At 36.6% G+C, this 126,984-nt stretch overlaps 4 protein-coding genes and 2 long non-coding RNA genes across 13 annotated transcripts; 2 read left to right on the top strand and 4 right to left on the bottom strand.

Annotated features, from left to right (window-relative positions):
- Positions 1–15,151: 15,151 nt before the first annotated feature.
- Positions 15,152–16,111, bottom strand: LOC113633892. The gene is made up of 3 exons (XR_003438406.2): positions 16,073–16,111; positions 15,827–15,938; positions 15,152–15,696 (listed from the first exon to the last, which is right to left on the bottom strand). It is a non-coding gene; the product is annotated as an uncharacterized LOC113633892 (long non-coding RNA).
- Positions 16,112–31,005: 14,894 nt separating this feature from the next.
- Positions 31,006–32,807, bottom strand: gpr25 (G protein-coupled receptor 25). Its single transcript, XM_027179697.2, has one exon. It carries the CDS (start codon positions 32,227–32,229, stop codon positions 31,021–31,023), a length of 1,209 nt encoding a protein of 402 aa, XP_027035498.1. The 5' UTR covers positions 32,230–32,807; the 3' UTR covers positions 31,006–31,020.
- Positions 32,808–35,233: 2,426 nt separating this feature from the next.
- On the bottom strand, positions 35,234–87,882 carry chd8 (chromodomain helicase DNA binding protein 8). Of its 6 annotated transcripts, none has more exons than XM_027179693.2 (40): positions 87,745–87,882; positions 86,899–87,104; positions 85,827–86,699; positions 75,364–75,639; positions 74,179–74,295; positions 72,871–73,331; positions 69,009–69,120; positions 68,147–68,350; positions 65,403–65,471; positions 65,265–65,320; positions 65,051–65,168; positions 60,654–60,737; positions 60,407–60,544; positions 59,678–59,799; positions 59,097–59,340; positions 58,013–58,189; positions 55,478–55,621; positions 55,291–55,389; positions 54,770–54,929; positions 53,346–53,556; positions 52,451–52,646; positions 51,283–51,453; positions 50,243–50,533; positions 48,227–48,447; positions 47,555–47,757; positions 44,648–44,804; positions 44,471–44,560; positions 44,286–44,389; positions 44,035–44,158; positions 43,871–43,946; positions 43,026–43,306; positions 41,963–42,189; positions 41,049–41,696; positions 40,854–40,969; positions 39,577–39,798; positions 39,364–39,459; positions 39,142–39,243; positions 38,397–38,507; positions 38,060–38,170; positions 35,234–36,106 (listed from the first exon to the last, which is right to left on the bottom strand). In XM_027179693.2, exons 3-40 carry the CDS (start codon positions 86,697–86,699, stop codon positions 35,747–35,749), a joined length of 7,572 nt encoding a protein of 2,523 aa, XP_027035494.1. In that variant the 5' UTR covers positions 86,899–87,104; positions 87,745–87,882; the 3' UTR covers positions 35,234–35,746. The 6 variants fall into 6 exon arrangements, with proteins under 6 accessions (XP_027035494.1, XP_027035493.1, XP_027035495.1 ...); XM_027179692.2 differs by having other exon boundaries at positions 86,899–87,135; positions 87,745–87,873; XM_027179694.2 differs by having other exon boundaries at positions 85,827–86,739; positions 86,899–87,135; positions 87,745–87,873.
- Positions 87,883–89,579: 1,697 nt separating this feature from the next.
- cbln12 (cerebellin 12) lies at positions 89,580–92,972 on the top strand. Of its 2 annotated transcripts, none has more exons than XM_027179698.2 (4): positions 89,580–89,695; positions 90,437–90,952; positions 91,029–91,160; positions 91,267–92,972. In XM_027179698.2, the coding sequence occupies exons 2-4, from the start codon at positions 90,659–90,661 to the stop codon at positions 91,462–91,464; spliced, it is 624 nt and encodes a 207-aa protein (XP_027035499.1). In that variant the 5' UTR covers positions 89,580–89,695; positions 90,437–90,658; the 3' UTR covers positions 91,465–92,972. The 2 variants fall into 2 exon arrangements, with proteins under 2 accessions (XP_027035499.1, XP_027035500.1); XM_027179699.2 differs by having other exon boundaries at positions 91,041–91,160.
- An 8,193-nt stretch (positions 92,973–101,165) lies between these two features.
- mmp14b (matrix metallopeptidase 14b (membrane-inserted)) lies at positions 101,166–111,285 on the bottom strand. 2 transcript variants are annotated; one of them, XM_027132550.2, is made up of 11 exons: positions 111,184–111,285; positions 110,820–110,974; positions 107,458–107,606; positions 107,106–107,228; positions 106,506–106,813; positions 104,312–104,473; positions 104,026–104,198; positions 103,807–103,945; positions 103,541–103,691; positions 103,348–103,463; positions 101,166–103,043 (listed from the first exon to the last, which is right to left on the bottom strand). In XM_027132550.2, exons 2-11 carry the CDS (start codon positions 110,916–110,918, stop codon positions 102,649–102,651), a joined length of 1,815 nt encoding a protein of 604 aa, XP_026988351.1. In that variant the 5' UTR covers positions 110,919–110,974; positions 111,184–111,285; the 3' UTR covers positions 101,166–102,648. The 2 variants fall into 2 exon arrangements, with proteins under 2 accessions (XP_026988351.1, XP_026988350.1); XM_027132549.2 differs by having other exon boundaries at positions 110,820–111,272.
- A 59-nt stretch (positions 111,286–111,344) lies between these two features.
- On the top strand, positions 111,345–119,428 carry LOC113633888. The gene is made up of 3 exons (XR_003438404.2): positions 111,345–111,472; positions 111,591–111,727; positions 118,695–119,428. It is a non-coding gene; the product is annotated as an uncharacterized LOC113633888 (long non-coding RNA).
- Positions 119,429–126,984: the final 7,556 nt, after the last annotated feature.

The following is a 126,984-nucleotide window of genomic DNA, read 5'->3' on the forward strand; positions in this document are numbered from 1 at the left end:
CTTATTTTTTTTTTTAACTGTATTCATCTCTTCTGATGTGTAATACAGACACTTTTAACTCATACACATTTATTCATTCAATATTTATTCTGAATTAAATCTGAAATTGGAAAAATCAGAAGAAAGAATCCAAGACAGTCAGGGTGTGACTTTCATTCTCACTTTCTGTCATTCACACATAATCATGTGTAAATCTGTCAGCACTAGATTGTGTAAAAATTGGATTTGAGACAGTTTGTGAGATTTGTTGCTGGAACTGTTGCTAGATTTGAGATGTATCTGTCAGGATCGGCAGGGATAAAAGCAGACCCAAATGCAAGGATAACAAGTAAAAAAAATGATTTATTAACAAATAAACAGACAGGGAGCACATGAACCGGCGAAACATGATACAAGAACTGACGCACAAAAGACGAGGACTCTGCGAAGCTAACCGCAACTCAGGGGAAATAAACAGTCATTGATATGTACAGTAATCACTAACAAACATTTAGCTTAGCATTTAGCTAAAACTAGAATGCCCCATGTGTTTTTCACTAAACAGAGCACACAATTTGAAAGTTTTCATCTCTTTCATCTCACTGAGTATGCCATAGTTTTAATTTTGTTTTGTTTGACATATTTGAATGTTTTTATTTTTTCAATCAGTAGCTATAAAATACAGCAGGGTGGGTGGAGGCCTCGCTCAAGTCACCTGGACAAACAATTTGACTCTATAGATAATGAGTCCAATTACATCCAGGTGAGTATTGACGAGACGCGTGACAAACACACTTCCGGAACGTCTACTAATGTTCCGGCAGAGAATGTCCAAGTAAAAGTCCTGACAGTCCTGACAATTGTTCATACACAGTCAATACAGTGTTATAATACTGAGGCTGTGGTTTTATTTGTACACGTATTCATGTTTTGTTTGTCAGTGTAAAAGAACATTTCTAAGCCACTGTATAACAGGCAGCAATGTAAATTACAAAGTTTAGGTTGTAGAAGCTTTTTTAATGTGTACTTACAAATTGTAACTATTTAAGTAACAATACAGTAAGACTTCAGTCATTAGTAATAGCTTAGCTTGTGTTCCACTTTACAGAAGTGTTCCAGATCCTCATGAACGTCACTCATTATTCCTGTGTTAATTACACAATAATACATAATGTGTCTGGGGAGAGGGAAGTCTGGGCGTCCCTGCTTAGACTTCTGCCCCCGCGACCCGGCCCCGGATAAGCGGTAGAAGATGGATGGATGGATGGTGTCATTACGCAAATCATTTTTGCTGAACATATATTTGTTGCCCACATGATAGTGACATACATAAGTGATACACAAAATGACAACAACGTCTCCTTTTGATTTTATGTGGCTTAAAAAAGTGACAGACTGAACAATTTATGGTGTTCATGTGATAGAAAATGCTACATGTTACAATGCTACATGTCAGAGCCAGAGGGAACCCACACCGGACTATTGATGAGTATTGAGTATTGAATATGAGTATAGATCTTTGATGTGTTTATTTGATCGTCGTGTTTTTGGATACCATTATCGTAACTTAGTCTTTTAGATTTAATAGATCCTGTTTTGTAGATTGTCTTTTTGACGTTATGGATTTGTTTGTTGTCTTTTCTTCATTAAACCCTCCTCATATATAATCTAATCCTTCTGTCTCTGTGAATCTCTCACAGCTGTTAGTTCACTAGCACTTAGTTATTTATACAATACTGGTTCAGTCACTACTGCTAACATTACAGTCATTGATAAAAGCATATCATATTTTCTTATGTTTATGCTAACAGTCTTCAAAGGTAAACATAGATATATACACCTAGATGTCACCTTGGGTACGGCAGTTCATTGGAACGAATGCGTCAAAAGAGCTGCCATCTTGGAACAGGGGACCCCTCCTCTTTAACCCTCTGGGGTACAAAGGCGCTCCGGCGCGTCTTTGCCACATTTTTTCCTCTTCAACGTGAAGTCCACTTAAAATACTCTGTCATTCATAGTCATACACATACATGTAACAGCATTCGAAACTGTGAAGTGTCTACTTTTATTTGAGTGCCTTCATAATAACAACAAATGCTGTGCTTTTGGCAAATAAAGAAAATATCCAGGGTGTGCATTCAGACATCTCTGTGTCCTTGACCATCTTCCTGAAACACAACAGCTGAGTCCTGCAGATGCACGCACACCCCTGAGTCGCTTCAAAATGTTTTTGATGAGAATGTAGTGTCAACTCTTAGCCATAACACCAATGCTCAGGCTGCCAGGGCAACAGCAAAGGGTTGCAAGTACAAATGGAAAGATGTCAGCGCCACTGAGATGTACCGCTACATTGGTCTAATATTATTAAAGATTCACAGTGTGTGATGGCTTGCAAATTTATATCTTATTTTTTATATCGTAAAGAATTTTTAGATGCACACCAAACTGTACATTTACAGCTGACATTTATAATCATTCCATACAATAAAGTTTCTTGACTCTTGACTCTATTGTATTGTTCATGTTATTTTTTAACATTGGTAAAATAAACGTCTTATTTTGTCAAGTACAGATATAAATAAAATCTTAAGTATTTTGTACTTTATTGTACACTATTTTAATAAACTACAAGCAAAATATTTTCTCTTTAAGTCTCCCCACATTCATTCTTTTGTCAACACAATCCAGACTAAGCCATTTAGGGGGTTGGGCCTCCTCAGGTGTGAATCATCAATATTCATGACCATTGACCCTCCCTTGCATATTGCCTTTACACCACAAAAACTGTCTTACAAAAGTTAGATCAATGTATTGTTTCATGTGAATGAGTGGGTAAAATGTTTTTTTTACATCTTTTTGTAGCAAATCATCAACTCTACAAGAGTAGAGAACTTTATTGTTTGTGAACAAATGTTTAGTATGTGTTTCTTGGCCTTATTTCAGCAAGTTTTCTTTTTCTTTTTTTTTACTAACCACGCATAAACATCATCTACTTAAAAATACAAACATGTACATACATTTTACTTACATAATATTGTAGCCCAGTTTGTGCTGAATACAGTGTTAATCACCATAAATCGTCATGAATGCAATTTTCTATTTTTTTTTTTTTTTGGTTTCATTCCAACGGTCAGACATATATTTATCATCGAGTCCAGAGAAAATTTAAGGTTTTGATATTAAGATTATCTACTTTTTCAAAATATAATGCATAGTGCTAGTAGTTTATTAGTTACATTCTTCCACTTCAGTAAACGTCAAATGAACAATCACTACTTACCTTAGCCTACAATGGTGTGACAGGTTAATTTAATTTAAATTGTATTGGTTTATTAAATATGATACACAAAGCAATTTGCAGGTGGAAGCAAATCACACATTTGAGAGGAACATAATGTGAAAGTTAGATAGTTAAGGTGCCAAAGACCGTTTAATCTTTTCTTTATTCCTGTCCCGCAATACTTTTGCCACATTAAATAAGTATGTACTAAAGTCACATTCATACAGAACCAAGTAGTATCCCTGCAACAACACTACCATACACAGTTTCTTCCTTAGACTTTTGCTCTGCAGTTGCAGAGTATGAACCTTTGCGACATGGTGTTGTCTCAACTTATGAAATGTACAGACAACCAGTGAAATCAAGCTAAAATGGTGGTTGTCTATGCCATCTTCAGCCTCAACAATATGATCATGAAGGCCAAATTTGTCGACTCTGTTTAAGGACTGTGTTTAATAGAGACACTGGGCACTGACGGGCTGCCGAGTTGATGTTAGAGGCCTGTCGGATGCAGTGCTCAGCCGTAATCACTTTAACGGTACCTTGACTTGGTATTACTAGACCTCCGTTGTTTCTGAGGGTAAGCAGATGGTATGTATCGCCAAAAAATGGTATGGGCAAGATACCAAACTACAACATTCATTGCATGCAAAGACCAACTTGATGCCACAGGCATTGGCAGAGAGAAAAGACTGTTCCAAAGGATTAAGGTGAAAAAAAAGGAGATTGGACAATTCGAACAAAAATATAAAAATTTTAAACCAAGAGAAAATGAGACGTTAGTGACGCCAAAGTAAATAAAGAAAAATAACAAAACCAATACTAACAGTTTTACCAGGGGTGGTTCTAGGATTTCATCTTTAGGGGGGCTTAGCCCTCAGTGAGAATTTAAAACAAGAAGATTTCTATATTATATATTATATGACTACATAGTAAGCCAAAAGTTATGGTATTATTTAAACCCTGTTTGTTTTGCTATCCTGCGTTTGGGTCCGTTTTTATCCCGCGTTCATGACAGCTAAACAGAGCAACATTAAATATCTGCACTAAAATAAAGAGATTTTAGAAGAAACTCCGGACTACATGATCTCATTGGAGCAAGTCAGCTTCATACAGCACTTTTACAACCCGAACTTCAAACGGGCTAACCCAGAGCTTCTGGTCAACCTAAAATGACTCACGCCTTCTAACAAGGCCAAGCTTGCTGCTGGACCAGGACTGTCCAAGCAGTCAAGTCCTTTCCATCCGATGCTGAATACACCTGAGAACTCTGCTGTGGTCAGTCAGTAGAAAGGCAGAACAAACTATAATTTATTCTTTCATTTATATATTCATTCATTGTTAGTTACTCTGGTCAGTTTCAAGCTGGATCCAGAGCCTATCAAAATAAAACTGCGTGCTCTGATTAAGACGCCAGCCCATCACACATATTCACACTTATTATGTGCTATTTATTGGCATAACTAATTCATTTCCTGGCATGTAAGGGGAAGGATGTATGAGGTATGAAATCTAAGTACATTAAGCAGCAGGTCTCACATTGTGCAGTGCATGATGGGAATTTCAGTGCCTTCATACCTCATTACTCACCATGCAGTTTTTATTGAAGATACAATAGTTTAATTAATATAAGCCAGGGGTGGCCAACCCCTGTCTCCTTTGCCCGGTTTCATTAAACTATTATATCTTTTTTATTATACTATTTATCACCTGGTGCATAAAAACTACACGGTGAGTAATGAGGTATGAAGGCACTGAAAAGGCACTCTTACGTTCATCCCGAAGGCTTTTAATATTCATATTATATATATACATATATATTTAATATTGTGTTTTTAATATGCATGTTTTTGTGTCGCTTGAGTTCAAAATTATATTTTCGTTTCGGTATTTATAATAGGTAACAGGTATTTGTCCAACCTCCATGAGTATCACTTTATCTAAAAAAAAAATTTGCAAATATAGATTTCTAGGAAATTTAAATTAAGATGACATATCATAATATCAGTCAATATAATTCTATTATATATTGTACACAAATACAATGTACTTGTGTAGCCCATCTCAGGGCTTATCTAATTTTAAATGTCTGTTCCTTTAAATTCATTCAAGGAGCTTTTAGGGCATGTGTCATTTAAATACTCAAGTTTTAAAGAACGACTGAAAGCGTCATAAAAGGGAAATATTTAAAAAAAAATTTAATCAGTGTCACACAGAAACGGTTAGCCAGAAATGTATATTGTGGCAGTATATGTGAATGTTTTTTTCTGTTCTGGAACTTCAGAAAACCCAAGTAATGAAAATAAACTGACAATTAACTTGAAACAAATATAAACAATACAATTATAACCAAAGCATTTTGAAAAGGATTTCACCAATGTGTAAATGTTCAGTCTCTTTCCTTTTCTTGGGATGCAAAAAAATATGTAATAAAAATGTCTCAGTCCCGGGCAATGTGCATGAAGTAAAGTCTCAGTCCTACCACTTCCCCAGAAATAACATCCAGGTTCTCAAGAACAGAAGAACCAAAGCTGAAGAGTCGATACGTGACAACAAGGTGACAAAGAGTTTAATCTAGAAGAATCCACTCAGATCATTCATGTTCCAATCGTATCATCCAACAATTTGTCCAGGAAACAAACACCAGTCTGCACAACATACATTTTAACTTGATTAAATCAACACATTATAACACAAACATCCCTTAAAAAAGAGATTACATGTTTTTAACTAAACAAACCCTTTTTTAACCATCTTTGACAAATCTTTTACATCATATAAATGAGCACAGTTACATTTTATATGTTAGCAATTTTACTCTACATGTAAAAGAAACACAATAACATGAGCATTGCACGAAGCATTAGTGGCTTACATGTTTTTGCTAAGATAGCGCTAGCAAAGATTCTATAGTTAACTTTATCAAATGTCTGTGGCGCTAGCTTTAGAGTTTTTGCATGCATGCCTTGTATGTAATTAGACCTTTGTGATAATATTAACTATTGTGTTTGGCAGATATAGTGAGCATGAAAAAAAGTGACAGATACAGTCAGTCCAGATCGGGAACAGCATCCCCAGCACAACCACACTGAACATTGGAGCCCCACAGGGCTGCGTGCTCAGTCCACTGCTTTTCACCTTGCTGACTCACGACTGTGCAGCAATGCACAGATCGAATCATAACATCAAGTTTGCCGATGACACGACCGTGGTGGGTCTCATCAACAAGAACGATGAGTCAGCATACAGGGAGGAGGTGCAACAACTAACTGCCTGGTGTAGAGCCAACAACCTTTCTCTGAATGTGGATAAAACTAGAGATGGTTGTGGACTTCAGGAGAGCACAGAGTGACCACTCTCTGCTAAACATTGACGGATCATCTGTAGAGATTGTCAAGAGCACCAAATTTCTTGGTGTTCATCTCACCTGGTCACTCAACACCAGCACCATCACCAAGAAAGCACAGCAGCGTCTGGTTTGGGAACTGTACGATCTCGGATCGCAAAACCCTGCAGCGGATAGTGAGGACAGCGGAGAAGATCATTGGGGTCTCTCTTCCCTCTATCTTGGACACACACTACATGCTGCATCCGCAAAGCCAACAGCATTGTGGATGACCCTACACACCCCTCATACACTCTTCACCCTCCTGCAGTCTGGAAAAAGGTACTGAGGCGTTCAGGCCCTCACGACCAGACTGTGTAATAGTTTCTTCCCACAAGCCATCAGACTTCTCAATAACTGAACTGAACTGTACTGAGCAGAACATACACACATCATCTGTATGGACCCACAGACCCTCACAAAACACACACTGAAACATCAAACTGTTTATATGCTGCTTACAATCCATCAAACTGTTTACATACCATTTTGCACACTTTTTTGCTGTTTTGCACAAACTGTCCAACATTTCAGCTGTTTTTGCACATATTGTCAGCCATTTTGCACATACAGTACTATACAATATTTCAGTCATTTGCTGTTTTTTGCACAATTCTACATATTATCCCAAGGACCTGCTGCTAAGAAACAGTGTTCATTCTAATGTTGCTGCACGAAATATTGTTTGATCAATCAGTATTCACATACAGTATATACACTGGTCAGTCGGCACTGTTTCTGTTTCTGTTTATTGTCTTTTGTGTCTCGCCCTTGTCTCGCCCTACTCCCTTCATGAGGCCTGTTTCAGCTGAACTTTTGATTTTCACTTCCTCACACATTGTTGATCAGAGAGCTCAGACTGACTAGGCCTGACAGCACCGAGTCTGGTTACTTTTACTAAGTTTATGATTCCAATAAACATCTTTTCTTGTTTACATCTGGCCTACAACATCGCCTTATGACACCAATTGTAATATTTTGCAAGGCTTAATACTTTACTTTGGTTATAGTATTGTAAGGAATAATCCTTTAATTATTTCTACTAAGATTTTTCACAACACATGTAAAACTAGTGATGTTACCAGTGACACCGAAGCTCCGAGGCGTGTGTCAAAAAAAATAAACCGATTTTCACTGAAGCTTGATTCGTTCTGGCAAAATCACATGATCAATGACATCCGAAGCTTCGTTTCACACACGTGACTGCTTCGTTATCTGATTCAAAGGTTTAAAATCGTGCGCGACACGCAGCACGTCCTCCTGTGTTGTATTGGAGTATTGCGTTACACAGAATCTATTACTGTATAGGGAGTTTAGGAGAGCTTATTGTTGCGAGTTGTTAATGGAGCCTGTTACAATATGATCGTGTTCTGAAATGTGGGAACACTTTCAATGATTTCGCCTAATAAGGTGGATATATATATGGTTTTGTTGTGAAGCCTATATTTAGAACTTAAATCTCACTCATCATTGGGAAATTATGCAATTCAATGTAACATTTCATGTCGTATATTTTGTCATATATATATATATATATATATATATATATATATTTTTTTTTTTTTTGGATAGTAGTAATAAGTTGAAAACTATGGGATTGCAAGTAAATCCTTTTGTGCACTGCTTAATACTATGATCTTTTTATAAATGGTTCACATGTTGTACTTTTGAGACAAGGTCTATCCTTAATCTGTTTTAGGTCCAGTGTATGATTTGCTCCCAGCAGCTGGCCTATAATAATACTACATCATCCATGTTGAGGCATTTTCGTGCAAAGCATGACAGTGTCAGATCCTCTGTCCAAGATGTAGCCATCAGCCAAGGTTAAAGCCCACTTTTAATTTAATCAATTGTTTCAGTTTTAATTATTAGAATAATTAAGTGGTTTAAAAATGCTGCTGTTATTTTATTATTGTCAAAATAGGAACACCGTCTCTCTCTCTCTCTCTCTCTCTCTCTCTCTCTCTCTCTCTCTCTCTCTCTCTCTCTCTCTCTCTCTCTCTCTCTCTCAAGTGTGCTTTATTGGCAGAGCCGATTGGCCCTAAACGCTCACTACGCAAGTTGCGTAGGGGCCCGCTAAAATTACGCAAGGCCGCACCTCTCCTGCCTCATTTTACAGTGCATGTTAATGTTGACTGTGTAGCTGACAATATGAAGTGAAGCTATCCATCTGGCCATGAAAAGAGCAAAAAAAAAAAGAGTGAAATGCGAGAACAGCAATCAGGTAAACTTGTGTTCTCTTCAGGTTTGATGACAGCAAGAGCAAATAACAGTAAAGTTAAGTTGATGTGATTCTGTCTCTAATCTCTATCTGAATAGCTAAATTAGCTGTGCAGTGCTGCCAGTGCATCTCTGTCTGTCACACAACAATTTATTGCGTGAACATTCGCGCGAATAAACGCCCAAGGGCAACAATGTTTATAAATGGCAGCTCGATAACCGCACCGCGCGTGAACATGCGTTCATATGCGCATGCAATCATGCACGAAATGACACGCGAGATTTCCAGCAGCAACATCTGTGTGGGGACCAGTACAAAAAGTAGTGTGATAGCACACCTAAAGACAATGTTTATAGTCTCTCAATCACAATTACAACAACATTAATGCAATATGGAAACCAATGGATCTACATTGGAATGGGCATAATGCCAGGTCAATATGAATACACATCCCTCAGTAAATGATAACCATCAAGGATCAAGGGCCCCTTAGCAGAATTTTGCTTAGGGCCTCAGAGAGGTCAGGACCTGCTCTTTTTATTGGCATGACAAAAACTGTACATTTGGTTTAAAAGTGCTTTCACAGAACACAGTCTCTCTCTCTCTCTCTCTCTCTCTCTCTCTCTCTCTCTCTCTCTCTCTCTCTCTATTCAAGGTTATCAAACATGGTTCAAGTTCAAAAGAAACACAAGCGAACTCCATGAATGAATGGTGGCGGGTTTAAATAGGCAGGATCGTGTGTTGATTTGTGGATCGACGAGTGACGTCACACAGGATAATCAAGATTGACAGTTAAGGTGTCGAATGGCAGGGATCTGAGGAGACGGATAGCGGAGAAATGGGAGAGAGAGGGAAAGAACAAAAAAAACAGAATGGACAAACAGCACGTAACATGATCAGAAAAAGTTTGTTAATCAAGAGATTTTTAATTTCAGTTAAAACTATCACAAAGCTTCCACAGTAGGTTACAGACTGTAATATCTCCTGTCTGCCTTTTAGATCATGAAAATACACTGAAAAATAGAGCATGAATACAGTAGGTTGTAGCTTAACAATGAAATAATAATTAAGGAAACTGATATCTTTTTTTTATTTTTTTTTATTTATGGAATTTTAATTAATCTAAGGAATATTTGTTTAGAATTGTTTACTTTTAATTCTATTAAATTTGGTAGTTTTTTTTTCTAACTTCATGATTATCATCATGATTAAAACTACATAATATTTATTACCGTTTAACATTAATGAAGCAACACAAATGAATGTAGTGAAGTAAAAATAAATTTACATTCAACATACAGTGCACAGTCTAAATAAATTTACATTCAACATACAGTGCACAGTCTAAAACTGCAGCAGAGGAGATACACCCATAGACAAAATTAAAGGTTCCACTGATCTGGAAAAGGAGTTATAGTGCACTAAACTGACTTGACTTCTTGACTTGAGTAAAGTGATGCTGGTGATGTAAACACGGACAAAATTGTTGGTACAAGTGACAAAAGTAATAATAAAAAGAAATTACATAAAATTGTTTTTGAAATGAAAAATGATGGTTCTCCTAACTTAATATGGTCAAATTATTTTTATCTTTTCTAGGGAACCCATCAGTTTTGTTCAGGCCAGTTTCATTAACTTAACTTGTTTATTAAACAATGCTTCTGTTGAACCACAATTCAAAAGCAATGTCTGAGTTTCATTAATCAATTTTTACAATTTTTTTAATTTTAATATTTTTATTGTTACTTTGGTCACTTTCAAATTATTTCAGTGACCATTATTCATTTTTCTTACTTGAATGGAAGCATACCAACAATTTTTTCCATGTGTTTACATCACCAGCATCACTTTACTCAAGTCAAGAAGTCAAGACAGTTTAGTGCACTATAACTTTAACCTAATAACATTTAGCCAATGAATTATTTACATTTTCTGTATCACTTTGGGCAAACCACATCCTTGATCATAGTATTGCCCCTGCCAATTAAGTTTCTGCTAAAACCACCAAACTTCTGGTGGTTAATACTGGAAATCTTTAACCTTCTGCAACATGTAAACTCTCATGATCACACACTTGACCTGGTCATATTTGCTTGTAATATCACTTGTTATGCAGAAACTGATTACAGCTGTAAAAAAAAAAATAGTTAAATAGTTTAAACATGAAAATAATTACCCGATGTACAGTGTTAAGAGCCAGACTAGGGTTAGTTTTCACAAAATAACCAGCTCACGATTAAGGAAACTGATATCTTTAATGGGACCAGGAATGACAGACACTCAAAAAGGTTCCCACAATAGAGTGTTGGCATATTGTAAACTTCTGCTATGAGGACTGAGTTGAGCCTTTAATCTTTATTGTACTGATTATCAGGAATATGGAATAGTATCATCAGTGTATTTCTTTATTATAAAAATGATACAACTAACACTACAGAAAACACTTCGTGCAGAAGAATGGTAGATATTTAATAAGACTTCTAACACTGTAAACATTGCTGGACATCTTAACAGGTGATACTACTTATTTTACACAAAAGTTCTATCAAATCGATTACAGGGTATTATTATTGAATAATTATTATTATTATTATTATTATTATTATTATTATTATTATTATTATTCAATAATAATACCCTGTAATCGATTTGATAGATTACAGGGTATTATTGAATGTAAAATCACATATCTAACTGATTAAGCTGATTAAATGGTGTTTTGTTTATTTTGTTCAGTTACTGAACCTGACTGTCTGAGTAAAGTGTCTAGTAGAAGTTGGGAGGCAACATCAACAAAGTTGTTGGTTTATACTTGTATATTTCTGGTAATGACCCTCAGTGGTGGTTAGATAGACTCTGATAATGTTTCCAGTGGTTTTCATTATCTTTCATTGTCTTCTGCTCTGAAACTGCAGTTTAATATTAAACAGCAGTATAGTTATACATGATGCTCTCAATATTTCCCTGAATTTAGTGATGAGGATGGGAGAGAGGTGTTTGCTCTCCTGTCTCTACAGGAACTTTGCTCACATTTCTCCCTCATTCACAGTGATCCCAAGAAAAGCTATAAATCTCTGACCGGGATAAAGTGGTTAATGCAGCTAACAAAGTAATTTGCTCCTAATAATACAGTACATACCTATAAGATAATATAGAACTTTAAATTGTAAGTGAGACAGAATTGCCCCAAAATAACACGTAAATTACATGTAGACTGAACAAAACCATGTGTTAGTTTTTGTACAGTGCAGCTGGATCTTCTGTTACTGTGGTCCTCAGAGCACAGCAGTATAGAGCAGAGTCTGATACAGCAGCAGAGGAGATGATCAGATCCATTAGTTTATCTCCATGAACTTTAGTACATTCTTAGGGGAGGGTTGGGACTTAGAATTTCAATTGTATTAATGTAAAGAAAGAACTCCAGTTTAGATTCTGGATATTGTCTAGCATTGCAGGTAGTTTTGTGTGGAGCTTGTTTCATATCTGCAGGACAGAGTAACATCTTCACCTTCATCTACAACTTTCTGAGTGAAAAGTGTCTCTATTGAATCTGCCATGGAGTCACCTGTCATAGAGAAGAGAACATGATGCTTTTAAACTTTACACAATAAAACTACAGAATTTATATGAAACACACATATAATCCGATGCTTCTTAAGTAATTTAATAATTAATATGTCTGTAGTAACATAAAATCAATGTTAACTCACCTATTGAAAACCATAGACATATGAATATAACAGTGAACATGATGAATGATTTTAGCTGAATGAAAATTCTTTCTTTACTTGATGTTAACATCATTAAAAGTCATGAAGCTCCACCCACAACATCACATGACAGTGTTGCTAATGTTAATGATTCTTACTGAAACATCCTGACTTTACATTCAGCTTCAAATGAGAAACCTGTATATATCTAATCTGTATAAATCTAATAATTAAAGTATTATAAATAAAGTTTGTAAGTTTGGGGTTATTTCACTGAGGTGAAGAACAAACCAGCATCTTTTCTCTCTCTTTTCTATTTTTGTCATTTGACTCATTTGATGTTAATAGAATGTTTCTGCTATGTAAGACTATAGTTCTTTCATAATAAAAAAAAAATACATCATTGTGGTATGTGAGCAGGAACCTAATACTGTACTTAAACTAACTGATGTTGCCATCTTGTGGAGAAAGGAGAATGACTGTACAACATGGTATTACATACATATCTCCACCACTTTCACCCAATTTGATTTGATAGCTTCTGCTAGGTGGCAGAAGAGTAATGAGTCTGTTAGGAAGATGGGAGGGAACTTACACAAAGTGGGTGGTTTCTTATATGTAATGTTTCTGGTAAGGATCCTCAGTTAAAATAAGAGAAACTCCGAACAAGGTGCTGTCTGTTACATCCCTGAATGTAACCATGATAGAAGAGGTGAGGTTTGCTCTGCTGTCAGCAAACTGACACTGAAGGGATTTTCTGGAGCATAGAAGCTCCTCCATGATGTACACAGACTGATCACTGTGGGAATGTGGATCCTCCTGAGGTCAAAATCATCTCTTTTGTTTTCTGCTATGGATTGTTTATTCTACAATAGTCCTCAAATAACTTTACTTTATCTCTATATGTAGACTGGTCATTTTGCGGAGTATAAAAAAGTGTGAAATTCTATACAGTTCACTGAAAGAATGCCCTTTAATCTCATATTCAGCTAAAACGTTTTTGTTATTTATTTCATAGGATAACAAACATGTTCTAATGTAATTTCAGTAAGCTGATAAAAAAATATCTGCTGAGCTTGATATCAAAGATACCAGTGAGACATTAATCCTCGGGAGTGTGTTGTGTGGTGTGTATTCATGAGGTTTGCTGGTTTGAATAAGGGTTGAAGTGGTTTTCACTTGGTGTGTGTTTAGTAAACTAGGTGGTTTATTTACTATGTGTCTTACCTTCTCCATATGGCCTACATTTACATTTACTTTTATTCATACACAGTAGACAGAAGTAATAAATTAACTTAAAGAATATATATAAAATAAAATGACAAAAATAACACAATGTCAATGTTCAAATCTCTATGGACCTGTCTGTATGGGTTAATCATACAAAACATACATTATATAGCCAACAGTTTGTAGAAGCCTGGCTGTGACCCCAAGACAAATGATAATTCATTAAAGTGGATTGTGGGTTGTTCATGAATTTAATTACACATTGTGTTCACCAGCAACACCTGGTGCATGCAATGTGTAGTTGCATTCTAATTTGTGAAATTACCATGATTATTCTTTAGTTGCTGTGTAAATCCCTTTTTATTCTTTTAATCTCAGCTATTTTCTGCACCTGTAAATGTTCGTACAAAAGTTCTCCATCCAGGAGAAGAGCACAGTGGAGAGCTAGATTCAGCAGCTAGAGGGAGGTAGAGGACTAGCCCAGAGATGGAACTAAACCTTCATCTACTTCTTGTCACTTTTTCCACAGATTCCTCTGGCTGAACAAGTCAAATCAAGAAGCTTTTATTGTCATTTCAACCATATATAGCAGTACACAGTGAAATGAGACAACGTTTCTCCAGAATCATGGTGCTACATAGAACAAAGACAGTCCTAAGGACTTAGTAAGTTAGTCCTAGATACATAAAGTGCATCCGTGCAACTGGTGTAAACAGTGCGGACAAGACAGTGCAGGACAAAAGACAGTGCAAACAAAAAATTACAAGACAATACAAAAGACAATAAACAGAAACTGCGCGGACCAGTGTAAATATTGTATGTTCAAACAATATTGCGTGTGCAGAAATACTACAATGAACACAGTGTTATAGCAGCAGTTACCTAAGATATTGAAAAGGATTGTGCAAAACAGCAAACGACTGAAATGTGAGACAGCATGTGCAAAGAACAAAAAGTGTGCAAAAACAGCATGTAAACAGATTGATGGATACATATTGGAAGTGTGTGTTTGGTGAGGGTCTGTGCAGTCCATACAGTTGATGTGTTTTGTGCTCAGTACAGTTCAGTTATTAAGGAGTCCGATGGCTTTTGGATAGAACCTGTTACACTGTCTGGTCGTGAGGGCCAGAATACTTTGGTACCTTTTTCCAGACAGCAAAAGTGTGTGTGTGAGGGGTGTGTGGGTTTACCCACAATGCTGTTTGTTTTTCTGATGCAGCATGTGGTGTAAGTGTCCATGATAGATGCCACAGCTTCTGATTGGACTGCTCATCAGTTAAAGCTCAATCCTAGTGTACCACCAGGACTCTCCTTCACTTAATAGAAAGAGAAACACTTCAAGTCACTCAAGGTACAAAGATTTATTTAGAAAAAGGGCATCAAAGGATATACACAAAACACAGACATAAAATAATTTATGTAAATAACTCAAATATTGGTCCCAGCTCTCCAAGATGTTAACAGCCAACTCACAGTAACTATATTAGCTAGTTCCCTAGCATGTGGAGGCCCTTAAAGCACAAGGCGGCATTTCCCTGATAATTCACACTGAAAAGCAAAAAAACACAAATTTAAATAAAACTAACAAATCAAAACCTTCACTCATAACCACCTCAAGAAAAACATAGCAAACATAGACCCCACACAAGAAAAGGCCCACACACATGCGGAAAGCAAGCACTAATAAATCAAGCTGGCGACATAAGGCTGGGAAGGTATAAAAAAAAAACAGGAAAAAGAAATACAAAAAAACAAAAACCCCAGCCAACCGGACTCGTACACAAACAATCCACACAATACACGTGCTGCCACCATGCAGCACACACCTCTGAGACCAGCCAGCTAGGGAACCAAACAAAACAATACAGGAGAAACAGCAACTGCCTTAAATCTGGAACAAAAGAAAACAAAATTTACAATACATCCTATACTTTATTAAAACATTAAATATTTAAATCCCCGGGTACCAACTGCACAATCTCAATTTAATTAACATTTACATTAAACATTAACACATTTACCTTCTTTGGCAGATAGCAGATATAACCAACAGTCAATGTTTGAGCATTTATTCAAATCAGCAGCTGTCAACATGCAGTCAGCATTACTTAAATCATCTGCATCTCATCTCATCTAGGGCAAATTCAGACACAGCCAAACAAAGCCACATTAAATCCCATGTGCCTTTTAAAACAAGGCCCAAAACTTCAAAATAAATATCCATAAATAACCAAATCAAACAATATAAAAATAACCAGTCAGCCTACCTCATCTGGGGCAAATTCAGACACAGCCAAACAAAGCCACATTAAATCCCATGTGCTTTTTAAAACAAGGCCCAAACTTCAAAGCCTCTTCTCAGTGCCTGCTTAAAAAGTCTTTGGAATAATTGGCCTGCCACACCCCCCCTACTGGTAGGCACTTGCCTGGTTACACTAGCAAAACTGAACTGCTGTTCATCCCAGGTGATTCATCCCCAGGTCATGATCTTGCTATATCCTTTCAGAACGATCTGATCTCCACAGCTCGCAACCTTGGGATAACCATGGACAATCAACTGTCCTTTTCCTCTCATGTTGCTAATGTGACTCGCTCATGTCAGTTTCTTCTGTACAACATTAGAAGGATTCGGCCATTTTTGTCCACACAGGCTGCTCAGGTACTTGTTCAGTCTCTTGTCATTTCTAGACTGGATTACTGCAATGCAATACTGGCAGGTCTACCTATGAACGCAATCCGTCCTCTGCAAATGATCCAAAATGCAGCTGCCCGGCTTGTTTTCAACCTGCCAAAGTTATCGCATACCACCCCGCTGCTACGATCCCTCCACTGGCTTCCGGTAGCTGCACGCATCAGATTCAAAACACTGATGCTGGCCTACAAAGCAAAAAATGGACCAGCTCCCTCTTACCTCAAAGCCCTCGTCACTCCTCGCACTGCACCCCGCACCCTCTGATCTACCAGCACTGTTCGACTGGTTCCACCATCTCTCAGGGTAAGAGGCAAGTATACTACAAGACTCTTCTCTGTTCTGGCACCAAGGTGGTGGAATGAACTTCCCCTAAAGGTCCGGACAGCTGAGTCACTGGCTATTTTCAAGCGGCGGTTAAAGACATACTTATTCAGGAAACAAACAAAAAAAACACATACAACCTTTGACACTTTTTCATTGTTAGTTTGAACAAATGTTTTTCTTACTTAAACTCATGGTACTGGTATCTTAAGTATGTAACCTAGTGAGCCAGCATTAAGGTATTCAATGTTAGAGATTTAAGCTCTTATGTACGTCACTCTGGATAAGGGTGTCTGCCAAATGCTGTAAATGTAAATGATAGAGGGAAGAGAGACTCCAATGATCTTCTCCGCTGTCCTCACTATCCACTGCAGGGTCTTGCGATCCGAGATGGTGCAGTTCCCAAACCAGACAGTGATGCAGTGATGCAGCAATGGTCCCTCTGTAAAAAGTAGTCAGGATGGGGGGAGGCAGATGTGCCTGTAGTGATGCTGCTGGGCTTTCTTGGTGATGGAGCTGGTGTTGAGTGACCAGGTGAAGTTCTCCGCTAGAACACCAAGAAATCTGGTGCTCTTGACGATCTCTACAGATGATCCGTCGATGTTCAGCAGAGAGTGGTTGCTCTGTGCTATTCTGAAGTCAACAACCATCTCTTTAGTTTTATCAACATTCAGAGACAGGTTGTTGGCTCTACACCAGGCAGTTAGCTGTTGCACCTCCTCTCTCCTTTATGCTGACTCGTCGTTCTTGCTGATGAGACCCACCACAGTCGTGTCATCGGCGAACTTGATAATATGGTTCAGTCGTGAGTCAGCAAGGTGAACAGCAGTGGACTGAGCATGCAGCCCTGAGGGGCTCCAGTGCTTAGTGCGGTGGTGCTGGAGATGATGTTCCCGATCCGGACTGACTGAGGTCTCCCAGTCAGGAAGTCCATGATCCAGTTGCAGAGGGAAGTGTTTAGTCCCAGCAGGCTCAGCTTCCCAATCAGGTGCTGAGGGATGATTGTATTGAATGCTGAACTAAAGTCTATGGACAGCATTCGTACATAAGTGTCTTTATTGTCCAGGTGGTTAAGGGCTAAATGAAGAGCTGTGGCAATGGCATCGTCCGTGGAGCCTTTTTGACGATACGCAAACTGAACAATGCCCGGACAGCTTGCTGAGCCTGTGCCACACTCCTGTGTACACCTTCACTGTGTACCCCTTTAAACCCAACTGAGGCTTGAATCTCTGACACAAGTTTGCCTATTGCTCACTTGAATTTGCTGCACTTCTTTTGCTCCGTGCACATTTACTTTAAACTTTGGCCAAATTTTATCTGCAAAATTGCCTGTTGTGAAAAAGTATATGATAAAATTACTAGATGAATACAAACATAGTTATTACTTAATGCATTTAATTTACTGATTAAATATCATTGTAATAATAGTTGATAAATTGATGAAAGTTGACTTGTAACCAGAGTGAGAACCAGTGGTGTGTATCTCACTATGTACAGTAAGTTGTATAGTTGAGCCATTTCTGAACACAGCTCTGTGACGATTCTGTATAATAGTGCTGTATGTGCTGAACTTTATACGTCTGTAGAAGGCCACACACAGGAAGTGACACTGTTGTAGTGTAACTTTATACACTATATCAGTGACAGTGTGGGATGTGGTAGCCTAATGCTTAAGGTGCTAGTCTACCAATTGGAAGGTTGTGAGTTTGATTCCCACTTTTACGAGGCTGCCACTGCTGGGCCCCTGGCCAAGGCCCTTAACCATTGACTGCTCAGTTGTATAAAATTAGATAAAATGTAAGTCGCTCTGGATAAGGTAGTCTGCTAAATGCTGGAAATGTAAATATTCAACAGTTAACTGAGTCACTGATTAAATACAGAATTTCATTGTTGCTCATCAACCCACTGTATCAGACACCAAAAGACACAATAACTCAATAACAGTACTTAAACTTTTTTATACTAACTTTTGAAACTAAGTACATTTCCATGTTTTTTCATTACATTTTCTGTTGCATTTACTGTGTACAAATTGCAGTGGCAATATTTGCCTTGAGGAATACAAGCTAGCTAGTAAAAATAACTGAAACTGGCAAGCTGAAGACTGGAAGTCTTACATAACACATTCAAACACAGAACGCTAAAAATAAGGAGGATATTGCAAAGTCGCATTTTTTTAAACAAAAATAACTATTATTTTTTACAGACTTCTTTATCCACTGTAACATTGGGACTCTTTCTTCTTGCATAGTTATGTATAAATCCTTGCATAAACTAAACTAAAGTCATCACCCAGAATGACCCAGAATGACAGGTGCAGACAAAAAAGAACATCAGTGCCTCATCATGAAACTTTAGAATAATAATTTATTTATCTGGAAACAAACTTTTGATTCACATTCACACAATATACAATATGTGTAAATGCAACATTTGTCAAACTGTATATTTATAATCACACCCTGCAGTGTCACCCATATGAGGATGGGATCCATTTTGAGTCTGGTTCCTCTCAAGGTTTCTTCCTTCCATTCTAGGGAGTTTTTCCTTGCCACTGCTGCCTGAGTCACCTCATACATACTCATTGGGGATAAATACATACAAATTTAAATATATCTAATATTAATCTTGAATTGTGTATTCTATTAATCTTTATTATTAGTATTAGTACTTTAGTATTATTCTTTATATTAACCTTTGTTCTATGTTTATGTTCTGTAAAGCTGCTTTGAGACAATTCATTCATTCATTCATTTTCTACCGCTTTATCCGAACTTCTCGGGTCACGGGGAGCCTGTGCCTATCTCAGGCGTCATCGGGCATCAAGGCAGGATAGACCCTGGACGGAGTGCCAACCCATCGCAGGGCACACACACACTCTCATTCACTCACGCATTCACACACTACGGACAACTTTCCAGAGATGCCAATTAACCTACCATGCATGTCTTTGGACTGGGGGAGGAAACCGGAGTACCCGGAGGAAACCCCCGAGGCACGGGGAGAACATGCAAACTCCGCACACACAAGGCGGAGGCGGGAATCGAACCCCGACCCTGGAGGTGTGAGGCGAACGTGCTACCCACTAAGCCACCGTGCCCCCCGCTTTGAGACAATGTCAATTGTAAAAAGAGCTATACAAATAAACTTGAATTCATTCATTCATTCATTTTCTACCGCTTATCCGAACTTCTCGGGTCACGGGGAGCCTGTGCCTATCTCAGGCGTCATTGGGCATCAAGACAGGATACACCCAGGACGGAGTGCCAACCCATCGCAGGGCACACACGCACACACTCTCATTCAATCACACACTACGGACAATTTTACAGAGATGCCAATCAACCTACCATGCGTGTTTTTGGACCGGGGGAGGAAACCGGAGTACCCGGGGAAACCCACGAGGCACGGGGAGAACATGCATACTCCACACACACAAGGCGGAGGCAGGAATTGAACCCGACCCTGGAGGTGTGAGGCGAACACGCTAACCACTAAGCCACCATGCCCCCTAAACTTGATTTGAATTAATTTAATTGAATTTAATTTGTCCATAGTGTGTGTGTGTGTGTGTGTGTGTGTGTGTGTGTGTGTGTGTGTGTGTGTGTGTGTGTGTGTGTGTGTGTGTGCGGTAGAAAATGAATGAATGAATGAATAATTTATTTTAATTTAATTTAATTTAATTTACTACTACATACTACTTTAATCTGGGAAAAAAAACTGAGGTGAAATTCCTTATTGTTGCACTGCAACATGGTCCTTACAAGCTGGAAAAGGCTAAAGGGGCCTTGACAACAACAGCAGATAATAATATTGACTTAGAAATTTGTTCCAGATTTTTATAAAAAAAATTATATACATCAACTTTTAAACCTGACTCAAGTGATCTATATTTTTGCAGGATACAGCCCTTTATTTTGTTGTATAAGTATAAATAATGAAAGCCGCTGTTAAATGGAAATGGCTTTAAAAAATTTGAATGATATCATTAAAAAAACTTTTAACAAAAGCCCAACACCTGATGAGCCTTTTGAGTTGTATAGTTTTTTATGGAAATATATAGGATGATACATTTTAAATGTGTTTATTGAATGTGCTGTAAATTTAGAACTTACACAATCAATGAAACAGAAAGAAATTACTCTGATTACAAAACCTAACAAATTTTTTGCTAAATAACTGGCGCCCTATCACACTGCTTAACTCCGATTACAAATTATTAGCGTCTTTTAGCAACAAAATTAAAATCATATCCACAGGAGTAGCAAGCCATTGACTTCTGTGCTGGTCCCAAGTCAGGATAAATAGAGAGGATTGCGTCAGTAAGGGCATCTGGTGTAAAAGGTGCCAAATTTAAACATGTGAATCATCAGTGGGAATTCCATACCGGATCGGTCGAGGCCCGAGTTAACAACAACCGCAACCAGATGGATAAGTTTGTGGGGAATGTTTTAGAGGAGAAAAGACTGTTAGAGTGATCAATTTGACGTTAAAAATTGAAGAGGTGATGTTGAATGTCATCAGTGGTAATGCTCTTACAAGTAGGCTGTGAGTTTTAAGAGAAGGAGAGATTCTGGATTGAGTTACAGTAGATGAGGTAATGGAGAGTTTTCCCAGATCCCACATCTCTCTCAGATTGCCTCCTCTATATAGATTGTAGTCTACCTGCATACGTCTACCTTCACTCTTATATGTAACACTACTGTATGTTCCTCTTGAATTAATTGTTAACTACAGCCATTTCCATCTGCAAAGTCAACTACCATCTGTCCTTCTAGGTTTCCGTTTTAACACCAAACCCGCCCATCATCTCCTCATCACCTCTGTTCCCCTCACCAACATGCTTGTTGATGTCTTTTACACACCAAACTCTATCCCAGAGGATTGGTGTGTAAAAAAGATGAATAAAGATCATTCAAGACTCCGAGAGCCATGATAACAGTTTATCCACTTTCCAGTTTCTTAGAATATGACAGAATATATTTGAAGTTAACTAGGTGATTTGTTTTCTTTAATTTTTTCACAGCTAAGTAAGGAGCAGCACCAGGTTCAATATACTAGTGGCTAAGAGATTGTGGGAAATTTTTTGGTAAGATACATGAAGTAAGAAAAAGGTGAAGGGAAAGTGTGAATCTTGGAGAAAGGTAAGGAGCCTATTACCAGAGGTGGGTAGAGTAGCCAAAAATTGTACTCAAGTAAAAGTACTGTTACTTCAGAATAAAGTGAAAGTGACATGACATACAGCTAAGTACTGTACTCAGAATTTGTTCTCTGCATTTGACCCATCCAAAGTGCACACACACAGCAGTGAACACTCACACACCGTGAACACACACCCAGAGCAGTGGGCAGCCATTTATGCTGCAGCGCCCGGGGAGCAGTTGGGGGGTTCAGTGCCTTGCTCACGGGCACCTCAGTCGTGGCCGGCCCGAGACTCGAACCCATAATCTTAGGATTACGAGTCAGACTCTCTAACCATTAGGCCACGACTTGCCCAAAATGACTCATTATGACTCAATATGACTCAAGTAAAAGTAAATAGTAGACATCCAAATAATTACTTGAATAAGAGTAAAAAAGTACTTGGTGAAAAAACTACTCAAGTACTGAGTATGTCACGATCAGCGCACCACCCACGCCCACTGAACACCAACACTGAGAAGCCTCTCCAGAATACTAGCTCTCCCAGACTACACCTCCCAGAATCCACCACTGACTCTGATTGCTCCGCCACCTGTTCCCCATCAACCACTTCCTATAAAGACTGAACGTGAACTTGACACCAATGCGAAGTCTCGACTTGCTTCTGCAGTCATTCCGAGCGTTTCCCGATTGTCTGTTCTGATTGTTTTGATTCTGTTTCTGTTGCCTGGTTCTCTGATTCTTTACTGCCTGCCCTGACCTCCTGCCTGTTCTTCGACTCCGATCTGCCTATCTCTGACATTATGTTTGCCGTGCTTGACCCTGCCTGTCTGTTCTGCCTTATTTAAATAAACGCTGCAAATGGATCCTTACGACTCTGCTTCGTTACAGAGTAACTGTTGAGTAACGTCTGATTTAATTTTTAACACAAGACAACAATCAGAGAGACAAAAATACAAAATAATCTTTAGGCAAATTATGGCACATCCAATCAATAAAATAAATTAAAATTAATTAATTACAAAATAGCTTAAATTAAAATAATTCAGGTAAATTCAAGTACTTAATAAATAAAATAATAAATAAAATAATAAATAAATAAATATGCACAAGTAACACAAAAATCCTCTAATGCAGTTGCAAGGACATCAAACGTGTGCGAGCCTTTGACAGGTCTACAAGCCAATGCAGCGGAGTGCCTCTTCAGTGAGGTGTTGTCTATCCAGTTACAGGTGACACCTAAGTAGCTACATTGTCTGGCAGACCAGCAGTCTGTTGTGGTAGTAACATAGTTCACAGCACTCAGCTTTATTAAGTCTGTGTACTTTGCCAGTTTGTTGGGGTGAACCCTCTGTGGATAAAAAACAATCTGTGAGGCTACAGGTAGATTAAACGAATCTAGATTAAAAGAGACTTATCACATCAAATTTGGAGATATACACACACACACACACACACACACAGGGCTCTCAAGATTTACCAAAAGTTTAGATTGAGATTACGGGTCAGGGCCACTCACCTGCAGCAGCGTCCCCCTCTGTGCCCCTCAGGTTTTTGGTAACAGTTTAATTTTACATATTGTTTTGTGAACAAATTGTTAATGAGCCCCATTCTCTTTTATAGTATTCTTTTTCCTACTATGGAAGTGAATGGTGCTCATGATTGGTTTGGTTATATACATTCCTCAAAATATCTTCCTTCGTGTTCTGTGTGTGTGTGTGTGTGTGTGTGTGTGTGTGTGTGTGTGTGTGTGTGTGTGTGTCTGTCTGTCTGTCTGTGTCTGTGAGAGAGAGTGAGAGAGAGATAGTAGGCTACACATTTCAGCTTATGGTCTTTTGTGTTGTGATTGTTGCACATTTGATTCCTTGATGAAAAGGCAATAATAATGAAATACATCGCTACTCCTTTAATTAATTTCAGGAAGCCTCTAGTACTTTCCTTAGTTTCAGGTAAGCTAAAGCTTCTGGTTGCAAAGCTGTTTTTGTTTCTCAAAATATCTTCCTTCGTGTTCATCATAATAAAGAAATTTATAGTACATTAAGTACAGTTAAGTACAGTTAAGTACAGATCATCTGTGTTTTTATGTTTATCTCAGATAATCTTAGATAATCATTGTGTGTACTTGTTTTTTTATATAATGGGAAAAAAATTATCCTCTGACATTCTTTTATTTTTAACACAGTGTTTTATTTAGTGCATTTGGTCCAACCAATGTTCTTCTTGAATCTATTTACAAATTTGTTCTTGCTAATGGTAGACTTGTTCTTATAGTTATTAGATTATTTGTGCAAAAACTATGAAATAATAAAATTGTATCTGTGCAAAAATATAATTGAGCCCCGCATTCTATTCAGTTATTTTCAGGAAACTTTCCCTAGTTCCCTTTTTGGTAAATACAAGCCTACTCGTTTTCTGTTAACCTTATACTTTGAAATTATGCTGATTAATTTCAAATCAAAATCAAATCAAATTTTAGTTGTCACATACACATACATACAGGGTACGATATGCAGTGAAATGCTTTATGCACCTGTCCGGTATAAGAATAAAGAATATCAAAAAAGTATAAAAATCAAAAAATAAAATAAGAATAAAATAATAAGAAAGTATAAACTATATAAGAAAACTATATAAAAAACTATATAAAATATGAAATATGTGGAGAATATGAAATAATGTATACACATATACAAAATACATATACATAAATGTGTATCGTTTTTAAAGATTGTCTTTAAAGTGTCCAGGTGCAGTATGGTGTGTAAATAGTGTATAAAGTGGCACTGTGCTGATGTTTCACATATGTATCACATAATATTGAACACTCCGAAGAAGCTCTCTTAATAAATAATTCTGCACTTAATTAAAACACATCAGTATATTATTCAGACAAACATCAGTATCCGTATTATGTATAAAAGTTCAATAATGTTTTTATGGGCAGATCATAGTTCATAAATTTATTTGCTGATCCTTTTTATACTACTTAAAATGTCCAGATTCAGAAATGATATTTTTCTTGTTTAATTAATACAATTTAGTGCAGAAAAAAATAAATACAATTAGCAACAATTTGAATTAATATTTTTAAATAAAAAATAAAGTCTGTTGTGGTAGTAACATAGTTCACAGCACTCAGCTTTATTAAGTCTGTGTACTTTGCCAGTTTGTTGGGGTGAACCCTCTGTGGATTAAAAAACAATCTGTGAGGCTACCGGGAGATCAAGACATTAAAAGAGACTTATCACATCAAATTTGGAGATATATATATACACACACACACACACACACACACACAGGGCTCTCAAGATTTACCAAAAGTTTAGATTGAGATTACGGGTCAGGGCCACTCACCTGCAGCAGCGTCCCCCTCAGGTTTTTGTTAACAGTTTAATTTTACATATTGTTTTGTGAACAAATTGTTAATGAGCCCCATTCTCTTTTATAGTATTCTTTTTCCTACTATGGAAGTGAATGGTGCTCATGATTGGTTTGGTTATAAACATTCCTCAAAATATCTTCCTTCGTGTTCTGTGTGTGTGTGTGTGTGTGTGTGTGTGTGTGTGTGTGTGTGTGTGTGTGTGTGTGTGTGTGTGTGTGTTAATGTTTAGTAAAATAAGCTGTCATTCCATATCTACAGCACCACCATATCAAACTGTTTACATGCTATTTTGTACATTGTTTTTGCTCTTTGCACATGCTGTTTTGAACATCCAGTCAATTGCTGTTTTGCACAATTCATTACATTCCTCAAAATATCTTCCTTCGTGTTCTCTCTGTGTGTGTGTGTGTGTGTGTGTGTGTGTGTGTGTGTGTGTGTGTGTGTGTGTGTGTGTGTGTGTGTGTGTGTGTGTGTGTGTGTGTGTGAGAGAGAGAGAGAGTGAGAGAGAGTGAGAGAGAGATAGTAGGCTACACATTTCAGCTTATGGTCTTTTGTGTTGTGATTGTTTCACATTTGATTCCTTGATGAAAAGGCAATAATAATGAAATACATCTCTACTCCTTTAATTAATTTCAGGAAGCCTCTAGTACTTTCCTTAGTTTCAGGTAAGCTAAAGCTTCTGGTTGCAAAGCTGTTTTTGTTTCTTAAAATATCTTCCTTCGTGTTCATCATAATAAAGGAAATTTATACAGGTTTGTAACAACATGAGAGTGAGTAAATGATGACACAATTTTCATTTTGAGTGAACTATGCCTTTAAATATGTGTGTTCGGCGCTGCAAGAAACGACACGTCTGATGTCATCTGTTTGTCGGCTCTTGTGGCGTGAGTAAAGCATATAAAAAAAACTCGAAACAGCTGAACTCGACAAAACTGCTCTGTGTATGCCTGCGTCTCGTCCATTAATTCAATTATATAGCAGGAAAAGTTCTCCCTTACTTCTCAGCGTAAGAAATACAAGGTGTGAGCGTGTGAACTATGGGGTCAGAATTGTTTAGTTATTCTGAATAAGTGATTCACAATTGCACAGAACGCGATTCACAAATGAACAGGAAGCCATTCACAAATAAATACAATTAAATATATATTTATAAATATTTTTTTTATTTGCAAATCACGTTTTATTTATTTGTGAATTTCATTTCTTTTTGTGAAATTTGTAACATATATTTACGGTTTGCTTATTGTGCATTTGTTGATTTAAAAAAAATTGTGAAACTCTTTATATTTATTTGTGGATCATAGTATATTTATTCAGAATAACAAAACAATTCTGACCCCATCTGATGCCACTAAATAAAATACTCTACTTTGAGTAACTTACTTATAAATAATTTAATTACTGGTGCTGGTGAAAAAATGGCAAAGTGGTACTAAAATAAAAAAGAAATTGAAGAAGTGCCTTTGACAATGAAAAAACGTGAAACATATGAAAAATGTTTTTTTTCTCTCTGCTCTGCTTAGTGAAATATGAGGGAGTATAATAGTTTTTATCCCAAACAATACTACATATCTAATTTTCTAATCTGAAATGTCTTGAAAACTATGAAATATTGAGTGAAACAGATGTACAAAGCTTACATAGCTTACTAGCTGAACAAACAGAGACCTACAGTGTCTACTGTAAGTCTGTAGGTGAATGGAACCTGAAAATCTAGCTGAGGGTATGGTGACTTTGAAAGAGAAACCACCCACTACCACCCACCCATCTTACTAATGTGGAATTCACATTGATGATTCGCATGTTGAAGTTTGGCATGTTTTACGCCGGAGGCCCTTCCTGAAGCGACCCTCTCTATTTATACAGGCATGTGACCAGCATAGAGATCACTGTCTTACAACCCCCGTGGCTAGATTAACCCAGTGTAGTTCAACTGCAAAGTGAAATGTCATTGTCAATTTTTCAACACTCACTGCTGTCTTTCCATTATTATCTGCAAGGGGACTGAATCAGCTGGTCTCTGATGGTTTCCTGTTGGCTATGGAGTCTCATGCTTTGGCTCAAACAATAAACATGAAGCACTCAACACACTTATTTACATGACCACATTTCACCTCCATCACTGTGTTTCTCAGAATAGACTCTGGTGTGTCACAGGTGTGCCTACTCAGTCTAATCTGGCCATATAGAGATAGCTTACATGCTTTTGTTGTTTAAAAACTGATAAGACTGCTTGACCATTTTCCATTCCATTGCAGTTTTGTAACCCTCCTGAGCGTAGTCTCTATATCATGTGACCAAGAGGCAGATATTCTCTGCTTGTGTCATTTCCCAGCACCAGTCACATTAAATCACTATTATCAACCTGGACACAAGTTTATCACTCATTCCAGCCATTACAGTTTTGGACAGGATGAAATCAATTTCCATCCATCAATTCATCATATCCAAGTCAAGTCAAATCAAGAAGCTTTTATTGTCATTTCAGCCATATTAGCTGATGCAGTACATAGTAAAATGAGACAATGTTTTTCCAGAACCATGGTGCTACATAGAACAAACACAGAGCTACACAGAACAACACGGACCTAAGTAAGTTAGTCCTAGCCACATAAAGTGCGTCTGTGCAACCTAGTGCTAACAGTGCAAGATAAAAAACCAAACCAAAAGCAAAAGACAATACACAAAAGCAGCGTTGACCTACTAGTACATGCTGTATATTCTATAGTACATGTGCAAAATATACTGGTATGAACTTTTAATGTAATAGCAGCAGTTATATGAGGTATTGTAATGAATTGTGCAAAACAGCAATTGACTGAATGTGCAAAACAGCATGTGCAAAGAGCAAAAACAATGTACAAAATAGCATGTAAACAGTTTGATATGGTGGTGCTGTAGATATGGAATGAAAGCTTATTTTACTGATCTCACTTTAACATCTGACAGTTTTGTTTTTTTCAGTTCACCTCCACAATTGATACCTGTGTCCCACAGTATGGTCATGTTAGCGAGAGAGAGAGAGAGGCTTGGACCATTCATCTTTACCAGCTTTACCATCTGTCATTGCTTGCCAGTGAGGAGTGCTTTCAATTAGAACAGCCTAATCTTGTGCTTTTTCACAGCATGTTGCAGTGTTTTAATTTTGCTGGTAATGGCTGGGAGTTTGGGTGGCACCCAGCATGGTTTTCTGCACTGGTTCTTAAGTAGCACCAAAAGTAGCACCAAAACGTACACTTATAACAGTGATCACACTCTCCAATGCTGTTACTTCCTGTGTGAAGCCTAGGCTGTGATAGGTTTAGCTGCTTACTCACTTTTACTGTTTGAAACTGTGTAAGTTTCACCAACAGTGGAGACTTAAAATTTGTGAGTGGTGAGTAGCAGGCTAGCCTCAAATATATCTTTGTTGCCTAAGTCTAAGAGTCAGTGTAAAAGTAGAGCAAACGGCATATGTGCACGGGAAAGTTTCTGAAAAACCACTGTAATTTCCCCACCATAGTAACTGTGTGCATTCTCTGGCTAGTTACAGTACAGATCATCTGTGTTTTTATGTTTATCTCAGATAATCTTAGATAATCATTGTGTGTACTTGTTTTTTTATATAATGGGGAAAAAATTATCCTCTGACATTCTTTTATTTTTAACACAGTGTTTTATTTAGTGCATTTGGTCCAACCAATGTTCTTCTTGAATCTATTTACAAATTTGTTCTTGCTAATGGTAGACTTGTTCTTATAGTTATTAGATTATTTGTGCAAAAACTATGAAATAAAATTGTATCTGTGCAAAAATATAATTGAGCCCTGCATTCTAGTCAGTTATTTTCAGGAAACTTTCCCTAGTTCCCTTTTTGGTAAATACAAGCCTACTCGTTTTCTGTTAACCTTATACTTTGAAATTATGCTGATTAATTTCAAATCAAAGTCAAATCAAATTTTAGTTGTCACATACACATACATACAGGGTACGATATGCAGTGAAATGCTTTATGCACCTGTCCGGTATAAGAATAAAGAATATCAAAAAAGTATAAAAATCAAAAAATAAAATGAGAATAAAATAATAAGAAAGTATAAACTATATAAGAAAACTATATAAAAACTATATAAAATATGAAATATGTGGAGAATATGAAATAATGTATACACATATACAAAATACATATACATAAATGTGTATGGTTTTTAAAGATTGTCTTTAAAGTGTCCAGGTGCAGTATGGTGTGTAAATAGTGTATAAAGTGGCACTGTGCTGATGTTTCACATATGTATCACATAATATTGAACACTCCGAAGAAGCTCTCTTAATAAATAATTCTGCACTTAATTAAAACACATCAGTATATTATTCAGACAAACATCAGTATCCGTATTATGTATAAAAGTTCAATAATGTTTTTGTGGGCAGATCATAGTTCATAAATTTATTTGCTGATCCTTTTTATACTACTTAAAATGTCCAGATTCAGAAATGATATTTTTCTTGTTTAATTAATACAATTTAGTGCAGAAAAAAATAAATACAATTAGCAACAATTTGAATTAATATTTTTAAATATTATAAATAAATATTTATATATTGAAGGTAAAAAACTTTTCTACATATATTTGCAGTTTTAGAACTGCATATTCTTGTTACTATACCTAAACACAGATAGCTGTGTTAATAATGAAACAAAACTAGAGATGAAAGTTCAAACTGGCATAACATTAACCACTGACATAAAAAAAAAGTGTTGTGACTCATTTGTAAAGACATGTGGCCAGGTGTGAACCATTGACCTCTCATGTGTTGCATCTGCCACTTATTTTCTCATGAGAAAATAGGATTTTAAGAAGACCGTTATGTTAGTTAGTTTACCATTTCTGTTGGCAATCAGGGCATTGTGTCAGATGTGTTAAGATTTTTCCGCTACTGACACATATAGTGAAAAAGGACTCCTCTGATCTGAACAAGGTAAGAAAGTTGAAGGAGAACTGATAACAAATATAACAAATGATCAAAATGAAACATGTATTTTTAATAGTTTTAGACTTTATTTCTTAAGATTACAAAATACAAAATAGTTCCTGAGCACAAATGAAAAAAAAGCACTTAAAACATTCTGTTACATGGATTAATGCATCAAATGTGCATGTAAAATAAAAATGGTTTGTTTTCTGAATTGTACTGTATGTGAGCATTAAAAAGACTAATGTTTACTACATCTGATAGTTTAAAAACATGTAATATATAAAATATAAAAAAATATCATGTAAATAAAAGAAAAGAACATAGAAAGTTGTACAATTACATTTATTCCTGCATTTATTAAATTCAGTTTCAGGCATGTTGAAATTACCAATTTGCAGATTTGAGCAATGATTTATGGCAATGAAGCCATAAAGGAAACAGATCAACATCATAAAATTCAGAACTTAAATGTTGAGCAAAACAATCAGTCACATTCATAAAAATATCAAACTGGCATTTTAAATCTACATACTGTATTCTGCTATTTTATACTGAAAAATATAGAGAATATATTTCTGGCCCACATTTGAGGAGAATATACTCCTCAAATATTGGCCAGAAATATATTTTCTATATTTTTATCCTGTTTAAAACAAACGTATTGTTATAAAAAAGCATATATTTCTGCCTTTAGACCATTGATAGCTGTGGCTGAGTAGAGTTCATTTCTTTTGAGTTAGGGAGAAGAGGTGGCCACGGAGTGCAGTGCTTCCCAGGCTCTCTGAGAGACCATTTGAGGCAGTTGAATTAGATGACATGTAACTCTGCTGTATATCCCCCTTGCCAGTGCATGACTTGCACTGTGCGGCTGCGCTGCGCCTAAAATGCTTATCCAGGAACAAGTAAATGACTGGATTCAGACAACTGTTGAGAAAGGCCAGGCAGGAGGAGATGATGAGCCCTCTGGCCAAATACATGTAGGTGTCATCATTCAGCTTGATGTTACTGATCTTACAGAGTACTTGAATTGTCCTTAACATATTATAGGGAAGCCAAGATACCAGAAAAACAATAACAATGGTAAAAACAATTTTGAGAGAGTGGCGACATCGGGCTTCAGCACGTGAATTTCCAGCAGAGACACAGTGGTGCCGCAGTTTGACCACAATTGAGCCATAACATAGGATGATAATCAGCACAGGCAGCACAAAGGTCAGAAAGACTGATAGCAGAATCATACCTTGGAAAAAGGAGGAATCCAGGTCATCTATACAAAAGTCACCTTCAATCAACCCACGATAAACCAGTGATGGTGTCCCCAAAATCAGGGACAATCCCCATACCACTCCACAAGTTAGATGTATGCATTTGCTGCTCCGGAGAAAGTGAGAGTCCATAAGGCGCACTATGGCAAGGTAACGGTCCACACTCATGCATGTGAGAAAGAAAATGTTGGAAAAGCGGTTGACTGCAATGACATAGCTGCTGATCTTGCACATCAGCTCCCCAAAAGGCCACTGGTTATGCTTCCCAGCTGAGACAGCCCATAGCGGCAAAGTGAAGACAAAAACCAGGTCTGCTAGAGCAAGGTTCAGCACAAATGTATCTACCAGACGTGCATTCTTCTTGTGCCTGTTACCAATAATTATGATGACAAACAGGTTCCCAGTGAATCCAGCAAAGAACATAATGAAATAAAACATGGGGAGATAGATGTGAGACATGGAGAGAGGTTGCTCCTTCAGCGCAGTGACTGACGTTGGAATCACCGTATCATTCAAATCATCGTAGAGGTATTGATAAGATGAGTAATCATCCGTATGATTTTCCATTGTGGTATTAAAGAATGCCACCTCAGTGCTGCTTGTCATCTGTGCTTCTCTAACTGGCAAAGCAGAAAAAAAAACATATTCAGCCACACACTTGCACATGTGACACAACCACAAACTGCAGAAGCAAGTACTCTTTTTGATCTGATAAGTAGGTATGCAAATCTCTTTAGCAAATCATAAATAATCCTATTTCATTAAACACCTTTCATTAAAAACATCATTTTATATTTTAATATTGTACTGTATTACTTTGGAACAAAAAAATACTGTATATATGACTAGACAGACCTAAAAGTACATGGCTGATAATAGTTCTATAATTTTCAACAGTTGAAACCAATGAATCAAAAGTGCAACCGTAGGGTTTGGTGATTGCAGTAAATGGCATCAAAATGCTTTATTCAAAAGCATGCCAGCTAACAGTATACGGATTACAAACATATGCCATAAGGGGAAGATTTTTTTATGTGTGGTTTTGGTTTCCTGATTTTTCTAAAGCAATATTTACAAACTGCACATATTTAGTGTTCTCCTACACCTTGTAATATTAAAGTATTCATTTATTTATTTGTTTGTTTGTTTTTGTAGTGCAAGAAACTATATATGAGAGCAACCAGTGACACAATCTCACCTAAGGCTTTACACAGCTTTACAAGTACAGGACAGGAAGAGTTAGATAAACTTATTACTACAGCTAAATCAACATGTTCACTAGACCCCATCCCAACTAAACTACTGAAAGAAGTGTTACATAAAGCTGGTGAGCCTCTTCTTAATATCATTAACTCCTCGTTATCTTTAGGTTATGTCCCGAAGTCTTTCAAGTTGGCAGTTATTAGGCCACTCATCAAAAAACCTAACTTAGACCCTAATGAACTATCAAATTACAGACCTATCTCACACCTTCCGTTTATGTCTAAAATACTTGAAAAGGTTGTGTCTGTTCAACTGAGCTCCTTCTTACAGGAGAGCAACATCCTTGAAGAGTTTCAGTCAGGTTTCAGGCCCCATCATAGCACAGAAACTGCACTTGTCAAAGTTACAAACGACCTGTTCTTAGCTTCGGACCAAGACTGTATGTCACTATTAGTTCTACTTGACCTTAGTGCTGCATTCGACACTATAGATCACAACATTCTTCTAGATCGCTTACAATATTACACAGGTATTCATGGTCAGGCTTTAAGCTGGTTTAGATCCTACCTGTCTGACCGATACCATTTTGTAGAATTAAATGGTGAAGTCAATTCTAAGAAAAGGCCATGATCGAAAATCTGCAGGCTTTTGGAAGATTTTGGTCTAAAGACAATAACATGATGTTTGTGGTAAACCAAATATTGCTCAACACCAAAATGTCTCCCACACAAAATGGATGCTTCCAAATATATGTAATCGTTGATGAAATATTTTCTAGACATCCGGCATTTCTGCATTTAAGCAGAAACATATGTTCTAACAGAAGAATTTAATTCAAAAGAAAAAAAATCTTACTCTGACTCTCTAAACCTGATCTTCCGGTCTTTGAGGAGGACCCTTACCCCTGCTTCTGACCCTTTACACTATGGATGTTGTCATTTTGAACCTGGCCCAAATAGTGCCTCATTATTCGTTGCTTTTACCCATAAAACTCAACAATAGATGGGTTGATGAGAGTAAAAACCTCAGAGTTTATAGTGTTTCTTGATTTGCATATAGGGTTCTGAAGGCAACTCACATCCTGTTTGTTCTCAGCCATTTTCTTACTAAGTACATTTTAAAGCTGCATGTGCAGCAGACACAGACAGTGGTTGAGATACTTGCCTGGCCATATTGTTAATAAACACAGTACCTGTACATGTCGAGAGTGCACACACAAGATAATGTATCAGCCAACTCAAACTGCAATTACAGCATTATTAATTAATATGTAAAATTTTAATTGTAGTCATATCATTTTTGCCAGTATACTAATTATACCGTTGTCAGGAGATTTTGGCACCTTGACTGACTGAGGCACCCTGCTAGTCATCTGACATCATTTTAATCAGAATAATGTAAGAGGAATTTTGTAATGTAACTGAAACTATACTGGTAACAGATAGTGCAACATATTTTTTCAGGAAATAAATTGCTGTTCACCATGATTTTCATCTAGCTCCTGCAGCAACATACCCATCTAAACAGAGGTGTGTGCCCTTATGGTGGAGTTTTTTGGTATATTTGCTATGCGCTGCCAGTCATTCTGGCTTACTGCACTAGTACAGCTCTGCAGGGGAATCCTTTCTACCTGCACAAAACAAAATGCTTTACATTGTGTATTTATTCTAGACCGTTAATGTGTACTAATACAAAACAGTTTTATTTCTATTATAGTTATTATAATTTTTTATATTTTAATTTAATTTTAAAAACCTCGTGTTGGCTACAAATCTATCAGAAGGCTGATTTTACGTACCAAAAGCCTATAATTGAATGTAAGGACAGTCTCAAATGTGAGAACCTGCAACAACCATGTAACATGCTCTAAAAGTGCTAGTTTTCTCACTGAAATGCTTCTGTTAAGTTTTAAACTCAACTTATTTTTGTTTCGTACTGCTAGGTTTCTCAGAACCTTCTGGTTACATAATTGCACTTTTCCCTTCGATAACTTTACACTTTACAGTAATTATTACAATCACACTATCTGGTGTCACCCAGATATCTTTCTGGTGTTACCTTCGGGTCTGGTTCCCCTCATATCGTCTTTCTCATATCATCTAAGGGACTTCTCCCTTGCCACCGGCTTGCTCATTCGGGACAAACATTAAATAAAATGTTAAACGTTTTTGTTATTTAGAATTTTTATATTCTTATGAAGCTGTATTTGACATCCATTGTTAAACGTGCTATACAAATTAAACTGGATTAACTTAGTATTCTGAATTGAATACAAATCTTTTATTTTTTAATTGAATGTCTCCTCTTTTTTTCTCCTCTGTGGTCAATTTTTGTCTTGCTTTTCTACTTCTTTGCTCAACCTGGTATCGTGAAGGTGTTGCTATTGTGAAGCATTTTATGTTTTGGTTTATATCTCCAAAACGGTTTATAAAAAAAAAAAAAAAAAAAAAAAAGACCGATTCCATGGTAGATTGTTATTCATGTTTACATTAGTTGGAGTCAATTCATCAAACAAAAATGAACAAAAGTTTTGCATTAATATTACCAACTATACATTGTACAATACACCATAAAGTCTTGGTTGCAGTATTCACTGGAAAAAAAATTAAAGCCATGTTCTTTGTGACATAGGCACAGTTAAAATTGACCGAGGTACCACCATGGCTCAGCTCGAAATATAAATATGAACCCTTCAGCAATCCATTCCAAGGACAGTCCAGCCAGAGGTTCTCCACAGCCACAGAACATGAAGGGAATGCTGAACAATAGTTTACCAGATGAGGAGTACATACAATTTACTGGTATTTGAGTCTGCATAATAGGCCAATCATACGTTTTAAAGTCTATGATAATGCCACCATAAAACTAACAAAACAGGAAAAAAATAATCACAATTTCTTATCAGCAGCAAGAAAAATTTATAAAGTGTAGGAGTAGACACAGTAAAAGAATTTCATGATCTCTCGTGAATGAGACCTAGTCAATCTTCTGAACATGAGGAAGAATCAGAATTTTTAGGTGCCATAATCACATCATCCAGAATAGCCTCCCTATCAGAGCTATCATATCCAATTGGTGACAAAGCATCTCCTTTGTCCATGTCCAGAGAACTAGTCTCCAACTTGGCATCAAATGTAGAAGTCAGGAGGTGGTGAGAAGTTGTAAGGGAACTACTGTCCAGATCTTCATCATCCATAATATAAGCCCCATCAGAAACCAGTGTCTCATTTTCACCTTCCTCCAGTTGAGGGTCAAGTTGGTCTGAAGGGTTGGTGAGGTAATTGTGGTTCTGTCTGGAGACAGTCAGCAGTCGATGAAAAAAATGCTCTGGCAGGAAGCCCTGGAAAAACAATATATTAATTGTTAGCCCCAGCATGCCAAATATCTTCGTTCTGAGCACACACAGCCCTTAGGCAGTCAGTATTACTATGTGAGAGCAGTATGCTTATTTTACCAAATATTGAAAAAAAACATTTGATATAGTGAGTGTGTATAGTTTATAGCAAGTATCTAATCTAATAATGAAGCTAGAAAATGACAATGATGATAATTATTGCACAAAAAGAAAATACAGATGATGCATTTATTAAATGTGAATCAAAATGTGCAGGTGAATTCTTTTTAGGTAATTAGTCCTTCATTTTAACAGTGGTTGCTAGAGGCACCAATGAGGCACATTGTTGGGCTGAGGACAAACCACACACCTGAAATTAAAGATCACTGGGCACAGAACAAGAGATATTTTCTAGTCTTAAAATAATTGAATTTTGAAATAAGGATTTTTTTTAAATTGTGATCATTGATGGTGTCCAAAATTTATGTTGTAATTACATCAAGTTACAGTTAAAGGTACACTTAACAGTTTAAACTTCCTTAATCAAATATATGGACTATTTCCCTTATGTTAGCAGATTGGTACATGACCCACAATGCTGCTCATATGGGCCATGGTTTTTGATGTGCATACAGCTGTATGACTGCATAATTACATGAGAAAAGCCTAGGGAAACTGAGAACATGAAAACTTGTTCTTACCACGCAAAAAAAAAAAACGATCAACATTTTTACATAACTAGGATAGCTCAGTAATTCGTAACCATAAGTTAGTGAAATGCCTGATCTGATTATAGAGTATGATATTTTTGTGTCATCTAAATGGAATTTTTTTCATAGTGAATAATAAGGTCATCTCTAGCAGGGGCTACAGCAGATTATAGTAATGATATCTAGTGTTATGCTCACAAATATTGCAAGGCTTTAAGTAGATCCTGGTTAATTATAGAAATAATTGTATCATTTCTATAATACACTAAAGCATTTAATACTAAAAAGCTGCTCCAAAAGATTCCTGTTGCCTAAAACCAATTCCCCCAAAATTCTAAAATCCATCAAACCAGAACAGATTTAATATTTTGACAATTGAATAATTATGGCAAACATTTCTGAATTATATAGCCTACAGGTTGAAAATAAGTTTTTGCAGCCTGCCGTCCCTCCGCAAGCAGGATTTCTGCATTCACTCTAAAGAATTCTCAATTCTTCCTTTATGAAATACTCAGAACAGACCATTTGGTAACAACGAACATGCCACAGATAAAGTTCCAAACTTTTGCCCCATTCAGATGCATAATATAGGCTAATTATATATACAGTGCCTTGCAAAAGTATACATACCCACTGGACTTTTTCACATTTTGACATGGTACAAAATGTGTGGAAGTGAAGTGGAAGGAAAATGATAAATGGTGTCCTAATGTTTGGTATATTTAATAAAATACATTTTTCTTCTTGGTTGTAACGTCAAAATGTGGAAAAGTTCAGTGGGTATGAATATTTTAGTTTAAATTTTTAAAGTTTATAAATTTTAGTTTGAAATCGTTTTAAACATTTGAGTTTATAATGATGACTGTTGTTGTGCAAGGCAAACAAGACCAAAGCTTACTCCTAGTTATTCTGATTGTCAACAGGTTTTAAAAAGAAAGTGTGACACTTAGTGGTAAGTGGTAGTATTTTCTTTCTCTACTGACTGCCAAGCCAACTCAAAACTCTTATTTTTAGCTCAATTTGCCCATCAATGAACTGCACCATAAGCCTATAGTCATTCAAACACATACTATCTAATGTGCTAGTTATCGCAGTCAGGTTCATGCATCAAGTACAAATGTTCAAATATAATCTGAAGGCATTTAGATCCAAATCAGGTGAACAATGTAGAAATTGCAGCATTTGCTTAGTTTATCAAATATACAATCATTTCATAAAACCTACAACTAATATTCAAAAGGTGACTAACCGAGTTGCGTACAGTGTCTGCCCATTCTGGTGCTACTACATGATCAGGATTTTCTTCAAGGTACTCCTTAAGGTCCTGCAATGCAGGCCCGTACACCCCAGCAAAATGAACCTAACCACACATGTAAGACAAAGTAAGCCAATTTACACATACAAGAGGTAAGAGTAACAGCTCATAGATCAACAAATCTTTAATAAAGCTCTTTTTTGCATATATTGATATAAAAAAGTGGATTATGTATACTGTCAAAGATTTCCATAAAAATAAATCTTGCTAAAACAAAATTATATAATAAATATACAGTTTTTTCTTGGTTAAAAAAAACCTCTCCCCTAACCTTCTTGCCAGTCTTCATGTCAATAACCTTAACTCTTTCACTGCCAGTTGTTGCTTGTTCCTTTTCAGTTCTCTTCTTTCTTCTTTTCCTTTTGGTCCTGTTCACCAGCAGCTGTGATTCATTAAGAAAGTGTATCAGAATAACTGTCTGCAATGTGGTGGTGGTGGTGCTAGTGACATGAAACTAGACAAGGCAGAAATTACTGTTCCTGGAAAACTTAACACACATTTAAGTCAGCAGATCTTAAGTGAGTTTAAAAGAGTTTTTTCATTTCCCTACTATTAAACATAGCGACTGTGGTGAACTGGCCACGGAGTGCAAAAGGTTTTTTGCAGTTTCAGTAATGTAATTTCTTTTTTTTTTTTAAATATACAGTCTCACTATATTTTACGGGTAGTACTAGTGCATACGTACAGATCACATAGTAAAGGAGAAAAATAAACCACATTTCATGTGATTAAGTACAGTAAAAATGCGAATAAAATGAAAATGCACAAGCTATTCATGTTGCTAGTGAGATGCTGTTGTCAGTCATTATAACTCTGCAAGGTTTGTCTATCATTAGTAGATGCCTATTTTAAAACATCTATATTGTTATTTTGTTGTGAGGCTTCTGATGATTTGAAGCTGAATTATAACTGTGAGAAGTCCAACATAGTGGATTAGGTCATGAATATAATCTCGATACAGCTTATGGTAAACCTTAACATGCTTCAATAGTGATTGAACAGTTACAATTTCACACCTCTAGCATGTCACCCTCAACTGCATATTCAGGATTTTCTTTGAGCCAGTTGGGCAGGTCCCTCTTACGAGGAGCATACGGTACTCCCTCCGTATCTGATGACTAATGGAGGAAAAAAAATAAATAAAAGATGACTATGTTGTCAAGATGACAAAATTTGCATCAAATCATGTGCCAAGTGTTCTGAGAAAATGTTATAGTCCTAGAGAGCCATTGTGGTACCTCTTGTTCTCTTCGCCGTCGCCGTCCACTTGTCTCTCTTGATGACCCATTAGGTATTAAAGCCTGTTTGGAGAAGGTTAATTTCAGTCCTTCCTCCTAAAAGCACAGTTCAAATGGATAATTAACAATAATATACACTGTAAAAAAAAAAAAAAAAAAAAACTTTCATCCATCAAATTTTCAGCAACATTTTGAAGTCTGTCCCTTCCTCACTTTTAAGAGTTTAACAGTAAATTCTGTTTCCTCTCCATTCTGTCCAGAGTGGGTACTGCTCCCTTTGCGAGATATTCGAGTGTATCCTAGGTCATCTCCAAGCCCCTGCTCATCATAAGCTAGTGTAAGCTGAGGATCTGAGGTATACCGTCGTCCAGATGGCCAGTGCCCCGTCAGAACCAGAGTACAAAGGTTATCAATCCGGTTTATTAATATGCGATCCTAAAAATAAAAAAATAAATTAATTAAGAACAGTAAACTACCAAGACTTTACCAAGCATGCTCAGACAATGAAATCCACTGGCAGTATTTTTCAACCATAAGTGCATTTATTGTTCCCTGTACAGTGCATTCAAAATGTAGTCAACCACTTACCTCCTCCCTCTCATTTTGTTAAATCACAGCCTTACTCTAAAATGTAACCTACGCTAACTGAGTTTTTTTTGTCTCATCAATATGCACAGTATACTCAATATACTGTATAATATACAAAATAGAGTACAAAAGATGAATGTAATAATAGGATTTCACAATCATTTGTAAAACAATCAAGCATGGATAGTGTACAGGTTTAAAACAGCTGAGGGCAAAATATTACATACACTCAGGCTAAAGATATTCAATCTTAATTCCACATATTTTGATACTACTATACATTTTGTTTGGCAATTCAATTAGGACTTTTATTTTGTTCACAATAAAAGTCATTTTAAAACAATTTATTGGGTTATTTATTAGTAAATATTTATAAAAGCTTCTCGCTGTGTGATTTTGCCCTAGTTCTAGGTTTAGAATTGCTTGGCAGAGTTCCTTCCCTGTGTTGGCACACATCTTTTCAGAATAAAGTGAAAAATAATTTCACATCCCCTTCTGTTGCATTTCTATTTTTTTGAATAACACTTTTATTTTTTTTACAAAGACAAAAACATGATCAAGCAGCAGCAACCTCAGGTGTGTGTGTCTAAAATAGACACACATTACTCAATAGTTCACTGTATACACACTCGTATTGATGTTTTTAACCAGTATTTTAAGAGGTACAAGCAATACTCTCCATCCAATCCAACAAAGCAATGAATTACCAAATCTACATGGTAAAGTTTAAATATAGTTATCTTTGTTTCTGTTGTTTCTGTCACCATATACATTAGTGTTCGGAATCTTTATATGGAGAAAACTGGATTTCTAAAAAGTTTATTGTGAATATTCTGAATACCGCTTTGTGTTATTTTTAATGATTGTTTTTCAAAAACAGAAAAAAAGGAAGAAAGAAATACCTTAGGCCAGTCAACCCTAAGTGGGTCACTGAACCTTTCTGGTGGAGCGCCATCTTGAGACGCAGTGAATGAATGGGTGCTGTTCTCTTCATCTGCATCACAGATCTTCAGTGGTTCTGTAGAAAGACTCCAGAATTCAGGCAAATATATGACCATTAAAGACAATCACACAAAACACACACAGTAATATTTTACCTTGCTCATCTCTCTCTGCATCACTGTCCCCACTGACATCTGAACTAGGAGAGCGATGGGAAGAGGTAGATGATTCAGTATCAGAATCGGTGTCTGAATCTGAAGGCCCTCCATCTGTCTCGCCTTGTTTCCTTCCACCCTCTCTGGGCTCTCTACCTTTCATTTTATTCCAAGACCAGCCTATCTGTGCTCTTCTTTTTCCTTCAGAGTGAGAGAACGGTATGGCTGGAAGGGATGATGAACAAATGGTTTCCAAAATGTGTTTATCACCAGTTTTTACTTCTCTAATGTTGTCTCCCTGTTGTGGTGGACTGTGTGTAAGGGTTTGTGCAGCAATGCATGCTTGCTGTTTCTGCACATAGTCATGATGAGATTGGATAAAGGAGAAACGTGAGTCTGAGAATATGAGGTGCTCTGTGCGGCTTAAACCACAGCTGGCAGCACCTAGCAGCAGTTCATGATCATGCTGTGGTGTGCTCCACCAAATGGGTAGGTCAGAGCTGGATGGTGCCAAAGCAAGTTGTTCCTTTAAGGAGGGATTAGGAAGGACAAGCTCACGTAGGCGAGACAACAGGCTGATTCTGTAGAGTGCTCGCGAGGCTCGCTCTTCAGTGATAGGTGCAAGAGAGTGGGACAAATCTGGAGTTTCTGTCACAAGAAGAGGGGGGGGGGGGGGCAAGACCATTTATTGTGTGGAGTGGATAAAATGGCAAAACTATTATGTGGCATTACATTTTCAAAAAAATACTGTGTAAAACCTATTTCCTAATAATATGATCTACTTTTTTTTACAATATAATTTCTTTGGAACTTGTCTTTCTAAAAACGTGATAAGTACAATTTTATTTTAAACAAATATATACACATACAAAAAAAACACATCAAAAATACAATAATAGATACTATACCCTTACCTCCAGTAGGTTGCAAGTGACAGACCCTGCGACACATAGCAACAAAGCTATGGAAGTATCGGTTTAGGCTCTCATCAGTTTTCTTGTCTAGCCTTGCATATGTGCGGAAACGTTTCCAGTCCAGTTTGGCCTCCCTACCCTCATGGGGTTCCATCTCAGTCTTTATGCCTTCCACACCAAATGTGGACACCACCCGATAAAAGTCACACTCTTCTCTACGAGTCCACCTGAAACAGATTTAATAATTTGGCAGATGCTCTCTGTATGTATAAGTAAAGGTATACAAACATCTCATATCAGGTAGCAGCAAAAGAACTCAGCCAAGACCTGCGCAATAAGATTGTTGCACTACACATTAACAGTACTGGTTTCTGATTTTCAATCAGTTTTTTTCAATCAGAATGTTAAACTCATAAATGTTTCTGTAAGCACCACTGTGGCTATTATCCGCAAGTAGAAAGAACATCATTCAACCACGAACCAGCTCTATACAGGAGCTCTTTGGAAGATTTATCATCCCTCAAAAAATTATGCAGAAGGTACAGCTGTTATGGAAAATGGAAAAAACAAATGAATCATTCTTACAGAGTGAAAGAATCGTGAGGTGAAGGTCTTGGCTCTTTGCCTCTACCCGTCACAGACGTTTATATATTTTCATTCAGAAGTGGTTAAGCCTTTTTCTAACCCATCAACTGATTTTAATTTGCACAGGTACTGTAGGAGGTAGAACTTAGTGAATTCTTGGTATACTGCTTTTTCCTCAGCATGTTCAATGCTACTTTCCTGTGTCATTACACCTTATTAAGTATAACTTTTTATGGATAACAATTAGTAGATTTCCTGAGTTAATACCAACGTCTATTCAAAATCCATGTGAATTGCTGCATTTAAACTGTATTTTAATTAAAATATACACAATCACTATATACGCACACTTTATATATGTACATTACTATACATTATAGTATATATATGTGTGTGTGTATATATATATATATATATATATATATATATATAGACACACACACACACACACACACACATTCACACGTACAAGACATACCTTTGCTGTCGCTCTTGTCGTGCAAGCTCTTTGAGCTTAGTGGCCTGTTCACAGCGCCGACGCCGCCGATCTCCTTTTTCTGCTGCCTCCATCTTGAGCTGTTCTCGTCTATAACTGCGCTGGTATGCTGTAATTAGCCTCCGTAGTCGAGCTGTGAGGGAGGAACTTGTTGGCCAGTAACAGCTGCCCATAGATCCTGAGGATTGTGCCTCAACTGGCACAGCAGTGGAATATGTGGAATGATCCTCTGCAAAGAACTCATCCAAGTTCCTGGAGTCAGTCTACGATGGGAAAAAAAAACATTTTTTATAGCAGACATGAGTCATTAGTTAATAAAATATTTTTTTCATAAATGTGATAAAATACAATACATCTGACAAGGAACTTTTTCTCTGTGTAATTACTTTTATTTTGTAAAAATGTTTGGAAATCCTTTCTATCTGCAGGCTATCGAGTCCCTATATATTATCTAGCTCTGTTCATTAAAATTATATATATATATATACACACACACACACACACACACATATATACATACACACACACACACACACATATACACACACGCACACATACACACAACAGATTTTACACATCACAAAATGTCTTGGTTTTATATCTGGGTTTGGAATCCAGATAATAGTAAAGTGTTACTAGGAGAAGAACAAAAAATACCACCCAAAGATACATAAATATATTCTTATTTTTGATCACTGTATTATGGACAGTAACAAAAATAAATAATAAAAAAGTAGTCTTTAATAGCATCTAGGGAAATTTCTTTTAATAAACAATAAAAGAAATCTTATGGTCACAATCTGTTTCAGTGTAATCAGGGACCTTACCTCTTCATACATGTCTTTGCTGTGCCTTAATAAAGGCTTGAACTCTGGATCCTCTGAAAACTTGTCAAAGACTCCTCTATAAAAACATGCAGTGAAATTAGATAAAATTTTTGATGTCTCTCAATATTTGTTAAATCACAGAGGAGGAAAAAAATGCAGGTTACCCATCTCTCAAATCTGGATCTGCTGAGTGTTGTTCAGCTTTTATGTCCTGATCATCAGGGCGACCACATCTCTCCAGGAAACACAAACAGGGATCAGCACGCATTGTAGTATACATCTCATATCCTAACAAAAAGATGAAAGAAATTTATATCATAGTACCGGCTTTAAATGATTTCCATGCTCAACATGCCCTCAAATAATTCCTTTTTTTTTAAGGAACACATTTAAAAAAACTATAGCAACTGCTCACCATGTTTGAATACACCGATAAGCAAACATCGATCAGCCTCTGTATCCCACCAGCCTGATGGAAAATCCTGCTGTTCCATCTCAGGCAGCCAAATGTCAATATCCCTGAATAAAGCATCATGTCAGTGTGTGCAAACCCTCTGAATAAATGCTTGAAAAAAAATCAAAAATACTGCTGTCTCAGACCTGCTGTCAGCACCATCAAGTATAGAAGTCACGTGTTCACCAATAACTTCCTGTTTCAGGTAGTACAGCATACGTACACGCAACAATACCCTGAGAACAAGAATCATTATCAATAAGCGAGTTTGCAGGGTTAAAGGACATCTTGAAAAGGATTGACAGTAAGCAAAGACTAGATACTTGTTACACTGGTGTTTGAGGTGCTTCCGATAGCTGTCATCCAACAAAAGGGTATCTGGATTATACTTCCGGATCCAATCTGCCTTTTGCACATCAAAAGAGCTCTGAGCCTTAACTCTTTTCCCTTTTCTTCCACGAGGCACTGGGATGGACAAACCTGTGAAAGATAAGAGATTGTGAGAGATTGCATTTTTATAAAGAAAAAGAACATTTCTGACTTCTGATGTCCAATACTAGCACCAACAAGTTGTTGCTGTTGGGCCCTTGTCACAGTTCAGAATTCAGGGCCTGGCACATCAATAAATTTAAGTTAAAGGTCCCTGCATGGAACATCTAGAACAAAATTTGAAGGTTTCCTCGAAAGAAATGTTACTTTAACCAATAATTTTGTCATAGGTAAGCCCACTAAAAGTAGTTCTCATAGTTTATTATATATTTTTGTTTAAATATGCATAGTAAACGTGTATTAGTATTAAATGCATTCACTCGGTCTCTCCCTCACCCCTATCTCCTCTACTTCTCTCTTTCATTTACATGACTTACAGGATGCAGCTGTCTACACTATTTCCTTTGCAGACAATCAAAGAAAGAAGTACATTGACAACTGTGTGTTACGTCTTTCTTCCTGCCAGCCTGCAACGGATACCACGGAGGAACAGTGTCTAAGCTGATTGGAAATTAATTCAGATAATATATAAACTAATATTTAGAATCTAACAATATGCTATTATTTTAATTATCAAATAATAAATAAGACCTTACAAGTAATTATTGTGTGTTTTATGGCCAAAATGGTTCACTACCCTGGATATGCTGACTGGACTCGATATTGTGCTCAATCGGATATGGAGCTGTCAAAGTAAATTAAAGGTACTGATCTATAATATGTGCATTTCCATTGCCTTTCCAACCACCATGAGTGGTATTTCATTTTTTTTTAAATCACCTATACCAGTAGGTCTGGAGGAAACAACTCACCCTAAGTCTGACTGGAAGTGACTGGCACACTCGCGCTACCTGGGTATGATGCTGACTTTTTAAGATCTTGAGTGGCATCTCTCATAATATAGTCTATGTCAAGGCCTTTTGTGCAGTGCCCAGTCATAGCATTGTGCTTTTGAGCCTTAGTAAGGACCCCTTTTGTGGACAGGTTAGAAATTCTACTTAGAAATTATCCCAAGAGAAATGTGTGTTCTATGGCCAATTTACACCAGTCTAATGTATGTTAGGAAGTGTCTCAAGTGGTCCTCACCCTGGTGGGGGTGCACACAAGACAATCATCCAAACCAAACAGTATCCAAATTTTCTTTGATTTTAGGGACAAAGTGACAAGCATGCATCTTGTGAACTGGAATGCCTGTCCCTAGGAGGCAAATCTCAAAAAACATCCGGTCTCATAAGTGCTACATGAAAATATGCATCACGCACACACATCAACTGGTATGAGCTAGTCCTGTGGTTACGTAACTACATACAAGATCATCTAAATTTCAGCATGTGAAGTGGTAGGATTTATAGGAAATCCCACAGTATTTCACTTTGTGCATGAGCTGGAGAGCCACAGTTAAATGCGGTTAATAACAATGTGTTTAACTATACCGTTATTTTGCTTTTTCATCAATAACTTTGTTTTTTTAATTTTCCCTTATGCTGTATTTGTATTTTTTCGAAGATTGCTTTTGTTAAATTTGTAAAAACAGGTGCTATCCATGTCAGATCTTTCTAAAATGATATTAGCAAGACTTAAATTTAATGATTGTTAACAACACATTTATGGCAAACATTCAGCTTATTCGGTGTGTTGAGTGCAGGATATTTATTCTCTAGCATTATTAATAGCTTTATTCGCTCTGTCAGGAAAAAAGCATATCAGAGGTACACATCTAAACCATTGATATGGTTAGTGAGAGTAAGAGCAATACAAGTTTTTGAAGAGAAAATTCTGGATGTTTTAGATGGGAATGCCCTACTCAGCATTAAAGCCATCATCAGGGGCAAATTGGTGAGAACTCGGTGGCATAACTGCAAAGCTAACACTGATACTTAAGCACAGGAACACTTTTCACTACATATGAAACATCTGCATCATATGTCTAACGGTTTCACTTCCTCACTGAAGAAAAAAAAAACTTGAAATAGCTGATCGTAGGACACTACCTTACAGCATGTAAAATTAGCAAGGGGCTACAGCAATGCTAATTTATGAGTTCTAAGAGCGCTCCACAAGCCAAGCCAAGGTGCCAGCATTACAGGTAATATTAGGATCTTAAGCAAGCATAGGTTTTTTTTTCCTTTTTAAAGCAGGCTAAACCAATTGTCAGCTAGCTGCAATCCTCATTCTAGGATCCTCACCAACCCTAGTCCTTACTCTGATTCAGCAATATCAAAACTGTCGGTTTTCTAAACTAAACAAAAACGTGGAAACACTAAGTTTGTTTTCGCAACCTTGATAACAAAATCAGATTATACCGCTTGCACAGCCAGCACATTTGATCTAAAGCTAGAACTGGTAAACTCTAATTTTTCTTTAGCATTAATACCAATCCATTACCAATCCTACAGCAGGAATGCAACACTTATTTTGACACAATCAGAAAAGACAAATGCAATTTAAACCTGAAACCCACAATAAAATGCAAGAATGAAAAAGAAAAAAAAAATTCAGTTTAATATGAATAGTTTCCAAGCCTGTACATACCTAAAAGGACTACTTCTCCGTTCAGTATATGCTCCTGTTAAAAAGCAGAACTCCCAGGTCTGATGACTTATTTTTCAAATGTATTTTTAGTGGTTTTCATGTAACCCAATGCCTACCTCTTGCAATTCCAGCAAGGTGCATCAAAAGGTAAATGTTTTAATACATCATGACTTTTCATGGCTGTGTGGTGTGGTGTTTTTAACTCATACCAGAGTGGTTGAGAAGTGTGTTTGGTTCCTGGCCGTTCTCTGGTGGAGTGATGAGCTCCCATATGAAGCTTTTGATATTTTCATCTCCACGGTAATGCAACAGACAGAAGACCAGGATGACCCTGCAAATGGTCTCCACATCCTTTTCTCCAAGACGACGCTTACATCTAGCATGGGACAGGATATCATGCCACCGTCCCCAGCTGGACACAAAGGAGAAAAAAGGCTGAACATTCCAAAAATAAATAAATAAATAAACAAAAATTTGTTTTTTACTATAACTAACCACCCCCAAACAAACAAAAAACAAACAAACTACAGACCCTTTGATAAGAGAATAGTCAGAGGTTTTGAAGAGGGTAACATCATTTGTCTTTAAAATTAATACAGCTTTGCAAGTGGGCTATAAAAAAATAACTGTGTAGTTGATTGCAATGCCAATGAAACATTCTCCAAAAACAGTTCTTGGCTATGTTTATTTCTAGTGGTTAAGTGAATTACATGTATTACGTACAATAGCTTTCACAAAAAAGTGAAAACCTACCATAAACATGGTCGTAGACGCTAAAAATTATTAGAGGATCAAAACAACACTAAATTCAGAAAATACATGATATAATGCTTTAGATACATTAGGCTGCATTTTCAACAAAAAAAAAAGAATGCTGGTACCCGTAAATCAGGAGGTGTTTCTCCACTCTGAAGCAGTCAGTGCGGCCATATCCACCACCCGAGTGACGCTCAGCACGCCGTGAGGCTCGAGCCTGCCGAGAATTTTGGGGTGGATACTCATCATCACTGTCCAAGTCTGAAAGCTCACCACTTTCCCCACGAAGAGTAGAGTACTGGCGTGTCTGCTTTCGTACACGTGGAGTATCAATCACAAGGGTATTCTATAAACAATGAGACATAAAGGAACAAAGATATAGAAGTAGGAGATAAGGCATAGAAAGTTAGATAATGTACTGAACTAATTCTTACTGACTTAATTCTTACATATTAGATCATGACACCCATATGTGCTAGCTGAACATCCTTGTCCAAAGGCATGTCATTAATATGGAGTTGGCCCGCTTTCTGCTGCCACTATTCTTGGAAGGCTTTGCTCTAGATTTTAGAATGTTTGTGGATTTGTGCAAATACAAGAACAAGAGCATTAATGAGACTGGTGTTTGGCAAGGGGCTTGACATGCAAGATTATGGCAAGGACAGAATAGATTTAGGCTAGACCCCATAATGGCAGTGAAGGGAAATCCTCAATGCTACAGTGTACAATGTTATTCATTTGCCTCCAACTTTGTGGAAAATGTTGTGAAAGGCCCATATATGAGGGTCATGGCCTCTCCAAAGGTATTAAAATAGGCCAAATTCTTTGGGGTTTTTTTGCAATGAAGACATTCATGTTTGAGATCAAACGATGTCTCATTTATTGGATTGTGATAACTTTATTGGATTGCGATAACCTCTCCCCTGTAGAGACTGTGGTTGAGGTCACAGTGTTTTGGGGTGATTCTTAACAAATATCTTCTCAATAACTGAACTGAGCACAACATACACACACATCATCTGTATGGACCGCATAGACCCTCACAAAACACACACATTGACACATCAACCTGTTTACATGCTGTTTTGCACACTGTTCTGCTGTTTTTGCACAAACTATCCAACATTTCAGCCATTTTTGCACATATTGTACAATATCTCAGCCATTTCGCACAAACTATACAATATTTCAGTCATTTGCTGTTTTTTTGCACAATTCTTTATATTACCCCAAGGACCTGCTGCTAAGAAACTGTGTTCATTCTAATGTTAGTGCACGAAATATTGTTTGAACATTCAGTATTCACATTCAGTATTCACATACAGTATATACACTGGTTGGTCGGCGTGGTTTCTGTTACTGTTTATTGTCCTTTGTGTATTGTATTTTTGTACTGTCTTGTAACGTTTTGTCTACACCGTCTTTTGTCCTGCAGGGTCTCATCTGTCTTGTTTGTCTTGTCCTTGTGTTGTACTTTATGTTGCTAAGACTACTTACATGTCCTTTGCCCTGTCTTTCTTTTATGTAGCACCATGACTCTGGGGAAACGTTTCACAATGTTTCATCTCATTTCACTGTATACTGCAACAGCTATATATGGTTGAAATGACAATAAAAGCTTCTTGACTTGACTTGAAATACTGTGGAACACAGCTCTGAATGGTTAAATTCTTGGTTTGAACCCTATCATGTGTTTAAACAAATAATCTAAAGGGGCACAGCTAGGCAACAGGAAACACCAGTTAGACACATGATCAATTATTTGATCATTTAAAAATGGTGGGTTCAATCAAAGGCTGCAATCTTGCAAGTTGTTCAATACATATAGAGGCAAGCAAGAGGAAAGGAAAATTGAAACTCCAATCCATTGTCTCAGTCATTTTTTGATCTCAAACCCAAATGTTTTAAATGTATAAGAATAAAAATGATTGACCTTGTAATTCCAATAATTCCAGAGAAGACAATGGATAAATAGACAGGCAGGCAGCCAGAAATGTTGATGTACACAGTAATGTGTTTATCAACAGCAACATGTCTGTGTCTGTCTGCCTGTATATCTATCAGCTTAAGAAAAAAAAATCTCTCACCAATTCTTATTCCCATAAAAGGAAAATGATATTTAACAATAAACAAATTCATACCTTCCTATTTATGGTATCCAAGTCAATGTCTGCTTTCTGAGCCCACTTCTGCCAAAATTCTGGGTCATCAAGAGCAATGTCTGTCCTATTTTCAGATGCCACAAAGCTGGCCTTAGAGAAGGTGGATCCCTTGCCCTCACTCTCAATAGTGATAGTGGTGGCTCTCCTCTGAAGGATCTGGTCAATGTCTTCTTCACAGAAACGACTGCCCTCATCATTCTCATCCATAATAGCAGCATAAGCTCCTTTTCTTAGCAAATCTTCAATTTCTTTCTTGGTGAACTGTTGAACCTTTTTTTAAAAAAAAAAAATAAAATCAATAATTATTTTCATGCATGTTTTGATGTGACCCATAAAACAGACAATATTTTTTACAATACATACAAAACTTTTACAATACAGTGATCCCTCGTTTATCACGGTTAACTGGAACCCCTCGCGATAGGTGGTAATCCGCGAAGTAGGAGTTTCCGTATGTGTGTGTGTGTGGGTACCAGAATGTTTAAAATAAGTATATTTATACTTTATATACATTTTACTTAAATCTATTTAATTATAAACCTTAATATTATACATTCACTTACTCACATATTTTACTTAAATCTATTCAACTATAAAACCTTAATATTATACATTCACTCTCTCTCTCTCTCTCTCTCTCTCTCTCTCATACTTATTATATAAGTATATATATTATGGTGTTCTACACTCACAAATGACAGTAGCATTGTAAGGGCTTAACGAAAACACAATACGCGAGACACAGTTGACAGCGTGAACAAGAGTGGCGAGATACAGTACAACAAGGGAAGAAGCTGGGAGAGGATGCGATGATGCGCAGCCAATCAGCTCAGATCCCACACCGGGAACCAATCACGTGCCTTGTCTGAGTGCCCGTGGGTATGTACAAAGCCTCAGAGTTTCTCTCTGTCTGGCATCCTGGGAAACCGTTGTTATTTTTATTTTTCGATGAATAATCTTTCAAAAAAATCGTGGCGAGGGATTACTGTATACAATACATACACAAATATATCACTTACCCCATTGACATTATTGTCTTTATTGCTACTCATGCTTTGAAGCACAGCCCTATCCAATCCCAACTTTAAACTAGCCTTGTCCAACATCTCCCTCTCATAGGAGTTTCTGGTGATGAGACGATATACCTTTACCGCCTTGGACTGGCCAATACGATGGCAACGTGCCTGAGCCTGAGAACAGAACCACCAGATAGATTTAGTGAGCAGTCTTCCAAAATAAATCTATACTGAATCTGAAATTAATAAAATAAAGACAAATAAAGATAGACATAAATAAATAAATAGAAAATAGAACATTCTAATCGTTTGAATGTGCTTTAGCTTTTAATGCTGAGGCCAGGTTTTTACATACACCTCGGATAACAACGTTAAGCTAAAATTTCAAATCAAACGCAACTCCACACCAGTTTTTATTAAAAATGTTTGGTGCCAGTCACAGTGTTCAGGAATGACTCAATTATACAAGTGTTTAATTCTGTAATTAAATGATGTATCTGAATTTTTTTTTTTTTGCATGCTAACAGAAAGCTCACTCATTAAGACAAGAAATTTGTATATTGCCTTCTCATTTCTGGCCAATACAGCAATTTCTGGCTAAATTCTTGGACATGCAAAAATCACACCTATTCCTGTACTTCTTGAACATTGCATTCGAGATTTACTCCCCCACCATTGCTATAATAATACTTTACTTGTCTGAGAAGACATTCCACTAGATTCTGGAACAGACTTTGCAAACTGTAATTAATTATTATATACAAATTAGAAAGATTCAGTAACATTAATAAATACAGTAATGTAGGTCTTCCCAAACAATGGGACTTGACCCAATGTGCCATCACATTGTTTACAAATGGGGTTGCAAGAAAAACCCAAAATGTCCTCTTTTTTTCTTTTGATTATTTTACAAATATATATTAGAAACTTCAAAAACGATTTTCTGATAATATCTGAAAAAGTTAGAGAGCACATTTACACAATAAAACTGAATATATGCTCTATTAATGCCTCTATTAAAATTAAAAACTTGTGCTCAGAGATCAAACTGCAAGCAGAATGGACAAAAACATTAACTGTTAAATCATAAAAGGAAACATAACTATTATAATTATATTTATTATTAATAAATACATTCATTATATTAAGTGGAAGCTGTGAAAAATCTCACCTGAAGGTCATTCTGTGGGTTCCAGTCAGAGTCGAATATGACACAAGTGTCAGCAGCAGTCAGATTAATACCCAGTCCTCCAGCACGGGTACACAGCAGAAAGACAAACCGGTCTGAGTCTAACTTACTGAAGCGATCAATGGCTGCCTGACGAAGGTTTCCTCTTACTCGACCATCAATGCGTTCATAGAGATATCTGTTAAAATTAAGTAAATAGTTGTGATGGACATCTTGTAACCAATCCAAGAAAATAAACAAACGATCCATACTTAACCCCAGTAAACACCTTTATGATCATTCAAAAAGCTGACTCTGACCCGGGCCTTCTCACTCAACATCAGTACCCAAGCTCAGTAATGATCATGTGGCTGAATGAGCAGATCCCCAAAGCCAGATTCTAAATCCTAGTGCAAAATCTTCCCAAAAATCTGAACGTTCTCTTTCAGGCCACAGAGTGGTTTCAAATGATTCTCTCTTCTGACAGTATAGTATCTTTTGTATTTTGCATACATAACCCTTTTGAAATACTTCGATTTATTAAAAACTATTATTATTATTATTATTATTATTATCATTATTATTATTATTATTATTATATTGCTATATATTTTATAGTGAAACTGAAAAAAAAAAACATGAGAGCAAAAGTTGCAACTAATGTACATTCATTGCTGAAAGTATGGATCATTTGTTTTCATTTGCTTTATAAGCTTCACGTTCTGATCTCTCATACTTTCTGGACAGAAAAATATACATATCTTAACAATATGAAACATGATCTGTACAGTTAACTGTTTCGGTTTATATCCTGTGTAAGATTGTTCTAACAGAACCATACAGCAAATTGGGCCTTTTAGTTTAACTGTTTTTTTTTATTATTATTATAAATTAATACCTCTTGTGGATTAGATAATCCTCTAGAATGTCGAGACAGCGCACCATCTGGGAGAAGATAAGTACTTTGTGCCCACCAGCCTTGAGACGAGGCAGCAACTTGTCCAGAAGTACCAGTTTCCCTGCTGAGCGCACCAAGGCCTGAAGGTGGAAGTCTGGAGCTGAGGCATCATACACCTCTCTAAGTTCAGCCACTATTTTCTCTTCAGCACCTAAACAGATACACACAAAGCATTAAAAAGTGAAATAATAGGTACTTATGGCCAGTAACTTAGTTATGGTTTACCCACATCAAATGTGTTGCATTTGATCAATGGACTTCAGGTGAGAAATATTTACATGCATCCATTTCACCAAGCCACATTTGATCAAAACTCCTGCACATTGTCTGCACATAAGTGCGAAGTTTTAAAGATTCAAAGATTAGGTGCATAAACAACTCATAACAAGGATCAAAACAGGAAGTGATCAAATGTTATGAGCCATTTTACACAATGCAGCAATCTTCCTGTTGACTAAAAATCACATGCATGTGGTTAACATATTATCGAGAGGGTTTTCTGAAAGATACAACAGAAAATAATTTGCTCTATTATTGGTAGAGCACAAGTATGTATCCTGTGGGTGCCAAAAGCCATCTGTGACCAAGAGTCTAAGGTTGCTTTCACACCTATAGTTCATTTGGTCCGGACAAAAAGCAAAAAAAGGACACATTGTAGCTTTTTAGCAGTTTTGGTTCCTTTTCACATCAGGCAGCGAGCATTACTTTTGCGAAACTGTGACACGCTTATCTTCCGAAAATATTGCCAACGACCCACTACGGCAGCTGGTTTAGTCCAAAATGCGCAATACTTTTTGCAGTTAGGTCTATTCGATCTCGGACCGTGTTCTCACCACAAACGAACCATACCAGAGGTCGTTTGAAAGCGTAAAGAGACCACCTCTTCAAGGAGGTCTTGGTACGCTTGTTTGGTCCTCTTTTGGTGTGCACCAGAGTTCGAATGCTGCATTCTCACCTGCCCAAACGAACCGCACCAAATGAGCAATCGAACTCTAGTACGATTCAACCGAACTAAATAAGGCAGGTGTGAAAGCAACCTAAGAAAGCATAAACTGGCCATAAAAGGACGGCACTATTTTAAACCCAACCATGAGTTTAAATGTGTATAACTGTTCATAACATCCTCCATCGCTACTATAGCACTATATCACATAACAGGAGCAGTAGTTTGAAAAGCTGAAAGGTTTCAATTCTTGTGTCTCTTGTATGAAAGCATTTTAGTCCTCACTCACCATTCTGCTGTGTGATGGGGTGAATTAGCTAATAAGTGAACTATAAAAATTGTTTTGAAACAATCATCAGTATACTAGCCAGATACAAGATGCATAAATAACCTAGGAATAAACAGGAATTAGGATACTGACCTGTGATTAAATAAGGGTGGTTGCAGCATTTGCGGAGCTCCATCATTGTGTTAAGAAGATTAGGGACATTGCTGTTATGATTAGCTCCCATGCTCAAGAAGCTGAAGTTCCGCTCTAGAATAGCACGGTAGTACTTCTTCTGCACGTCAGTCAACTCCACCTAAAGGAAAAATAACTTTGCCCTAAGGTATTTCATATATTAACTCTATGCATTTACAAGTACAGTGCAACAGTGACACCAATGTAGTGATAATACGGCACTGTGTCTGAACTTTGTGTAGCATTTATATTTATATATTCACGACACAACATCCATTTCTGCACTGATGGAAGAAGTCACTATGGTTACTTAAGTTAGGATATTTTCAGATACAGGTCAGAATATTTTAAAAGTTTTGGGATTGAATTATAACCAAGACTGGATAATGTGCTGTAAACCTCCTAGTTACTGAGTTGACATTCAGTAACTGACATTTTATGAATTCAAATAATAAGCACGGTGTGTAATCTAGAACTCGTACCTCAATTATGGTCTCCTGCTTTGGTGCCAAGTTCTTTTCCACATCCTCTTTCAATCTGCGTAGCATCATGGGTTTCAGAATAGCCTGCAATTTCTGTACCTAAAGTGATGATAAACATATGCAGTGTTTAGGATCTTTTTTAAAACTATGTACATGTATGCATGTGCGTGCACAAATATTAGTATACCTGCTCCTCCGTTTTGAGATTGCCAAATTCACGCAGGAACTCTGTCTCTGAAGGGAACTGGGCAGGTTCTAAAAAGTGCAACAGACTGAACAACTCTTCCACAGTATTCTGCAAGGGCGTGCCTGTTAACAGCACTTTATGCTCCTGTAATCAGAAAGTACGTGATTGATTACTGACATACAGTACATTATCTTATGGCAATAATCCACTTGAAATAGAGGAGTTTAAAAGCAAAAACACTACACCAAAAAAAAAAAAAAAAAAAAAAAGTTGAAGAGAGATTGGGCGCACCTAATGTTGCAACATAAAATGTACATACCTAATGTTACTGTTGGCATATGACAACTATTTACAATTAGTTCATAATAAATATGATCAGGGCTATACATCACCTTTTTGGCACAATATAATTCTACAATATACCTATGCTAACAGCGATACTAAACATTTCTATCTCAGAGTGCGTTCATGTCAACATCAACATTCTGGAGTCAACATTCAACGTCTCATTCGTTGAGTTTTTAGGTATTCACTACATGAATCCAAAGAGATATACTGTCTACTATTGTAAATTTTTTGTCAGAAGGAACCTTCTCTAACTCTGATCTGAGAAAAAAAATCATTTTAAATCAATCATAAAAAAAGGCTCAAAAATAGGCCTCAGGTGTTTAAGTATTCACCACTTTAACTTTAACCAAAATTAGACAAACAAGCCACAACAACTATAAAGTAATACCCACAGTTTGTTTTGAGTGGTGACGAGGTGAATTTCACTGTATTGAAAATAAAAAATAGCTAAACCTTATAATTCAAATGAGAACATTTATAAAGATTTATGGGTTTAATTGGCAGCACTATATTAATCAGGCTGCTGATTGTCTCTTACATGGACCAGAAAGAAGTTTAAATAGCATCTGTTTCTTTAAAGAGCTGGCAAGGTAGAGCAACACACTGCAATCGTCCAGAAGTTACAAAAGCATGCACTCATTTTTTTTGTTTCTAATAATGAGGTTCTCTCAGGTTCTCTCATTATATTTTGATGTCTTGGTTTTTCACATAATGAATTGTTTTGCCTTTCAGATGCTAGTTACACTTCAGGACTGAAGTTTAAATTGGCCAAAGACAAATTAAATATTTTCACAACTCCAGATATTTCATGTCCTATGTTTCAAGTTTTAAGTCAGTAAGGTGTCTAACTATTTCTATATAAAGCACTTTCAAAATAAAACATTTATTTATTATACCATATTTACGTTTAAATACACCATGTTTTATTTAGGACAAATAAACTTGAACTTCAAAATCAAATCTAATAGAGATTTCTCACAAACGTTAACAGTAATTTTTGCGGTTTCTCTCACAGAATGGTTAACACGGTCAGGGTTGAAAGCTTCTTTCAATAAAAAAAAAACACTTTCAATTCAGTTCACAAATTTCCTTTGGGACGAGAAAACTGCTCCAATAGGCTGGTGATCACCAACTTCTTCCATTTATTGTTTTGTAATTTTAGCTTAATTGCACAACAGCCTTTCAGACCATGTCAATGTTAGAATCTAATAATGGTGGAACATATTTTACCAACTGAAACTCCTTTACCAGTTTGTTATTGTCTCAGGGATCACAGAGGAACATTTCAGGTCAGATTTTGTTGTAAATACAGTGTCTCTGTGGTCCTAAGATTCTAACCCTAACCCTCTTGCATACAAATGTCTGTATAGATGCTTGGGGTACCATCAGTTGTTTGGAAATTATTCCTAAGAAGCAACTAGAGGTCCACACATTTTGATTTCTGAGGTCTCAGATGAGTTACTTGAATGTAACTCGGTGTCAAGGGCAAAAAGGCATTAACTAATACTCGCTTAGATTAGTTTCTGGATTCTTAGTAGATACATTTGTGCTTTAGACTAATTAATCAGTAGAACGTTTCAACAAACTGACCCCTTTTAATAGCTTTGCTTTTATACTGTAATACCCCAAAAAGCAGATAAAATTATGTCATTTTCCTATATCTAAAATAGGAGAACATTTACCTGAATGCAAACCAAAATATTTGGGAACATGATTAAAACAAAGTGATAAGTTTTAGTTTAGATTTTAGCTTATTAGAAAAATTTTAGTAGGTTGTGCTCATTCACTGGTGATTCTAAAAGTAACAGTACAGAGACAGATGGGTGGTTTGTAAGGCAGCGCAGAGCTAGTTATACTCAAAAGAACTAATGGGAACACTTGGTTTATGACATCTCTAAATAATAATGCATTATTGGCTGCTAAACAGTCCTAACACAAGTAAAAACTTAATGGCATGGTGGTCTAATATTCCTTCGTTAACAAATTCAATTCAATTTGAGCGCTTTTAACAATTTCCCATTGTCTCAAAGCAGGTTTACAGAAGTATGGAAACAGAAGAGAGCTAAAAATAAATAAATATATAATAATAAAAAGAAATAATAAAAAGAAATAAGCTTGAGTGCAAGCAACAAGCACATCACTAAGCATTAGTTAATAATACACAATTTTCTATGACTTCTCACTTACCAAATTCAGCATCTTGAGGCTGTCAAGCAGTTTGCAGTTCCTGTTCTTCAGGCGATGTGCTTCATCAATGATCACACAACGCCAATAGATCTCCCTTAGTTCTGGGCAGTCAGACAGAATCATCTCAAAGGTTGTGATCAGGGCATCAAATTTATAAGCTCCTGGAATGAGGTGTCCCTTAAGACAGGAAAAAAAATATATAACCAATTAATTGACATTCAAGCAAGATAATGAGCAACTATTTAAACAAACATTTCAACATGTCACTGAATTCTATAATACAAGAGATACAAATAATACAAAATAAAATACAAATAATATACTCCTGCTCATAATAAAAATACCTATTCTCTGGTCTGGGTTTAAATAAAGGTAATATGAAAAGCAGATTTATTGTCAACAAATCCAAAGAATATTAAACATGGTAATTAATCATACATAAAGTAATCTATACTTACACAATTACATATGAAATTAGTAAGGCTATTAGTAAGGCTAGACATCTACAATTAAATATACAATTAGTTAGGCTAGATATCTTAAATGTAGTTAATAGTAACCAATTCCCTGTAGTGGAAATTACATAAGTAATTGCACTTACTATACACGTACACATACTTTAGAGTATTACTGAAACTCAAGTCACCTAACAGTTGTAGATTTTCACCTAAAACATGACTAACTTAATCAGCTGAAATTAGTTTTTAATAAAGTATGTTTAAAAGTATAAACGTCCACTTGAGCACATTTTGCCTGAACGTAAAAGTGAAATTTTTAGTTTAAATTTTGCAGTGCTTTTTTCCCCCACCCTTGCCAATTTCTAAATTATATTCTCATATATATTCTTAATATAATCTAATTTATATTCTCATTATATTGAACAAAAGTTATTTAATCCTGTATTAGTGGTTACTGAGTAATGTATGGAACAAAGCAAAAACAAGCATCATAAGAATACTAATACACATTTGGTGATTGCTTAAAAATATCTAGAATTTAATAATAAATTTACAAAAGCAAGACCACAGAAAACTTTCGCAAAACATCAGATCACACTGCTGTGTGTACATGCACAAAGACCAACCTTCTCATCTTTGCAGTACATCTCATACTGCTGAATCATTTGTCTGCTGGCCAGGCTGCCATGATAGACAATGGCGTTCATTTCTGTCCATGTGGAAAACTCCCTTTCCCAGTTTGTGATGGTGGAAAGAGGGGCAATTATCAGGAAAGGTCCTTGGACTCCTGTAGCAAATACTTCGGAGAGAAGGGCTATTGACTGGATGGTTTTACCAAGACCCATCTCATCTGCCAGTATACAATTCTGCCTAATAGATGTTCATGCAGGGGAAAAAAATTAGGAAAATGTTGTATGCAAATAAAGTGTACGTGTAACAAATTAAGAATTTAGACACATAGAAATGTAGATACATAGAAATTGCAAAGATGCTAGAGAATCTCTGCACTAAGGACTGATTCTTTGTGTTAATTTATAAAGAGAGATACGAGTGTCTTCATAATGCATGGCAGATGTAACACCAAAATGTCCATGAACAATAGATACTGGCACAGTGTGGAAATTTTTAGACTAAATCACGTTTGATTTATGGATGTGTAAGTAAAAGCTGTGATTATAAATAAATGAAATCCAGATTGATTCAGTACCTGTTATACCAGTTGAAAAGTAGCCAGTTGACTCCTTCTAGCTGATACTCTCTGAGGGTGTTTCCACTAAGGTATTCTCGTGATTGCTCCAGTTTCTTCCATGCACTTGCGGGTGGGCGGGACTAACAAAAAAAAATTTAGTTTTTTAAGATAAATATCAGTTTTAGGATAAAAAAATAAAGACAGCAATTCATTTTGATATATAGATTTGTTTCTTAGTTGAAGTCTTAATTAGGAGTCATAAAAAGTTTTGGTATACAAAGAAATTGTTGAAATTTTGTCCCTCTTTCTTCCTCTTCCCCTCCAGACTTTCCTGATTTGCTCTGTTGCTTACAGCTTCTAAGCCCAAACCCCATGTAATCATAAACACATGCAAATGCTGAACAATTTTAACACACTTTGTATTGATTGATAGCATAGGATCATTGTGAAAGGGTAATAATTCATAATCCTTCTATCCAGTGTCACCCAGTGGATGATGGGCCCTTTTTGAGTCTGGTTTCTCACAAGGTTTCGTCACGTCATCTAAGAGAGACATTTTCCTTGCCACGATTGTTCTCTGATTTGCTCAACAGGAATCTAATTCTAAAGCTACATTCTGATTTCTGCAAACCTGCAGTAAAGAGCCTCCAGTAAAGATACCAATAGACTTGAACTAAAGTGAACTGATTCAACTGGAATGTAGCTGAACAAATTAAAAAGCAGTCAGTAAACAAATCTAGTACTTACAGGTCTCTTGACTCTGGGTTGGCGACTCTGAATCCTTTTAAACTCCTCCACCTTCCCTTCATCTACATCTTCTTTCAGCTCCCATGTAGCATCCTCATAGGGCAGAGAGCACCACTTCACTAAGTAGTACACCACCGGCTATAACAGAACAGCAGAAGAGAAATTTCACTTCATGCAGACATACAGACTTTCTGGCCAGAACCAGATGAAGACAAAAACATTTTTTGCTTGACCAAAAAGTACTAACCTCTCCATTTTCTTTGTCCACACTATGAGATTCATCCAGGATGCGGTCCGCCTCTATATAATCTGAATTGAAGGGCTCCTCATCCTTATATAGTGACAAAGAATTTATATAAAGAAAAAAAAAGACATCTCCATCAGTATTCAGTGAATAACATGTATATGCATATATACATACATACATTATATATATTTACCGAAGGCATCTGTAGTAGGGCAAGAAATGATGTTCACACTTCCATACATATACAGATGCATAACTGACTCAAATACTTACAAACGGAACCACCAGTGGTTCATTTAAATACACATGAAATATAAGAATCTATAGAAATCAGTCATTCCAACAATTACTGACTAAATATACTTTCACTTCTATCACTTCTTATAGCTATTATTGCATATATAATTTTTTAATGCCTTTGAATTTTTTTTGGTTTGTTTTATATGTAGTCTAAGGAGGAGTAGTTGAGGTTTTAATTTCTGCAAGTTGTATAATATATAAAACTATGTGAAAAGAAAATCTTGAACCTTGCATTACCAACAAGTATATTGTATATGAATGAGGAGCTATTGGTATCAAGTATTTTAGTCTGCTAAATTGACTTCAATTTGACACAAAATTCACAAGTACAGAAAGATAAACAGAAAAATATAGACTTTCTACATACTGATGATACCATCAGATACCACCAGATACAGCATATAAACAACATATGCTAAATACCAAACCAACATTTCATGACAACACTACACTTTTTAGTCTTTTGGAGGAAGAAGAAAGACCATTTCATTGACAAGTGAGTGTATTTTCAAATTAGCAAAATTACGAAAGTCTTGACAAAGTAAAAGTTGTCAAGTACAAACAATAGAAAATACTTTCTACATCACAACAATGCCATCTAGTGGCAATCTGTAGACAAAACAGAGAAAACAGCCATGCATCCACTGGCAACTGCATGAACAAGTCCTGCATTGGTGACATCAACAAGAACATGTTCCAATATGTAAACAGTGGAGACCAAATCTAGCCATAGGAGTTGCAAGTCAGTGATTTCTGTGCCAGTTGCAAGGTCGGATAAATAGAGAGGGTTGTGTCAGGAAGGGCATCTGGCGTAAACATGCCAAACTTAAATATGCAAGTCATCAGTTTAAATTCCATATCAGATCGGTCTATGAACCCTTCTCCCTCCTCTCCTTCCTCGACCAACACGGTGCCGGCGGAAATTGGGCTACTGTTGGTCGAGAAAGGAGAGGAGGGAGAAGGGTTGACGGAGAGAAAAGATGAAAGGCAGGAGTATAAAGCACTATTCGGACGGGATTAGTTTTATGTGGGGACATGGGGGTAAAGTAATTATTACCAGAGCTTCTCTGTGATTTTAGTCCCGTCCGAATGTGCCATCTTGGTAATCATTATGGACAATGTCAGTGAAGATTACGGCGACTTTTACCTTCTGTAAAAGGGTCCGGAAAAATTACCTCAGGTAATACTAATCCCGTCCGAAAAGACCCGCTGTAAATATGTACGGTAAAATTCCATCATTTCCTGTTTAAAAGTAGTTTTTGGCGCGTTTTGCAAGCATGGAGGCGCCATGTTGTCCGTTTGCGTACGTGATAACAGGAAGCAACATCATATGCACATGACGACAAGGAGGTTACTGTGGTGTGTAAAGCGAGTTACCCCTCCCACTTCTGCTAGTTTTACTGAGATGTCTTGTCCCATGCGAATTGGCCAATTAATATTACAGACGTCCTGAGGTATAATTGCATTACTCCACGTCCCCACATAAAACTAGATGATGATGGAGAGAAGGAAGGTAGATATATCGTGTGTGTTTTAGAGGTGAAAAGAGTGTTAGACAAGGTAATCAGTTTGAAGTTAGAAATTGAAGAGGTGATGTTGAATGTCGTCAGTGGTTATGCTCTACAAGTAGGCTGAGAGTTAGAAGAGAAGGAGAGATTCTATAGATGTTAGAGGAGTTAGATGAGGTAATGGAGAGTTTTACCAGATGGGAGAGTGTAATGATTTTGAAGCAGACTTCAGGTATGTTGGTGAGGGGAACAGAGGTGAAGAGGAGATGAAGGGCAAGTTTGGTGTTATGGAAAGGAACCTAGAAGGACAGATGTTGTTGGACTTTGCTAAGCAGATGGAAATGACTGTAGTTATCACTTATTTCCATAAGAGAGAGGAAGATAGAGTTACATGTAATTGGAGGTAGGAGTACGCAGGTAGACTACATTGTATATAGATGAGGCAATCTGAGAGAAATTAGTGACTGCAAAGTGGTGGTAGGAGAGGGTGAAGCCAGTCAGCATCGGATGGTGATGTGTAAGATGTCAGCAAGAAGAGGAGAGTAGTTAAAGAAACGAAGATGAAAGTTGAATTCACACAGAAGCTGAGACAGGCTTTGGGCGATCAGGAAGAGCTTCAAGATTACTGGGAAACTACAGCAGAAGTGATCAGCTAGACATGTAGGAGGTCAAGAGTAAGGACAAAGGGGAGATATGGATGTGAAGGTAATTGGTGCGAGAGTAGAGGATGCCGAGGATAGAGTTTGGTGGAAACAGATGATTCACAGATGACCCCTAACGGGAAAAGCCAAATGTAGAAGTGTACAATGGAGACCAAAATTATAAACACATACTTGAAAAAACTAGATACTATTTCTGAAATATTGTTAATCTTCTTCGCTCAAAATTTGAGGGCATATTTGATTAATATTTCAGCTGGAGGAATATTAACTGCTCCTTTAGTACGTTTTACAAAATAACCAAAGCACTTCAACAAAAACCTTTGAAATCTGAGAACAGTAGTCATGGTAGCACAAAAGATTACAACCAAAATATTTGAGGGTTACAGCTCTCAAAAATTTGCAAGGAAGTGTAGAGGCCCTTGCTTCTCAAGACCTCATTAGTATCTCTCACTGCTCTGGTGTGGTCTTGGACTTTGGTGTAATCTCTTCATCCAGTCTCTTCCACAGTTCAAAAACTGTAGTTTTTTAGTAGTAGCAGCTGTAACTGTAGTAGCTTTTTTTTTCTTTTTCCTTTTTTGAGATTTTCAAATCGGTTTTACATCAGGACTCAGGGCTGGTCATTTCATTACTTTGATGTACTTAGCTAAAAGAACTGCTTTAGCCATTTGACCATTGTTTAATTATTTCTTAATTTCTGTCAAGAGTACACATTAAATCAGCATTGTTGATATTTCAAATTAAATAAGGCACCTACATATTAAATTGTGTCCATTTGTTTGTGATCACATACTTCACTAAACAATATCTATTATAGTTTTCAGTGCAAGTGAGCACACTAAAGAAATGTGAAGTAAACATGAGGGAATCGATCGTTATTTCTCTAAAACAGAATTTTATTTTAAAATATTTTCCACTAAAATATTTGATGTAAACTATCCAATAAGCAGATGGATGACTGGAGGACACATGCATTGGGCCATACTGCATTTTGTAATTCCTTCTTAATAACAAATATACTCTATAAATTTCCTCTGTTCTGTCTCCATACAAAACAGATCAAAGAGACAGCCAATACAGTATAATGCAAATGGTGTTTGAGAAGAAGTTTGCAAGGAATTCTGCTACAAAATGAGCAATAGGGCCGATTCTCCACAAAAAAAAAAAATCTAGTACATTTTTTATTTTCTAAAACAATGTAAAAAGTTCAACATGGGTAACCCATTTTGCTCCATTTAATTTATAGCTCAAATGTGTGCTGTGGTCGATGTTTCGTTTTAAACGTGGTTCACAAAAATCTCATTGCTACAATACTTTATGGTAATTTTGCAATCAGTGCACCAGATTAAAGCATTTAACTATGAAACATATACAATTATGAGTGGTCCACCTACCACAGTCTCAAAATCCTGTGGGGAAACACTGACTCCACTAAACATACAGCTTATAGTTTACTGACAAGTGTGAAGCATGCACAGGACAGCAAATAATAGGCTTCTTTACTGTTTTTTCATTGTTTTGTATTAGGACTTCAATAAAAGTCAGAAATGTGTTTTTGCTTCCCTGTGACATTGTTCTTGGAATACTAACCTATCAAAGTATTTAAAATGTGGAATGGGATGATCAGCTGTCATTAAGCAATTACTTCAAAGAATTTACTGAATGCATGCCAATAACTTTGCTACTGTCTCTTTACACTACAGATGGTACATTTAGCATTTTATGTATGTATCTGACTAGAGTTAGACAGATATAAACTATATTACCGGACAGACATAAAAAGCATTTCACTGCATTTCGTATTCTGTATGTATGTGTACATGACAAATAAAATTTGATTTGATTAACGAAAAAATCTTTGATGTTTTAAAATGTGCATATCATTGTTCACAGTCAGCATATATGTGTGCATTCTTATATAAAAACAAACCTCTTGGAAGAAGGTTCTCATTAGGGACTGTTTAGCCTTAAATCTCTTTAGCTTCTGGTGGATTCTCTTGTCCCGCTCAAGTTGTTCCAGACTGGCCCATTCACAGTGCAAGTATGAGCTAGAAGTTATGAAGTAAAGAAATATTTAATTTAATCCCGCAGAAAATAAAAGCAATATTACCGTTTTTTTTCTAAAATAAAAAGCCAGTACTTACTAGTTTTTGTATTTGACAAAAAACTCCTCTACATTAGCATATTGGCCTGGAGATATCTATAGAGGGTAGAGTGAATAGGTTGTTGAGTCAAATACAAGACAAGAGTTTCTGAGTAGGACAGTTGAAGTGCTAACTCACCTCCTTTTTGGTAAGGCGCATAGACAAAACTTTATCTACAATCGCAGCATCTTCTTCACTTGGGTTTTCCTGGGTAATGCAAAACATGAAATAAAATTAAGTTCAAAACTCTACCTATCTCTCACCCCAGTCTAACCAAGGGTGGTGAGAAACACATGCAAAACATCTTTTGTTCTCTCACACACACACACACACACCTTCCACAAAGTTATATATTAACATATGCATACAACACATTGTTATTGGAAATAATTTTCAAATATTAGGTAGGCATTCTTCCTTGAAATCTAACACCAATCAGCTATATTTAAGAATGACAAGGAACACGAAGTTATCAGACAGTATCATGAGTAGCAGGACTCAAGACTACCCTGAATGGTTTTATTTAAATTAAGGTGACTTCTGTTCTCACATTATAGGGACAGACAACGTTAACCTGGTTTAGTCTGGAGAAGTAGACTGCAGACACTTGGGAAGCAACTACAGAGTTTCTAGAATTTCACACTTTAAACAGATTTTAGCATAAGCATAGGGCCTTTTTTGGCCCAAGCTGTATAAAACTTGGCACAAACAAAATCTTTTCCTTGTTTGGCAAGACCTCACAACATGTATTCTAAGCAAGCAAACTTTCTGCAAAATCAGTAATAGTGAAATGAAGCCATTTCATACTTGCATTCATTTTTCACATTCATAACCTTTATTTGACTATTTAACTACGGCATAGCATACACACACACACACACACTCACTTAACAGGTTAAAGAAAGAATGAATCCATATATAATAGGCACATTCACTGGTAAAAGACAGTGAGAGGAGGCTAACCCGAACTTTAGCAAAAAGGTCACTTATCCACTTTTCTCCCGAGAGATAAAATGTCATTACGAGGCTCAGGAAAAGAAGCAAGCCATTTATGGCTGCAGTTACAAATAGGCAAATTTTAATTGGTGGCTTTAATATAGAAGAGAAAAATCTACATACACACGCAGACTACTAGAGCTCAGATAATTCTATCACCCTTATACTAATCATCAGTAATCATTTCATTTTCACTTTATTTTTTTATCTTTAATTTTCTGACATTCCACAGTTTACTTGCTGCGTGACTAGATGATTGGTGTCTTACAGACTGCAAGAAAGACACTGACACTAAAACCCATGTGGTTTATGGTGTGACACATTCAAATTTTGGACTTGGTTCTATGTCAAATTCTAAGTACACAAAATCCTTTCCCACATCATTAAGTAATGCACTTAATGCACAATAAGTGGCTGACTATATTCAAGCTTATGAGGTAAGATCTGACTTTGTGGAATGTCTCTGTATGCATATACTCATGCTGAAGTAAGTAACCAGGTGACTCACCATCCCTTGGCATTTATTAAACAGTCACCATTAGCAGATTCAAGAAATATATATCTCCAAAATGTATTGCTTGATATAACTATAACTAATAGCAAAATCTGCGTAATCAGAACTGTATGTGCATGCTTGCATTAAGCCCCTGGAGTCGATAAACACATATATACGCGTTTTGTGGCACAATCTCCTGTTAAGGCCGAAAAGAACTTAAGTTACATTTTCAGTTTCGATCGTACATATAAGAACAATACATCAATCGAATCTGTAAAGGGTTTACTTTTATTTGTAAAGAAAATAAACAGAGTGCGTTCTCTGCCATCTCGGTCGCCTAATTATAGCTAATTTGTTCCCGCCTCCCTGTGAGCACGCTGTTCATATGGAAATGAACTGAGGTGATTCAGGTAATCATGTACACGCCCTCAAGACACAGGAATGTACTCAGTACATGAAATCCGGACCTGTGTGCTTTGCAAAGCAAAGCATGGTAAGAAGCTGGACGCTCCTTGGAAATGCCAGGCATGTGTTGTTCACTTGTGTGTTCAGCTGAAAAGAAACTGTTCCCTAGAGTGGCACAAAGATGTATAACTGTTCATTTCTGGGGGCTATGTGACAAGAGTAGGTTAGTGGGCTTCTACAAACCTTACACCCTTTATCTTGCACTCTTCCTGTTGACCCTTTTTTTTTGTTGCACAGTTTTGTCCTGATTGTGTCTTCTGTGTTATTACTAACTTCTAAAGTTATTTTGTGTGATAGTTAAATATTCTAAATAAACTACAAACAAATATACACATTTATTTTGTCCTCACATTCTTTCTTGTAACTCCTCTCAGTCACACACTTACCTGTAAGGCTCATTATGCAGCTCATTATGCGGGCCTTTGTCTTCTCAAATGTGAAATCACATTAATATTCATAATCGTTGATGCCTACGTGCATATGCCCTTTACAAACAAAAAGGGTCTTCGAAAATTTAAATCAATAAATTGTTTTCTGTGAGCGAGTAAACAAGATGATTTTCACATAATTCTGAAGCAAAAACTCTAGGCTACAAGATCCAGTTCTCAAAAGTCCTGTGAACCAATTAAAATGTTTCATTTTTCAATAACCACGCATAAACATTGTTTTCTCAAAAACACATTCATGTACATAGATGCTGCTCACATATTATTATAGTCCAGTTTGTGCCGATTACAGTGATATTTGACTTTAGCCATTTAATATCTTTATAAGCAACTGAAAAAAGCACAAATTCCAGGGTAACTTCTCCAGGCCCTAAAAATACCCTTATACCTCAGAGGATTAATATCTGACAGTAGCGTCTTCCTGAAAATGCAAACAACTTTTGAACAGTGCTGTGGCCAAAAAAAGCAGTAAACTTTACCACAAAGAACTGCAAGCTGGGAAGGCCATCCCCTTCTGGCTCTTGGAAAGTAGTCCCCATTGACTGAGAAGGTCCTGCAGGCAATATGGCTGCTGGGGTGATTACATCTACTTCTTCACCTTGCTCATCTTCATCATCTGTGATTTTAATATCCAAATCCTCAGTATACTTTTTCCTTTTCACTTGACGATTAGAACGTCTCATCTGTTGGGAGGGCAAAATTATGATCAACATGTTAACACAAACATGGACACAAGGAAAGATCTGTGATCTGAGTCAATCCATTTCAACAATAAACAAACCATAAATGAACATACATTTAAGGCCCTGACAGCACTAATTGAAGGAGAGTGTACTGTCTTTTTCTTTATAACTGTAGCTTAGCAACCTGTTATTCCCATGGCTCAAACTTCACAGATGTCCAAAATATCTTGTGATAAATATGTCCTTTAAGTTTAATGATTCTATGTGAGAAAGGATAGCGTGGTCTGTTAAGTAGCCAGCAAAATGATGTGATCCCTATTTACAACAACTTAATTTGACATGACTCCTATTTAGTAAAATAATGAGCATAAAGCATTTGAAAGGTGCTTGTTTCATTTCCTATCACTTTGGGAACAAAATGGATGCTCACCCATGACCATATTTAGTTATAATCACTAATATATAAATAAAATATTGTTTCAGTACATGTCTTAATTAAAAAAAACTACATTTTAGAAATGCTATGATATGAAATAGTTTGAAAACAAGAAATGTTCAGGTAATAGTTTTTCATTTTCTGTCTTTTACTGGACATGGAGGTATGAAGTGTAACCTGTGCAACCACCCGCACATGCTCAGAACTACAGACCAGCTTTACCTGAGATAGATCTTCCTGTGTAGAAGGTGTGGCAGGAGCATTCACTTCTCCATCTGAATGGTCTGAAGATGCATTTCTTTTCCTTTTTTTACCACCCACTAAAGTGATGGTGCTGGAAAAAAGCAAATTAATAAAAAATGAATTAAAAATGTTATTTACATAAATATGAATATATATTAAGATTCGGTACCTAGCCATATAATTGTAGAAAAAAATGCATTACATAATTTTAGTTAAATGCTTAATAGCACGGGTGTCTCTTGTTTAGTCATTGTTTTGACTTAAAATCAGCAAATGAGTTTAGTGGACCAATAACAGCATTCTCTTAAATGTGTTCTATTGAATTATTCTGAAATTACATTTTAGGGCTTCATACTGCACTTTACACTGGGTTATAGTCAAACTCGCACTTTTAACCCTGAATAAAGAAATGTTTAACACTTGTAATTTAGAAGTGGGGATTGAACTATTTTTTCAGTTATAACTCTTCATTGTAGTGCTAAACATGTACAGTACAGTGTGTAACAGTGCTGTGTTAAAACATACTGGGTTAGATAGCAATATCAGTACACTTTTTTCATAAAATCACATTTATTACTAATGTGGTCCTTTGCAAAGACAGTACAGAAAGTCTTTAGGGACTCCTTTGGTACCTCAACAATTATGATGTAATATTTAAATCAGAAAATGTATAAACACAAAATTCTTTGTTATTTCTGTGTTTTGTCATCTATGTTAACGCAGCACTCGATATTAATAGAGCACTTCAGCTATTCCCTGGGAGATGAAAATAAACACAACTATATTTTAGTTTAACTGGCCTTGAATCCGACCCTTTTGGACAGTGCCTCAATTTTAAATCCATAGTTCAGGGTCAAATATATCCCATGTGAAAAGATTGATGCCTTGAACCACACAGTTTTTGAGGCAGAGTCACCGCTGGCTGCTTAGGTCAGCTTGACTCAGCAGTGCTCAAACACACAGACCAACAAGCAGCAGTGACACATAAGAATTCATAGACAATGGCAAGCATCTTCAAACAGCATAGCAAACACTGCACTGACAAAGGAAGAGGCAATTGAAAATTAACTTTTTAAGTTAACTAGTCAAATTTGGTTTTCTAAACTTAAACTTAAAGAGTGATTATATTGTGTATAATAGTTATGTGCTGCATCATTTGGAAAAGCCAAGGACATTCAATTCAAGTTTATTTGTATAGCGCTTTTTACAATGGACATTGTCTCAAAGCAGCTTTACAGAACATAAACATAGAACAGAAGGTAAACATAAGGAAAAATATAGAGAATTAATATAGTAAAAAATTCAAGATATATATAGTGCAGTGTGTATGTATGTATGTATGTATGTATGTATGTATGTATGTATGCATGCATGTATATGCATTTATCCCCAATGAGCAAGTCTGAGGTGACTCCGGCAGCAGTGGCAAGGGGAAAAAAATGAAAGGACTTAACCTGGGGTGTCTGTGGTCTGCATTTGTGTCTGAATAAAGGACTTTCTAACAATCACTCAGTCTCAGACTGAGGAACTATTAGTCCCTCACTCTGACTCTCAGCAATGGGGTACCATAAGGTTGGGTGCCGAGTACTCTGCTTTAATCACTTTCCAAGCATTTGTTTAGAAACACAAAACAAATGCGATACAGAATAAACAGATGGCATTAGGTAAGTTGACAAATACATCTTTGATACATACATGATTAGGCATCTTAGAACACGCCATACAGCTGAATATGCCAAGTATAAGAAACTAAACCAGCCGAAGCCAACATCATCCCCATCCCTCAACCAGCCGACTGTGAGTGATGCATTTAAACGATGTGAACCATACAGCAGGGATAGTACGAGGTGGAAGACATCACGTTAAGAATTATGGAATTCATTTGTCTTGACGAACAACCTCTATCCATTCTGAAGGATATTGTATATATTAGCTTCACAAAAAAAATATATTAAAATAAATTTAATATAAATATATTTTATAGATTTGTAAAAATTTATAAATTTAGTAAATATATAAAAAAAAATGTATTTACATTTTACAAGTAGCCTGGGCCTATGTAACCTCATACCATCCCAAGTTCATCTGGTTGGTAACTATCTGCTTGGCCTCCTTGTTTCTCTGCCTTGTTATTTAGAAAGGATGGCATTGGCTTACAGTAGCTTTCATTATTTTATTTTTTGGATCTGATGTAGTTGGTTCCTCAACTACATCAGACGTTCATAATAATAACAACAACAGAAAAAAAAACACTTGCCATAGTTTTGTCCTTTGTGGCAGTAGCCAGTTTTGGTGTAACAAGTTTTACATTTTGCTGCCAATTATAAAATGTAATCAGTGTATTAAGAGGCTACATCCCATTAAGCTGATCTGATGTGTGTTGGTCAGCCTGACCCCTCTTTGTTTGGAATACTTTTAAGTTACTCTGCCTTATTTAGGAAAGATGGCCTACAGTAGCCTTAAGTTCTCATTTTCTAAAATAAACACTTGGTGGTTCTTCAAGATCTTGACTGTAGCCTATTTCTACAGTTTTTTTTCTCAATACAGTTAATTTAGAGTTAATTTCATTTCCAAAAATGGTGCAAACTCTGCTAGATTATAGATAAAAGAATCGGCCCCAAAAATGCTGATCGAAGCATCTCTAGTTGTTTCCAAACAATAATGCCATTTTTCAAGATTATAATGTGCCCATACACAGAGATCAGTCTTTGGTTTGAGAAGCACCAGTATGAACTTTAACATCTGCCCTGGCCAGCTCAATCACCTGACATATCATCCAACCAATGTGGGAAAATTTGGACAGAAGGTTGAGAAGCAGGTCCCCTGCTTTAACATCTCTGAAGCATCTAGAAGATATTCAGAAGTTGTATGAATCTATTCCAAGAAGGTTTGGAAGCTGTATTAAATGCAATAGTGGTTCTTATTAATAAAGAGATTGCATATTTAATTTGTGTTTACATTATTGTCTCCAAACCCTGTGCATGTAGTTAAAAAATCTGTAATTACAATATTCCCCTGTGAAAATACAATGCCCTGCTTTAGACAAGTTTAATATGAATGTAAAATAAAGTGATGTTACAGAAGGATTCTGTATTTAGTTATTACAGCAGTATACTGTAAATGCTGATTACAGCAGCAATGCAGTAAAATAAGTGGGTGGCAACCATGCCAGTATAGTACTGTAAAATTAGTATCAAAAAGTTTTAGATATACAGTTGATATATGAATTAAGGCCACAACTGAGACTAGCAATGATTATCTTCAGTCTGGCAAACTTGCTGGTTGCTCTAGCATACACCAGCACTTTATGCCATATTGCATTTAATGATGGGTATCAGACTTGGGGATTCCCCGAAGTTCTCAGTGCTTGACCCACTGGCTAAAATAATCTGATAGAAGCATGCTCTCCAGTTGTTTTGAAATTTTGACAATACAAAGATATACATGCACACAGAGTAATCACACAAACGGTCTCCTCCCTCGCAACAAAAACAAGTCTGAGGACATAGATATAAACACAGCACATAAAAATAAATAACCTACAGCAAAAATGACTGTCTCAAGAAGTCAACTGAGACAGTGAACTAAGTCCATGACAGAAGAGTCACAGGAGATACATTCATCCACACTATGGCCATCACATGATTTAAACACCATGCAAAAAACTATGTATTGTGCAGAAGGCAATCTACATGCACCAATTCAAGAATACACTATAGATTTTTTTCTGTATTTTTTTTCTATAGATGTTCTGAGAGAAAAAAATTCCAATATTAGGTTGGAAGGAACTAATATTGACACTGCAGTGTATAGCAGTCCATGTAACACACACAGCACTTACTTGGGTTTTGTTTTCCCTTTGCTCTTACAGCTTCCGCCTCCAACCACTGCAGATCCAGTACTTTTCACTTTAACCTTCTTTTCTCCAGCTGCAGCTTTTACAGTGGCCTCACCCAATATAGGGCTCTTCTTTTTGTTCCCTCCCACATTTTTTTTCTTGGTCCCAGTTGGACTTGCAACACCATCCAGGTCAGTGGATGTCTGTCTAGCAGGAAATTCATCTTGACTGAGCACTCGTGGGATGTTTCGCTCACCACGAGCTTTAGCCCGAGCAATGGCTTCAGCTACAATTCGATTAGCTTTCTCCTGCTTACAGAGTGTCTCCACTTTCCGCAAAGGCTCGGTAGCCTTGACAATACGTAAACCCTGTGCAGCAGTTGTGGCATTAGCAGAAGACCCGGCTGAGGTGTTGATGACCTTCACCACTGAAACAGAGCCTCCAGAACAAGAAGCTGAGCTTGTCTTGGGAAACGAAAGTCAAAAAGAATATAAATGTCAATTTAATTAGCTTGTCTCTGTAAAAATTACAAAATGCTTTAGCGTCTTATATTAACTTGTATTTTAACTTATATTTCTTGCCTTAAAATAAATAAATAAATAAAATTTAAAAAACATGCTTCCAGACGCATTTCCCTTATGAGTGTGCACAGTTTATGCCAATACAAATTCAAGGGAGAGGTGGCTTGATTTCAAGTGGAAAGGTAAGCTGGCAATTGAAATCACCCGTCAATCAAAAATCTGTGTATGGATATACATTTGTGTGATTGGCTATAAGGAGGTTCTTGATTTTAGACAGACATGGTTTTAAATTACTTAAAATAATCAGACACACCAGAGATACTCGTAACCTTAGTCTTCCTTGGATGGAGGATCCTGCAACTACAGCATCCTTGCTTGGTTAATAATGACCCAGAACATGTCCAGGTAGTGTGTTCAGCTCCAGCCTAATTAGTGTCTGGCTCCAACTATTGTCATGCTGACAGGGTTAAAACTATAAGTGGGAATGGATAATGATGTGCAACTAGTATCAAAGAATGTCCTCTTTCACCAAAGCTAGGGCTTTATTTAACTTTGAACCAAATAGAATGCCTTCCAAAATTAGTCTTTTTTTTAGTCATGTGCTACTGAAAAACAAAGAAAAGAAGAGAAACCACTCCCTTTACACCTATAGACCTCATACAGAGTGATAAATGTACACACTCATCAGGGAAATAACTTATACAAAACAATTTTCTAATTAGCATTTATTTGTCCAGAAAACAAGTTATTGTGTTTGATCTCATGTAGATCAATATATATTGTGTCATACCTGTTGCTGTAGCAGAAGTTTAACAGGCACTGCCAGTCTCTGTCCTCCCTGTCCTTGAGAAACCTGGACTACTTGGTGGCAGCCACCAGCATTTGCGCTACTAGAAACTAGCTGAAACTGAATAAAAGAAAGTTAATGATTTAGTGGTCATCTCCAACTAGCTGAAAAAACAGATAAATAAATTCCTTATTATATCCTTAATGGGTTTTTTCTGGTTACCATGTTCATTAATAGCCAAAGCACCAATTTATTGTTTTAATTTTAAAGCTGCATTTAAAAAAAAAAAAAACATTTCCCCAAAGCATGTTTGACAATCAGAAGATTGAATTTCTTTGTGTGCGAACTGACTGTTCACATGTTTGTTCCTAATATATCCCACAAAAAGGTACAGGATAAACGTCTTGGTTATTTCTTTCATCAAGATTTTGTTGGCTTTTTTTTTGTCATCTCATTATCCTACACACTGAATAAGCATAGTTCAATAAGGGCTACATCAGAATACAACACGTGTCTTTGCTGCTGTTCACCACAGAACGTAATTTTATTTCAATTGTACAATGAGCTCAGTTACAGATAACTGGTTAGGTATCATTACAGTCCTGCCTTCAGGTTTGCAAGCATTCCTAACTTTTTCAAGGGATTAATTATTAATAATAATAAAAGAACAAATCTATAGATTAACATGATGTTAATGACTAGCTTCCAGTATTTTTGGCCTTGCTGTAATAAAGTGCACACTATGTATTACAACAGCATGCAATTACGTGCTGTGTAACTGACTCACTAGTGCTGCAATATCATATACATCAATATGCAATATCATGTGTATATATATATATATATACACACACATACATACACATACATATATACACACGCACACATACAAATAGATGTTTTTATTCTTCTAGAAACTTAATCTAATTGCTTCAAAATCACAAGTGCTTTTATATCAGATCATATGGACTCAATTAACAAGTTTTCCATATTTGAAATTATCTTTTTATAGCAAACTCAGAAGCTAATTTGGCAAGCTAATTGGTTATTACAATTCTTATCAATAAGACATTTTCAATAAAGCCCAGCCTGGCACCTTAAATAATGCCATACTCTTAACCAGCAAACACTGCATTTAATTTGAATAATTGTATTGGAACATACCTTAGGACTCAGGATTTGACTCACCTTGGCTCCCTGTTGGCTGGGCTGCTGCTGTACTTGAAGCTGGATAGTGAGCACCTTTGGTTGTGCCCCTGTCTGGCCTGCCCTTGCCTGGGTAAGAGCTGCCAGCTGGCCACCTTGAAGGACCAATTTCCCTGGCAGGGAACCCAATACAAGCCTGGGCTGCTGGCCTTGTCCAGCTCCTCCTGACGTATTGCCACCAATTGTCAACGTACTTGCCTGGTTCGTCCCACCTTGAGAAGGCTGCTGCAGAACCAGTGTGATTCTTTTAGGCTCAGCCTAAATGGTAGGGAAAGTAATAATAATAAATGATTATTATAACAAAAACTATTATTATTTGTATAACAGGTGTTATAACAGCAATGAAGATTCATTCTTAGTGGAGTAGAGTTTAAAAAACTAATATGCTGAAATTTCACAAAAGCTCAACATTATTCATTATCTGTTTTGATATTAGATTGAAGAAGTTTGGCTTTAGAATTCAAGGAGAGAAACCAATTAAACACCTTCATCTTTTACAAAAAAGGTATAGCTCCATCAGTCCGGAAACCATCTTTTTAATAGTATAATAATCTTTCATACGCTCACTCCTGTTTGAAAGTCCCACCCTCACTGGTAGAAACATGCTACTGCAAGAAACTAACACCTTAGAAACTAAAGTCTTTAACACCTTAGACAATTAGAAGAATTTAAACTGCTTTTTCAGATGCTAAGGGCATTCTACACTGCACCACTGAGAGCATCCTAACAAGAGGCATAATGTCCTGATTTGGAAACAGTACCAAGCAATATTTGAGCTCTCTAAAGGGTGGTGCAATCAGCTGAGCATACCATCTGCACTGAGCTCTGCAACCTGCAGTCGATCTACATCAAGCAGGGCTAGACCAAAACCAAAAAGACAGAAGAACCTCAGCCATTCAAACAACAAAAATAGTCTCTTTGCTTCTTCTTGAAAGCCAACATATTGAAGACGAGCTAGAATAGTTATTTAGAAGTAACCCTGGTAAGAAATTCAAAAGATGAAGCCAGCATTGCTTCAGCTGTGGGCAAGCACTCCAAGGAGTAGTAACAAGGAGTATGGTAAAACAAAAGCAAATTCTGGTGCTATAGTTTTAAAAGTATTGCCTGCACTGTGGAAATGTATTTTTGCAGGTTACATGGAAATTCATTAATATATTTAGGGTTAGGTGTTTAATTTCTAACTCCTTGTTTAAAACCAAGTGCTATATTCATGACAGGAGCAAAGTTAAAATGTATAAATGAGATATGATTAAAGATAAGCAAGAACAGTCCCACAAAAATAAACAGCTCAAATAAATATGTTTAAAAACTAAACAAATTTAACAGTGTAGAGCATTTCACACTAATCAATGTAAGCATCTGTATAATCATTAAATTAATTCAAATTTTAAAAAAAATTTCTGGTGTTACCTTCTCATTAACCTTTCTTTGATGACAATAGCAGTAGAAGCAAATGTGCTTTAAAGTTATGTGCTCTACACCACTGACATGATGGTGCCACTTCAGAATCAGAATCAGAATGAGCTTTATTGCCAAGTAAATTGATAAATAAATAAATTATATATACACAGTTGTGCTATAGATGATAGAATTGAATCGAATGGAATAGAATAGAGTGGAATGGAAAAGAATGCATGGATGTACTAGGATGGAGTTGGTAACAAATAAATATAAGATTATTGCACATTTTTATTGCATAATAGGGAAACATTTAACAGTTCATGAGGTAGATTGCCTGGGGAAGAAACTGTTCTTATTTCCTCACTCTTGATTTATACAGTTCTTAAAGGGTGAGCAGGGGAGCACCAATAATCCTGTCCATACAGTCCGAACTGTTCTCTGATGTCTGATTTTGTAGCTGAGCCAAAATTCAGCTGAATAAATACAATTTTTCCCCGTTAAATAAAAAAGTTTTAGTCAAGAATATTCTATGCAACATTGTGTACACAGTCTGATCCCAGATAGCTTTAAATAAATTATATATTTAATTACTCCTGGAGCATGTCTGCATGAAGTACAAATCTAATTCGGTAGCAGGTACCAACGACCCCTCTTGGTGGCAAAATACGCATTTCAATATTTGGCTAAGACATTTTGTATCTGTGGACAAGCAAGACAAGTGCAGGAAATAAATATATGAACCGTCAATTCAATAGTTAGTGTCAGTGATTCAAGCTTTCATATTTTTTTCATACAAATATCTGGACTTGTGTATGACTACATATGGAGATTTCCTGTGTCAAATGTAGTCTAGATTTTTCCTAAGGAGCTTTTGGATACATTTAGGATCAGGTTGAGTACGAGTTAGTTCTGAGTACTTGTTTTGTTTTTTATACAGGAAACACTTACTAATAATTGGTTGACGTTTGTCTTTTTTCATCTAGGTCGACTTGTTCTGGCTTTCGACTCTTCAGATGGACCCAAGTATAAATACAAACAATCTGACTAGTTTAAAAAAAATCTAGTTTAAACAATGGAAGGACCTTAGCCAATTTGTAGGCTCCATTCTCTAGATATCTTTTGCTTTTGTACCCAGATGGAGCAATCATGTAAGAAGGCATTATGTTCACCTGACCAGTGACAACACTTTAGTTTTTGACCAATATGTCCTTGTCCTTTTGATTGTTATTCATGTGTCCTTCACAACCTGTTCTGTCAGACACAAAACCTCTACACAAGTGCCAGCCATTCTTTTTGTATGGCAAAAGAAGATGCATGAGAAATAAGAAACAGATTTGATAATAGATATTCTAGGATTAAAAAACTGCCAGTTAACAGATGACTTATGCCCCTTTTCCACCAAAAGAACCGAGTGCTGGTTCGGAGCTAGCACTGGTGCTGGTTCAAAGTTGGTTCCACTGGCGAACCTCCTAAGAACCGTTTTGCCTTTCCACTGGCTAGAGAGCCATCACAGAGCCGAGTCTGACATCACTGTATACGTCTCACAATTCCCAGTACAGTAACGTTAGCGCAGCAGCGGCAAACACAAACACAACAATGGCGGATATTGCTTTACTGTTAATGAGTTTGTGAACCTACATTGGCATCCAAATGCGGCGAATACAAATTCTCATTTATTAAATAAATTATTTCAGGAAAGTCACACTATGGAGCATAATTTTACAAATGATATACAGAGCACCAAACCATATTTAAAATTATTTATCATCATGTGTGTTCCATGTGCACGTCGTTATACTTACAATTTAGATGCTCATATATTCACTTTGAATTGTAAAATTGGTTAAAATCTTTCATATAATAAATGCAGAGTTTCATTCATACTCGTTTTCCAGGCATTTTTAAATTTCCTGTATTAAGAGCCAGGGCAAAATGGCATCCAATATGTTAATGAGCTTCAAAAACTTGTACAAATACCATGTATCTACACATGCAGCATGCCAAAAGAAGGGGAAGAATGCGACGAGGAACACTATTTTTAAGTGAAATTAAGTGAAATAGTGAAATAATTTCACTATTTAAGTGAAATTAAGCAGAATTCCAACACCAAGCAGTTAAATGGAGAGCGGAAAACTTTGTAAACATGACTTCCGTAAGACTTTTGACTCCTGTAATCATCCATTACACGACACAAACAGAACTTCACAAACCACACAAAACAGAAAACAGTTGAGTTTAACAAACACGAAAAGAGGTCTTAAGAGAGGGAAAAAAAAAAAAAAAAAAAAAAACGTTTACACACCACCAGATCATCTGAACCACTGATCAGCTGTAATGTATGTAAAAAGGGGTTTATTGTGGATTATTTGTGTGTATTTTGTCCATATTAGAGCTGTTTTCAAACCCGGAAGTGCATTTAGATCTATCGAGGGGAAAAGATTAGAATGGCAGTGTCATGCACGCTATGTACTGTAGTTAGAGGGGGTTAGATTCCAAAACAAACCAAAAATAGTTAGATTTGGATGCAATGAACCCCTATAGTGACATAAAATCAATGAAATGAGGTTTTATAGTTCGGTAGCTGAGAAAATCCAAATTCAGTGGTGTGCCAACATGCTCCCGCTTGGCACAGGAGAGTGTGCCTCTACCAAAACCTGTCTCTAATATCTGACACGCTATAGATAAATAAATCTTGAAACAGTAAATGGTGAGATTTTATTAGAAAAAGAAAAAAAAAGTTTTTAGGCTTCCATTGCATGAATGTAAAGAGATTTACTGTCTAAAATTTTATTATTTTGTCTGACGCAAGTTTTATTATTTTGTTGAGTTCCATTTTCTCTTACTCGACCTGGGAATATATATATATACACACTTATTTTAACACTTCTGCAGCAATCTCACAAGTGTTACTCTTAATTTGGTACCAGAATTATTCAAACAACTTGTTATTTAAAGGAGAGCATGTCATTTTCAAAAAAAAAGCAGGCAGAAAAATAGGCTTAAGGTGGAAAAGGTTTGGTTTTGTGTTTCATTTTTCAGATTAATGAAGGATTATTAGAAATATTAGCACTCTACACCTTGAGCCAAGATTTATGAAGATGTCAGATTACTACAAACCTAAACATTTAGCCCCGTTCACACTGCAGGTAAAAGTGGCCCAAATCTGATTTTTTTTTGGGTCAAGTGACCAGCTCAGACTTCTTCAGGAGTAGTGTGAACACTCAAAGCTGGCCCAGATCTGATTTTTTCAAATCAGATTCAGACCACTTCCATATGAGGTCCTGAATCAGACCCAAATCTGATCGCAGTGTGAACAACCAAGGCGGATTTGACGCGATTTTACATCAATCTACTTCGACATTCGGCACAATTATGTGCCGGCGAATACGCACACAAACGTGACTACGCCTACAAAATGGATCAAATAATCAAAAGTTGCCCTCGACATCCGAAAATTTTCAAAAACACTGTGTCTCTGTGCTGCCATTACACAAACATTTAGAAAGAAAAGCGAAAATGCTTACTTCCTCATAGTGCAACGTCGTGCTGCGTGTGAATTCATTGTTATTGGGCGTTTGCGCATGCGGCTCAGTTCGAAACAGCAAACAGTTCACACTGGTATCTGATATAGACCACATTTTAAAAGGTAATGTGAACAGCCAAACAAAAAAATCTGATCTGAGCAAAATATCCGAATTGAGCATTAAGACTCGCAGTGTGAACGTGGCCCTTGACTATATTTTACTGCAAAGGAGCAGCACTCATCCAGATTTTGAAGAAGAGAATGGGTGCATGACAGAAGGTATTGAATAACAACATGGGTAATATTACTCATTTCTACACGTTTTTTTTGCCTCAGACCTCACATCAAAACAGACGAGAGAAGAGATGTTGTCCTCCGTTGCTTGGTCTATTAATTGGGTGAAAAGGACCTCATCCATGTTTGAGTCCAAATATATTTAGGATATTCATGATTTTTAGAAAACTGCATTCGACATTTGTTTTTGTTTACAAAAAGAAAATACAAAAATAAAAACTGTAAAAAATGTAAAAATAAACACTGCTTTGTTGAATGCACTTCATTTCTGATGTACACACGATGAATGTAGTGCATTCAACAAAACAGTCTTTAAGCTGTATTTCTGTTATCGCTGTATTAGTGTGAACTAGTGACAGCAATGTAAATAAAATAAATAACACATTGTGAACATTCCTGTCTGTCATTAGTCAAATTGTGCTTATGTTTATGTTAGTGTCAGACTGCACAGTCCACTGAAACATCAGATTTTTGGGATTTAGTGTTTACAGAGTAATAAACCTAGGCAATGCTACAGTAGGTAAGTAAAATGGTTTACTTCCTGACGTCTCTGCATTTTAAGCTCTTAAAGAAAAAAAAATTAACATTTTCAGTCTTACAGAAATGAACTTTATAATGACACACCATCATAATTAATGATGTGAATGGTGGGAATGCGCAGCATGACCAGGAGAGCATCAGAATTATCTTGGAGGGTGTGCAAGTCATGGCTGCTTTAGGAAATCTGGCTAGAGCCAGTACAATTCTTCTTGGCCTCACAAACCTCACCTAACCCAAACAACTGTGGCACACGTTTGAGGCCTTTCAGAAGCTTCTTCTTGGAACTGGATGTATGCAAATTTTCCCCCAAACTACAATCACTCAAATACAAACTGTCAAAATCTAACAAAAGACAAACCTATTGTTACAAAGTTTTGGTGAACATTCACTACACTGATAGAATGTGGTTTGAGATGGTTCTACAGCTATTAGTAAGATAATTGGTTTTCTGCAATACTCAAGTTCTGTCATGTTTTAGTCCAGAATGTGACTATTCCCACAAAAAAGGTTTGTGTATGCAGAGAGTATGAACAAAAAGTATGCACAAATTGATAAAGCTTTATTCCATGACACATAAATTCAAGCAGTATTCTACATAGTTTAATTTTTTCAGATCTTAAAACTACTTTAAATTTTATAAAGATTGTTTTACAAAATGGTTTTTAGCATTTATCAGTGGAACATGGAATAAAAACAACAAATATGCATTATTTATTTCATTATACTTTTTTTTATTTTAATTTTCGTTAATAAACGAGTAAACTGTGGTTGATTTTCTTAAACCAAAAAAGCACATTCCATTAATAATATTCAATTCATCCTGTGTCAGGATAAATAATTTAGGAATTTTTACATGATTTATTCAAGTAGATTCTGCTTAAAAAAATCAAGTCATCTAAAAAAAAAATCAAGATAGCAAGGTTTTTTACAGTTAAGACACAAGGTCTTAAACTGTGGATTTTGGCAATGATGAAGCCACATGCTCAGAAACAGTATAAGTGGAGGCTGCAGATGTCAGTAATGTGACAGAGGTAGACCTTAAGTGGTCATGCTATCCAAAAAAACAGTAACCTGTAATAAGGATATTCCTAAACTGTGAAAAAAAATATATTTAGCCAGAGAAAAGTAGACAGTCCCTTCCAACTACTGTACTCGTATCTGTGACTTATTTTTACTATGGCAGATAACCTTCATGTCTCGTCTTCACTCCCATTTGTGGTTTTCTGGACAGGATATATAGAGAGGTTGGAGGAAACATCACTGTTACTTTCAGTTCATGTTTTCTTAAGTGTTTTATGGTCTGCATTGGACAGTAACTCTAAATTGGCACTGCTGGGATTCCTTCACTGGTACTAAGGGACCAATCCCAATCTTTGTTTAAGCATGGTACAAAACAAGCTCCATGAAGATATTAGTTTGCCATGTTTGACGGCTCCAGAAACTAGTGAGAACAAGCAAGCAGCAGAGCAGCATAGTTACAGTATGTGAAACCTGAGTTACATAGGCAAAGATGGCAAACTCTCCGATTCTTTAGTGCCATCATAGTGAGGCAAATGTGAGGACTTATAGGAATAGTTGTAAGGTCAAAGCTAATTCTAAGGCTCACTCACCCAAGCACCAATGCGCTCCTGTCAAATAGGTTTGTCACCCACCTCATAGGTGCACCTGCTAAAAACCCTCCAGAAAGGGCTCAAGCTGAGAATAATTGTAAGTAATGAACTAATAAGCACTATAAATCTATAATTTTAGTGCACGTATCTAAAATAAGCCTGACAATTAGGAGTGAAACTATACACTGACATTACAAAGCATTACAATATGACAACGCATTAAAGAAAATTCCATTATCAGCATTACCATTATGTATCTAATGCAACTGCACTGTTTGAACACCAGAGGTCACAATCTACAAAGCCATAGAGTTAAAACACACAGCACCACTTTAATAGGAACACCAATCAGACAGTGAGAAGCACAATGTATGAAATCTTTCAGAGAGCAATGAAACTGGGGAAGTGTGAGGTCTGTGACATGAGGTGACATGGTTGTTCATGCCAGAAAGGCTCATTTGAGTATTTAATTTGATTTCCTGAGAATTTCTTCCAGAGGAGTATCAGAAATATGCAAACCAAGTCACCAATGTCAAAACAAGTCACAGAGATCACACATTTCCCCCTATTCTGATGTTTGATGTGTGTATTAACTGGAACTCGACCGCTACTGGCATGAATTTATATAATGGTTATCTGGACTAATGGGCAGATGTACAGGTGTTCCTATTAAAGTGGACACGTAGTAGATAATGTGCTTGTCACAAGATTTCACAGCAATTAAATGGATAGTTCTCATTCAAATGTTTACATTCAAATTTTATTCATCAACCTAGTATCATGAATCATAACAAATCACTGGAGTGTCCATACACCTCAACAAACAACATATTCTTAACGAAAGTAAAGATAAACTTTCACTTTAATTGAACATATAGGCAATAGCAGCTAGCTAGCTAAATAAATAAATAAATAACAGAGAATATTTATTCAACTCGTGTTTTTTGTATGAGAGCACTAGGTAAAGTGTTCATGACCATTATGTTTTATCCTATGGAGTTCTTGGCAATTAATTCAATGGTTATTATGGTAAACCACCCCCCCCCCAACACACATACACACACACACACACCATCTACTTTCAAAATAAAAGCTAATTATTACATTTAAATCATTACAATTATTTTTATCAAACAGGTGTGAATGTTTTTTCACACGTTTTTGAATATCCCATTATAGACTTTCACTCATTTGTGTTTTACAATAACCTTAAATCTTCTGGTAAGAATTGCTAGGAGATTTTGAAGTATTGCAGTAGGTCTTCTGGGGTGTTTCCTGTATGCAGTGGTATTACCTTTTAGGACCTACCATAAGTGTTGGGGAAACTTAAGCTTAAGTAGGGAGAAAAGGTTAGTCTGTCTGGTCCAATCCCACAGAAGAGCCACTGTGCCAAGCTGCTACCAGAAACAGAAAATTTTGCCCATGATAGACGTATCAACACAGTGAATCTCAGATTCAGACCTGGACCATGGAACAATGGAAGAACGGGGCATAATCTAATGAACCATGTTTTTACATGTTGTCAGGTGCTTGTGCAGGCCAACAGAGGCAGTGTGATGAACTGAGCACATTTCTGCTGGGGAACCTTGGGTCCTGGCTATCATATGGATTTTAAATTGATATGATCCACCTACCTAAACCAAGTACACCCCTTCATATCAAAAGGTATTGCATAATGGCAGTGGCCCCTTTCAGTAAGATCATGCACCCTGGCACACCTTGGTACCAGGTACCACAGCACACCTTCAGAGCTCTTTCAGAATCCACATTCTCATGCTGCTGTAAGAACACAAAGGTGTTCTGACAGCACAAGTTGGCACTACACAATATTAGGTGGTTTTATTTGGCAGAAGCCCTTATCCATAGCGACTTACATTATGTTTATACAACTGAGCAATTGAGGGTTAAGAGCCTTGCTCAGGGGCCCAACAGTGGCCGCTTGGTGGAACTCGAACTCAACCTTGGCAAAGGAAAAACTCAGATGATATGAGGAAGAAACCTTAAGAAAAACCAAGAGCCCCAGAGGAACTAATAGGCCAGTGTAATTTCTGAGTTTATTACAGACTTAACAGTAATTCCTTCCTGCCAAAGTCAAATGTTCACTGATGACGACCCCCAAATCTCATGTCAAAGGAGTGTAGAATCATAAACAGCCAGCCATGTAAGTAGTAAATGAGAACCATGTCATTTGTGAGATGAAATGCCACAGCAACTGAGAAGTAGCTAGTTTTCCTATATTATACTGTTTTCTTCCTACACTACATTAATCTAAATTTGCCTTAAGGGGAAATTTACCTTGGACAAAAATATTTGGTCATTTGGTCAACTTCATAGTTAAGCAGAAATCAAGCATCAACATTAAGCAGAAATCAAGTTCATTAAGCAATATTAGACAATGAGTATTGAAACTACTTGAAGTAGTTAACGTGTTTACCTGAAGCCTTGAGAAATACTAAAATGTAAAAAAAAAATTTTTGCATACTTAATACATGTTTTTAAAATATCGTGTTGGCATCTTGATTTCAGTTCACATCAAAAACAAATAATTCACTAAATCCAGCTGTTGAAACCTAGCATATACCAAAAAGTCTTGCACACAGGGCAGGCAAAATGAAATTAGCATCTGGGCTTAAAACACTTAAGACACACCATTGCAATAAAATAACGTGTTCAGAACCAGTGAAAATAAAAAAGGATTAGACTGGATTGTTTCTCTCATTTGGCTAAATTGATAATATTCTCATGCTGAAACTAATTACCTGATAAATGTCAGTAATGTTGTACTGCAGTTAGTGACCTGTTATTTAATGATGCCTTATTAGTTGCAGACCCAATACACATTAGACATGTTGATCAAATCATAATAGACAAAAACAAACAATAGTTTGGTAATGCATCACTATAGTTCAATTTCTTTTTCATAAATTAGGTATCAGCGCTCTTAAACCTTCTGCTATTTCTTGGCATAGATCATAGGTTTCATCTCTGCTTAAGATGAATTTTCACCACACCACACTAACACAAAAGGCACTATAGATTGATAGAAATACGGTTGATTGGAGAAAAACCATTCTTACCTGTTGTGCTACTGTTGACAGGCTGATACCTTGCGCTGCCACTGTATTTCCAGTTGTAGCAGCAACTTGCTCTTGGACCTGTGCTGACTGTACTTGAGTCTGAAGCTGCAACTTTGGCATCTCTGTGTGTGCTGGCGCAATCTGCGTCTGTGTGGGTAACTGAACATGTGCCTGGGGCAAGGAGGTCAGTAGCACCTGCTTCACGGGTCCATTAGTTGTCTGTACTAACCTCTGGACACCTGTCCCCACCTTTACCTGTCCCTGTGCAGACTGTGCAGCATTTAATACTGTCCCTCCAGAGACAATGGACATTCCAGGCCTTACAGGTGCTCCTGTCACGACTCTTGCAATGGTAAGCTTTCCAGCTGTGCCTGCAGTTCCTGCAATACTCTGTAGAACTTGGGCCTGACCATGAGGGCTCTTCAGAATCACTATTTTCGGTGCTGCCTGTCCTGCTGCCTGTTGTGTAAGAAGGTTTTGGTGTTGCAGCTGTTGGGTGGCAACTTGAGACCCTGAGACAGCCAATGGTGAACTCAGAAGAACAGCAGTTGGACCACTGCTACTACTGGTCATGGAAACAGAAGTCTGAGGTATTGTCTGAATGGGAACTGGAGCTGTAGCAACCGAGGAGAGTGGAACCTGGCGAGAGATGGTTGCTGTGGTAGAAAGCTGTGCCTGGGCACCGTCACTAAGGACAGAGATACTAGAATCTGGGACTGTATCTGAATCTATTGGGGGGTCCACATGGCCAAGGGCCAACTTCAGAGCCTCCTCAACTGGGTCTGAGGAACCCTGAGAAAAGGTATCATCTGGTAGGGAATCCAGGTTAAACAGAGGTGAGTCATCAAAGAGGTCCATAATGGGATCTGCCATCTTATCAGTTTGTTAAAAGGGGAATGTAAAGAAAAATATCCTGTCAGAGCAAAACAGTAGACTATAATAACTAAGTCAATATTATATATTAAGTCAAGAACATAAATGAATTTATAGGCTCACAACTATTGACAATACATTTTATAAATGCTTAGTAAATATGAACAATATCACCCAGTATGGGTTAGAATTTACTTACAATTTAGTTCCAGTGGTGAAACAGCCCCTGCAGTCATTTACCTATCAGTCTGATAAACTGGGGTGAACGTCAGAAGAATCTTCAGAGGGATAAAGACGGTGCTGGTCACTAACCCTAATTACTCTCTTGTCTCTTCTGTCAGCAAATACTATACCGGCCTTAAAGAAAAATGATCCTTTGATGGACTAACAAAGATTAATGACATCCTGGTGAGAAGTGGGACACGAAAGGGGAACCCTGTTAATAACATACAGGTCGTTTAAACCGTGTATAAGTATAAAACGTCACACAAAGTCCTCTGCCTTACCTCGGTGCATACTATCGATCATCACAGACCACTTTTAGATTCAACATTCAGTAACAAATTAAAAACATCAGTGCAGCGTTAATCTGAATAACGGTAGTAAGTCTTGTATAATTTTTGATCATGTTGTTATCTGTAATGAACTCAAGTTCCAGATGATGACTAGCAGGACACCAAGCTACAATTAAACACCGACTATACAAAATCCTGTTCAATCTTTCTGTCTCTATTCAGTGCTCAATCATTGTGTATGTGCAAAATAAAAGCTAGAGCTCGCTTGTGTTTTTGTTGATTATTTATGTCAAATTTAACTTTTTATCGTTTACTTTCACCGCTCTTTCATTCGGACTCTTTCAATTTGTCTCATCAACAAACCGGACCAAGACAACGTGCTACAAAAACATAACAGGAGACCGAACATGAACAAGGCCGCATAGCTGCTTCGATCGGCCAGATATTTTTGGTTTATTAAAAAAGATACTACAACAGTACTATTCAATGGTAAAAATGCTCTCTATTACAATCTCGCTATGGTAATTTACCTTTGCATCGACACACATGGCTTTCTCCCTCTCACAACACGATTACTGGAAACAGCTAGCGTTGAGCAGGAACTACCTTGCCAACACCAACGTCGGAAAAGCACTTACCCGTTTCTCATTCTCTCGTGTTGATTGGGTGATATTGTGACAGACCGGCAGAATACTCGTATCTCATTGGTGCAAACAAATGTCCATCAATACGGTGCGCGAAATTACTGGGTGGGACGGGTTAACGAATTCTGCCCCAAACCATAGTTTGGTTGACAAAGCAGTAAAAGCAGTCGGTTTGTCGTCGGCGGTGAAATGTATACGATATACAGTATTACATGTTACAATACATATAGCTTTATAAAGCGATAATGAACGTGTATCATGGGCCGTGTTGTATAATTTATCTAATCTCTTAAATAACACATATTTGTGGTATCCAGAGTAAAGAAACACTTAAGCCAAAACACAAATGTACTCAGTTTTCCATGGCCAGTTGTAGTCGATCGGGTAAACAAAAGAATTCACTTCTTTAGTTTTCCACTGATTTAAGGAGGCTAATATCCACCTGCAAGGGTATGAACCATTACTAAATCCTCACACACCTGCCAAGAAGGGCATTGTTTTGGCTAAATAATTACACCACTAAATATACTACACTATGCTAATATACTATACTATATTAAAGTCACATAGGTGAAGTAATACCAAATTATTTACTAAATCCAATAAACCACTGTGTGAACATCTTCAGGTCCTGTGTTAAAAATCATAACTACAAGGTAAATACACCCAAACATCATCACAATGTACACATTAATTCCATCACAATTATAACCTAAGAAGATATAGCCTATTTTCCAACTTGGTGTGACATCTACATGAAGAGTAAAATTGAGGTAGTAATTGTGAATGTTAACTGTTTGGTTTTCTATTTTCTTTTATCCTGGCAAAATAAACTTTTTGTTGAGGTTGCAGAAATGCATAATTATGACCTTGAAATCTATATGCATTCACCTCTGAGTAGGATGTGAAGGCAATATTATTACAGCTCATGAACCAGCTATAATAGAGGCACATTTGGGAGTTTCTGTGGCCCCAGTGCCACTGTTACAGCTGGACATTGAACATAAAATTTTCTAAAACTACAAAAAGAGCCTGTTGTAGAAGCAGCTGTGCAAGCCCCAGACATGACATTAAATCTACTGTGTTTCTCCGATGTGTGTTTTTTTGTGATATGACCTGTTTTCCTTGGCCAACCTGTTCCATGTCTAGTTGTCAGTACATCAGTGGTTTTACATCCATCCTTTATAGAAGCAAGAACACGGATCAAAATCCCAGATGCGCATCAAGCCTGTTCAATCATGCAAGATTGTACATGTATGAGTGAGTATACAAGGGAGTACTTATCAAGCCGTGGTGGACTTGGGGTAACACCACCTACCAGCAGTGCCTGATTCAGTGCATGGCATTGCAAACACATAATTGGTGAAACAGAGATGAACTCTTCCGTGTTTTGTCCCAAGATCCTGACTGTCCACAGCATGTCATTTATGTCAGATATTTCAATGATTTAATATGGATCAGTACAGCATTATTATAATTCTATTACAGTACAAATATTTTATAAAATATTAGTGTGGAGTATCATGCAGTTTTAATGTTTACATGATGATAGTTGATAATATATGTTATATTATGTTAGACTGATATAAAGTTGTTGCATTAAAGGGAATAATTTTTTTTTATATTTGAACATATTTTTGCACATTTTGCTGCTGATATATAAAAGAGAAAGGAATAAAAGAAAAAAAAACAGAGAGATTTGCAGTGCGTGGGTTGTGCTAAAGGGAGGGTCCTGGGTAGATGGGATGAATAAAGCAGGAGTCATATGCTTCACAGCACTTCCAGTCTCTTCTTGCCTTATCCTGCACTGCAAAGGAGAAATGGCTACACAAGACAGGTGACATATTCTCTCAATTACTAAGCAATAACTCTGAAACATCCTATATTTCATTAATTATAGAGATATGATATTATGCTTAGTGGACAGCCATTGTTGTTTGATAGTGATATAGGGAATAAAATGTAATTTGGAAGTTTAATTTAAAGGTGGGGGTTCTCTTCAGACTGTATAAATGTAGAGAAACAATTAATAAAAACAAAGAAATGTGTTAAAGCATATGTTTTTTAATCATTTATTTTAGTGTTTTAAATATTTTTCTTACTTTGTTGAAACTTTGAGTTAGTTAAGTAGAAATAATCAGGTAATCAGTTAAAACATATTGAAATAGTATTACTTGATTATTGAAATTTGATTTAATTTAATGAATGTTAAAATGCATCTAATCAGTGTGCCTAGAAATGGTAGAGATGCCATTCATATAATATACTAAAAAAAATATAAATAGCTATGGATGCTCTATGTCGGTGGGTGCATGTTATGGAACATCAGGAGGGAGAGGAAGCGTGTGAAAGACAGATGGTCACTCAGTGGAGTTGTTCCTTTTTCTCCTCCTGGCACATACTCCCTCTTGGATTCTGTTTCCCTATGTTGAAAGTAATCCAATATGTTACCTGATGATGAACAATTTTTATTCTTCTGCTCAACATTAGATGATTACCTGTTGGTTGACAAGGCTTTTCTGCAGATCAAGACCTCTTTCTAATCTCAGTCTTCTTTTTTCTCTTTCTCTTCTCACAGATGATTTGATGGTGGCTCTCAATTTTTATTTTCTATTAAAAAACTTACATATGCTTTTCCCACAGATTCTAAAGCAAACCATAAAGAAAATCACAGTAGTTTCAAGTTTTAGAGAGTAAGAAAACAGGAAAAGAGAGGCCTTTTAGGCTTTTTTTATTACAAAAAAAAATACCTTGTGCATTATCAGTGTATTAGGTGGATTAGCAGATATCAACACCATTTATGAGTATGAATATAGTGTTAGGTTGTCTATCCACTGGACTCCCCACACTTATGGGGTTACTTCTGCTGTGGTATCCCTCGTTGGTTACAAGTCAGAATGACACTGAGCCGATTGTACTGGAAGGTAAATGTTTAGTGGTCTGTGACTCAACACCATCTTCAGAACCAGCTAATAATGCACTGGGGATGTCAGTACGCTCAGGCACTGGCCGAGTGGCCTTCTCTGCCACTCGCCAAACTAACCATGAACCTACAGATATGAGCAATCGTACTATGATTATCTACTTTGATCAGGTAAACAGAAATAATCAGCAACTATAAAGCTATCTGGTCTTTTTTTTTTTTTTACTATATCTGTATTACTGCCTAGTCTTCTTTACAGATTTTGGTGAATGTTGGTGGGCATTTTGACCAGGAGAGTAGTGTCTTCTTGGCTCCAAGGAGAGGGGTGTACAGCTTTAACTTCCACGTAGTGAAAGCTTACAACAGGCAAACCATACAGGTATATCTTACAATATAATTAATGCTTCATCATGGAAAAAGATTATTTATTTTAATCAAGTTATCATTAAATATTGTAAAAAATTTCTACTGTTTATCTGTTGTAGGTTAGCTTAATGCTAAATGGATGGCCAATGATTTCTGCCTTTGCTGGTGACCAGGATGTAACCAGAGAGGCAGCCACTAATGCTGGATTGGTGATAATGGAAAGAGGTGACAAGGCCTACCTTAAACTGGAGCGGGGCAATTTAATGGGGGGCTGGAAATATTCCACTTTCTCAGGCTTTCTTGTCTTCCCTCTGTAAAATTAGTACACATATGAAACCAGAAGAGAACTCATTTAAAGTAACCGGGGGGGGGGGGGGGTGTAAATTATGTAATTATGTCCAAACAAGCAAGACTAGTCTAAAAATATAATAATAATTTATCAGATGAATTGTAAGCAAAATTAATCTGATGATTTTTAGCAGAGGTTACGTAAACAAGATCATTAAATATAAATAAGAAATAGGGAATTTAAATCACTAAATGTTTTAACTACCCTGTTTTTAAGTAAAATTGTTGTTATAGAATTTCATATGACTTCTACATTAGTGAATCTGGCTACACTACAATTTTTAAACCTGCCCATTCCCAGTACCCACTGTCAGCCTATAGCTTTGATATCTGTCCCAGTATTTTCCAGTGTTTTATTTGGGTTACTTCATAATAATTGCAAGGTTGTGGTTGACAATTTTACACATGACAGTCATGCCTCATGAAAGCAGATACACTTTCCATCATGCACCTGGAGCTCTTGACAGTTATGTAGTAAAACCATGTTTTGTTTTTTTTGATGTAAAATGTAACAGACCCTCAGAGATTAGTTCTATGCATGAACCAAGGCAGCTAAAATTATCTAAAGGTTATAATAATTTACCATTGACTATATGACTTTAGCTAACCCTGAGTGTAGTTTAGTAATATTGGCCAGTTCTTTTTAAAAAGATTCCACCTACAGAACAAGCAGAGAGAAAAGAGTGCACTTCACTATTATGATAAAGGTCAGGGAGAATAATATGTTGTGTTACAGTAAGTGTTAGAAATGCTGACTACTGTTTTACCAGTTTATTTTTATTTAGTATCTCAAAGCTAAAATATTTTACTGTCAATAGGTAAAAGCAATATATGTATGCAAATTATCTAAATGAAATTAATAATGTTGTTCATTCCACGTTGAGATTTTGTGTAAGTATTTAAGTATCATTTTAGTAATAGTAACCTAGTATTGTTCTAAATATCACTTCAGGTACATGTATTCCTGAACTGAACTATGTTTAACTTGTGCATACATTTCAATCAGAAATTACGTTTTTAATATATATTTACCACCAAAAGTGAAAATGCAAACACTGCAATTTCATTCTATCCAAATTCCACTTAAAGATGCCTGACCTATCTCTAAAAACCAAAATCCAATTATAGACAATAAAACTGTTGCCTAATTAGATTTATTGCTTTGTTTATCAGTATCCTCCATATCAGTCTTGGCATCATCATGTGATATTTAAAGTATTGGGACCTTATCATCTCCTTACTTATCTGTGATTAAGTCACTCTGTTCATTTGCCTAAATCTCTATTTCCTTCTATTTTGGTCACTTTCACTGGTGGAATGAATAAGTGAATGTAAACAGACACATAATGTGCAATAAGCAATAAAATCACTAGATTATTTATCATGAAAATGTATAAAACGTCACTAGTTAGTTAATGAAACAAGCTTAATTTACCATATTTAACTAGCTTTGTATATAATTTATCAATCAAATTTACCAAACTTACCAAAATTATAAGGATTTTAGGAAATTATTATCTAGCTATTTTAATTTGTTATTTTACAAAAATTATTTTACTTCTTTTCTGATCTGAACAAGTGTTGAAAACACTTTGTATGCATCCACCAATTTCCATGATCGTTTATTTTACTCTGCAATGACCTGCTTTCAGAGACATGTGTATGTAAAACATTAAAAAGTCATTTAAAGCATCCTCCTTAAAGAATATTTATATTTTATTTCATTTCATTCCAACATACTGAAAAAAATGGTGCAACTGTTCATGGCACACATATGGAGATTTTGGCAAGCCTGCACGTATGCCTTTGTTGGACTCCTATGGACATAACTCAAGCTGTTTGGGATTGATTTTTTTACCACACATGCAAACAATCCAACGAACATATTCTAGATTTTGACGGAAGGAGCACACGCACACGCACACACACACGCAAACACACACCCCACATGCCCCCCCCCCCACACACACACACACAAAGCCCTTATATAAATCATAATGTATGCTCATACTACTATAAACATATTGAAATGTTTATTCAATATTTTAGCTGGAATTTCACACTCTTCATTCATTTAACACCAAATGTATTCTGTGAACAGACTTACTGAAACCAGTGTTTCTCTTGGTGCTTGTTACATGTTCATACACATATGTTTGAATGGGAAGATAGATTCATGAGCAATGGAACAATTACTAATGCATCATTTTGATAACCACATAGAAGCACTACTTCCTTGGCAGTGCATAGAAGGTTTATGAAAACAAACAAACAAACAAATCTTTTTTCTGAGTTTATTGGACAATGCACTATTTGACATGGATGCACAGTTGCCTTTATGTTGGATTACAAGTGGGTGGGACCTTTCAAGCACCTGTCAATCACTAAATTAGGAACAAATATGACAGACATCTCAAACTTAAACATCAAATCAAACCAAATCTAATTTTATTTGTCACACACACATACATACAGAGTACGACATGCAGTGAAATGTGTGAAATGCCTTTTACTTCTGTCCGGTATTCAAGCATAAAAAGAAAGGGAATTAAGGATAAAAATAAAACCAAAAGGAGTATAAATAAAAAGTATAAACTATATAAAATACATGAATATATATATATGACCATATATAGTAACCATGTACAATATGGTGTGGTATAAAGTGGCAATGTGCTGTGCAAGTCCAGAGTTAAAGTGACAGTCCAGAGTTAAAGTGTCATAGTGTCAAGATGGAGGGAGAGGTCCAGTACTAGATCCTGGGTGTTTCCTAGTTTAAACTCCGAATGGCCTGCGGGAAGAAGCTTCTCCTCATTCCCTCTGTGTTTGCTTTCAAGGAGTGGAAGCATTTCCCTGAACGCAACAAAGAAACAGTCCATATGTACGGATGGCTGAGGTCCTTTACAATCTTCATAGCTTGGCCGATTCACATACAACATGCTCTAGGTGTAACTATAAAAAAGTATACATTTCCTTGTTTTTATTTTTAATTTTAATTTTTTGTACATTGCACAGGGCTGTATTTATTATTAACCTTAAATTCCAAAACTTTTAATCCCTATGAATGAGTAATGTCATAAGAATTGTCATAACCAGGGAAGGAAGGAGACAGACCCGTACACAGGATAGCTTCAAAGGAATGGGGTTTAAAAAATGATAAAGACAAATACAATAAAATGACGAAGACTAAAATAATATAAATGACGACAATGACTTGGGTAACTTAACAAACCAATAAATCACATTTATACTCAAGGCAATGATCACACAATGAGGAACAGGTGTGGAGACAGGGAGGAGCAGACGAAGGCGGGGCAGAAACGTGACGAGGAACAATAACAAACACACATGGCTGAAAGTCTGGGCTGATCCCTGACAGTACCCCCCTTGTGGCACGGTTCCCGAAGCGCCAAATCCCGGCAAGGTTCGGGGGGGGGGGGGGCACGGCGAGGTAGATGGGGGGAGCAAGGACCACGGCGAAGGCAGATGAGGGGAGCAAGGACCATGGCGAAGGCAGGTGAGGGGAGCAAGGTCCATGGTGAAGTCAGGTGAGGGGAGCAAGGACCACGGCGAAGTAGGCGAGGGGAGCAGGGCACACGGCGGCGCAGCCAGAGGGGGCCGAACGATGTCCACAGCCGAGCTTAGGGCCGAGGCGACGTCCGCAACTGAGCTGAAGGGCAGAGCGAAGTCCACAGCCGAGCTGGTTGGCCGAGTGACGTCCACCGCCGAGCTGAAGGGCCGAGCGACGTCCACCGCCGAGCTGAAGGGCCGAGCGATGTCCACAGTTGAGCTAACGTGCTGAGCAGCGTCCCCCAACGCACAGCGGCCAAACTCTCGCCTCGACGACCTCAGGAAAGTGGGGGGGGTCTTCTGCCACGGGCCTGCAACACCCCCTGCGGATGAAGTGAGGCGACGTCCTCCTCGGCGGAACTGGAAATGGAGCGACGTCCCTCACCAGAAAAAAGGTTCGGGGCGATGCCACAGGGCACTGAAAAAAAAAAGAAAAAAAATAGTTCATGAGGACTTACGGAACAGTCCAGGGGAGACGATGATTAAAATAGATCCAGGCAGACTGACGGAACAGTCCAGGGAGAGACGACGGTTAAAATGGATCTAGATAGACTGATGGAACAGTCTGGAGGAAGATGACGATTCGAATACGGGGGGATAACGACGAAAAAAAAAGCCGGTCCGAGCTGGAAGCTATCCTGCTGGGTCCGAGTTGTAGGCGGATTCCTTCTGTCACAACCAGGGAAGGAAGGAGACAGACCCGTACACAGGATAGCTTCAACGGAATGTTTTTAAATGATAAAAACAAATACAATAACATGACGAAGACTAAAATAATATAAACAACGACACTTAACAATGACTAGGGTAACTTAACTAACTAATGAATCTGCGCTGCCATTGGCAACGTGGCTCACATTTATACCTAAGACAATGATCACACAATGAGGAACAGGTGTGGAGACAGGGAGGAGCAGACGAAGGCGGGGCAGACATGTGACGAGGAACAGTAACAAACACACATGGCCGAAAGTCCGGGCTGATCCCTGACAAGAATGAGTACATCAATATAAACTAATATGTGTAGCTAAAATGCAGTCTTTTTAAATTTTATTCATTTTCTTTATTTTATTCATTTACATTTTACATTTTTACTTACATTTTTCTTTACACATTTTTAATTCCATTATAACAGGTAGGAAAAGATTTTAAAAATAAATACATATTGATTATTATTATCATTTGTATAGTGCCTTTAACAATATAAATTGTCCCAAAGCAGCTTCACAGAAATTCAGATCTAGATCTTTATCCCTAATGATAATTTGAGTCATAAGCATTCTCAAAAAGAGAAAAATGTGTTTTTTAGAAAAGTGAAATCTCACAGGCTTTATAAAGGAGCATTATAATAGTAGCTACACTCCTACACTTTCACAAGATTCATTCTTTATATTCAAACTGCTAATCATTTATAGTTATTAATTTATTAACATTTAATATCGGATATATAAAGGACTGTATATGTGATGCAAGCATCAGACTTTGCTTTTCCATTGGTAATTTTATTCTTGTCCAGAAGAGTTCCATCAGTGAGGAGACAGATAAAACATTACTACATCCCTCTGATACAAATCTGATCTTTATATGGCTTTTGAGAGTGAGGACAAAAGTGCTACAGGTGTTAAAGTGATATAGAATGTAAGAGTCCTAAAATAAGCAGGGGACAGTTTTAGTAGTTTCAGAGATTCTACGGTAAGGTTTTTAGTAAGTCTATTTTTGGTATCTAAGTGATGTTATCCATTGTAGTAGGAAGGTGAGTTTATGCTTCATTCGAGGTGAAGTGCCAATTAAACAAGAAAAAGGTTTTGTTACTTATTGAGCAAACATACCAGCACCATTCAGTCATACCAGGAAAACCACAGAGAAGTGGTTGATGGGGTCACGTTTTCACTTTGTCGCATAAGTAAACTACGTTCGCCACTGTTGATGATCTCCACAAGCATATCAGGGAAAACAAGACGTGGGCAAAGGGAGGACAATTCACAGAGCAACAGGACAGGAGAGGCAAAGGAAAGATTCACTTGGAATGATTGCCACCATTTTCTTATGACACATCACTTCCAAAGATGCCTTAGCTTCATCTAGATTCCAGCTCTTTTCCTTTTCTTCTTCCAACGTCTATGGGAACCACTATGATGGATTTTGCTGCCGGGATGACAAGCCACAAGCAGCAAAAATTGTGGAACATCTGTCCATGGAAATAAAGCACCAAGCAGCAGCAAAGATGATCCAAAAAATTTAATAGACATGATCATACACCCAAGCAGCAAGTTCATCAGAAGTTACAGAAAAGCCACAGAGAACTTACAGCCACTGTAAGGTCCATGTAATCCATTTTATCTTATGTAAAATGGAAAAAGTCACAGGAACAGATGGGTTTCCAAAGAGTTCTTTAAGAAATTTTATAAGATGCCACCTCCTTTGCTAGCTTAATGTACAGTACCTGTTACCCTGAACTATGAAACAGTCATATTTTTGAATGTACAGTAGCTCTTATCATCCCATTTCTTTTTTTTAAATTGCTTCCTAAAATAATTGCCCCTAGATTAGAAAAACTGTGGAAAAGCACCTAAAACATTTTAAGTAAAAATAATAAATTTTACATTTAATAACAAGTTTAAATTAAATTAAAAGAACATATAATAAAACAAAAAACATGCAAAAGAGCGCACAGAGGTGAAGCTTGGTGAAGGAAGATAGAATATGGAAGAGGGGTAATTATTGGAGTTTCAGTTGAAATAATCAAACAAGAATTGTCAGGGTCCATAATGTTTGATGTTAGTTGACTATAAGTATATCAGAAACAAGGGGAAGTTTAATCACCTTTTAATTATGGTGACATTTGATGAGGGAAATTGCCACATTAAAGTAATTCTAGAGTTTAAGTTCTATGTTCTACCCTTACGTTCCACTTCAATCTATACAAAACCTTTTAACTACTGTACCTCTACTCCATTAGTGTCATGGTTGAAGCACCTCCCTCGTCCTCCATTTGCCACCAGAGAGAACCGTCTCCTGAGTACTAGCTTTTCCGGACTGCATTTCCCATAAGCCACGTACCTGCACTGATTACACCGCCACCTGCGGACAATTTCCCAGTGCCTATTTAAGGCAAACTTGAACTTGACTCCAATGCGAAGTCTTGATTTGCTACGGCTGTCTTACTGAGCGTTTCCTATTTGTTCCTGTTTCCGGTTCTGTGATTTGTTTTTGTATTTTGCCTTACGACTGTTTTCTGCCTGCTCTGACCTTCTGCCTGTTTCTGACCACGTCTTTGCCTTGCCTACTCTGTTCTGGTTGTTGTTATCGAATCCTGCCTGTTGTTTACGATATTGTTAAAAAATAAAGCTGCAAATGAATCCTCAGTCTTACGACTCGTCGTTACAATTAGGTTCCACTCCTCTACCCTTTTTTTTTTTTTTTTTACATTTTTCTTTAACTAGGACAATCAGTGCACTATAATGTCCCTTTATCACAGGTCAATGGGTACTGTTTTACATATTTGGTTATTTAGTTCTCTTTTGCATAATGTTTGTATTAGATGACATTGATTACAAGTTTAAAATTAGGATATCACCAGTATTGGGCAGTAACATGTTACTGTAACGAAGTTACTTTTGACAGTAACTAATACTCTTTTTAAATAAAGTAACTCCGTTACCGTTACCATATGGTGCGGTTGTCCGTTACTTTTTTAAATTAATTCATCTTGGCTGTAGTGTAACCTACAGCCTACACTTCAATGAATTACAAGTCAGTTGGATTTTCCCCAGTGAAGGGTTTAGAGATATTATATCGATGTTTAGGCCTAGAGTTAGGTGTCCTCTCTATTTTCAGAAGGCTATTTTGCTCCAGGTTCAGCAAGTGAGGGTTCTGACTGGATCATTCAATTTGCTGTGATGAGTGGCTGGTTGACCCACCTTATGCAGATATTGTTTTCCGTCTTGCAGCCAAAAGTATGGGCCAGAGCTGCTTGGTGGTTCACTGATTCTGTTTCTGTGCACTCTCCTAATCCACTCTGAATTATTAATCTGTCTTCCTGTACATTGTTTTTCACCTTTTTATACAATTGGATAATGGGCCCTGCTCAGGTCTTATTTCTACTCTGTATCATGCCAATTCCCATAGCAATTACACCCTGTGAAAAAGTAATTACCCACTAAAAATATTAGGAGTAACATCTGCAATCCAGCAGTTCCGATAACTGTAGTTTTTCACATCAGCCACATTAGTATGCTTTTAAGCATGAACCACCACTATGGCCTATGGGGATACAGTAATGTGCACCTTCCCCAAACTTTTACTACAAATTTATAAACCCCCTTTTATATTGGGTATCTTTGTTTGCTGTTTGATTCCTGTACAGTTTTGCTTTTATGCAAATAAATGGCCTAGTTGAAAAGTTTTCTTTCAGGACAATGCCACAAAACAACATCCATAAAGGTTTTCTTCAAACCAATGCAATGTACAATATCTGATGTGTGTCACTTGAATTTAATTCAATTGGCATTGGCATCAGTTCAGTTGTTGAGGAGTCTGATGGCGTTACACAAGCCATCAGACTCCTCAACAACTGAACTGAACTGTACCGAGCACAACACACACACACACACACACACACACACACACACACACACACACACACACACACACACTCAACTGTGTGGACTGCACTGATCTGCACCAAATACACACTCTTCCATTATGCATCCATTTACACAGCACCATCATATCAAACGGTTTACATGCTGTTTTGCAAACTGTTTTTGATTTTTGCACATTGCTGTCTTGCACATGCAGTCAATTGTTGTTTTGCACAGTTCATTACTATACCTCATGTAACTGCTGCTATAATATTACGGGTCCATTCTGGTATTTCTGCACATGTAATGTAGAATATGTAGTATGTACTCTGGTCGGTGCTACTTTTGCGTATTGTCTTTGTGTATTGTCTTGCAGTGTGTTTTATTGTTTGTTTGCACTGTTTTTTGTCTTGCACTGTTTGCACTAAGTTGCACTTTACATGGCTAAGTCTAACTTACTTATGTCCTTAGCTCTGTGTTATTCCATGTAGCTCTATTTTTGTTCTATGTAGCACCGTGGTCCTGGAGAAACGTTGTCTCATTTTACTAGGTACTGTGTCAGCTATATAATATTGTAATGACAATAAAAGCTTGACAATTCATGAATACATATATCAGACCCTTTTCAAACATGCCAATTTGCTGTGGTTGTTCTCAGAGCCAAGACCCATAAATGCCAAGCATCTGTCTTGCTGTAATGAAATGTCTTGCTGTATCTACCACAAACCTAATGAATGTAGAGGTTACTAACATCTAACACTAAATGCACAGTAGTTACAAAAATAGTAATAATTATGACCACTTGAATAATAACTACTTAAATAATGTTAACTACAATAAATACACTTTATGCTATATGAATGTGTGAGAATGTGTGAGAACAAAGAAATTAGTACACTTATTATGTGTATGAACTTTATGTTTTAAAGATTTGCAATTAGGCTGGTTCAGAATGACCATCAGTCCCTCATGGTCAATTGCTCTAATCAGCAACAAACTACAGTGGTGACACTCACTCTGCAAATGCCCAGTAACACCCTCTGTCTGATTTCAAAAGAACTGCAATTTAATCACAGCTCTGAAGAATTAGTCATCAAAAGTTTGATTGTTGGAGGTAATTGAACTGTCCTTGGCTGATGAACTCATGTGTTTTGGATCAGGAGTAGAACCTTTCTTTCTCCTCATTTTGGCCCTTTCATCTCTTTGTTAGAGATTTATCTTGGCTCTCTGTATTTCAGTATGAAATCAGTATGTCCTTCCATTTCTTATTACTGATGGAATCCTTTGTTCTCAAATGTACTTTTATCTACCACAAATCTAATGAATGTAGAGGTTACTAACACCAATCATACCTATTTAGAAAATAGCTTCCTGTGAACTGCTTTTTCTTGTAACCCTTATGCATAACAACACATTCCTTACACTGCAATTATAGGCCTAATAGTGCCAAAATGAAAATCTGTTCAGTCAAACAGCACCACAACACGTGGTTAACTGTAAACACAACAAGAATTAGCTCTTTCTTTTTGTCTTTAATTTATTATTTTCTTGAATTCCGAAATTCAAAAATTAAGATCACTACAAGTGTTTTGCCTGTCCAGCAGGACATTCTATTGTCAATGTTAGTAAAACACATCATTTCATTTAGAAGAATGTTAGTACAAGTAATAATTACATCATCATTATCATCATCATCATCATCAATAATTTTGGTGAAGACATTACAATATTAAGGACTAATAGTTAAAAGAAATAAACAAACGGTATGATCATTTAGGTCAGTTTTTAACCCTGAATGCTATGTATATGTGAGAGTATAAGCTATATTTGTCATGCTATCAGGAGCTGTACAAGGCCATCCAGTAAACAGTATAAGCATCTTTACATTCCACATTTACAACATATAGCAGTTGAAATGAAGACAAACTAGATTAGGGCATAAAAAAGTTTAAAAAAAAAAAAAAAAGTTCTGGAATACACCAGGAGAAGACTGAAAATATGTATGAGGTTTCTCTTTTACAAGAGTAAGGAAAGTAAAAAAAGTTAAAGAGATAATCAGCTAAACAAATGGCAGGCCATTTATAACAACATACAGCAACATTGTAAATGTTAGTGGTTTTATTTATGCAGTAAACAATGTTTTCTATAAGACAAAAACCTTACAATTAACATGGCTCATAAATATATCTATGATAAACATGATTATGAGCAATGATGCATTATTTATCATAATCATAAGTTCTGACTATCAAATGATGTTTTAAAAAATAATTGCAATCAAAATTTCCATTAGTGGCTGTTGGCCAGAAAATTTCAATTAGAGGCTATTGGCCAGAAATGATTCAGCTCCCAAAGGCAGCATTCTTAAATAACTACATTTAAACATCAGTCTTTTTTACGTTCCACTTCAGGTAATTCATTGTGGATGTGCACATACATGAGCATGCTCTAACTCCAAGGTTTATACTGTGAATACTGTACTTGGTTCCACTTTTTTTTGCAATATTGTGAATCACATTATGACCCAAAAGGGATAAAAATGTGTCGGATTTTCTTTTAATGATGATGAGAACAACCATTTTTAAAAAAAAAACATGCAATGAAAGTATAAGTTTTAAATTGTTTTTCTAATAAATGAATGTATTTATGTCTCAGCAGTGGACATAATGGGTTTTTTTTGCTTCTACAGAAATATTTTAAAATATGTTGCTTTTGGTTGTGTTTAAGGCTAAAATTGCACAGTGCATCTCCAAATTATAAAAAACTGTTATGTACTGCGAGGGTTGTCAGTCAAAATTTCAAATCTAGTGCTTTGCACCAGTTTTTCTTAAGGTTCTTGGGGCCAGTAATGGTCTTTCTAATTTTTACATGCAGATAAATATCCTGAACCACTTTTTATTGTATTTTGCAAAAGTAAGTCAACAATGTTTGGAAATAATATATACCATACTTCCTGTAGCTTTATTTTCATCTCTCTCCTCTTTATACATCTTCAGCCCTCTACACTTTGTCTAGTAGGGAACGCTGACAGTAGAGTAGATGCCGTGGAGTGCCATACTTGCGGAAAAAGAGCAAGGCCCCTAGCGTGCAAATTAAACAAACCAGTAGCACAAGCGGCACCACTACAGGTGCCATTCCTCTTCCATCACCAGGAGCGTTGTTCACCTCAATGATAATGACTTCTGTTTTCTCCAGTTTATCCTCATCTGTATTATTCTCTTTGTCATGGTCATTGCCATCACTACCACCACTTTCTGGACCTCTGCCTGTCTTAAGGTCTTCATCTGGACAGCCAATCCAATCATTTAAGGCAAACTTGGGGTAACCAGCCTCCACTCTCATCAACTGGTTGTCGAACCTCCAGTATTTATTGGCTTTGTAGAAATATGTGAACCCTGAAAATCAGAGAAATTATCTGTAGTATTTGTAACAATGACAATACATAGGAATGTATTTTCCTTTACCCAGAACTAATAGTTAATAAATGCATCATATCTAGTTATAATATATTCATCTATAGTATAATATACATCTGTTTGTTGAGTAATATTCTATTACATTTATTTACAAATATGTGATCAATTATAACTAGTTTATTTATTTATAAAAATGAAATCTAGCTAAACCTAGCCCTATATGAACAATTATTCCACTTTTAAAAACAATTATTGAGAAACTGAATTTAAAAAGCTCTCTTACTTTGGTCTCGGCTCATGAAAGCTGCTTTGATGTCATTGGGGACACCCTGCCACTTGCTACTTGGTTTAGGGTAGTCTGGGTCCACCGACCTTAACTCTTCATTATATCGATAATATCTGTGGAAAAAAGACACTAACAATGTCTTTGTGATCATGAAGAAATAGTATCTTAACAAACCAAAACAGTCACCTACTCATTTCCTCTAAAGAAGTAGGTGTTGCCTGTAGGTGTATAATAAAGGGCAGCATCAATTCTGTCATTGGGGAGGCCTCTGCCCATTGCTTTCAGTGTCTTTGGGTAGTCCGGCTCCAAATTTGCTTCATTGAATACCCAATGTCGCTCACCTGAAGAAGAGGTAATTATATACTTTTTTTTTTTAATCATTTGAAATGTTTTTAAGTCTTTTAGTCTTCTGCAACAGATTTTCAGATGAAGTTACAAAATGAAATCAGCTCTTACCTTTGAAAAAGACAAACTTTCCATCCTCTCTCTCATAGGCAGCATCAATTGAGGTCGATAGACCTCTCCAAACATGTCCAATTGGCAATGGATAATTTTCCATAACTTGGCGATTACGGACGCGCCAGAACCATTTATTCTACCACACAGTATCAAATAGCTTTAGATATTAACATTTTATTGATTGTAAATTGTAAGCACAAAGATTATTGTAAATACCTTGAAAATAAACATTTCTCCTCTTAGAATCGCAATGGTGTCAAAGTGACCTTCACATATATCAGGGCCAAAGTGAGGCACTTCTGGCTTGCGTGGAGAGTCAGAGGGACGAGGGATATGGTAAGGAGTGTAGGGGCTAGCTGAAGGTTGAGGATAGCTGTTAGGGTTGTGCCCTATAGAAATGTAGTAAGAAATAGTGACATAATAATGACACCATGCTTAGGATACATGTATAATTGGTTGTATTTTGTTACACATGTCAAAGCAAATTATTTCTCTAACTTACCATAAAGCCGCTGAATACCATGACGGTCATCCTCAGGAAGCTCAAAGTTGTCTGTGTCCATCCATTGATAAAAAGGTGCCATGATGGCAGAGGGGTCATTTGAATGTTCCATACCCAATGCATGACCCAGTTCATGCACAGCCACCAGGAAAACATCATTACCTATGGAAGAGGACAGGTGTGGATGCTTTGGGGTGGGGTTATCATGAACTAAATAACAAGTTTGTTGTCCTCACCAACTATAAACAATTTACCTTAGGAGATGAGAAAAAATCACAAAACAACTCACAACATTCAGAAACCAGGAGGGGAAAAAATAACACTCCATAATTCAGTAACATGCAGAACAACCTTAAGCAACAATAACTAATAATAAGCATAAATGATTTCTGTAAGACTTTAACAACTGTTTTACATTGTTAACATTCTTACTGTAACATTATTTCAATTCATTGATTATTGGGGGCATTTGTTCATGCATAGCACTGTTAAGATCCTTCCACAGAATCTTGACTGAGTTGAGGTCAATGACATAACCTGTTATACAGATCATATTTGTCTCAAGAATATTCTATTATAAAGTGGAGTTCATCATTGTCTCAGTGACTGCTTCCCAGGCCCTGTGGTTGTAAAACAGGCTCCAATCATCATGCCTCCACCACCAGCCATGTTTGGGATGATTGTTGCAATAATGTGTATTTGGATTTCGCCAAAAGATGCACTGTGTGGTGACCAAAGCTCTCCACCAATTTTGGAAGAAGTCATATTGCCATATGTTTTTTGAAAAGAGGGGCTGTGATTGCAGAAATAGAAAAGGTGTCTTTTTACATGGTTTCTATTGGCTTGGGTTTTGAGAAAAATGACTACATATAGAAATCTGGTTTGTTTTTTGTTGAGATCATTTGTTTATTTATAGAAGTAGGTGAGGACCAATAAATTTAAGCATAAATTAAAAACACAAGAATTTAAGAGTGTGCTTTTTCCCCAATGAATAAATATTTCAAGCTCAAAAAAATAAAAAATAAATTATTTAAATAGAAACTGTTTATTATAGTTACACCTAGTAACAATAATCATATTGAATGTCCTTTCAACACACTTAGTAATGTTTGTCTTCTACACCTGAATGCTGTAAAAGATTTTAAACCCACTATCTAGGTTCATTTGGAAGAAGATGGGTTTCTAAATCTATAGCCAGATTTCTGTAAATCTGCTTTGTCATGCTTTGATCAGTCAACTTGGATTTAATTTGTTATATCAGTGGAAACTTTAGATATTAACAGCTCCATTACTGTAATAGCCAACATATTTTAATTCACAATTAATTCATTCATTCATTTTCTACCGCTTATCCAAACTTCTCGGGTCACGGGGAGCCTGTGCCTATCTCAGGCGTCATCAGGCATCAAGGCAGGATACACCCTGGACGGAGTGCCAACCCATCACAAACACTCAACCTACCATGCATGTCTTTGGACCGGGGGATGAAACCGTAGTACCCGGAGGATACCCCCGTGGCACGGGGAGAACATGCAAACTCCACACACACAAGGCGGAGGTGGGAATCGAACCTACAACCCTGGAGGTGTGAGGCGAACGTGCTAACCACTAAGCCACCGTGCCCCACAATTAATTTAATCACACCTAATATTTTAATAGTTGGTATGTTGGTAGTATGTTTAGCATTAATCTGGAGAACAAATAAGTTTACCCTCAATCTGTCCTCCAAAACATTTTATAGTCTAAAGATACTAAAATTACTTAAAGATGTGAAAGGTAAAGTATGAAATACTCTGTTACCATAAAGATCTACTAAAATGTGAATGTAATAATATTACAATAACAGAGACTGATAATGATCACCAAAAAAAAAGCAGAGGCTCATATCAGCACCCACATTTTACTTGGATAAAAGTACATTTAACCATGTTTGAATCAGCTCTGTTATTCAGCTATATTTTTATAGATTGATAAGTGCAAAGCAATTATTTTATTCTCTTGATAAATGAGAGTACATGTAACTTTTTTCTTTAAGTAAACGGTGATTAAATGTAACTATGTACACTCCCACTCAATGGGGCTGCTCTGGAAGAATTTAGACCCATCTCAAATCTACAGTATAATACAGTCCTGAGAAAATCAAGACCTATGTATTTCTCAGTATCTACTTTCAACATTTAGACATCTCACTTACCCCACAAGTCTCGGTTTCCAATGGTCCAGGGTTCTGCAGCATCAAAGTGTGTGTCTCCTCCTATGCCCTTTCCAGGAAAGTAGGCATGTGCTAAGAACCCACCTTCACCGTCAAAGGGACTTGGATCATCATGAAAACCCTCAGCAAATAAGATCATAATGTCTGCATAGTCAGTTGTCTTATCCCTAATGTAACTGTAGGGGATCTCTTGAAATCGTAAAGGGGTGACATTCTCCCACACTTTGAAAGCTTTTCTGATCGCCTCATAGGTCTCATACTCCCCAATCTTAGGCGTGTAGTTCTGTATACTGAAAAATAAAACAGAAAAAATGAAAGAGCAGATCTGGAAAGACAATCAGGAATATTAAACCACAAAGGGAAATACTGTACGAAAATGTAGACATATGCTAAGAAGTAGGAAAAAAGCAAAGAGAAGAGAAGAGAAATTGAGCACACAGATAAGTCACATGAGAATCTGATCCAAACCTCAAAGAGGAATGGATTACATTTTGTCACAGAGTAATTTCATATGTCTGGAAAAAGTTTGTCATGCTCCTCAACAAACCAGAATCTTTAACTCTTTATTTTAATAATTCCTACCAGAATGTGATCATCTTCTTTTCCCATTTCAGTCCTTGGGTAGCATATCTTTTCTTTCTTAAGTTGCTCTTAAGCTCTGCTCCAAACTTATCTGGAACACCACACCGAGGCCTCCTCATTGCTCTGGCAAACATTTCAATAAATGAGATCATCCACCACACTTAACAGTTTTATAAGTTCTGTATGAGCTGCTGGGCAACAGTAAATCACTGATAAAATGATGGATTTCTCCACCTGTAATATCAACCACAGAGTTAAGGGGCCCAAATCATTCTCAATGTTTTGTAAAGTTATGCAATTTAATCAAACTTAATGACTCTTTAGACAGCTGTTCCATATGAGGTTGACTCACTTCAATGTGTCAAAGTCCAAGTTTCCTGTGACTTTTAAGCCATAGAATCTTTGCATTGCAGAAATAGCAGAAGAAATGGATTGAGCTGAACGGGATGCTTCTAAATGAAGATCACCCGGAGGAAGGTACCCATACTGTTGGAGCCATGCCTAGAAGACACAGACACATGCTAAAGGAAACAAAAGGCAGATCGAATTTCCACAAATTAAAGTTAAATTCAATGGACATTTGAATTTATTTTTAAAGTGTATTGAACCTTATGTCACAAGAAGTGAGGGGACCCTGTATAAAAGAAGTATAGCATGTCTCAATGCTTGCAGAAATGCTTTTGCTCATATACTGCTGTGAAAGTTCAGGTTGGTCATCTTCACACTTTGTAGACATTATCAATGATACTGTGATAATGACATAAGATGTTTTATTAGGTTACTAGTATAGTTTGAGGATGCTTGAGTACCTCCTTCAGATATTTTCATATAGCAAAGTTCTCATGTTAATGCACGTATATACCAATACCAATATTCAGTGCCTTCTTACATCCATTCAACAGTGCAAACTTTGCAGGTTTGGTAGATTATTTTTATTTTTTTATTTTTTTATTGATGTTTATTTGACAGGGACAAATGCATAAAACATTGCTTTATAAAGTACAAAGTAGATGCCATGCATACAGGTTTATAGCCATGACTAATTTGCAACCCCTGTCCCTGATTAGGCTTGTAATGTTAAAACAGAAATTACAGAATAATAAATCAAGAATTTATAGCTATTAAAATACATGCAATAAATTCATTCCATCCAGAAGCTAAAATGGGCTTAAATAAATATAGCAGGTTATGGCACAGATATTCAACTCTATTTAAACCTGGACATTGAATTAGCCATTCCAAAACACTAAACTCCTTTTTTCAAGTAGAAGAGTTTCTCCTCAATTTCAGTTTCCATCCTCCATACATCCACCAAATTTGTGCTTCATGAAATAACAGCTACAAAATACATACTGTATACAATTATGACATTTGGTAGACTTTACCATTTTCCTTACACTGCCTATAAACCAACTTAAATTCTTGTTAGTTTTCTGTTGTTCCCTTATGGGCCTTATGTTCACAATCATATTGTCCAGAAGAATCTCAGCATGTTTTTCTTAGTTGCATTTGGCAACAAAATGGGGACTATCTCTATCTTATTTTGATGTATCCCAGTGAATTCCTGTCGTTCCCTGCATCAGATATAAAACACTGTTGCTACAAAGCCAAAAATGGACACACCTACCTTAAAGTATTGATCACACCCCATATTACACACTCACTCAATTTCTCTAGCACTGCTCAACTGGTCCCACCATCTCCCTGGGTATAAGAAAGCCTTGCATCAATTTCTTTTTTTTTGCACACAGGCAATGAAATGGACTTTCATCTTCATTTTGCACTTTGTTTAAAAAAAGAAAATAAAAGAATTGTGTGCAATTCTTAGAATATGATTTCCTCAACATAGTTTTTAGACTGATAGACTTATTAGTATGTATTTTTTGACAGAAATTTCAAAGTACTTTGGTAAGTTGCTTTGGTCATCTGCCAAAAGTCATTCATGTAAATGTAAATGTTAATGGTGGTGGCCTGGCTGCTGTTTACAGTAAAACACATATTGTCAGTTTTTGTGAGCTCCTTGAAGTAGCATTATTGGATTTTTTCGCCCTGAAAATAGCTGTTTCAAACCCATTGTTGTTTGTATTATTCTACTATCCCCAGAAATATCTACAATATTTCTGTCTAAACACCCATGATCACACTTATGGACTTTAATACACATTAGTAGACACTAATTCTGCAGTTTCAAATAAGTTTCGCTCAGTACTCAATTTGTTTATCCTGTCACAACATGCTGGTTTTTCCACCCACTCTTACTGGTCTGCACTTACATTTCTTGGGCCTTTTTTTTGCTATTGTGTTTCTCTGACAGCTTGGTCACTCTGTATTAAATGGAGTGTAATTCAGTGTATAGTAAAAACAATAGCATTGGCTTTGCTGTTCCTATATTATCAGAGGGGTATATTATGCAAGCCTTTCTTCTACAGTCATACTGTATATATCTCTGTGGCACAAAGAACATAGAAATTACAATCTGCTTGAATCTCAGTTGCTCTGTAGTATCTTGAAACAGTAATTGATTGGCAACTATCCATTTTCTGCAATGCTTAAACCTATACAGTATGACAAGGACTTGGGGCAAAAGGCAGGGACACCATGGATGAAGTGCAACCGTTGTTGTAGCTGTTTCTGAATTTGATAAGGGCCAGATTTTGATCAGATATATGACTAGTTCAAAGCAAATCCCAAATGGCAGGGTGTCATGGGGAATTCCTGGTATGAAGTGGTTACTACTTACCAAAAGTGGTCCAAGGAAGTATAAACAGTGAATTAGTGACAAGGTCATGGGAGCCAAAGGCTTATTGATATGTGTGATCAGCAAATATTAGCCTGTGTTTTCCATGCCTGCAGAAGCCATGCTGTAGCACAAACAACTGAAAAACTACACAAAACTGCCTATGAAAAAACTGAGTCAGAACACACAATGCATTTCAGTTTGTTTCATATAGATACAGGCCAGTCACAGTGCCCATGCTGACTCCTGTCCACTGCTGATGGAGTGTCAGATGAAGTGGAGTAAAAGAACACTTCCACTGGACTCTCAAGCAATGTTCTGTGAAATGACAAATCACACTTTTCTGTTTATCAAGCTGATGGGTGAATCTGATTGGTAGATGTCTGACTGCATTGTGACAACTGCAAAGTTTAGTGGAGAAAGGATAATGGCTGTCTTTCATAGGGTGGGCTCTGCCCCTTACAACCTGCAGAGGAAAAAAAATGCTTCAAGTATCCCAATACTTTAACACTTTATATTGTATTTATTGGCCTTTATATTTGGTATTATTGCTGGTTATCATGAGGGAGGCCAGTGCCTGCCAGGGCTGCCTGCAGAGGGCCAACACCAGAGACCACTGACAAAGAACTTATCTCGGTTTACTGGGTCCCTGCTCATTCTTTTCTTGCAGTGTTAATATGTGAGAAACACATCAGAATTTTTTTATTTTTCTGAAACTTCTTTTTATGCTTTTGACCACTTGATGAATTGTCAGTTAATATCTACATGCAGCACTTTAAGAAAAATGCCAGCAGTTATTTACATTCATCCCACAAAATTGCCAGGTTCAGTAATACGGAGTAGTTATCTGTGACGAATTATCTGAGAGCATTAAATTATACAGTATTTACATTAACATTTATGAATTTAATAAATATCATCTCCGTGGCAATATATTAATGCTGTATATATGTATAAAAGCTTGCTGTCCTCCTTACCTCCGGTCTTAAGTCTTCCTTTGCCATCCCACCTCGAACACACAGACAGAATGCAAATAAAAACATCAGCTCCAGGAGTGTTTTGGGCCAAATGGCCATTGTGCTCAGCGTATCCTTGAACAAGTCCAACTTTCGTTTGCTTTGTTTCCCCCTAACTGTTAAAAAAAACATCGGCTTGCGAAAAACAAATGAAAAAAGTCAAGGAAATTATTTTAATAACCAAATTAAACAAAACTGCAAATATGATTTTTTTTTTATTTAACTATAACTATATTGGAATATGAATAGGCAAAATGAAACACTATATTCAGTGAATATACGGTTTTCTTTCATCTAATTTATTTCTCCCTGAACTTGGACAAACCGTCTTCTCAGTCATGTGCAGATTACACCACAGTCTCTGCAGCCATTTTCTCTCAGCTGTTGACGTGGTCGCTCGATGATTCCTATTTTCCCAACTTTCACAAACTTGCACAAAGCCCTCCTCTTCCTATTTTCCCCATCCCTCTTTCGGTAATTCTTCTGTGCTGTTGTGGATCTGCTGACAACTACATTCTGGTCTGTTTCATATAAAGAAAATAATAGTGTGGAGAGAAATGTATACATAACATGAAATTATCAGTGACAAATATTATACAGTATTTATGATACAGGTATTAAAGAATATGTATTCAATACAAAAATACTATTTTTTTTATTTATTTGTATTTGATGGTGATTATGAAAAAAATATTTTGAATAAACATACTTCAGTGCTTTGTATTTTTGAAGTTTTAAAGTACTGTAGAATACTTTCTGAGGCGTCTACGTGACGACATCATGAGAGAAAAAAACGACGGCGCCGCACTGATATCCATTGTCCAGAACTTGCCCAGATCACATCGGCATAAAGGCTAATTAAAGCGCGGGTAAGTAACATACACAGACAGCTTTTCGGTGATTCATTATTTTATTCTTAGCAAAAACAATTGCAACATTCTTCGCCGTTAAGTTGTGGAGTTTCATCAAAGCCCAGGCTTTAATCTTTCATCAAAATGGAATATTCGAACGCGACCTGGCAGCATTTAAGGCGAATATTTAGCCCCACTTTAAGCTATTTATCTGATCCAGAAACTCAAACATCTGTAATGTCATGAAGTACCCTGACTGATGAGGATATTGTTTCTAAAGTAAATGATTCTTAAAGAAGTTGCGTGAAGTGCCTGTATTGTGCAGCCTAACATCGTGTCTATCAGTTTGTCTTTAGCTTTATCTAGGTGTGACTGTACACTGGATTAAGCCACACACATTGGAGTGTTTCTGCTAACCTATATAAAAATATACATTAATAGAGTTGTTCAGTGCTGGAAGTAAACTTAGCTTTAAAATGTGAATAAAGAAATGGACTAAAAAGGTTGCTGTTTTATGTGTTACCTAGTTGTACATATCAGATTTATGCATGCTGCCTTTATTAGACAGATATAAAATGTTGCTTTAGAAAATTGTTCACTTAATCAACTGAGAATAGACTCTTCCTGGGGGAAAAATACATTAAATACAAAATACAGTAGTTTATTTTGATACATAGTGATTGCTGTATTTGTAGCTTATTATTTGTAAATACACTTACAAAAAACTAGTTGTTAAAAAATATAGAATTCAAATAAATCAGTGTGTGTGTACATGCAAAAAACAGGTTATATGCAAAAAACATGTTATATGCAAAAACCTTGGTATTTATACTGTATACATATGCAATATCTGAAGAATGCATAATGATTTTTCCCTATATATAACAAAAAAGCATTTTCTTCTTACACTTAAACCCTTGGCAATTTGGCATGTACCCTTGGGGTGTATTTTTGGTGCTTATTCCATGTCCACTGCATTTCATTAGTCACAACTTTTTACATAGTCTTTTATTTTACATTATTTAGTATGCTCTAGATCAGAGGTATTCAACTAAAATTTAAAGAGGTCCAGTAAGAGAAAATTTCTTGAAGCAAAGGTCCGGAAGATCATAATGTCTAACCAGTTAGTGTGATATATATTTAAGTAGCCTAGTAGTTCTATCAACATTTGCAAGCAATCAAAACCTGACTGTCAAATCTAACAAATTCAGTACAATTCAAAAACTTTTTGACAATATTTATTGCCACATAACATAGAACTGAACATATGTATGATTGTTTTATTTATGATTTTATTTTATTTATGTATAATGTTCTCTCATTAAATAAATAAAAGTAGGGCTACATTTCAAAATAAGAGAAAATAAATAAACTGTGAAAATTGTGTATGTTTAAATAAAGTGCTTAACTTTCCCTTTTATATCTCAGTGAGAGAACTGAGTTCTAGCTTGGCTTCGCAGGATTTTAAACCTGGGCTTGAATGGAGTCAGGACCCTTCTCATACACATGTGGAGGTGCTCATTAGTGAGCCTGGAACAGTATTTAGTTTTGATTACGTTCATTGTAGAGAAAGCTGCCTCGCAGTTGTATGTAGAGCCAAACATGGTCAGGATGTATAGGGCTACGTCCCTCAGACCTGGGAAAGCTGTCTCAGGGACGCTGTCTTCAGATTTGAGTGGATATGTTTGTTCAAACCCTTTGTGTTTTGTCTCATAATGGCGTTTCACATTGCCACTTTTAATAAGTGCCATGGTTTCTGAACATATGAGACACACCGATTTAGTGCTCCCTGTGGGAAGTATGAACAGAAATTTAGTCCATTCTGGATTAAATGCTCTATTTTCGCTGTCCACTTTTTTTTTTTGGAGAGCGCCATTTGTACTTTATTCTCCATTTCTCCGTCTCACTCGTCTGTTTCTCTCCCTTTCTCCGTCTCACTCGTCTGTTTCTCTCGCTTTCTCTGTCATCTGTTTCTCGCCCTTGTTTTCTACATGTATTGCTATCTTTCTTTCATGTGTAACTTTACTATAATTCTCTCTCTGTCTTGCACTGTTGAGCCTTGTTCTTCTTCTTTTGATTTTTATTGGCGAATGGCAAACCAACTTAAGATGCATTTACCGCCAACTACTGGACTGGAGTGTGGAGCACATAATGGTTGGGCAGTTTGAGGGAAAAAATAATAATACAACTATATGTTAAATTCCATTGATCATTTGTTTTAAGAAAATAACTAATTCATGGAATATCCTAGACTGTTTTGATTCATTTCCTAATAGAACCTGAAGAGATAAATCATTTATACCAAATGATATTAAAGCTTGAATTAGTTTAATTCTTGCTCCTTTATATGCATCACACTCTATAAGTACGTGCTCTACTGATTCTGCTTGACCACATTTATCACAGTTTCCATGTTCATGTTTCCACCTTTTTATAAAGACCCCGATTTACGCATTCTTGACATTAAAGGCAGGGTCTCCGATTTTTGAGAAATGCTTCAGAAAACTGAGTCGGGCCGAATAATAAACAAAAATCAAAACAAAAATCAAAACAATTTGTGTAGCCAATGAGCAGAAAGGGCGGGGCTTGCCAATATGTAGCGGAGAGAGTGTTCAGTGCGCATGTGTGACATTAGGAGAAAATGGTTTTAACATTGACATGGAGGATAAAAACAAAGAAAGAAAGCGAAGAAAGGCTTACGACAAGGTAAGAAGTAGGAGCCGTGTTAATATAGAATCAGCTTTCCAGCGCTGGAGAGAACTAGAGCGGGAAGCTGGCCGCATATTCACAGATTGGAGTTTCCAGAGTCAATAACTCCTGAGCTAAACGCTGTTACTACACAAATAAACCTCTTTTCTATCGTAGTAATGTAGAGAGGCAGCTACAACTATGTTTTGTGTAGTAACAGCGTTACTCCAATCTGTGAATATGCGGCCAACTTTACTTAAGACACCGAGGCGCTTTTTTCCTTCTCAAATTAATATATGCTGTCCTTTGCATGATTATGCTTGTGTGTCATTTTTGCTTGTTTGTTTATCTTCCCTTCAGCTATGATAAAGACTTTTATTTCCATTATTTGCCTGGGTTACGTATGTATGTGTGGGCGGAGCTATAAATACAGGGGTGGGACCCATTTGGGTTAGGGGCATGTTTGTTTTGGTGATTTCAAATGTCGACATTGGCTTTCAAAAATCGGAGACCCTGCCTTTAACACATCTTCTTTCCTGTTGCCAAACTTTCTTCTTTCCTGCCCTACTTTCTCTTGAATATGATGAAAGTGTCTACCTTTTGTTCCACTCCTTCTGCCATTTCTTTCTTGTTTCTTGTTTGCAATTAACCCTTTTACTTCTGCTTTACTCATTGACACTTTAATGTCAATTTGTGCATGCTTTAAGGCCTGTTTAGCCAGATGGTCTACCTCCTCATTTCCTTCCACACCCATTTGCGATGGTATCCACAGGACATTTACCATAATTCCATATTGTCTTATTCTAAATAGACTCTGCATCACTTCAATTATCATATCTTCTCTGGCTGTTGATGTTCCACTTAATAAGCTATTTAAAACTGAAAGGGAGTCTGTACAAATTACTGTTTTTGTTGGCTGTACTTCTTCTATCCACTGGAGTGCTATTATCTCTGCAGTAAAAACAGATACATGGTCTGAAATTCGTTTGTATATTTTGACTTTGAATTGGGGAATATATACTGCTGATCAAGGGCGTAAGTTTGATTTTGACATTGATGGGGACATAAATAAAATTGGTCTGCAGAGCCGCATTGTCACAAAATTATAAAAGCTTATCGCTTTTTACTTGACTTGAACAATAATTGAAATAGTATTTTTTTTGTGCCATAACTTTATTTCTTAAGGTTACACAGGTCAAAAACAACAGATATACAATAGTTCTATTTTATTTTTTACTTTTTTATGATGCCGGTAAGAATTCTAGCAAGGCAAGTAAAAAAAAACAAAAAAACTGAACAAGCAGATTTCCTCTAGATCTGCTCCAGAAAAACAACAACACATTACATCACAGAACACACGGTATTAATTACTTAAACAACAATATATTTATATATACTATATAATTGGTAACTAGCCACATCATAAAAACTGAGAGGCAATTGTCTGAGACAATTCAGACCCCATCCTAACTTGTATAGTTCTTTTAACAAGAAATTCTTGATCCAATTATACATTCTTCCTTTTATTTCCATTTTTTTCTATTTTTATTAATAATCCCTTTCCACATCATGTCGTAAGCTTTTTCAACATCAAAAAATACTCCTACTAACACTTCCTTGTTTACTTGTGCCTTTCTGATTTCATCTTCCAAACAGAGCACAGAGTCCATTGTGTTTCTCCCTTTCTGAAAACCACTTTGATATGGTGAAAATTTTTTATTCTTCTCAATGATATACACCAATCTGCTCATTACCATATGTTCCATTAGTTTGCAAAGATTTGTGGTTAATGCAATGGGCCTGTAATTATTTGGTTGTGTATGCTCCTTGCCTGGCTTTGCTACTGGTACTATAACACCATGCTTCCAGTCAGCTGGTAACTTCCCTGACTCCCACACCTTATTAAAAAGACTTAAGATTATATTTAATGATGACTCTGATAGATGTTTTACCATCTCATAACAAATATCATCTCTTCCTGGTGAAGTTTGTTTAACTCCTGCAAGCGCTTTCTTCAGCTCATATAGAGTAAACTCTGAATCTAAAGTACATCCAGATGGTGCTTTTTCTTCCAATAGTTGAGGGTACTTATTCAGGATATATTCCCTATACCTCCTCATTTCATCTGGAAAATTTAAACAACTGTGCACTTTAGTAAATGTTTCAGCTAGTACTTCTGCTTTTTCACTGTCTGATATGACTAGTTTATCATTATACTAATACAGGAATGCTGCTACTTCTTTGATTTCCTCCCATTTTCCTTATCATACTCCAAACTTCATTAATTTCAATATCTTCCCCGATATTGCTGCAAAGTTCCCTCCATTAATTTCTCTTAGATGTCCGTATTACTCTTCTCACTTATGGCCTGTGTTTTTTTTATAATTAATAAATTCATTATAATTAAATGATTTTCTAAATCTCTTAAATGCTTTATTCCTTTTCCTAATTGCATCACTACACTCCTCATTCCACCATGGGATGGCTTTCTTCCTGATACCAGCCTTCTTCTTCCTATTACTTCTATAGCAGTACTTTGAAGAACTTCACATATCTTATAATTAAATTCCTCTACATCTTCCATAGACTTACTAATTTTTGGCATTCTGTTATGACACAACTCTTTACATTTGTCCCAGTTGGCTGATTTAAATTTCTACCTTGGCATTCTTTCCACCACAATTTGTGCTATATCTAAACCGTACTGCTACTGATAGGGAAATGATCACTACCAACTGTACTTTGATTTAATACTATAATAGTGATAATGATATTGTGAGCATTAAAATCACCACACCACACCACTTTATTACTTCCATTTCCTCCAATATTTTCTGGCTTATCCTTGCTTAACCTGTCACATGGATTGTAAAAGTTAATTATTCTAATACTGTGTACACCTTCCCATATTTCCACCACTACAACCTCTTGCTCCCCATTTACCTCAACTTTTCTATACCCAATATCTTGTTTAATAAATGTTGCTACCCCACCACCATTTCCTTTATTTCTATCTCTTCTGATTGTAATGTATCCATGAATGAAAAAAACTTAAATGCGGTTTCAGCCATATTTCTTGAACACATATAATGTCCGGAATATTTCCTTGATTTGTAATAAATATCTTGACCATTGGCAATTAAACTTCTTGCAGTCCGTTGTATTATTGTTAACACCATTATGTACCACCACATGTTTGACTGTTTTCTGTCTGACTGATTACTGTTTGTGTCTTAAGCCTTTCATTTATCATATCTAATGTTACATCCTCTAACTCGAAGTACTTTTCTGCAGCTCTAATAATGATTTCAATTCTCTCTGTCCTGCATTCAGTTTGGGCGGAATAATTCACCACTTCTGCTATGAATGCTACGAATGATACTTTATCAACAATCACTTCACTCTTTTTACTTTGCTCTTTAAACACTGTTTTTTGTTGTGGTGATGTTGTCCTTGTATCCAGGGCCATTTTTTGCTGTCTGTCATCTTTACAGAACAATATAAATTTGCCATCCCTCAATGTCTTGATACTTTCAATTGTTCCTAATGTTAAGTGTTTTTGTTAATTTTAGAGGGTTTATGAAATTAACGGATTCAGTAGCAAACTTCAGCAATACCTTTTACTCCTCTTTCCTCCTAATTGCCTGGTGATTTCCCTTTTCACTGTCCATTTCTGAGATTTATCCCCAATTTTTCTTTCTTTTCTGATTTTCTACCAATTTCCATTCATTACTTGCATTGCCTCCAATATCCTCATCAGCCATTTCATCTTCCATTTCCTGTCGCCACCCGCCGTCCAGCGCCGCATGAACGATTCCACATCAAATGTTGAGTAGCGGTAATGCACAGACTTGGCTGAGTGGTATCACGTGGGATGGCTTAACTCGCATGCAATTGGTCTGTGCATTTCCACTATGACTATTGTAAAGATTGCAAAAGCTGCGATGGATAAAATAGAAGCACCCCGTCAAGTTTTACATCATAACCTTATGTTTTGGTTGGGTCCGTTTTGGACAGCTTCTGTGTCCGACCCTGGACCGCGGTCCGCCTTTTAGTAACCTATGCTCTAGATAAAGCACATAAAAACACATAAAACACTGTAACAAAACAGTACATTATGATATTTGTTTCAAAGCCAGCTCATTACTGAATATTGCTGTTAAGTTTTTTTTGTTGATAACAAAAACCAGTTACTTTTCTGTTATTTGAATGGGTATGCTTCTTGGTATATATTTTTTATTTATCTTAATTACATTTATTTTATTTATCTATCTACCTATTTGCTTTCTATTTACAGAACCACATGTATGGGAGATAAGGAGTACTGTTCCACAGTCCTTTAACAATAACATCTACATAGATGCCATCTGTGTTTCGAGGGGCGTTCCTAATGAGTTTAAAGCAAGGAATCAAATTTACGCAGGATTCGAGTCATCCGTCTTCTGGTGGGTCACGTTCATAAGAACGTGGACTGGATGAACTATATACTGTATGCTACAATCTGCAAAGATTCATAAATTTCACCAGAGATCGTCTTAAAAGTACAGCCAATCAACTGGATGCCACAAGCCTCAGGGCATAGCAAAATAGATTAGCTCTAGATATGCTTCTGACAAAAAAAGGAGGTGTGACTTTAATTGTGTTTGTGTAGCTTTGCTATGTACATGTCTAATATATCTACACTTTGTTCACTAAATAAAGGGATATCTGTTGCATATATCTGAGATATATATACACATATATACATATAATGTATGTATGTTTTATTAGCACAAATTTGTATATAATCACATGCGTATTTTAATAGTATAGAGAAAGCTTAAGGAATTTTGGTGGCAAAAATAACCATGTTTTTGTACATATACAAAACCCCATTGTGTAGAGTGTGTACTCCGCTTTCCTGCAGCACCCTGTGTGTCTTACTCCCCATGGGTTATGTGTCTTACTCCTCATGGGTTACCCCGTGTGTCTTACTCCTCATGGGTTACCTATGAGTGTGTCACTCTGCAGAGAATAAAGTTATTTACTGTTTTTTCATCTGTTACCTTTTTCTCAGATTTTCACCACCTATCTATCTATCTATCTATCTATCTATCTATCTATCTATCTATCTATCTATCTATCTATCTATCTATCTACCTACCTACCTACCTACCTACCTATCTATCAAGCATTTATAATCAAATGATTGTTTCATGTTAACAACAGGCCGCATAAATTCACATTTTAACTGATTAAAACTTATACACATCATTTATTGTGAGATTTTTTTTAAAACTTTATTATGACAAAACAAAAATAAAAACAAAAACACATGAACATTGTCCTGAGAGTGGGCTTCATACATTATTTACCAACATATACATATTAAGGCATAGATTGTGTCCTATTTCAGAAAGTCAATAGCTGGACCCCATCTTCTTTCAAAAGTTGTGACTTTTAATTGCTCCATTAAGTAAACTTGTTTTAACTTTTGTGTCCATTGCTTAACAGTAGGTGGCTCAGGCTTTAGCCAACAGATTGTTATCATTTTCCTAGCCCTCATTAAAAAGAGACGGAGAAGAAATGCTTGATCTTGTGAAAGGTTGTCTGGAAAGATGTCCAATAAAAAGGTTTGGGAGTCAAAAGATATGTTCACTCTTAGTAGATTGTCCACAATGCCCTTAATGTCCCTCCAAAAGCAATGCCCTTAATGTCCCTCCAAAAGCAATGGGGCAGTCCCAAAAGATATGAGTTGATCACCGACCAATCCACATTTCCTCCAACATTTGTCACTCATACTATTCTTGGTGAGGAAAGATTTGATTTTCGTCTTCCACTCAAATTCCCTTCAAATCTGACTGCCCACACCATTATGACATCCAGACAAATATTAACCCAAACATCGTCATCCAAGGTAACATTCATTTCCATTTGCCATTGTTGTTTTATATGTTGTGTATTATCTGACATGTCAATCAACAATTTTTTGTACAAGGACAATTGTTTTTTCATTACACCACCATTTTCAATCAAATTAATAAAATGTTTCTCTATATTTGTAGGCTTAATTCTTATCAGTTCCCAATCGTTATGTTTTGTGACATAGCTCCTTATTTGAAAATATTTATATAGATCACTTGAGGGTAACTTAAATTTCGCTCTTAGTTGGGCAAAGGATTTAAATACATTCCCATCAAACAATTGATTCACTGTGAGGAGACCGCTACTGTCTGACAAGGATGGGAGGAACTCAATATTTCTATCAATGGTCATAGCTCGAGATAAAGCAGTCTTTCCCTTCAGCAGCTTTTGGACTTTATTCCAAATCTTTAAAGTGTGTTTAACCCATAAATTCGAAATTTAAATTTTTTTCTGAGACTGCAGGTTGAGAAATGGGAGCTGAGAGAGAGAGATTCCCAGCACTGAGTATTCCTCCACCCATTGTGACTCCGGATCCTGGATGATCCATGCCACCACAGCTTTTATTTGGGCAGCCCAATAATACAACTTGAAGTTTGGTAGATTTAAGCCCCCATTTTCCTTAGACGACATTCAAATTTTTAGGCGCACTCTTGGTCTTTTGTTCTGCCATATAAATTTTGACAATAGTTTCTCTAAAGATTTAAAAATAGATTGTGGTATAACAACAAGTAGGTTTTGGAATAGAAATAATAATCTTGTTTTCATTCTTATACATTCAATTCTACCCAAAAGAGAAAGCGGTAGTACATCCCATCTGTTTAAATCAGATCTGATTTCCTTTAACAATTTATCATAATTAGATGAAAACAACTGCTTAGACCTGGGGGTAAGAATTACTCCAAGATATCTAAACCCCTGCTTGGAGTGTCTAAATGAAAAAAGATTATCCAGCTGCAATGGCCAAGTCCCCACAATCATTAAGGCTTCGGATTTGTTTATATTAATTTTATAACCTGATACCATACTGTATTCCTTAAGACAGTGAAGCAAAGCTGGGACAGAAGTAATAGGGTTTTCCAGAAATAATAAAATGTCATCAGCGAAAAGTGACAATTTATGTTGAACATTGGATTCATCTCTTATTCCTTGTATAAGAGGGTTGGATCTAATCAGTTCAGCTAACGGTTCTATACTCAAAGCAAATAGAGAGGGTGAAAGAACCTCACCCTGCCTAGAACCGCGTCCCAATGGGAAAAAACTTGAGCAGTGCCCATTGACCCTTACTCGTGACTTTGGATTCTTATAGAAAGTTTGGACCCATCATATAAACATCTCACTGAAGCCCATGTGCCTCAATGCCTGTTGTAGGAAACCCCAGTCCACCCGATCAAAAGCCTTCACAGCATCCAAGCTGAGAAGCATTGATGGGGTATTCCTTTTCTGAGCCACTATTTGGAGATTTAGAGCTCTTCGAACATTGTCGGTCCCCTGTCTACTGGCGATAAAGCTAGTCTGATTGGGTTTCTATTGTGAGATTTTAACATTTCACAATAGTGCAGGCAGAGGAATATCTGAAAACTTTTTTAAATTTCTTTCAATTGTAGTTTTCTTAGTGTAGACACTTTTCCATTATGGAAATAATGGAAGCGTAGGGGATCGAGTCACCTAGCAGCGATTTAAGGACGTTCACACTGCATGTGATGATTTCTTTGAAACTTTACATCACCTCTGAACATTCAGCTACTTGACAACAGAGTAATATAAACTAAGACTGTGCCGTCTGTCAACAGAAGACGAGATGATGTGCCCTCCAGTGTGAACAACCTTGCTGTTGTTGGGGACAATAAAAACAACGTTTAGCTAATATAGCACAAGATTGGTTTTAACTTGTTATATTTAGAGTCATAGCTAAACTGTAATAAAGTAGAATGTGGAATGTTATTAGCTAGATTACACCATATTACCATAAATTACACCATAGTATTCTGAGTTATTTATTATATCTGAACAGCGATGCATTGCTTTTCTTCAAATGCTAGGTAATAGTTACCTATCGGTAACAAATGGGGGATTTTAGTATTTTGATCTTATTTATTTTGACAAACACAATTAATTCGGGACACAACTAAGGGCACAAAAAAATTACTTGATCGTAATATCAGTATTTGGTGGTAGTTCTGATTATTGGGAGAATTACCCCGATCCCTATAGAAACTACAGTCCTGGTGTGTTTCATGCATCCGTTCACAGAAGAAAATGAGTGTCTATATAGTGTCTGTTGAATTTGTATTTGTAAAAAAAAGACATGCATGTGTATCAGAAAATTCTATGGCAGTATTCTCTTCCACACTCACACCTTTTCAAATGTTTCAGTGCCCAAATCTTAATTAGCAAGTAAATTTACAGTAATTATCCTAATCACAAGTTAAGAAAATCATTTGTTCACAGTTTTGCTGTTGCTATGGACAATATAGTACACAGTAACACACCTGCTTGAATCGGCCACTACATCTTTTTAAATACAGTTTTTTGCTCACAAATGACGATATATGTGCTCTTGCTTTTAGATCACTTATTCATGTGAAATGTAGGACAAAGGGGATTTATGCACATGTACTGTAGAGCCAGGGGTGAGCACTGTTCAGAGTTTAGAGAACTTCTGGATTGCCTAGAACCCATATTGATGTCAGGTGTGAACAGCATTGGTGTCTACACATGCATTGGTGCATTGGAGCGTATTTTCTAGGGCCCAAATTGGATAACCATAAACTTGTTCAGGGTAGCTCCAGTTCAGTAGTTGGTGGCAATATGAAGCAGGTCTGCAAAGTAGAAGAAGGAGGAGAACCATTTACTTTGCTATGGTTCGGATATCCTTTTGTCATCCCTTGTTACGAGGTAGCAGTCAAAAAAGAGCAACAGATCACCTCTCAGTATATGCTGTAGAATCCTTCTGGTACTAGTGATTGGAAAAACTGAGCATTTCGAAGCCTCAAATCAGTTGAATTAATTGCTTTGCAAAATGATTCAGTGTTACCATAATAGTGTAAAGGAAATGAGTTCTAGGCCCAAATATGACACCTTTAACAAAACAATTGCAAATGTCTTCAAACAGTGTACAATTTGCAAATCCCTAAATAATATTAAATATTAGTGTTTTAGTTTTTTTTTGTGAAAACAATTTACATGCAGTTACTATCACTCTCCTATTTAATTACTCTTGTGTTTGTCAGGAAAGCTGCATATAAAACAAATGCAAAGTGAAGGTGTACTGTTATGACTAAGGGATACAGAGATAAGACCTCTTGGATGATAAGATAGGGTGCTTTTTTGCATGTTGTTTCAAGCCTTGTGTGTGAAAGAGAACTTATGTATGTGAATGAGTGTGTGTGAGTGAATAAGAGTGTGATGGGTTGGCACTCTGTCCAGGGTGTATCCTGCCTTGATGCCCGATGACGCCTGAGATAGGCAAAGGCTCCTTGTGACCTGAGAGTAGTTCAGATAAGCGGTAGAAAATGAATGAATGAATGAATGAATGAATGAACGAACGAATGAATTTTAGAGGGTTTGCATGGCAAAGATGTAGCTATATATTGACAGATATTTTTTGGCAAGTTGAAAGTGATGAGGGAAGAAAGTTTGATATTTTTCTCAAAACTCCAGTGGATCACTTGTTCTGGTAATGTAAGGTATGTTTGTGTATTTCTATACTTCAACTGTTGCATCTGAGGTAACACTGTGGACCTTTTGTTTCTTGCTTTTCTCATGGTCCAGAGGTTCTCCATCTCCTTGTCCTCCTTCTGAAGTGGTTGCAGTTAAGGTTGATGGCTGGGGTGATGTTTCACACTTCACTGCACTCCATTTAGCAATGTAGATAACAGAGCATACATTTCACAAATTTTTTTATTAATTGTCTAAATGTTCGAAAAAACTGACCTTGGTCTTTTTACTTCACTCATTATAATATACTTCATATGCCAAATTATGCATAATAATAATAATAATAATAATAATAATAATAATAATAATAATAATAATAATAATAATAATAATAATAATGTGCTGATAATGGATCAGCACAACAAAGTTGACACAATCCATTTTCATTAACATTCATAATAAAACTGACCCAAATCACTGAAAACCTTAGTGAAGCGGCTTTACTTTGAATTACCCCCCCAAGTGGCAGTCATCAGAGTTTTTAAACGTTTCGAAACCAAGTCTTTACTGAAATCACTTTGCTGAAATCACGTGACTTGCCCAATTTGATACACGCTCAGAATCAATGATTTGAAACAAAATATTTGAGTTTTGAAGCTTCATTAAGCACTTTTTAAAAGCAATTAATTTTATTTGTATAATTAATTGTATTTGTTAACAATGGACATTGTTTAAAGCACTTTTACAGAATTTTATATAATTTTATAATTTTTTTTATAAGAAATAAAAAAAAGAAAGTTTAAGATTAATATTAGAGTTATATTTAAATGTATATTTATTTATCCATATTTTCCCCAAATGAGCAAGCCTGAGGTGACTCCCTTTAGATGTTATAAGGATATGAGCCAGGCTCAAAACAGAACCTATCCTCACTTGGGTGACAACAGAGAGTGTGATCCTAAATTATTATAAACATTGGACAGTATGATTATAAACAATGTCCTTTCTAAAGTCATATACATTCAGTCAGAATTATGTAACCAGAAGCTCCTGAGCAACTCATAGCTAATCATCTGAGTTCATTATTCAACATCAACTCCTCCTCACTGAAGCCTTCAAATGCTGAATTATGGAGAAACAGCATATGTAGAATGTTATTTATGTATTGGTTAAGAGGTTGTTCTCTTCAAAGTCCTCACAGGGCTAAATTCACAGAATTTAATAATATGTTTATATTTTAATGCACTCTGTCAACCTAGACCAGAGGTGTCAAACTCATATTCACAGTGGGCCAAAATATAAAACTGAGATAAAGTCACGGGCCAAACTGAATATTTATTGAAAAATTATGCAACTCATATGTAATGTTCAACCTTTTTCATATGGAAACAGACTTTAGTTTTGCTTAAACACAGGATTTGGAACAACCAGAGCTTGATATTACAAACACATAAGAAATTAAATTTAAAATAAAAGACACATCAGTGGTGTTCATGTCGCAAACTTTGACCATACACTTTTTGACAAACTCTCCCTCATTAAAGGGCCGGGCAGATTTTGCAGTCTCTGCTGCCACAATAAAGCTTTACAGCCTTTACAGCAGTGTCACTTTTTGCTTTTGCTTTCATGAACATAGTCTGCCGGGAAACCAGACTTTTTTTCATCTCTTCCACCTTCTGGAGCTTCTGCTTTACGTCCAGGTCCTTATACTTCTCATAATGTTTCGTTTCATAGTGTCTTATGTTATATTCTTTTGTTACAGACACGTTAGCTCTGTTAGCACACAAGACAAACAGGTCTGTCCTTTATATTCGTGAACAGATAATCTGCCTCCCACCTGTCTTGAAAGCTCCTATTGACCATCTTTCGTTTGGCCATTTTTGTGGAGGGTGGAATTAACTTGCCCGATGTGACTGTAACATGGTTGTTAACGACTGTCAACAGAGAATGAGGAGCGCTTGCTGTTCGTGACTATGTGTCAATACAGTGGCAAGGCATTCTGGGATTTGTAGTATTAGCAGAGCATGTGGCTAGCCAGCTGTAATGCACATTTGATATCATCTAGCGAGCCAAATATAATTACACCGCGGGCCAAATTTGTGGTGTAGTTTGACACCCCTGACCTAGACAATTTAGATATTTCATCTGGTTTTGATATGTAACTGGGTGTCGTCAGCATAACACTGGAAAGTTATCCCATGCCTTCTGATGTTTTTCGAAGGGAAGCATGTAGACAATATATTATCAATCAAATACTTGTTGTAACAAGTGGAATATGGTGTAGCTCCTTTAAGAGTTATTCCCTCTGTCAAAAAAATGCCATGTGCACCACATGAATGCCTTGTCTGAGCTCTCAAGTCACTCATTTCGGTCTTTTGTCACACACTCCCACCACACATTGTATTTCTCACGCAGAAAAACTTACTATTTATAATATGTTTAATATGCCGCAGCACCCAAAATGTACCGGGCAGGAATCAAGCACGTCTCCCCTCGAGTTCTTAGTCAAGCCTGACACTTATCAGCCAATCAAAAAAGGAGGCTACACAAAAGCCAATCAGAAAATAGCACTATTGTATCTGTGTAAGCTTTAACGCAACAACCAATGAAAAAAAGCATATCCTGGAATCGTTCACCCACATCACCCTCGTTCACCCACAGGAATCCACTGGAGCTGTGAGCATCACTTTGAGCACAGAGTAAGTCATGTTTTAATGTTACAACAAATTCACAACTTGTTTGACACAAACAATGACATTTTGACTGCTGTTAGAGATGTTTCCCAGATAATCAGCATCAGTTTTTCATGAGTGTCTGTAACTTAGCCAACAGTTTTACAGCCTGTTCACTGATAACATCTGCTCAGAGCAAGTAGTCTAGGAGAGTGGCTCTCAAAATGGGGGCCCTGAGATGGTGACAGGGAAGCCCCAGTTCACTGACAACACCTGCTCAGAATCACCATTGCCCCACCATTGCCCCACCACTGCCCCACCACTGCCCCACCACTGCCCCACCACTGCCCCACC

This window comes from Tachysurus fulvidraco, chromosome 1 (assembly GCF_022655615.1).
Source record: "Tachysurus fulvidraco isolate hzauxx_2018 chromosome 1, HZAU_PFXX_2.0, whole genome shotgun sequence".
NCBI lineage: Eukaryota > Metazoa > Chordata > Actinopteri > Siluriformes > Bagridae > Tachysurus > Tachysurus fulvidraco.

Coding starts and splice junctions, on each gene's coding strand:
- gpr25 (XM_027179697.2), bottom strand. CDS start 32,229: ATGTGCAAGTGTGTGGCTGAATATGTTTTTTTTTCTGCTTTGCCAGTT.
- chd8 (XM_027179693.2), bottom strand. CDS start 86,699: ATGGCAGATCCCATTATGGACCTCTTTGATGACTCACCTCTGTTTAAC. Junction 53,557..54,769: donor CCACCCTTATTTAATCACAG/GTCAGTATCCTA, acceptor GTATCTGTTTAG/GTGCTGAAGAGAAAATAGTG. Junction 38,171..38,396: donor ACATGAAGACTGGCAAGAAG/GTTAGGGGAGAG, acceptor ATGTGTGGTTAG/GTTCATTTTGCTGGGGTGTA.
- cbln12 (XM_027179698.2), top strand. CDS start 90,659: ATGAGTATGAATATAGTGTTAGGTTGTCTATCCACTGGACTCCCCACA. Junction 90,953..91,028: donor TGATTATCTACTTTGATCAG/GTAAACAGAAAT, acceptor ATTACTGCCTAG/TCTTCTTTACAGATTTTGGT. Junction 91,161..91,266: donor ACAACAGGCAAACCATACAG/GTATATCTTACA, acceptor TATCTGTTGTAG/GTTAGCTTAATGCTAAATGG.
- mmp14b (XM_027132549.2), bottom strand. CDS start 110,990: ATGTTTTTTTTAACAGTTAGGGGGAAACAAAGCAAACGAAAGTTGGAC. Junction 104,199..104,311: donor TGGTATTCAGCGGCTTTATG/GTAAGTTAGAGA, acceptor ACATTTCTATAG/GGCACAACCCTAACAGCTAT. Junction 103,464..103,540: donor TACTTCTTTAGAGGAAATGA/GTAGGTGACTGT, acceptor TTTTTTCCACAG/ATATTATCGATATAATGAAG.